The sequence below is a fragment of the Lynx rufus genome, unplaced genomic scaffold, assembly GCF_022079265.1.
Source record: "Lynx rufus isolate CCGP_SWC_20201006 ecotype Redwood Valley unplaced genomic scaffold, mLynRuf1.p SCAF_7, whole genome shotgun sequence".
In the NCBI taxonomy this organism is placed as follows: Eukaryota; Metazoa; Chordata; class Mammalia; order Carnivora; family Felidae; genus Lynx; species Lynx rufus.
In genome coordinates, this window is record NW_025814889.1 from 49,220,628 (window position 1) to 49,334,677 (window position 114,050).

Consider the following 114,050-nt stretch of genomic DNA (forward strand, 5'->3'; position numbering starts at 1 on the left):
TGCAACAAGTTCGGGTGTAATGAGCTGTCAGCCTCTGGGCTGACACTGACCTTCAAATGTGTTTTCTTTGGCCAGCATAGTTTTATTTTATTATAATTGTGCATTTTAAGGACGCTTTTAGGTAATGTGTGCACCCTCCCGTTTGCTAACTATTTCATCCATCAATCCTGTTCTACTAGACCGCTTCTCACATTTATATCACCTGCCTGACGTGTGAGTGTGGACCCCTTTGCCAAAAAAGAGGCAAAAGAGATGAGGACTCTGCATTATGAAATCATAAAAACAGAAGTGAAGGTATCTAGGCATGTAAAATATGGAGGTTGAACTGTCACGAATGTGGACTCGGGCATGGAGGGAGAGCTGACATGTTCCACCTGAAAACATACATTTAGGTCACATACAAAGAAATCTGGTATTACACAGAAGATTGTAAATACCAGCAACTTGCTGGAGGAGCTTCACAGCAGTTTCTGGCAGCACATACCAAGCACATAGCTGTGTAAGTTAGTGTTCTTTACTGTGATTTCATCATCATCCTTACCATCATCACCATCGCTATGCTTGGTCAGACGCAGTGCTCGCGAGGACAAAGGCACATACTACCTGTCTTCCTCTTTACTCCTAAATAGAGTGAATCCCCAGCATCCTGCACCATTCCTGATATATGCTTGCTGCTCAAGACACATCTGAAGGTTTCACAAATAATGGAAAATTAGTGGGAGGCCATCCCTAGCCTTTGAGATCAACATCCAAATTCTGTTCTGACGATTTCCGACAGAGTGCTGTGCATAATTCTGAGAAAGTGTCAGGAGGAGCTCGGTCCTGTCAGGACAGCTCTGGGACTTTGCTCTTCCTGAAGGAACCAAAAGGAAAGAAGATGTTGCTGGAAAAGTTTTCCTGCAGCTGCACAGGAGGCTAAGCGGATGAATTACATAGCGCCTGCAGAGAAGTATGGCCGTAAATGCTATATGAGCACCGGACACCATTGATATTACTATTTTAAAGAATTGAGCATCCCATTACTTCTTATGTGGTAACCTTAGCACAGCAGAATATTCTAATTGTTCCTCCTAAAATGCCCTCTCATAAGTCTAATCATTGATTGGGGTACCAGTGGAGCATTGATAATATTCTGGATGCAGGTCACACAGGCAGATTTGGTGTAGGCAGCATTTTCTTAGACTTTCATCGGGTCTTCCCTGAATGGTTGTGACAGCCTCCTTAACAGTCCACTGGCCTTAGGTGGTCCTACTCGGGCAATTCCTAACTATACTGGCCCATGTTCCTAATTATATTGACCTTTCTAAACTGTGACCTAATCATGTCACTTTTCTACATTAAAACAGTCCACGATTTCTTTTGGCCCAAGAAATACTCAAATTCACATCTTGAATTGGGCTATCTACCCTCCCCTCTGAAGGTCCTACTATGATCCAAACACCACAGAGGACTGTGGAGTCTTTTCTTCCCATTTCTCTAGATGACTCTCTGACCTTTGTTTCCCTGGTAAACTCCTGAGCCTCTTTCAAGCATCACTTCCACCTTAAAACCTTCCCCTCACGCCCATCACAGAAGCCGAATTAATTGCTTTCTTCTCTACATGGCGATAGCACTGAACAATTCTCTTGTATTGACCAGGACTGTAAGTTTTGGAAGTTCAGCTTAACTGACGTAAGCCATAAACTGGAATTTATTCACTCAGGTCACCAAACTGCCCAGGGGCGGGGCCATAGAACGTCTGAAACCAGGGCCTCAGACCGTATCAGGGATTCTCCCCCAATTCTTTCTTCATGACAGAAATTATAGATACTGACTTCTACAGATTTACATCCATACATACTTGGCACCAGAGGGGAAAAAAGCTCCTTCCCATTAATTCCAGTCATAAAATTTCAGAGAAAGCATTGGCTGACTTGGTCCACATGAGCTTCCCTATGGCTCTCTCCGTGAAGGGACGACTGGGCAATATGATTCACCCAGACTGAGTCAAGGTACTGACCTGGGAGTAGGGCACTATTAGCAACCCCCATTGGACCCCTTATTGGCTTTATCGTGGGAAAGAAACAGTGCTCCAAAATAAGGAGGTGCAATCTAAGAAGGGATTCCAGCCAGGCAGAAAAAACAGGCATCAACCAGACAGGCTTTCAAAGTCTGTAACTAAACTAGCAGTACTCACATAGTGTTAAAATTATGCATTCGAGTGAGCCTTTCTCACTAGAGTCCAAGCTCCAGGAGTTCAAGTGCCCCTCAGAGCCTGTCGCCAACACCCAGCAGGATATCTGATACCAAGTGGGAGCTCAGCTAATGTTTGTTTGTTGTTGAATTGACAAAATGGATAGCTCTCCAATATTCTGTAAATATAACATCAAGTGAACACGATTACAGAGTCCCAAAGAGTTTTGAAGTTAGTTAAATGGATGTTTATAGAACCTCTATAGTTTAACGGTCATTGAGGGATTCAGCACTTAACTAAAACACCAGAACCTTTGAAGTACAACCAATATTTATTGAGTTCATTCTATTAGCATTTTTATAAAAGCCATTTAATTCTTACTAAAATCCCATGAGTTACAGGAATCACCCCTGTTTTACAGATTAAGAAGATGAAGTTAAGAGATCTTGGTTCCCTGTGTTCTCAGATAATAGGCTGTAGCAAAGGAATAGAAACTCAAACCTCTGATTCCAAGTCTATTGCTGTGTTCTTAAGCAGATTATTTAACCTCTCTGAGTAAAATAGGGAAAATGACACTTATTTCTAAAGATTGTTGTAATGAAAAAAAAACAAAAAACATAAAATGCCAAGTGCAAAGCCTGATCCAGATTAGGGGATCAGTACATAACAGTTGCTGTGTTTATCAGAGATGTTCCTAAGACGTCTGACTCCAACATCTCTGAGGCCAGTTCTCTTCCTTGTCCCACATTCTAGGCACTCATCCTGCATTTTCCTGCTCTTTAGTGCTGCCCGCTCTGTCTCCAGTAGCTTCTGTTTCCTGGGACTGACCATTGAACAGGTCATAGGCTCCTGGGCTCCCCCTTCCTTACTGAGGCCAAGCACCCAGGCTCCCTTTGCTGCCTCAAGCAACTTACCTCTAGTTCATGAAAGAGAAATACCAGGATATGTAAGGATGTGTGGATCCTAAACCTTGTTCTGACATCAATTAGCTGTGTGACATTTGCACCGCTGTTCTCTCAAGTGTGAAATGAGGGTGTTGGAGCGGAGAAATTTCTGTATTAAATTTTATTATGCAAAGGAAATTTCAGTAAAAATATTTTCATTGCAGAGTCAAGCAATACTATTACTCGGTTTCAAAAAAAAAAGTTTTAAATATTTCTCTATCCACCAAATAAATCCATGTTGGCCTTGCCTAAGTTTATCCATTTCTATTACTTGTAAGTCTTCCTTCTTGCTGTACCCAGCAAGGATTACATGTCTGTAGCATACATTCAGTATTTTCTCCTGAATATAGGTTCCAGGAAAAGCTGAAGCAAAGAGGACAGAGAAGAAATAGCATGATGACATTTCTTTAGGCTCACTGCCTAGACTCACTTGGCCTGCTGCCTTATTCTCATTAGTCCCACTGACTGAATCTGATTAGCCTACCCTGATTTATTTTTGGCAACCTGGGAGCACATGGGCCAATACTTATTTTCATGGCTGATACAATCATGCCCAAAGCTGTCATTAGATTTTGGAAGATTAGTTTCTTTCCCTGGAAGATTGCACTGTCTGTGAAGCATCATGACCCATTAGATATATGTTTCTTAAACACTTTACAAAATTGAGTCTATTTATCCCTCTTTTCATTACCTCAAAAACTTTGTTATTGGCTACTACAACGTAGAGCAGGGGTCCTGGGTAGCTCAGTTGGTTACGTTTCTGACTCTTGATTTTGGCTCAGATCAAGATCTCGCGATTATGAGATAAGATGGCACCCCGAGTTGGGTTCCGCACTGGGCGTGGAGCCTGCTTAGAATTCTCTCTCTCCCTCTCTGTCTCTGCCCTTCTGATGCTCGTGCCCCCCCCCCACTGCTATCTCTCTCTGTCTCTCAAAAATAAATAAATAAAACATAGAGCAAAAAACTCTTGTCATTATGAACCTGATGTTTGTAAACGTAACCGTTTTCTGAGTTGGTGAACCAGTATTTATAACCAATAATTAATAAAAGCCAGAGTTCAGTGTTACTGGATATTCAATGCTTGGTTTAGCGTCACAGTTCCGTCTGGATCACTGGCAATATGAATGGGTCCCATTTTCTATATGTTTATTATGTTTACCAAAAGAACACGATTTTAGAAATCTGCCCATGTGTCTGAGGATGAGAGACAATATGGATAAAAGTACATTTTAAACATCAGTCCGTACTGACTGTTCTATATTAGAGAGACCTGCCTATGACTGACCGGATCACAAAGCACCTAGCATATGCCAGGCAGTGGTCCTAGAACTCCAGATGCAGCTAGCAATGAGACACAGCCCCTGGCCCTAGAGGATTTGGGGTCTAGTATGGTTATAATATCATAAACACAATTAAATCTACTAAATGTTAACATAGAATTAAACTTCTGTCAATGGCCAGATATTCCTTACAAATACTAGGACCTGTAAACACTAGATTTCTAAAAAATCCAAATAATAAGAAAAAACACTTTTAGGTACACTTTAACCTCGTTTAGGGAGCTGATATATGTATTGTATGCATGATTTGGCTACTGACAATGTGTGAGGTACCATTAGGTTAATTCTCAGAGGCAAATGTCCACGTATAATTAATGCGATCAGCAATGCTTTCATTCATTTAACAGAGACTTACCAGTTGTGTATGTGTGTCAGACTCAGGAAAAGAAATCAAGAGGAGAAGATAAATAAATATGTGGAACAACAATGGAACTCAATTTTGGTACTCGTGTGATAAGTGCTTAAGAGCCCAAACTAGATGTGTGGCCTGGGGCAAGTGACTTCATCCTTCTGAGCCTCAGTTTCCTTAACTACAAACTGAGATTGAAAAGTAATACCTATGTCATGAGGTCGTTTTGAATATTAAATGAGATGATCACGTTTATAGACTACATAGCTTCATATCTGGGTCCATGTAAGTCCTAAACAAGTATTAGCAGTTTTTGTGTCCCACTTTCACAGAAGAGAAATCTGAGGTTCAGAGCAGTGAAATAACTTCCTTGGACCCCACAGACCCAGAAGATAAATTAAAAACAAGGCAGCAGTGGGGCTCCAGGATAGCTCAGTCGGTTAAGCATCCAACTCTTTTTTTTTTTTAATTTTTTTTTAATGTTTATTTTTGAGACAGAGAGAGACAGAGCATGAACGGGGGAGGGGCAGAGAGAGAGGGAGACACAGAATCGGAAGCAGGCTCCAGGCTCTGAGCCATCAGCCCAGAGCCCGACGCGGGGCTCGAACTCACGGACCGTGAGATCGTGACCTGAGCTGAAGTTGGACGCTCAACCGACTGAGCCACCCAGGGGCCCCAAACATCCAACTCTTGATCTCAGCTCGGGTCATGATCTCACAGTTCCTGGGATGGAGCCCCACATTGGGCTCTGCAATGACAGCACGGAGCCCACGTGGGATTCTCTCTCTCCCTCTCTGTCTCTGCCTTTCCCCCATTTGTGCACGCGCGTGTGTGCACATGCATGTGCTCTCTCTCAAAATAAATAAACTTAAAAAAATAAAACAATTAAAAAATAAAAATGGAGCAGCACTGATATAAAGTATATGAGTCTTGTTTGATATCAGAGAGCAGAAGGACTGAATCTGCTTGTGCAGTACGGGAAAGAATCAGGAAGGAATATTTAAACCAAGTACACAATGACTTTTCAAATGCTGTCCATAAACATTTATCTAGAGACTTGGAGCAGTTTTCATTCCCCTAACTGCTGCCGTTCCCACAGATCCCAGTGATCCTCAGTCTGGTTCCTTCTTCAAAGAGCATTTTAGCTTTTCTTATTAAAGATTGGCTAACCTTTAATGAGGAGGATTATCACAGGATTCTCAGTCCTGACTTTATTTTCAGAACTGACAGGTGAAAAGTGAGAGAGGAAATAACTGCCTTACAACATGCTTTTAGAATTTCCCTGGGACTACCACGGCATTACTCCTTCCAATGTAAAATAGAGTGCTTCAAACCATATAGTTTCTCCAGAATAGCTGAAACCAAGGACTTCTCTGGAAGTTCAGTGCCAAGATGATTTTCATTCATTCATTCTTTACTCATTTCCACGATTTTTTAGTTGTGTTTATTACACGACACAATCCATGAACTGGAAAGCAGCTTTTCAATGGAGAAGAATCAAAAGCGAAAGCCTGAGAAGATCATTAGTCATAAGAGGGTTAAATCTCTCTCTTCCTGCTTTTCCCTGAACGCTAAAATACCTGTGTGATGCTTATCACAAATACTAGTTTTGGAAAAATGATCTCAGCATAATTTTATTGCCAATAATCTCAATTTGACCTTCATGTCCTTTTTTTTTCTCTTCTCTCAAACAGAATGCCACAACATTCCGCGTAACTGTTCAAGATGATAATAGCATCGTTGTCTCTTTAGAAGCTTCAGATGTCACGAGTCCATCATCTATGTATGTCGTGAAGATAACGGGGGAATCAAAAAATTACTTCTTCGAATTTGAGGAATTCAACGGCACTTTGCCTCCTCCTGTTACCTTTAAGGCTAATTATCATGGCCTTTATTACATAATCACTCTGGTAGTGGTAAATGGAAATGTGGTTACCAAGCCATCCAGATCAATCACTGTGTTAACAAGTAAGCATCATTTGTAATATCATCCTCTTGTGTTTCTTTTTGGGGTATATTTTCTTGGGGCTCTCACTGAAAGGAAGGCAGCCCAGAATGGCAAGATCAATCGCCTTGAAGTCAGGTGAGGTAAATTCAAAGTTCTGCTTTATATTAAGAGTACAGCTGCTTGCCAGCATTTGATAATGTTTAACTGTTCCCTTTTATTTTTAAAAACTCTGCTTTAAACTCAGTGAAATAGTATGCTTTGAGACGGAATGACAATTTTAGATTCATGATTGGGCCATGTAGTTTTTTGCTATATAACTTAACAGTATGATCATAACTAAACTATTTCTTTCCAGAACACATATTCTCATATTAAGTTTTGAGACAATGAATTTATACTCGTATTTCACCTGCTCAAAATTAATTATACATTTTTAGCTGAGAGAGAGAGAGAGAGAAAAGATATCATTATTTATCAGTTTCTATTCTTGACCTCGCCCTCAAAATAGCCTTGGCTTCCACTGCCCAAGAAAAACACCAAGAAAAACAAATCATTGGCATTTCAACCTTCAGTAGCCCATGTCTTAAAGTAAAGAAGTGATGCTGATATTAGGAATTTTTAGGAGTGATTTTAACTATATGTGATTTTCACTTTACTCTCTGGAACTTTAATATCTAATCTCAAAGTAAGATACAGCTCTACTGAATATGTTGAGGTATATGTTGAAAGAAAAACTGTTATCTATGAGATGGTAGAATTTATCACTACAGCAATTTAATGGCTCAGTGGAGTTCTTTTTGCTTATTGTTCTTTAGTGCAGATTTTCCAGTGGCTGCGATTTTTTAAATGTCAGCTACATGCAATCATTTTCGCCACAATTAAGGAAAAGAACATCGTGATATTTTTCTCTTGGGATGAAAGGAAAGAGAAACATCAGGAAGCAAGAACTCAGAATCAAGCTAGGAGACATATTTTTAATATGTCTGTCAAAAATTAATTAAAGTTTCCCTTGGCAGAGTCTCAGAATCAATATTGAATCCTAAAAATTAGGAATGGAATGGCACACACCCAAGACCTTCAAGGTTTATAGATATAATGAACAAATCTACGACCTACTAGAATTAAAGGAAGAACTTGCCTGTTCTTTAAAATACTGTTTTAAACAAGCTGCAGAAAAAAGGTGAATTGAGAGTTAATAGGTATGGCAACAGATCTAAGTATACAATGGCTATAGTACAATTTCTTGAAATCAGAAGTCCTGCATTATTCATCTTCACAATCTCATAAGCACCTAGCACGAATTTTATACTTAATACGTGAACAATAAATATTAGTTCAATTTAGTTGAGCAAGTAACGGGAGAAAGAGCAGAGGAAAAAAAAGACTAAGACAAAGCAAAATAAAAGTGTTGCTGACCTAACATTCATGAACATGCATTCAGCCACTCAAGATCAGACAAAGCTCTAGCAGTCAGCCCTTGAGCTAACGGTTCGTAAAGACATTTGATAAGTAAGTAAATGATAAGTAGGTACATGGTAAGAGATTTCTATAATATCTCATTGATATTTTAGCATGTGCAATGAGTTCTATTCAAAATATATCTTTATTTTCCTTTGTGATTCCTTTTCCGACATGTGGGCTTGGAAGTGTGTTGAATATTCAAAAGTTTGACATTTTTCAGAAACGTTTTTATTAATCTCTAGGTAAATGCTGTTGTGATCAAAAGGCATACTCTATATGATTTCAATTACTTGAAAATTGTTTCAGTTCATTTTATGGTCGCAAATATGGTCTATCTTGGGATGTATTCTGTACCCACTTGTTGGGTGAAGTTTTGATACATCTCAGGTCAAGTTGGTTGCTCAAGCCTTCTCTACCCATACTACTTTTCTGTCTACTTGTTCTAATAATGATGGATAGTGGTGTGTGAAAGTCTCCAATTATATCTGTGGATTTGTCTGTTTCTCCTTGCACTTCTTTTAGTTTATGCTCTGCATAATTTGAACTCTGCATGAAGTTTGACTTTATATCTTTAAACTTTTAAGATTACCATGTCTTCGTTTTTTATAATCAGGTATCATTTGACATATAAAGTTACATTAGTTTCAAGTGTATGACGTAATGATTTGATATTTGCATATACTGCAAGATCATCACAGCAAGTCCAGTTACTATTGTCACCATTGAGTCTCAAATTTTGTTTCTTGCAATAGAACTTTTAAGATTCACTCTCTTGACAACTTTCAAACATGCAGTACAATATTATTGACTATAGTCACTACATTATACATTACATCCCATAACTTATTTATTCTATAACTGGAAGTTTGTACCTTTTGATCCCCTTCACAAATTTTGCCCACCCCACCATCATTCTGTTCTCTGCATCTGTGAGTTTTGCCTTGTTTTGTTTGTTTTTTAGATTTTCATATACACGGGATTCTGCAGTATCTGTCTTCCTCCGTCTAACTTATTTCACTTCGCAGAAATGAAGGTGGTGGAAATATTCTATATCTGCATTGTCCAGTACAGTAGCCACTAATTTTGAATTTTATTTAATTTCGATTCATTCTGAGTCTGATTAAAATAGCCACAGGTGGCTAATAACTATTCTTTTGGACAGAGCAGTTCTAAACTGTCATTGGAAACACACTCAGCCCTTATGAATTCATTAAGATCTTAGTTGCTGTCTTCTTTCCTGCTTTAATGGGGCCCTTCCTCTTCCTGCCATGCTCTGCTACAGGTGAGAAAGTCCCTCCTGTCTGCAGGGGGCTTGCCACTACTGAGTATTTAGTTCATTCGATCGCCTGGCAACCTCACTTCCCTGACAGGTTCAAGAAAAGTTATGATCTCATGGATTATTTTGCTTTTTCTTCTTGTTGGGGGTTGAGTGTGACATTGACTTGTAGCTTTCTACATCCTAAGTGGAAGAGGAAATTTGCATTGATTTCTAAAGAGCAAAAATTAATGATAGCTTCTTATCTCTCATCTTCTCATTTTTAAAGACTCAGTTACATCCCCCCAAATTTTAAAAGGGATAATAGGTTCAGAATATAAGAACTGGGAATTAAGGCACAAATATCTTTGTGACCCTAGACATGAGGTGACGTGAGGTGACATTTGGTTTCAGCTTCCTCCTTTAAAAAAAAGTGGGAATTAAAGTACATGATGACTAAGATTAGTTTTGAGCTCTAAAATTACCATTATTTGTCAGTTAATGATGTGTTTTTTGCCATCTTTATTTTTATAACAGGCAGTTCTTTTTAAAGTTTAGGAAACATGCATAGTATCTGCTCAAGGAGTTGACACATTGTTTTTGAGAATAAAAGGGTATATTTGTTGCAGTCATTTGTTGTGTGTTAGATGCTTGTCTTGATGAAATAAGCAATGACAAAGCAACTGGCCTTGGGGCAGTCCCTTGCTATTTGTCTATAGCTGTTCTGAGTCTGATGCTCTTGGAGAAAGCTGAGAAACATGGCAAAAAAAAAATCAGCACAAAGAAGTCAGTTGGCCATTTCAAAGGAATTTTACAACCCTTAGGCTCTGACATCTGATTAATATTTAATTGATTGAGAACCTTCAGTATATTGTCTGCGCTTTAGAGAGAAGTTGCTTCTCAATAGATAAATACATGAAAACAATTGCTTAGAAATTGGGGAAATGTTATTTATATCCCCCTGTCTCATGGGTTAGTAAAATCTGAGAGAGAGTAGTTGTAAACATTGCCAAACACTTTAGAGACACTCTTCAAATATCATATTTATAATATATTCTACAAATATAAACATATATCCATACATTATACAAATATAATGTATTATAAATAAAAATAATGCATGAGTTTTTATTTTATTTATTGTGCACATTCTGTATGTCACGTCTTATGTTCTAGAAAAATAAAGATAAATAAATACCCACACTGAAAGATGGTATACTATGGTGTAAAAAACAGACAAACCATTACAAAAATATAAATGCTGTAAGAGATTTATGTGAGAGAGACTGCCCAGCTCTCCTAAGAAACATTGGGAAGGCACCTTAGAAGAAAAATGTATTGAAAATTTAAGGAAAATTTGCTAAATGAGTAAAGAATGTAAAACATTACAACAGAGTCAAAGGGAAGCATATTTGCAAAGAGTGGAGGCTTGCATAGCATGACCCACTTGTAAATTACAAGGAGTTATGATGGCAAGCATCCATGGTTCCAGAAAATGATAGGAAAAGAGGCTAGAAAACTTGAGAAGAAACTTGACTACCTTACAAAGGAGTGTAGACTTCCTGTAAGAGATGAGGAATGGTGACAGATACAAAGACATGACATAGTAATATCTCATTGGGGAAAGCTCCTTATTATACCAGAGTGGCAAGTCATAGAATCCTGAATCGTGCGTTGGAATGGGCAAATTGTCAAGCAGGTAATTTGAGTAGTGGTTCAAAGTATGAACTTTAAAGCAAGTAAAGAAATCTAGAAACCATATGTGTAGCATTAGATAGGTTGTTATTTTCTTGAAATCTTAGTTTCTAAGTCTGTAATCTGTCCCAGTGGTTGGGGTTTCTGTAGAGACTTAGATAATAATTATTTTGGGGTTTTTTTTGTTGTTGCAGTTATTCAACTCTGTTGTTGCAGCACAAAAGGAGCCATAGGCAGTATGGAAGCAACCAAGCATGGTTGTGTTCCAGCAAAACTTTATTTAAGGACACCAAAATTTTAATTTCATATAATTTTGATGTGTCATGAAAAACTATTCTTCTGTTAATTTTTTCAACTATTTAAAAATGTAAAGGCCATTCCTACCTCACAAGTCACATAAAGACAAGTGGCAGGCCAGATTTGTCTTGGGGGCCGTACGTTTGCTGATTTGGGAGAGGGTGCTGTAAAACAACGTCAATATTTTGTAATGAGAGAAGTGTTAAAATAAACTCCTTAACAAAATGTGTAGCACTTAATATAAGATCAATAAATACAAACAATACCAATGTAATTAAATAGAAAATTACTCAAGGGGTTGGAAGCAAAAGAGAGTCAACACAGAGTAGGCAGGGCAGAGGCAGTGAGGTAGAAGTAACTGGTTTAAGGCAGAGATTCTGACAAAAGTGAGAGCACCAGGTAGCCTGCAGGCTTAAAGATTTTGAGGAGAAACAAGTAGAAAAAATTAAGGTGAGATTTGAGGCAGGGAGAATAATTTGGAAAGCTGTTGAAATATTCTGGGAAAGAAACGGTGAAGACTTGAACTAAGCTTATGGGTGTGATGGGAGCCATGACTCTTGGACCACAGGAGGCTGCTGCCGCCAGCTCATGTCAGTAGCCTGCTTGAATAGAGCTGAGATGTCAGGTTAGGTTCCAAATCACCATCTAAATGTTTATTTTTGAGGCAGGGGGGAGGGACAGAGAGAGAGGGAAACAGAGGATCAGAGCCCGACACGGGGCTCAAACTGATGAACCATGAGATCACGACTTGAGCCAAAGCCAGACACTTAACCAACTGAGCCGCCCAGGTGTCCCTCCAGATCACCATCTAAACATAAGTTAGGAACTCTGGCCTGGGACCTGGGAACAGTCTTTTGTTTTTTCTCCATCAGAAGTGAGGGTCTAGTCACAGGTTTCTTTCCCTCAAGAGAAATGTGTTAGAACAGGTAGATTCTTAGATTGATCACATCAAAAGCAAGGATACTGGTCACTGACCCAACAGCTCTTTTAGTTTTAATCCATCAAAACAGAGCAATCTCAGAAAGAAGCACCTCTCAGCACTTAGCAGTTACCCATAAGCACAGGGCTAATTCCATTTTCTTGAAAATAGTATTCGCCCCACATTTGTTTTGTTTCTTCATCATCTATCTAAGCTAGTCACCTACAGAACCTTAAGAAACTTTTTATTCATGATTGTCATGAATGATTCAAAGGTAATTAAGGAACACAAAACAGTCTTCAATTTAAACATCAGATTTTATTATGGGGACACCTAATGAGAAAAAAATAATCATATTAAATGTCATTAAAATTTTTTTGATTAAAAGAAAAAATGGGCATTTAATGTTAGGATTTCTAGCAAAAATAATGCAGTAAATACATGCTTGTGATGCACTCTTTACTCCTACCACAAAACAAAAAGAAAACCGTAAGTACATTGGTAGCCTCAAAAATAAGTTAGTTGTCTCTAAGAATAACACAACAGAAACTCCAAGCAAGGAGGTGCACTGAAGCCCTGGGGCCTCTGTGCTCTATATTTGAAAGAAGACAGCCCTGATCTTGGGCCCCAGTAGAATATGGATTGAAATTCTTCATACTAGATGGGCACTGAGCTAGGCTTTCTGCTTGGAGCAGAGATGCTTTCTGCCTGTGATACAATTATAGATGGAGGCCTTGAGATGCAAGGAACACACACAGTCAGTTTTACTATCAAGGACCAAGCTAGTTACCCTCTAATTTGGGATGAATTTGTGATAGCCACTCTATCTCCCGCAATATCAAGAAGTTCAGGTAACATCGTATGCCCTGTTTCTAGACTAGGGGATGTGGTGAGCTGAAAGAAAGCTATGGCTAAACTGCCTCAACAGCAGGAAACAAGAAATGGGACAAAAAGAAAACAAAAAATTAGCCTAGGGCCTGCATTTCAAAACACACAAAGAAATGTCTGCTAAAAAAGATCAAAACAACAACTCTAACATTGCAAATTATATTTTATATAGCAATCTGACAACAAATGTACAGTATGCGATGATGTTCAAAGAAATAAATATAAGAATTGCATCAATTTAAAGGGATTAAAAAATTATGAAGCAAAGATTGGCAGAAATTAAGCAAAAACATCAAAAAAGCATAAAATAAATGTTTTAGAAATTAAAAATACACTTATTTAATTTAATATTTAATTGGTTAGATGAGACAAAATTATCTGAATGCATCAAATTTAAATTTAATTGAAAAACTTCAGTAGACGGGATAAATTCTATACTGATAACAGTTAAATAGCTAGTAAACTGAAAGATAATACTGTGTGATTGCTTTATAATTATCATTGCCTTACAATTCTCAGGTAGGAAGATGGGAGAGGATCTAAGAGGTTAACAGTTCAAGAAAAAGAGAATGGAGGAAATGATGGGCACAATATTTCAAGAGTTGATTATGAAAACTTCCAAGACTTGAAGAGTGACATCAATCTGTAGATGGACAAAGCATTCCAAATACCTGGTAGCGTAATTCAAAAATAAGACAACACCTAAATATGTGATGGTGAAACCGCAGATTACCAAGAATAAATAAAAAGCTTAGAACCTACCAAAGGAAAACCAGTATCATATCTACAAAGGAAAAATGACAGAAGTTTTCTCTTGCACCGTAATTGATTAAAGAAACAATGGAGCAATAGCTTCAAAGTAGTGAGAGGAAATCTTCTAATTTTATGCCCAGCTAAACTACATCAAGAATGAAGATAAGGAACTTGTCCAGAATACAAAGTCTAGGAGAATTTAACACTTAGACTCTAACTTATATAACTATTAAGTGATGTGTTTTAACAAGGAAGATAAATCTAGAAGGAAGGCACAGGACACACACACAAGAAAACAAACCAAAAAAAAAAAAAAACCTGTGGGAATGTGGAATACAACAAAAGTTGTATTACAAATTAGCAGAAGAATATGGAAAAAGAATCCATGAAACAGGCAAAAGAACCAATTTTACAAAAAGAAAGGCTGAATGACTAACATTAGAAAAGATAATTAACCTCTTTCATGAATTAAAAGAAACAAACTTTCACATGGCAAATTTCATGTGGCAAAAATTAAAAAGGCTGATATGAGCAAGTGCTGGATAAGAATATGGAAAAAGAGGGACTATCATACACTGCTTATTGAAATGCAAATTGACAGAAAGTTAGAACACATTTTTACAATAGCTCATACAATTGAAGATGTGCATACCATACTATCCAGGATTTCCAGCTTCCAGAAACATGTCCCAAGATTATTGCAGCATTATTTGCAAAAGTGAATGACTGAAAGCAATCTATCTAACAAAATAACAGATAAACAGTATAGTGTGTATAATTCTGAAGTGAACACTAAAATAAACTTCCTAGAAATACTCGAATCAAGGTGGACAAATCTCAAAAGCAGTGATAAGTAATAGAAGTAAGCTTCACAATGCTTCATATAATATGAGACCGTTAACATACTTTAAAACACGTAAAATAACATTTCACATGGATGTCGTACACATATAAATATAAAAATAAAAACACATCAGAAGATAACCACGAGATTCAGAGTAATAATTGACTTCTGGCCATTGTGGGAAGGCAAATAGGATCTGAGTAAGTTATATGAGGGAGTTACAAATATATTTTGTAATGCTGAACTTCTGGAACAATAAAAAGATTGAGGACAAAAAAGTTATAAACAAGCAAAAGTAATAAATGATACACATATTCTAACAATTCTATATCTTTATCTAGTCCAGCCTGGTCCCCAAGGCAAGAAATGGAAATGTAAAGAGGAAAGAATATTGAATTAGATCAGAATTTAACCTTGCCATCACTGAAAAACACATAATAACAGCTCTGGTTTATAGCACACCCCTTAACTGCAAAAAAGAAAAAGAATGAGGGAAGGAACTGGAGAGACAGTAAAACATTTTTAGAGAATGCATTTGAGTGCTATTGAAAATAGTAATTCTTGGATTGAATTTGCCTCTGTAATGCCTGGGCTTGCAGTTTAGAATTTATAGCTGACCTGGGTCACTTAGGTTGAAGCTCAGAGAACTATAAGAAGCGAACATGCAAATAGGCATTTTTAAAATTCGTTTAGTTGAGGGGCGCCTGGGTGGCGCAGTCGGTTAAGCGTCCGACTTCAGCCAGGTCACGATCTTGCGGTCCGTGAGTTCGAGCCCCGCGTCGGGCTCTGGGCTGATGGCTCAGAGCCTGGAGCCTGTTTCCGATTCTGTGTCTCCCTCTCTCTCTGCCCCTCCCCCGTTCATGCTCTGTCTCTCTCTGTCCCAAAAATAAATAAACGTTGAAAAAAAAAATTAAAAAAAAAAATTCGTTTAGTTGAAATTTAAGTAACTTGCAGCAGAAAAAAAAAAAAAATATCACAAAATAAAATACCCATGCTGTAATCCTCATTTATCTCTTGAATTTCAAAGTTGGGCTGTGGCTTTGATGTGCATACTCCATGCCACAGGGAATGAAAGATTGGGTGGGCCTCTCACTTTTCCATAGACAGAACCCTGGTGAGGGTGGGAAACAGGACTCCAGGCCTGGAAGAGTCCGTGCTCAGTGGCTGCTTTTTGTTGTTAGCTTTCATTTTGGTTCTCTTAGATCCAGAGGCAGTAGGTGGATTTGGTAGACTCCCTGGGTTAGTAAAGGGACTGGGTTGAAAGAAAGACCTTCAAATAGTTCAAAACTTCTTTGGGATTAATCAAAGAGCAATACTCAAGAGTCTTCAGGGGTTGGTTGGTGGGTTTGCTAACATGACAAAGTGAATTCACTCTGTAATTGTTACCTTTAAGCAGGAAGACTCAGGACACATCAAAGATAAAATAGAAACATTTTAACCAGAGAACATAGCATGTAGTCTACAGGGACATGATCACAATATATACCCTAATCTGAAGGCCCTTCCTGACTTTTTGATAGTTTGGCTTGGTTTTTTAAGAAAATTCCAGGAAAAATCAAAGCTTTAACATGTTGCTTCAATCCTTCCTGGATCTCTTTAATCAAAAGCAAAAGCTAAAATAGATTATGATCCTGGAGGGCAAAATGAAAAATATTTTTTTCATTGGTTGAGACAAAGTAGATTGAAACAAGGTAGGTACTTGATAATTGTGGAATAAGTTAAATTAAATTTTGATGTCCTATGGTATCAAAATTGAAAATTTAAAAGTGTAAAATTTAAAGTAAGGATATTGCTTCCCTTTGGACTATAGATGATTTCCAAAAATTGCTAATGATAACACTGTGAATCAAATTTATTTTTTTCTGTAATACAATAGTTGACTCCAAACTAAGGTATTTAAAAGATTTTCTCGAATAAAATGAATTCAAGTAAAACTTATCCAACAGCACCATAAGAGGGGTGCAGGAGTTCAATTATTTTACAAGATTTTTGCTGAAGAATGGGTTATGGAGGAGATGCACACATACATTAAATTGCAGTTTTAAAAAATGAGTATTTAAAAAGTTTGTAATGAATTAATAAGTCAAGCGAAATATAAATGAACATTTTTTCAAACTTCTGCAGGAAGAGGAGTTTGATAAACACCATAAATTATGATTCTCACAACCTAGGATGGTTTGCATTTAATATAGAAAAATAAGTAGTAACTTCACACACAAAAATAAAAGATGACATAAACATTTATCCTTGGTCAGGGCCAAATGTATTTTCTGCTGCAGGTCTGTTTTTAATATCAAGTTTTCTTGGCTTGGAAAAAAGAAAAATGAACTAGGAATTTGAAGACATCGGCTCTGCCACATACTTAAGTTGCTTTTAACAAATAATTTAAAGTCTCTGAATCATCATCATTATTTTTATCGGTTGAATGGCAGTATTTACATTTGCTCATCTTAGATCTCAGGGTTGTTGCAAAGGCAAGTGGTAAAATGAATATGAAAGTTCTTTGAAAGGCACAAAACACCTTATAAATGTATTCTGTTAGTTGCTGCTAAGTAGACCAGTCAGCTCATAAGTATGCAGCAGTTTAATGCTCATGGATAATAAAAGTATATAAGGTTTTGATAGGCATAATTTTTGGTACTTGCAAGTACTGATAATGATTTTTGTCCCTTTTCCTCCACTTCCCCTTTCTCCATGTACTTCCCTTCTGCAGAACCCCTACCTGTAACCAGTGTTTCAATATATGACTATAAACCTTCTCCTGAAACAGGAGTCCTGTTTGAAATTCATTATCCAGAAAAATATAATGTTTTCACAAGAGTAAACATAAGCTACTGGGAAGGTAAAGACTTCCGAACAATGCTATATAAAGGTAAGAGGCAAAAGGAAGAGTGATGAATGGTAATGATTCCTTTTTACATGATGTTTGCCAAAAGGTCTTCTCTCTTGCTCTAAAGAGGTCTCAGGATTCACTATCTGACCATGAAAGAACCATTACAAAGAAGTATTAATCAATGAAAATCTTGTTGTCATGAATCTTAGAACATCTGGTTTGCTAGAGCCACGTGCAATGCATAAGCATAAGAAATACTCAAATTATTACCACTTTATATGTGCAGCATGTCTGGTACAAGAAATAAATTCAAACTTAAGCTTAGAAACACGTCACCCTACCACTTCCTTCAGGTGTGTTAGAAGGGCATTTCTAGAACTAAGAAGCTAGAAAGTCACCTTCCACCAAGTTTGACTTGGAAGTGGTCCAAGACTATTCTCAAAGGCAAATGATAATGCTTTTTTGTACCCTTGGATGTATTTTTTATCTGTATGACCAGCTAAATGATTTCATGCATTAAAATACAAAAGTTGGTTTCATTGTTTGTACTGTCTTGATGGGAAAGGAGAAAGACAATCCTATGGGAATCAATCTCAAAAAAACCTGCTCAACTTCTCTGAGTAGACTCTTAGAGGAGGATAGAGAAGGAAGGGTGGAAGGGGAGCATTCAGCTCCATTGGGAGTGAATTGGGAAGGAAAGGAACCTAGAACTCTCAGGATACGACATGTAACATTTCTCTGTTGGCTGGTTGTAACTGGAAACGTGTATTAGGGAGGTGGAAAATGGGTCCCAAACTACACAGGGCATGATATCTAGAAAAGTGTCCTTTTGACTTGTTGCTTTTACAAACTCGTTTCTTCCATGGATATTTTTATAAGACATTGTTTAAAACACATGCATCGATTTTATAGTTTTTGAAACTTTAAAAAATGAAATAAATATAATCATGAACTCCACAAATTAATCACATTTTTTATTTTCCATGAGAACAGATTATCTGCAAAATAATAAACGGGACCTTATTTGCTTAGTGATTGCCTGCAAATCCAAGTTCATGAATGACTGAGATGCGGTCTGTGGAATTTTTGTTGAGTTTAAAGCCAGCAGTTTTAAAATAAGTTAATTAATATGCTCTCTTTTTTAAGTTAATTAATTGTTAAAGTATTTTTGGCTTTTAGTTCAATAAGTGATATTTTTAGTTTCTTTGCCATGTTTCTTCTGATTTGGATTGGAATCTTAAATTTATTATTTTCCGAATGTTTTCCAAATGAAATCCAAATTTGTATTTTCTTCTGTTTTTGATCAAGTGCTATCTGCCAACTCGCAGATAAACCATTCTACTTTAAGAATGGGCCAGTTTTTACAAGTGAGCCTAGTGAAAACACGTCCTATAAAATTATTTTTTCCTAAGTCATAAAGTGGCAAACTATCTTTGATTTTTATCATAAAGTAAATGGCTAGCATAAACCTAATCTTGATAATTTCTATATACTATTTTCTCCATTTAATGCACCAAATGTCCCTGCAATAAAAATTTAATTCCAATTGTATCCAATTCTTGTGGAAAAAGCTTTTCAGGATTTTGGACCGAAAGATCCGAATTTTCACCTCTAACCTTATGCCAAGTTTGTATTACTGACCATGCCAGAAGTTGAAGGGGATATTATTTTATGGCAATTTAATTATGATTGTTTAGAACTTCCTAAACAGACGTGGCATTGAGGAGACCAGAATTGTAATATAATTGATTTTTTTTTCTTCTCAGATTTCTTTAAGGGAAAAACAGTATTTAATCACTGGCTGCCAGGAATATGTTATAGTAATATCACTTTTCAGCTGGTATCTGAGGCAACTTTTAATAAAAGTACTCTTGTGGAGTACAGTGGTGTTAGTCATGAACCCAAACAACATAGAACTGGTAAGTCTTCTGAAGAATCAAATTTAGTGAAAAAAAAAATTAAGTTATATGTTTGTTGCATATAAATATTCTATCATTCTAAGAAAAATTCTGTTCCAGAGCTAAGAAATGAGATACATATATATTTGTAATAGTATTAAACAAATTCTCTATCAGTGTAAGAGGAGCTGAGTAAAATATCCAAAAAAAAAATCTAAAATATATCAATGTAATCATAGACTTACAATCTTGGTTTGGAAAATAGTACATGATACGACTAAAAGTTACAATTAAGTGACTTAACATGACCAAGTAGACATCTATTATTCTATAACCTGGTAAAATGCTCATATGGCAGATAAACAGATAAGAGATGTTCTAGTACAGAATATCAGATTATTCAAGGAAAATATTGGGATTCATATGTATCTAAAACTTGGAGTGTTTAATTTTAGTAGCATCACTAATACGAAGCACGGTTATGGGATGGTTGGATGGATGGATGGACATAAATACACACATACTCAATGCCTATCACCAATGCCAATATAGTTGACATTACCTGTGCCTAATGACATTACCTTTGCCTAAATTACTCATTACGAATGTTGGAGATGCCTTTCATATGAACGTTGGGAATGGACTGTAATAGATCACCCCTGAGGCCCTGCCAGTCTGAATTCTAAGATGCTATGATTTTCATTAATTAGACCAAGACAAAGAAATTATTTCAGCGAAATAAGTTATTCACCTCAATACACTTACAAATAAGAGTCTATTTGTATTTTTAATTATTCAGTTACAATACACTTACAAATAAATCACTTACAAATAAGAATCTATTTGTATTTTTAATTATTCAGTTCAACTAAGGAAGCATTACCAATTGAGTGACTTCTACCTGGAAGTTGCTCTGTGAGAGATGTAGACCAAATCTGGTGAGATAGGTTCCCTGTCCTCAAAAAATGGTAGAGATACAATACAAATGGCAATCATACATGGCAGAAGGTGATAAATGTCATAAGAGGTGCAAAGTTATATAACTGCACAGAGGAGGGAAAGATGAATTTTTATTAGAAATTCATGGACAAAGTGATATTTAAGCTGCTCTTTGAAGAATAGGTAGAAACTGTTGCAGGTAGAGACCATATGGTGTGCCTTCACAATTTTCTCCCTCTAGAAAAGTATACTTCCATAATTCACAAATTGATTTGGGGCTCATATGTTTCATTCTAGAGAGGTAAGGTGTGAAGCCTTATTTCTAACATGTGTGTTACTGTTTCTAGAGACATGTATTTACCTTTTCTAAGCGCAGCTGTGTCACAGGGAGCATTTTTATCTTGATAGCTAAAGTACACTATAGCTGCTTGTTGGTAAGAAAGATCCAGTGGCGAGACTCAATTGCTTTAAAAGGAGATTTTGATAAGCCGAAGAATATTTACAAAGCTCTGCTTTGGGCATGGTGAAATTACCTGTTGGACAAGCATACTATCACTCGTTACTGTATTTGAAATATGAGTGGTGATACACCAATGTGAATACATCGTGCGCAAAATCTTAAATAAATGTGTACTCAACACCACAGTAGTTCTCGATGTAGATTATCTTTATATAGTAGTAGTAAAACGAACCTCTGTTTTGTAGATCCGCTTGCATATTTGACTCACGAATAACTATTTGCTGTCATAGAATTAAAAATCACTCGAGAATGAACATTGTCTCCCTTACAGCCCCGTACCCACCTCGAAATATCTCAGTTCGCATTGTAAACTTGAACAAGAACAATTGGGAAGAGCAGAGTGGCAGTTTCCCAGAGGAATCCTTCATGAGATCACAAGATACAATGGGAAAAGACAGACTCTTCCGTTTTACAGACGAAACCCCAGAAATGCCCTCTGGCAACATTTCTTCTGGTTGGCCTGATTTTAACAGCAGTGACTACGAAACTACATCCCAGCCGTACTGGTGGGGCAGCGCATCGACAGCTCCTGAAAGCGAAGATGACTTTGTCAGCGTACTTCCCGTGGAGTATGAACATAACAGTACACTCGGTGACACTGAGAAATCAACATCAGGCTCCTTCTCATTTTTTCCTGTACAAATGATTTTGAATTGGTTACCACCCAAACCACCCACTGCCTTTGATGGGTTCCATATCCACATAGAAAGAGAAGGTAACGTAATTGGAAATCAGTGAAAATAGCAAACGATGTGCAAAGGAAAGGAAATTGAAATGTTTTCAAACTAAATTTAGAAGAAAAGACTGCTGGTAGACAGTTAAGATTTCAAGATAAATGGTAAGGAAGGGAAGAGTCTAATTGAGTAGCAATGTGGACTGAGATTAGAAAACAAAACTGAACAGGTAGGATCAGCATCCAAGGTTCGGGAAGCGTATAAATTGCAAGTTTTGACAACAGGACACGTTTCACTGCCCAACATGTCACATACCCCCGGCCGCTGAGGGAAACCTTACGTTTGGAAAGATTTTGATTAAAGTTGTAACCATCACAATTACAAAATATCCTGGAGAGATGTTCTGTTTTCCAGGACACAATTTGTGGAAGCATGCAGCAAAACAGTCTTCCTGACAAGATGGCTGCTTTCCCAAAGGGGTCAGACCTGTGTACTGCCTATCTAGGGACTCTTACTTGCCTTAGGGTGTGCGCCCCTCTGGAACCAGTACCACTCACGTTTTCCTGAAGAGGAGCCGGTAATAAAATAGAAAATGCACAGCAACTGATAGTCACACTACAGCTGCTGTATTGTGTCTCATGTTCATGTATCCAGCATCTCAGAGCCATTCTTTGTATTTTAGCCCTTACCATAAGAAAAACGGCCATGGCCTTCAGTAAACTTGGGTCATGAATCACATCCAAATTGTTTGGTAGATTTTTATAGTCATTTGCTGTTTGTTTTGTTTCTAAAATAACATTCTTTGTTTTATACTTTCCAGTCCAGTAGTTTGGGTGATAAAAGTTGTCAAGTTGGCAAAATTTGAAGTTCCAAATAATAGCTTTATTTCAGAGTAGGGCATTAGTATCATGGACTCTGATGTATTATATATTGTTTGCTCTTATTTTATTTAATAGAGGAAGATATCAAAAGCTGTGGATTCCTCTATGCTGGATTATAGCGCAATCAACCATACCCATATATTGTATAAAGTTGAAATCCTTTGTCATTTCCAATTATTCGAGTCAAAAGTCTTAACATTTGCCTGGAATTACTTGTATAAAGTAATCTGTCTTAGTCTGCCCTTAGTTTATTTGTCTCTTATTTTTCCGTTCCTTAATATATTCTATGGAAAATAGGATCCCTTAACTCAGAATTTTTTTTAAACGAGTATTTCTGTGCAGGTTCAGTCATGCTTTTATGTGACTGCAGTGTGTTCTGTTGAAGGCTATTGTAGTCACCAACGGGTGAGAACAACTTCAAATGCAGTAATAAGCAGCAGGAGATGAACTTTGAAGCAATGTAAAAATCATTTTTACTTTTAGAAGTTCTGGAAGAAAACAGATGAAGGAAGCATATTGCAAGTGTCAGAAAATCTGCCCAGAAGAATTATTTCTAACTAGAAAGAGTTCAGCTTATTTAAAGGCGTTTCTGGATATTTAATACTACCACCAAGAATTTATAAGATACTTTGTTGCCTGTTATTTTTTTATTCCTTATATCTAGATGAAAAAGTCAACTATTTTGATCTTTTCCTCACATTCTACTATTATTGTGTGCATATAATGTTGTTGGGAAACCGTACAGGAGAATCCCTAAGTTTTCTGGATCTCGATGCCATATTTTAGTTTGGTTATTTAAAAGTATTATGAAAACCAATTTGAGTACTTAGTCATCTTTTTTTTATAGCACCTTTGATCAAGATGTGTAATATAACGTGACAAAAGGAAAGAAACAATATTTTAAAAACTACTTTTTTTTATTAATTGACTTGTTTACATTCAAGGCCCTTTCAGATTCCAATTCATATATATTCTCTTTTTTACATATGATTCAGAAAACTTTACTGAATATTTGACAGTGGATGAAGAAGCACATGAATTTGTCGCAGAGCTGAAGGAGCCTGGGAAATATAAGTTATCTGTAACAACTTTTAGCTCCTCAGGACCTTGTGAAACTCGAAAAAGTCAGTCAGCAAAATCACTCAGTTTTTATATCAGTAAGTACCAAAGGGATTATGTTGTACTTACAGGGGGACTAGGACAATGGAACCGGGGAGATTAGTGATGCTCCAGCATCAATGATTCATCAAACCTCAGAGACCCTGAGAAATCTTCAAGGTCAGTGGAGGCCCAGATCCGTGAGATTTTGACAGCAGAGGAAATATATGTATGTTTAATAGTAGCAGACCTACTCAGAGGTTTAGCTTACAGATTTTTTTTTATTATTGTGATAATTGAACATTTATTAAGCTGACTTTCTACACTAGCCATCGCAAACTCTCCAAGGACATGGACGCACTGTTTAGGAAATATGACTTTTGTTGAAGGCCATATAGAAAATTGATATTTTTGGACTATGTGAAAGGTCTCACTAGAATGTTGAGCTTATACAATTCAAAGGACAAAGATTCATGGGTAGTGGGACCTAGGTGGTTGCCATAAATTTGGCATAAGAGGACAAAGCTAGAGCATCCTAGAACCCCCCGTGTCAAGTCTTAGGGTGGCTTCTACTGATTCCATGAGGGGCAAGAGTAAAGTAATTACTACCTCTAAAAGCTGCACAAACCGTGTGTGTCTGTAATGCTTTTAGCTAATCCGAATGTTCACTAGAGGTTTAGAGGTCAAAAATCAGTTCAAAGCAGTTAGATGTGTCTCCGAACAGAAGAAAGGAAAAACCAGGAGACAGTGGATAAAAAACGCTCGTCAAAAAGGATGGCCACCCTATACTTTATCACCCTCTCCAAAGGCAAAATACTACCTTTCATCAATCCTCAGAAAGTTGGGTGGGAGAATGAGAAAGGAGGCAGAGGGAAGAGATCAGCTTATTTCACAGCTGAAAAATGTTGCCAATGACCCATGTAGCATTTCTATTTAAGAAACCAAAAATGCCGTCCCTGATAAGAGGCCTAAAGATCCGTTAGATATACAGAAAGATTAGTCCTAATTGTTTGCACATCGATCTTTGACCTGAAGTCACTTGAGAATGAGCACAAAGTTTAGTATTCCATTTTTTCTGAACCTGACAATGTCTCATTAACCAAAAGGTTTCCTGGCCTGTCAGTAGAGGTCCACCGCAAGTGTGAAGAGCATCCAGGAACACTCCCGCAGCTATTCTAACCTCGCTCGGCTTTCCCTTCTCTGAATTGCTCCTGTGTTTCATAGTGCTCAGCACAAAATACAGAATTTATTTGTGTGCGATATTTCTCTCGATTTCTGTTATATGTGTACATCTCGCTTCTCATACCAAATTACAAAATCCTAGCCTGGGGTTATACTATTGATTTATTAATTCTGCTGTAACTTCAGCCAACAAGTAATTCACTGAACTACTTTCATGCGTCAGGCACTCTGCCCTAGAGTATCCAAATTGACTAGTGCTATTGAGAATGTGTCAGAATTGCTCCAAAATACAATTATTTCAAAGAGGTACCTATTAATATTCATCTAGAAAAATATAAGGCACTAAAATTTTTGTTTTTTCTCTGCCAATAAAAGAATAATATTTGTAGCACTTAGGATATTCTATTCTGCAGTAGTGGGTCATTCAGGTGTACTGTATATATATCTTTAGTTTAAAACAGGACACTATAGATATAAATACTATACTTACCTGAGTAAGCCCCTACACACAGTGTAGTCTCACACCAGCTAAATTCTATTCACAGACCATTTTCCTGATCCAAACTGGGTGGGAGTTAAGCTATGACATTAATATTTATTACATTTCATTCAGATTTATGTTTTTTTTTGTTGTTGCATTAGGATTTCTAGGTATGTAGCTCTGAAGGTTTTCCTTCAGAGATGAGAAGTAAGGTAGAAACTTATATGAGTCCCCCAACAGCCTTATATTTCAATTACCCCCATTTTTCAGGTGGAAAAAACTAATTCATGGAAAGTTTCATGACTTTCCCAAGTGTCCAAGTGAGGACTAGACCTAGGAATATTTGCTAGCAAAGTCCGTTTCCATGTGGCCTGCAATGACCTGTTACCTTGGCTCGATTATCAAATAAGTGAACTTATTTTCCTTATTCCCACTTTCGCTCTCTGTGCACCTGCTACCCCAGTAATCTTCATAACAGTGTTAACACTTCACATTTACATAGTTCTCTAACACGTATAATCTCATTTGATCCCAGTGGCAGATGGCATCATGATAAATTGTCACAAAGCAATGACCCAGGAGACAGGGGGTCTGGGTTGGGCCCCAAGCACTTATTAGCTCTGTGACACTGGACATGCCATTCGCATCTCTGGGCCTCAGTTTCCTCATCAGTTAAATGAGGTATCGGATCTCTAAAGTTGTCAATCCTAACATTCTATGATTTATCCATTTGGCCATTTGGCCATTTATCCATCTGAGATTCAGAGATGTTCAATCATTTGCCCAGTCATTTGCTCACTAATGAGCAAAACTGAGTCTGGGTCAACGTACCTGTCTCCAAACCAATGTTTTCATAGTGCCTCCAGAAGTGTCATGGAGGTGTTAAGAGCATGGATTCTGGAACCAGCCTTCCTGTGTATGAATCCCAGCTCTACTTACCCTTTCTCTGCCTCAGTTTCTTCATCTGACAGTGGAAGGAGCACTAGTACTTATCTCATAGGTCTGTCATGAAAATTAAAGGATTAAACTATGTAAACATATAAAAGCTTCAAACAGAGCCTGATACATGGTGAATGCCAGGTCTCTTTGCCACCACTATTACGGTCATTTTTTATTGTCTTTATCTCCCTTGCCCCCTTTGCTGTGAGCTGGAGACTGCTCTCCCCTGCAGAGCCACTTCCTTCTTTTCCCTTCATGGGTTCCAGCCCAGGAAGACACTCAGAAGTGTATCCTGAGCAAATAAAGAAAAGTTATGCATTTGCATTTCAACAAGGACTTTCTGTAGATAATAACCATCTTAACACTTCTTGAGTCCTTACTATGTGTCAGGCACTGTGCTAATAACCATTTTAAAAACTTAAGAGAACAAAGCTAATGGTGGGCATTTCTATGCTGATACTTTATAATGAGGAACCCGCCGCGACCCTCAAATGATCACCCGGATTGCAGGCAGCTTCTATAATTGAGCCAGCCCGTTTGCCTGTTTCTTCTCTCATACAGTCACACCCCGCCTCTTTGATCCTGCTGTTACCAAATTTAAAATCTTTTCACACGATGGCAGTCAAGGCTAATTTGAATCTCAAAGTAATTATTTCTAGAGACCGAAGGTCCTAACAGCAAAGGAACCATAAACACTGATGAAATGCCCCACCCAGTGTTTGTTAGAAGAGAAGTAGATTCTCTCGGGTGGAGAATTGACCAGCGTCACCTCAGATGCACATAACAGCTGACTTAGAGCTTCTCTCTGTACCTAGAACTGATTTCGTTGCTGCTGCCACTGCTGTTTGGGCAGTGGTGAGACCAGCTGGGCAGAGAACATACAGACGTGCCGGTCCAGCTGCCCGTCTTACTTTGAGTATCTTTGTAAGGGCCAAAGGAGAACAACATGATTTTTAAAAGGAGACTCTTTTATCTCAACCAGCTCGGTATGACACCTCCCTTGTGCTCTTATGTGAAATGTTCAGGCCCGTCAGGAGAGTGGATCGAAGAACTGACTGAGAAGCCCCAGCATGTGAGCGTCCACGTTTTAAGCTCAACCACCGCTTTGATGTCCTGGACGTCTTCCCAAGAGAACTACAATGGCACCATCGTGTCTGTGGTGTCACTCACCTGCCAGAAACAAAAGGAGAGCCAGAGGCTAGAAAAGCAGTACTGCACTCAGGTAAAGGAACAGAAAACAATGCTGACGGGCTCATTCACCTGCTGTGGCACAGCCAGACAGGCAGAGCCAGGAGGCCGGTGCGAGAGGCTGTGCTGAGGTCTCCCCCGGGTGCGTTGTGCACGGGGGATGAGTGTGCATGGCTCTTCAGTGACAGTCTTCCTCCCTGTCCCTCTCAGGACTACCATCTCCCGTTTATTTCCATGCCTCATTCAGGAGACCTACGATGTGGGGGGGGGGGCACCTGGGGGCTTAGTCGGTTAAGCCTCCGACTTCGGCTCAGGTCATGATCTCATAGCTGGTGAGTTTGAGCCCCGCGTCGGGCTCTGTGCTGACAGTTCAGAGCCTGGAGCCTGCTTGGGATTCTGTGTCTCCCTCTCTCTCTGCCCCTCCCCTGCTCACACTCTGTCTCTCTGTCTCTCTCTCTCTCTCAAAAATAAACATTAAAAAACTTAAGGGAAAAAAAGAGACCTACGATGTGGCAGGTACTCTGATAGATGTTGGGGATCTAGATAATTTCTATGCATCTGCCCCTTGCAGAGTTTATAATCTAGTGAGAACAGAGCATAAGGGAACATACAGTTACTGCAGAGTATAAAATAAGGCCCAGGGAGCCCTTATGAGTTCACAGAAAGAAAGAGCTGGGCATGAGTAAATATGGATTGGGCAAGAGGATTGGGAAAACCGGCCAGAGAAACTTTTACCCGGCAAGGAGACAACCAAGCAGAAGATTCTGGGGAGTTTTTGTTTGTTTGTTTTACTTTTTCCATTTTCTTTTTCTTGTTATTTAAACTACAAAAAATAATTCATGCTCACTGGAAAACTAATTCAAAAATTAAAAGTACAAAAGGAAAAAAACTCCCCTTTCACTAATCGCAGCTAAGAAGAGCTTTTTAAAAAAATTTTTTTTAATTTTTATGTATTTTTGAGAGAGAGAGATAGAGTGGGAGCCGGGGAGGGGCAGAGAGAGAGAGAGACACAGAATCAGAAGCAGGCTCCAGGTTCTGAGCTCTCAGCACAGAGCCTGATGTCAGAGGCTTAACCCACTGAGCCACCCAGGTGCCCCGTTGAGGAGAGCTTTGAAGGAGAAATAGGACTTAGCTGAGCACAAGGGAGCATGAAGGGCAAGTGGAAATGGGGTGCAAATCATTAGTTCAGGGAATGGCTACCAGAGTGAGCTTTCAGGCCCAACCATCCATCCGAAGGGAAACCCTGCCACATGGGCCCCGGGGCAGATCCTGCAGTCCGTCGCCCAGAAGTATCCACAGAGAGCCTGGTGCCCAGCTGTACTTTCCCAAAACTTGGTTTCATTTTTTCATACGGTCAAATGTACTGATTCTTGGTGTCTTACAAACAGAATATTAACTTCCCCACAGGTAAAATTATCAACTCGTGTGTCATACACTGGAAATATAATACTCAAATACAACAGTTGCTATATGAAAGCTTTTAGGGCATTTAATGAAATTCAAAGAGTGAGAAACTTGAAACTGATAAGATGAATTTAGGAATCCTGGCCTTTGGAGTGCCAGAAAGGCTTAAAAGTACTGAGATAAGCTCTTACTTGAGGATGAGGCTACCCCTTGACTTCAATTAAATTAAGGAGTAGGGCGCCTGGGTGGCGCAGTCGGTTAAGCGTCCGACTTCAGCCAGGTCACGATCTCGCGGTCCGTGAGTTCGAGCCCCGCGTCGGGCTCTGGGCTGATGGCTCAGAGCCTGGAGCCTGTTTCCGATTCTGTGTCTCCCTCTCTCTCTGCCCCTCCCCCGTTCATGCTCTGTCTCTCTCTGTCCCAAAAATAAATAAACGTTGAAAAAAAAAAAAAAAAAAATTAAGGAGTAAATATGCTAAACAGATTAACTTGTAATCACGACTCACTGTGCAGTTTACTAGCTTCCTTTCCTGAGCCTACCGAAAATGGCTGACTGGTTACATTGCTAGAAACATCCGTTTCTCTTACAGAACATGACATAGAACTTGACTGCTCCAAGGTACATTGCTTCGCCCTTCATCTGATGTACAAATTCTGTATCTTTTGCATAGAAGCCAAAGGCTAACGGTATAGATAGAGTTTGTAAATTATAAATGAGCCAGAAAAGGCTGGTCTAAGTGTACTTTGACAGTGCCTTCTTGAGATGCAAACATGAAACTGTTAAGGATTACAGGCAAGAAGGCCAATATTTAGAATGGAGGGCGGGATCTAGACCCGCCCAGATCTAGACCCGGGATCTAGACCTCACTGTGTGAGGCATTATCTCAATTACCACAGGAACGTTTTGAAGATTTTGTTATTACACCAACATTATCCATTGCCTCACTATACACGCATGCATGCGCACACACACACACACACACACACACACAGGCCCACACATATGTTTAGAAGAGGAAACATTATTCAAAAAGTCTCAAAAACTGGCCTGTAGTCACATGGCTATTAATCAAAAGAATCCAGAAGACAGTATCACCAGTACCTGTCTGACTTGGGCTTATTTCCTAAAGCAACTGTTATCCAGAAAAAAAAAAAATTAATAGTTCTTTAATTCTGTCTGCAGTGGTACTGTGATTGCATTCAACAGGAAATTCAAGATTTCCTGCAGCTCAAAAATAAGAGTGATTCTAAGGCTAAACACATACAGTAGTCCCTCCCCTTATTCATGATTTCACTTTCCATGGATTCAGTCACCCATGGTCACCCACGGGTCAGAAGCAGATGATCCTCCTGTGACATATAGTCAGAAGGTCAATAGTAGCCTAGCGATAGGTCGCAGTTTCTACGTCATTCATCTCACTCTGTCTCATCACACAGACATTTTATCGTGTCACGGCACCGTAAGAAGAGAGCGTATAGTCCGGTAAGATATTTTGACACAGACTACATTCACACAACTTTAATTACAGTATACTGTGTAATTGTTTTTACTATTGGTTATTGTTGATCTCTTACTGTCCCTGATTTATAAATTAAACTTTACAATAGGTTTATAGGTATGTAGGTATAAGAAGAAACAGAGTACATACAGGGTTCGGTACTACCCATGGTTTCAGGCGTCCACTGGGGGTCTTAGAACACAGAATCCCCTGCAGGTAAGGCGGGACTACTGTATTAACATTAAGATAATGTTTCACTATTTGATACTTTCACTCTCCCTACTTGGCATCTACCACTGACTATACCACAGGATCGTTGTTTATATATTACCCAGGTCATCCATGAGAGTCACTGCAAGTACCGTTACCCTCCCTTATACCACCGCTGATATCTGCATGCTAGGTGGGTCCTAGTGCAAGATCCTAGAAATAAAACAAATTTGACTCGAACCTTGAGTTCATGAGGCTTAGAGTCTGGCCTTCCATGGACCCATTAATTTGAACTTGTCCAAATCCCGCATGTGCTCTTCATGTCTGGTTGTTGTTTCGTGTATGTTTGCGGGCAACAAGTGTTTGTGGAAAAGGGTGTTTTGCGTTGCATGCCCCCTAACAACCATCGTGGTGCTTTTCATTAATAAATATATGAGGAACACAAAGTCTGTGCTCCATCAGTGTTATACATAAAGGACCCTGTCAATTCTTCAAAGTAAACGTGCTCTCAGTACTTTCTCTGAAGACTCACACACAATCCTAAATTTCGGGATTAAAAAACGTTACATAATATATGTATGTATATTGATTTTTAATGTGATCTGCCTTGGTCCCTAAGTGCCTTCCAACAATTTACACACCCTGTTATTTAATAGTCTGCATGTATTTCCTGTGCTAAGACATCTTTCCTCCTATTTCTTTAAGCTGAAGAGGGATAGGACCGGTGCCTCATTGGAGAGGCATTGGGCTGAACAGAATTCTCTGAAATGGAGACCAAGTGAGCTGGGAAAGGGAGAGAGGAAATAGTGAAATGCAAAGATGGGATGAAAATTGGGGAAGGGGATGTGGAATGATCCTCTGGAGAATAAAATATATATTATACACATTATTTACTAAGTAGAGTGCAGTGTACCTACTCCCAAGGCGGTCCAAGATAAATAAAGAGTGATAAATAAATAAGAGGGATAAAAGCACAGATACCAGCTGGCAGCTTAGCAAATATTCGAAAACAGGGTGGCAGAAAGGAGTTGGTGTTTATTAATTGTTACCAAGGTTATTTGCAACACCATTGCCCTCTTGTCCTTTTTTTTTTAGTAGTGTGACGTATATACACATAGTTGCTTCTTATTAAAAAATCGAATCATGTCCCTAGGATGAATTTGTTATGATGGCATTTTTTTTGCATTGAGGTATAATTATCACATTATATTATATTAATGTCAGGTGTGCAGCATAATGATTCAAGAGTCACATACATTGCAAGATGACCATCACAATAAGTCTAGTTGCCATCCATCACTATACAAAGTTACAAAATTTTTTTTCTAGGGATGAGAACATTTAAGATTTACTCTCCTAGCAATTTTCAGATAGGCGATACAATATTACTAACTATAGTCATCACCACGCTGCATGTTACAGCCCGGTGACTTGTTTATTTCATAACTGGAAGTTTGTACCTCTTGACCCCCTTCACCCATGTCATCCTCCTGTGAACCCCTCTCCCCTCTGGCCACCCCCATTCCGTTCCCCATACCTATGAGCTTTGTTTTGTTTTGTCTGCTCATTTGTTTTGCTTTCTAGTTTCCACACAGTGAAATCATACTGTATTTGCCTTTCTCTGACTTATTTAACTAGCAAAATACCCTCAGGATATTAAATATGATGTCAAACTTAAGTGGCTATGACTTCAGGTAGTCATTTGAATAATCAGAATCAAGTAGTTGCCTAAAATATTATCAAACCAAAGAGATTTTAACACCACCCTGAAGTAATCTACACTTTGTCTGTCCTGCTATTCTAAATATTCTAAAGGAGTGATTGATGAGCTAGGTTAACATTCACAGGCATGCCTACATGTGCATAATATGTTGTTAAGTCTTAAAGGAAAGTTCGGAGCGACATTGATAATGCAACACCTATATGGTTCAATATAATATTGTTTATTTATATATGTGTGTAGGAGGGTCTGGAAGATTGTCCCCCAAAATGATGGAAGTGGGGGGAGGAGGATAGAAAAATTGCCAGTTAACTTCATTTGCTCTTCGGTTGGGTGAATAATTTTCGCAATGCACATTATTAGTTTTATCATTTAAAAATGTATTTAAAAATTTTTTTTTTCAACGTTTATTTATTTTTGGGACAGAGAGAGACAGAGCATGAACGGGGGAGGGGCAGAGAGAGAGGGAGACACAGAATCAGAAACAGGCTCCAGGCTCCGAGCCATCAGCCCAGAGCCTGACGCGGGGCTCGAACTCACGGAGTGCGAGATCGTGACCTGGCTGAAGTCAGACGCTTAACCGACTGCGCCACCCAGGCGCCCCTAAAAATGTATTTTAAAGAAATAAGCCAATGTTGCTTAGTTGTGCACAGCATACACATTCTTATTCATAGTTTGTCTCTTCAGGAAATGCTCCATCAGATGAGAATATCTAGTTGGCTAACTTTACCTAGATGGCTTCCAGCAGAATTCACATTCTAAAACATGGGCAAGGACACTTGGGTGGCTCAGTCAGTTGAGCGCCCAACTCTTGATGTTTGCTCAGGTGGTGATCTCCGTGGTCATGAACTCGTGATCTGGCAGTCATGAGGTGGAGCCCTGAGCCACACTCAGTGCGGAGCCTGATTGGGATCCTCTGTCTCCCTCTCTCTCTGCCCTCCCCGACTCATGCTCTCTCTTTCTGTCTCTGTCTCTCTCAAAATAAATAAATAGACTTGTAAAAACAATAAAATTTTTAAAAAAGTAAAACATGGGCAAAAAATTCTGGTATGAGTGAGTAGGAAAGAAGAGACGGAAATGCTATTTTATGAATTCAACTTCATTTTATTTTGTTTAAGTTACTGGAAAAGAAATTATGGTATGCTGCTCCCCCTACTTACATTTAGAGCAAGTTGTCCCAACTCAAATTATACAATTCCTATTGTGTAGAATCAGTTTTTGGTGTTAGAAAGGCTTAAAATTCATATCCATGAATTCTGTATTTATTCTTAAAATCATAACGAAGCTTAAAAAAAAACCTTATACCATAGGTAAGCTGTCAACATTTATTGTTCTTCTTTGATTTCTTTCTGGTCCTTTCCACAGTAATTTTACAATGTTATATACCCTAGAGGCCAAAAATTGATGAGGAGTGAATTATCTTTATTGAATTTCTAGTTTCAATAGAAACCTGTGAGGTATATAAGCATCCTCACCTGTGAGGTATATAATAGTATTATCTATAGTTTATCAATCATGAAGCCACGCTAAGAATTATAAATAAATTCCCATGCTGATAAGAGGTAGAGTCAGGATTTGATTTCAGGCAGTCTGAATAGAGAACCTGTGTTCTCTCTACTAAGCAAGGCTGTCTTCAATATCAGAGGCATTAAAGGTCACATTTCTTGACCTGTAAACTGAACCATTAATCCTAGTGCATGCCAACATTTAACTTTAATAAGTACATTTTTTTAAAAAATGTACATTTCATTCATCTGTTGGTTCTGTTTTTCTCTATATTGTATTTGTTACCTAACCAAAAGTTAAAAAAAAAAAAAAGAACAGTAAAGAAGGGCTCATCTATATGAGAAATATTTTCTACAACATTATTTTAAGGGGTCACAATAGCCTTCAGAAGCATTTCCTACTGTATCTTGATGCTTAGTCCCAGACTTGCCTGTAACAGCCATTGGAGGTCACAACACTAGGCTTCCAGTCCCAACACTGCATCTGAGTATGTGACCTTGGCCATTTCCTGGTTTCACTGTTTTGATCTATTAAATGAGAGATTTGGAGCAGATAATCTCTGAGGTCATTTCCTTCTCTATAATTAGATATTATATGCTTCTTAGTGACGAGAGACCAAAGACATTCCTGCACTGATCTTTGTATGTTTTTAGCTGACACTACAATTTAGGATGTCAGACTACCCTTATGGTATTGCTGATTTGATTATGGTTAGAGGCTGATGTGTCTCTAGTGTACATGGTTCAAATTGACATTGATGGTATAAAGCAGTTCACGGGGCTTATTAAATCCAGCCGTAGAATTTGAATGTTCCGGGTTCCCTTCAGTGTTCACATAAACTATAAATCATGCTAATTTTGAAATCTGACCTTCCCCAGAACGAGCAAAGGCTTCTGGATTTCAAAGGCGTCTGTGGCTCCACAAAGAGTCCCTGAATATGGTACCAGCCGCTGTGTCACATTCTGAAAGCCCACCTCTAAATAAACTATGTTGGGTGTTTGGTTTAAAGGTGAACTCAAGCAAATCTATTATTGAAAATCTGGTTCCCGGTGCCCAGTACCAGGTCGTGATGTACCTAAGAAAAGGCCCTTTGATTGGCCCACCTTCAGATCCTGTAACATTTGCTATCGGTAAGTTGCCAGCCTCAAGAATTACTTTATCAGAGTACTGTTGGTGGGGAGGGGGACGCAGTGTCCATGCCCAAGTCATTAGCATCATATATGGGGGGGTCCCTACTCATTCACCCAATATTCTACATCCAGAGTCATAAATGACTACAGTTGTATAACCTGGGGTCTAAAGTTAGCAACTATTACTCAGAAAAATAACATCGGAGGCAAATATGATTTATTCAGTGACCATATCAGAAGGGCAAAAACTCTAGTTTTAAGAAGTTTGAAGCCATTTCTAAGACATTCGAAAAGATATTAAACCTTTCTTCTTGGCTCTCTTTTCTCATCCTTCCCTGCTTCTTCTTAGTTCCAACGGGAATAAAGGATTTAATGCTCTATCCCTTGGGTCCTACGGCAGTGGTTCTGAGCTGGAGCAGACCTTACTTAGGAGTGTTCAGAAAATATGTAGTTGAAATGTTTTATTTCAACCCTGCAACAATGACATCAGAGTGGACAACATACTATGAAATAGCAGCGACTATCTCCTTAACTGCATCAGTGGTAATGGTTCCTTAAGTAGCCGTCACACTTCCTGTGTAAAGAAATTTGCCTTTCTGTACCAAGTGTGTCAGAAAAAGTTACCTGTAAATACACATGGGTGGTTTGCTACCTTCAAGATTTTTTTTAGTTGTTTTTGCGTGTAGGACTGTTTTTTCCGAGGGAGAGATTGAGAGAGAGAGATTGAGAGAGAGAAACAGAGAGAAATAATTATGTGAAGCATGCTTTCACCCCTAATTGGGCATATCCACGTTTTAATAGAGCTGAGAGCTTATTGTCCCTCTCTGTCCCTAGGAGGAAAACACAAAAAGTTACCGTTAGTCATTCAATAATTAGTTGACACTGTTTTAACACTAGTGATGAGTATTCTTAACATCTACACATCACTTAAATACCTATGATGTCAGGCTATTAGAGGATGCTTTTCTTTCTTTTTAAAAAAATCTTTTTTAATGTTTATTTATTTTTGAAGGAGAGAGAGACAGAGTATGAGCGGGGGAGGGACAGAGAGAGAGGGAGACAGAGAATCTGAAACAGGCTCCAGGCTCTGAGCTGTCAACCCAGAGCCCAGTGTGGGGCTCGAACCCACAAACTGTGAGATTATGACCTGAGCTGAAGTCGGACGCTTAACCAACTGAGGTTGGTTGCAACGAGGTGCAACTAGAGGATGCTTTTCAAGAGAGCAGGGAAAGATTGCGCTTTCTGAGGCTGGAATAATTTCTAAGGCACAGGTCACACATGAAGTGCACGACTGCCCTCTACCCGGTTGATGTCTCTGGTATTTGCCACCCAACAAGGATGCATGATTATGGTCCAAACTGGGAGAACACAAAGTCGTGAGAGGCCAGTTTTTGTAGAAATAGGGGAATGTGTATGTACAGTCGCTTACAAATAAGTACTATTTCACATGCGTAATACAACTTAGGAAACTGCAAAACGAGACCGATATTAGTAACATTTGACTCAATACCTATGAATCACTTTTTTAAAAGTTCTGTTTGTAGATCATTCTATTTACATGCAGATATACATACATGTATATACATACAATACAAAAAGGTATGGGAAGGAAAATAAAAAATACTTAATTGATAATTTTCATGACCTAATAAAAGTAACTCTGTTCCAAAAATAGGATTTTTCCCCCTTGCTCTTTTGTCTCCTTGCTCTTTTTAGAGGATAGCCAATCTGTTGCCAGCATGGTACTACAACTTTCGAGTTACCATGGTAACATGGGGAGACCCAGAACTGAGCTGTTGCGACAGCTCCACCATAAGCTTCATAACAGGTGAGTGGTGTTATGGGAACGGCTTCCACGGGGAGAGAATGCCATTTTGAGGAGTTTCTGAAGAGATATATCTCCAGAAAGCGCTAGGCACTCACCCAGCACTGACTGAAGCTCAGTCTCATGGAAGCTAGTATCCTTGATTCTGAAAGTTCATTATTTGTTTATTTTTTTATTTTTTTTTATTTTTAAAAATTTTTTTTTTCAACGTTTATTTATTTTTGGGACAGAGAGAGACAGAGCATGAACGGGGGAGGGGCAGAGAGAGAGGGAGACACAGAATCCGAAACAGGCTCCAGGCTCTGAGCTGTCAGCCCAGAGCCTGACGCGGGGCTCGAACTCACGGACCGCGAGATCGTGACCTGGCTGAAGTCGGACGCTTAACTGACTGCGCCACCCAGGCGCCCCTCATTATTTGTTTAAATGATAGTCTTTGAAAATCAAAATACATTTTCATCCTGAGTCCTTTATTTATGTGCCCCTGTTTGGAATCGATTAGAATAGAGATGTAGCAGACAGAACTTTGGGCTTCAACTGATTTTACCCACTCAATGATTTTGTTTGCTAGAGTGCCTCCATTTCCTTATTAATTAAAGTTTTAAAGTCACAGGCTGATGGCAGCATTGTCCACAGCAGGAGTTAAAACAGGCTTTGGAGACTGATCGACCTGGGTTTGAATCACGGATCGGCCATCTACCCTGTGTAACCTGTGCAGGTTAACTTTTGTAAGCCTCAGGGTTTTTTTTTAAAAAGCACTGAAACAGTTATTAGCTCATTTTCATATAGCAGAGACAGATAACAGAGGTGGTAAGAGATGGCAATGAAAGGGGGATTTCATCAAAGAAACACTGACTATTTCTGAATCCTATTTGAACTACGATTTTTCAGGAACTTTTGATCGGACTACAAGGCTATAATTAGTGTTACACTGAGAGAAGATGTGAGAAAAATATGTTTAGGTGAAGAAAAATGTTATCAAAATATTTTCTTCACTGGACATCTAGTTTTACTCTGTCAGACTTTATCAATGAAAGAAAATGCAAAGAAATTAGTCGCGTGGGAGCACCTGGCTGGCCCAGTTGGTAGAGCATGCAACTCTTGATCTCTGGGTTGTGAGTTCGAGCCCCATGTTGAGTATAGAGATTACTTAAAAATAAAATCTTAAAAAAAAGAAGAAGAAATTAATCATGTGAATTCTTACACTATCAATATACATAGTATATCCCTTTCCTTTACTAGACAATATCTGGAGCTCCCTGTGTTCCAGATATTAATAGTAATACTAGAGTAGACAAGTGAAAGACTACCAAAATATCAAAAAGGTAGAAAACACCAATTATGTGATGAGTAGTGTGTGAGCTTCTTGACTATATTAATAATTGCATACTTAATTTTAGTTACATTTACCATATAAATAATTCATACAGCTTAACTTTATTGACATTGCCTTTCTGAGAATACTCTTTACCCCTCAGACAGAGACGTCTGAAAGGAGCCCAGACTTTGCATCTGAAGACGCGATTGAGCAGACCTGGCCCTCCAGAATTCTAGCTGTCAGACTTTGAGCAAATTGTCCTAATGATCCTCGACTTCTTTTTTCTCATTGGCAGAATTCAAAATGTGACCTAACAACCGGCTAATAGAGCAAGACCAAGTGTTTTAGAACTCTCTGCAATAAAGCAGAAAACCACCTTGCCAGGCTCTCTATGGTGTCTCTGAAGGGGGACGCTGGAAATGAACCATTAACAGGATTTGGAGTTCTGGACTCAAGTGGCTTAGGTGTGCCTTTCAGAGCTGGGAACTGACTGGGACCTGGCAAAAGTTATGGGCCTGGCAAGTCTGAATAGTTCTATGGTTAATAAGTGAGCTGCTTGGCTAGGTGAGCAGTCTGTTGTCTCCAACAAATTGATTTTGGTGAACTCCTTATCTTTTGCTGGGACAACCTCCTGTTTTAGTGTATGTGCTGCCGAAGCGAGCCCTCCTGGGGCTATCTCCTAAGTCATGCTGACACTGTCCCTTCACGGTGTCACCTAAGCATATGAATATAGATGGTCTCAACTCTCCAATCTGTCAAATAGGCATAATATTTCACAGGTAGTGTGAGAAGTAAATTATATAATATAAATCATTATTAAAATATATATGGGCACTGACTTATTTTTAAAGCCAATTGAAATCTTTGCCTTATCTCGTTTTGCTTTTCTTCCCTCGTCTCAAGTTTAAAGCAAACAAGGATATCACACTTCTCTTTCCTGTGCTTTTAGTTGTGATCCAAAATGCCAAATCGTGTGATATAAAAGGATACAGGAATAAAATATTTGAATAAGGTGTGATTTATTAGGATCTCTGGACTACTGTCTTTGTTAGGCAACTTTGTCTGCAAGTCAAATGCATAGTAATTATGCCAGTGTACCAAATTATGTTTAGTAAACAAATAGTGACATCTTGTGGCCTTTCAGCAATATGCTGAATTTTAAGGCAACAACATGGCGTATAAAAATCTAAAGATCTAGTTAATTATTTATGTGCAGGGATCTGTGTTAATACTTATACAATTTTAAGTACGTTTCCGGGTTTGCAATTTTAAAAGTGTTTCTTGTCCTCACTAGAATTAGAACATGAGAAAATATCCTTTGGCAAAATATAAGTATAGATACATATGTATAATGAAGTACATAGAAATATAATGGAGGGGGGCGCCTGGGTGGCTCAGTCGGTTAAGCGTCCCACTTCAGCTCAGGTCACGATCTCGCACTCCGTGAGTTCGAGCCCCGCGTCGGGCTCTGGGCTGATGGCTCAGAGCCTGGAGCCTGCTTCTGATTCTGTGTCTCCCTCTCTCTCTGCCCCTCCCCCGTTCATGCTGTATCTCTCTCTGTCTCAAAAATAAATAAACGTTAAAAAAAAATTAAAAAAAAAAAAAGAAATATAATGGAGGAAAGAAGCCACAGGTATTATTCTCTTTATTAGACTATTCTGAAATACGATTTGGGTTTGTGTTACTTGCTAGGTACAGAAATGTATTTTACGCTCTATATTACAAGTCTCTTCCGTAAAAATTGTTCTAGAAAGCATAGTTATGAATGTTTGTTACGAGTGCTTGTAGCATATCGAGGAAACTAAATCCTCGTGGTTTATAGAAATTCTCCTCCAGATATTTCCTTTGGTCTTGTGCTGTCTCTCAGAATGGAACACTTGCTTGTCCAAACCAGCATGCACAGGGAACTGAACTTCACCTGTGTGTGTGTGTTTCCTAAAATCTTCAGAATTATCAGTTAAGCTTAAAAAATAATTAAAATATACATTCAGAGCTCATATATTATAAAGCTGGTAATGAACTCTCCTCCCCATTAAAAAATTTGCATTTAAATGTGTCAGAATGTAAAATAAATGAAGAAACTCAGTGTTAGAAGTTAGCTTTGTGGTGTGATAAAAGAGCCCTTCTTTCCTTCCTTGCTACTTGCTTCAGTAACATTTATTAAGAGCCTACTTTTTGCAAGGTGCTGGTTAGACATGATCAATGGTATTGCTTTGTGATTTTATATAAACAATATTTATTTTCTGCCCTTCTAATCATTGATCTTACTGCCCTTTATTTCTATAAACATCTTTGCTATACCACAATAAAAAATGTACTTTTATAGGACCCCAAGTTTTCCAGTACTGCTTGGAAATCAATTCGATAATGCCTTATACTATTAATTTATTGATGCAACAAGTGGATGCAAAGAAGTGAACATTTTAGGAATCTTCTAACTATGAAATCAATATAAAAGACCTGATATCCTCAGGTACAGATGGGTCTGGCCGCCTTGTGTCTGGGCCATACAAGGTGGGGACCCAGGAAATAAGTGCCCACCACCACCAACCTTCATTATGTTACTGAGAGGTCCTGGGATCCCCAGGACCACCCTATGGTGTGGATTTTTTTTAAGTTTACTTATTTTGAGAGAGAGAGAGAGAGAGGGAGAGAGAGAAAGCATGTGAGTGAGCGTGGGAGGGGCAGAGAGAGACTGAGAATCCCAAGCAGGCTCAACGATGTCAGTGAGAAGCCCAATGCAGGGCTCAAACCCACAAACCATGAGATCATGACCTGAACCAAGATCAAGAGTCCGATGCTTAACCAACTGAGGCACCAGGTACCCCTTTATGGTGTGAATTTTAATTCTCTAAATTAACTCTACATGGGATTGCATGCTCTGTTCGTAAGTACTTTAATTATTATTAGTCTCTTATTAAACTAAAATGTGCCTCTTACCTTCCTTGTAGCCCCAGTTGCTCCAGAAATCACATCTGTGGAGTATTTCAACAGTCTGTTATATATCAGTTGGACATATGGGGACGACACAACTGACCTCTCCCATTCTAGAATGTTACACTGGATGGTTGTTGCAGAAGGAAAGAAGAAAATTAAAAAGAGCGTATGTTTTTTTGAATCCCAATATCAGGCATCTGAACGTTTATTTACATGAACTCTTGAAAATCATTAAGCAAACATTTATTGAAACATTAAACAAATGGTTTATGCCAGTTGGCACTGTTTTGGGCTCCGGAGAAGGGACAGTAAAAAAAATTAAATTCCTCCTTTCAGAGAGTTTACCTTTTAATCTTTAATAGTGATCTCTAATAGTTAAAACTACTCATCATTTACATTGAAAGTTATGATTTGAGGTTTTTATTCAGGGTGTCAAACATTTTCAAGAAAACCACAGTTAATATGTTTTGATATTTTCTCCATATATCACCAATGCCTAAATATTTGGGAACATTGGAAATACTGATTTTTCTCCTGCTTTATTACACTTTTGACATGGAGTTAGGGTACAGACTAAACTACTGTAAAAAAAAAAAGAGCATAGCTCGAAGAAAATTAAAGCTTGTTTCTCTCATGCTAGCATAGAACTGTCAGAGCACCTCTGCTGTAAAGGATCAATCATCCAGGGGTCCAGATTCTTTCTGTCTTGCTGTTTCTTCTAGAACTGTGTAGTCTTCATTTGCATAGCTGAACCTTATCATCATTATATCCATATTCTAGCATGCGGGGAGAGGAAAGGAGAAGATATGGAGGCCCAGCACTTACAGAGTGTAGACAGGATTATAAGCTGCCCATATGACTTCCATTTATGATCCATTGGTCAGAAGTAGATAGCATGGTTCCCTCTAGCTATAGAGGAAACTAGGAAATGTAGTCTTTAGTTAAGAAACCAGGTGGCTATAGATATGACTAGGTGTCTTCTGAGCTTCTCAGCTAGGGCTGAGTTATATACATATCAGCAGACACCTAGCAGTTGCCTTTTCTAAAATTTGCTGTGAATAAGAAGAAAAGTATCAGAGTAGTACCTATTCTAAATAGAGGATTAATTGCAAAAATGTCCTGATATTTATTGTGCAAGTGTAGAGCTACCTTGCATTTGGTTCAGTTGAGGAATTCATATCATTTTCAAAGGAAATAAAGTATCCGTAGGGTTGTAATCAACTGTAGAAAGCCGCATAGAATAGAGAGAATGCCTACCATAGCCCTGTAGTTGTTTGGAGTGGTATTCTAGTTCAAGTTCATTAGAAGTTTAAACCTTCAATCTTGATGGATCTTTCAGGTAACACGCAATGTCATGACTGCGATTCTCAGTCTGCCTCCAGGAGATATCTACAACCTCTCAGTAACCGCTTGCACTGAAAGAGGAAGTAATACCTCCATGCTCCGCCTTGTCAAGCTAGGTAAGAAAAATATACATGGGGGTGTTTGTGAAAATAGTCATGCCCAGAGAACTAGCGTTTGCATCTCTTGATTTGTCATAGTCTTTTCAATTCGATGAAATAACAGAAAAATGTTCACTCTCTTTCATAAGTGCAACATAAACATGTATGTTCAACTTAAATGTTTATGTATTTTTGAGAGACAGAGAATGAGCAGGAGAGGGGCAGAGAGAGAGAGAGGAGGGCAGAAGATCCAAAGCAGGCTCTGTGCTTATAGCAGAGATCCTGACGCATGGCTCCAGCTCATGAACTGTGAGATTATGACCTGAGCTTAAGTCGGACCCTTAACTGACTGAGCCACCCAGGCGCCCTCGTTCAACTTAATATAGGTTTCTGTGAATGGAATTTTTGCTATTCTGGGAGTCAGGAGTATTCCCCATCCTTAGTGAGATTAGAGAAACGAAGAAGTTTTAGGAATTTAGAAAAGGAAAAGCCTTAGAGATTATCTAGTGCAGTGCTTTCAACCCCTATCAGACACCATTCCTTTCTCATGTAAGTATTATGTGATGCCCTTTTTAATATCTCAAATTGAGACTTATAGATAAAATAACCCACATACTGATTTTCAAAGTTGATATAATGTCCTAACTGTAGTGTAAAACCAAGGTAAAAGAAAAAATTATAACAAAATCATATGGATTCCCTGTGTATTTGTTCAGATACAGTGCTTCTGTAAGTCATAGTGGAATTGTCTAATGACTGCACATAATTAAAATGAAAAAGTTGAAGTTTACAAGCAGTAAAGGAATCAGTAGTTCTTCCATGCACGTATAAAAGGAAATAAAGGAGTGAATAAATAACTGAGCAAGCATAAGTACAAGTGGACCCTTGAATAAAAGTTAGAATTAGGATAAGTAGTAAGAGACTACATGTATTTGCATGTGATGAGAGAAAGAGGAAAATAACCTTAATTAAAGTAAAGAGTACATGCCAAGAAAAATAATAGGCTGTGCATGAGGGGGAATGAGGAAAGTATAATATTCTTGCAAATGAGCTGGAAATGATTGTGTAGTGTAGTGTCAAAATAATTATTTATATTATGAAATACAACTAGGAAGTGACACTATTTAACACAAAACACATCGTCTACATTCAACAGTTTTCCACATAGTGAGGTATACATTTAGTTTCTGATACATAAAGGGGCCTCAGGGATAATAGTCTATAATCAGCAGCAGGCAAGAAAATGGATTGGCAAAAAGTTGTGGGGTAGTGTCAGTGTAAGAGCGGCCACCTAGAAATGGATGCACTTCAATGTGTGATTTTCACAGCAGAGATCTCCTTTTTATATTTTGAAAATTAACAGTATAGAGAATGGCAATATTGAAAATAAGAATATTTTCAAAACACTTAATGCAACTTACTGACATCCTGTTTCGGATGTCTGCTAATTTATAGTCTGTATCTAAGTCTGTTCCTAAGAGTGTCAAATTGTCACTCTCACCACATATGTTTATAGGTGTAGCTGTAGGTAAAGACTGATCCAGGGTGTTTTATTAACAGCTTAAACAAACACCCGGAGTACCATTGCTGGTAGGGATGTAGCTTTAGAAAACTCGTAGCAAATCCCAAACAAAACAAAACAAAACAAAACACAGTCTTTCCTTAGTTTCCCCAGTAGTTGCTTTTCTCTATAATTCAGTGCATAAAACACTCAGTCTTAAATCTTTTTGTCTTCTATTGGCCATGGCAAAAATTAAATCCTCACACTGACACCCTTTAAAATTAGGGTTGTCCGGGTGGCTCAGTTGGTTAAGTATCCGACTTCAGCTCGGGTCATGATCGCATGGTTTGAACCCCACATCGGGCTCTGTGCTGACAGCTGGGAGCCTGGAGCTTGCTTCGGATTCTGTGTCTCCCTCTCTCTCTGCCCCTCTCCCACTCACACTCTGTCTGTCTGTCTGTCTCTCTCTCTCTCAAAAATAAATAAACATTAACAAATTTTTAAATTAAATAAATAAAATTAAATAGGTAGCTGGAGATACATAACATATTAAATAGAAACTATTGGCAGAAAAAGTAAATTATTGAGTAATTTGTAAATAACACCTTAATTCCATTTAGGTATTTTTCTTAATGACAACTGTCTTCTAAATTATTTTACTCAACTTCCGGAAAATCTTTTCTAACATTATTATGTGATAAAGTACTTGCAATTATATTTATAGTGGATTTATTCTGGTATGACATTACAAACATATGTGGGATGTGGGACTTGGGACAGTTTTTCTGTTTGGAGCTTTCTTGATCATTGCAGAACATCTAGCATTTCTGCTTCCTGCCTACAGAAGCCCAGTTAACAACCTTCCTGGTTGCTATTAAAAACATGCCTACAAATTTACAAACACCCTCCCATTGAGAACCACGAGTTCAATTTCATTCACTGCAGGCAATCTGCTCTTCTTCCCCAACGGTCTGTACTTCAACTCTAGGAATGTGGAGATCACCAGCTTCCAACGTTGTGTGATCTTTCTATTAAAAAAAAATTGCCTGCCTATCACTTGCAACTGCTATCTCTGATTTTGTCCTTCGTGGATATAAAAATCCATTCAAAACTCGTTTCCAGGTAACTGGAATTGCTTAAAGATTATGCTCACATTCCCCATGCCTTTCTTTTCCCCAGCTTTATGATTACAGGAGGCTGTAAGTGTTTCTTGGGTCCTAGCTGCTTTCTCTAACTCATTTGGTTTGTTCAGAGGTGGGTCTTACCAAAGCAGCAATTAGGGAGCCTGTCGAGAGCCTCACTGTTGCCATAATGTGACATTATGGTTGATATATGATCAGGAGTATGAGTTAAAGTCCTGAGCTGGTACAATTATACTCACACTACACAGGCGTATGAGTAAAAATCATGATAGTTCCCAGCCCAAATTTATCATGAGGTTTTGAGGTTCCATATCTTCCTGTTAGCAGGCAGGACTACTTAAACCAGTGTAGAAAGGTCCTTTAAACTTTTCAAGAAGGGAAGGCCAGTTTCCATAAAAATTATTTCTTAAAATCAATAAGGTTTTCCTTTTTATGATCTAAATATCAGACAAAATACTGCTTCTACATCATTGCTCTCTGAAAACAAGACAATCTGTATATAATGTGCCTGAACTCGGCCTTTTTCCCCCTGAAAACTAAATAATTTCACTTGTCATCCATTTGTCTAGAAGTCTATTTTCTATTCCACTCATCACATTATTGTTTTTTGGTTCTTTCAATTTTCCATAACACATATGGCCTTGCCTACTGTAGGTGCTCAATAGATATTTATTGAACCGAACTGCAACCACAGACCTCAAAGTTGAATACATTCTACCAAATTTTATCTTTCAAAGAAGTAAAATAACATTTGGCTTTAGTAATAACTGATTGCAGTTATCTTATTTCATAGAACTTTCATTCTAGTCATTTTATGTTCCTTTATAGCATTCATTCGGTGTCCATAGAAGTCATATGAATTCTACTTTACAGAAACCTGCAACTCTGGCACACAGATTTTTAAGGCTAGTGTGAATCAGAACGATGTTGTTAAAGCTAGGACCAAAACTGGTTTGGCTAACCCTGAGGTCGGTTTCTCTGTGAGAAAAGCCTTTTTGCAATGGCTCTACTTGGTCTCATGGAGGGCAGGATCTACATCTATGGGAAGAAACCAGGCTATGATTGAGTCCAGTATAATATAAAGTAATCCAGGATGGTATGTGCAAGGGTAGAGAGCCTCAAAGCAATTGCCAAAGATTCTCAAGTATCATGTCACCGATCAGCATCCACAAGAAGACATCTACCAACGGTGGTACTGTTTGCAGGGCATTGAGCCCGTCATCCTATTAAGAATTGTAGGTTGTCAGCAGTTTCACGGTACCATGGGGGTATGTGATGACAGTTCCCTTTGGCAGTCAATACAAATGTGAATCAAATCTGCGCTAAGAAATGTCATTTTACAAGAACTTACTGGTCTACATGCAACTGCGGCTTCAACCAGCAACCAGTCATAACTTCTGGTCTTGGTGAATCCACTTGAAACTCTGGGCCAACTTCAAGAGAATTGGGCAAGTTTACACCAGATAAGCAACCATTCAAAAAAGAAAGAAAGGGAAAGAAATAGGGATGAGAAGGGTTGGGCCTATCACAAAATAGCTCTATGGTAGTAGAATATCCATTCATGAATTCATTCAACGAATACATACTGAGAACCTTCTAAGAATTGCCCAGATGCCAGACTACTTGTAATAATGAACTCGAAGGGTTCAGTTTCTGTTCACAAGGAGCTTAGGATCTGCCGAAGGGGGAGATGGTAAGAAGTGCTGTGTACCACATTAAAACAGGGTAGTGTGGGACAGTGTATAAGCAGCAAACCTTTCTCTGAGGAAGCAATGATGAGAGATATGAATCACAAGAAAGGATCTGCCATGAAAAGTTTGGGAAGGGCATGCAAAGCAGAAGGAATAGGCAGAGACCAAATTATACAGGATTTTTAAGAAGATGGAGTTGAGATTTTATTTTGAGTGTAATAAGAGAGAATTTAAAGAATTAAAAATAAACAATCTGACATATTTAAAATAATCCCTCTGGTTGCTCAAGGGAGGAAGGATTGTTGGGTTACCAGTGAAGATAGGGAGACCGATTAAGGCACCATGTGCCCTAACTTTAAAAATAACATTCCCGTTTTGGTTTTCTTCTTCAATATTACTTTGGCTATTCGGGGTCTTTTGTGGTTCCATACAAGTTTTAGGATTGCTTGTTCTAGTTTCAAGAAGAATCCTATTGAAATCCTTTCATAAGCGTTCTATAGTTTTCAGCATACAGATCTTTTACATCTTTGGTTAGGTTTATTCCTAGGTATTCTATGATTCTTGGTGCAATTGTGAATGGGACCAGTTTCTTTATTTGCCTTTCTGTTGCTTCATTCTTAGTGTATAAGAATGCAACTGATTTCTGTACATTAATTTTGTATCCTGCAACCTTGTTGAATTCACGTATCAGTTCTAGCAGACTTTTGGTGGAGTCTGTCGGGTTTTCCATGTATAATATCATGTCGTCTGCAAAAAGTGAAAGCTTGACTTCATCTTTGCCAATTTTGATGCCTTTGATTTCCTTTTGTTGTCTGCTGATGCTAGAACTTCCAACACTATGTTAAGCAACAGCGGTGAGACTGGATAAAGAATTTGTGGTTTATATATGCAATGGAATACTACATGGCAATGAGAAAGAATGAAAAATGGGCTTTTTGTAGCAACGTGGATGGAACTGGAGAGTGTTATGCTAAGTGAAATAAGTCATACAGAGAAGGACAGATACCATATGTTTTCACTCTTATGTGGATCCTGAGAAACTTAACAGAAGACCATGGGCGAGGGGAAGGGGGAGAAAAAAAGTTACAGAGAGGGAAAGATGCAAACCATAAGAGATTCTTAGAAAAACTGAGAATAAACTGAGGGTTGATGGTGGGTGGGATGGAGGGGAAAGTGGGTGATGGGCATTGAGGGGGGCACCTGTTGGGATGAGCACTGGGTGTTTTATGGAAACCAATTTGACAATAAATTTCATATTAAAAAAATAGCATTCTAATTCGGGGAGCCTGGGTGACTCAGTCGGTTAAATGTCTGACTTCGACTCAGGTCTTGATCTCACGGTTCGTGAGTTCGAGCCCCATATCAGGCTCTGTGCTGACAGCTCAGAGCCTGGAGCCTGCTTTGGATTCTGTATCTCCCTCTTTCTCTGCCCCTCCCTCACTCATGCTCTATCTCTCAAAAATAAATAAACATGAAAAAAAATTAAAAAAATAACATTCTGATTCAGTAAGTTCCACTGGAAATGAGGGCAACTTTTAGTTAAGTGGTAATAATGGAGATGAAGACAAATGGACAAAATTCAGGAGTTATTTTGGAGGTTGTGTCCATAGAAGTTGCTTGTGGGGTGAAAATAGGAAATAAGAGAAAGGGAAATTAAAATTAACTCCTAGGCTTTACTCTTAAGCAACTAGGCTGGATGGTGGTACAATTCACTGAGACTGACACAACTAGAAAAACTAGAAAAGGAGTGACTTTGGGATAGGGTGAGAATCAAAGATTCTTCTCTGGACTAAAAAAAAAAAAAACAAAACCAAACTGAGAGGTCATCCAAATACAGTTGTCAAATAAAATGATTCTTGTTATATGTCTGGAGATCAGCAGCGAATTCTGGGCTAGAAATATAAATTTTGGAGTGTCTAGATGAGATCACTAACTAGTAAGCAGAAATAGAGGAGAACCACTTCCAGCACTTGGACACTGAGCAGAGAGACTGGGAAGGTATAGCCAACGAGGTCAGAGAAAACCAAAAACAGAATGGATACACCATCACTGTCAAATTTCTGCAGTATCCTGACCACAGCTGTGTTCAGACAGGTTCAAGATAAGGAATCAGGTAACTTCAGTGCCAGGAGAGGTTTGGAGGTAATTTAATGAAACGTCCTCATCTGAGCAAGCTGCAACCTAGAGAAATTTGACTTCACACATTGTTGAGTCTGAGTCAAGAAACAGTGATTTGGCACTTTTTGTCCATCTGCTATTTATGTTTTCCTGGATTTGGAGTGTATTTTTTTTCTATAAACTTCTTTTTTCAGTGAAAACTCCTAATAGAGAAGGAAGGAATTTCACACCCACTGTGTGGTTTTCTCTCTTCCTCTTTTGGAGTTTGGGTATTAATAAAATTGGCTTGATTTTCTTAATCTCAGTCATGAAAAACTTTATATATATTAGAAACCTTTAAACATAGTTTGGCTACGGATAAGAAAGAATCAATATATTTTCAGGTGTTAGGAATTTGGGGCATATTACGATCTCTCTGTCATAAAATTTCAGTGATTACAAATAATTATTTCTATTTTGATGAAATGTAATTTCTTACTTAAGAAAAACCCAGCTATTATACAGTACTGCCCTTCATGATCTCATGCTCAGTTGAGAACATTTGTTTATTCTTATGTTGAAATCATTGAGTTAACAGTTTGGGAAATGGTTGCTTGGATATATGCAGCCCTTATTTTTGGTAAGAAGTGAGTGAAATGCTGTGAGTCAGAGCCTACTGAAGTCTAATGTACCTCTCTCTATCCTCCTGTGCCCTTTTCTTGGATAATGTCCTGGTTACCCCTCTCACCCCCCACCAAAAAGAAATGAGCTTAATAAGATCTAAATGTGAATAAATTGTGTCAATGTAGCACAGAGAAAAGGAAAGATGGATGGATGAATGAATGTATGGAAGGGAAGAGGAAAGTGAAATAAGAAAGAAAATACGCATATCCATTCTATCTCTCATCTATCTATCTATCTATCTATCCATCTGTCCATCCATCCGTCCACCCATCTATATTGACTGCCAGTCAGAAAAAAAACTAATAAATTAATTAAGCTACTATGCTTTAAAAAGTAACTTATTCTAGAGGCACCTGGGTGGCTCAGTCAGTTAGGCATCTGACTTCGGCTCAGATCACGATCTCATGGTTGACGATTTCGAGCCCCGCATTGGGCTCTGTGCTGACATCTCCGAGCCTGGAGCCTGCTTGGGATTCTGTGTCTCTCTCTCCCTCTGCGCTTCCCCCGCTCATTCTCTGTCTCTGTTTCAAAGATACACATTAAAAAAATTAATTTATTCTATCAATCAACACATATTTATTTAGCATTTACTATGTGTTACATACTAATCTAGGTGCTCAGAATACAGAAATGAACAAGACTGACAAAAATTTCTACCCTCATTCTACTGGAGAAAAAGAGACAATAAACACAAATATAAGGACGTCAGATGCTGTGGAGGAAAATGAGGCAGAGAAAGAAGCATAAGGAGAAGCAGAGTGCAATTTTTGTAGGCGGTGGCATAAGTTAAGCTTCACTGTGAAGGTGATATTTCAGTCAAAACCTGAAGGAGGTAAAGGAGTGAGCCAAACAGATAACTGGGAGATTTTGTAGGCATAGGCAACTGCAGGTGCAAAGCTCCAGAAGCAGTATACCTGGAAGTTCAAGAAAAGATCAGGAAGGTAGTGTGGCTGAAGTGGAAGGAACGAGAGAGAGAGAGAGAGAGAGAGAGTAGTAGAAAAGAGGATAGAGAGGTAACAAAGGAGCAGATCATGTGGAGTCGTTGAAAAGACATTTCACACCAACTGAGATGATATTCCAGTAGATGGTTCAAGGTAAGGAGTCATATGACCTGACAAGTTTCACAAGATGACTTTGGTAAGAATGGTGTTCAGGGATCAAGGTAAAACAGGAAACCAGGTAGATAAGATGACCTTACATCCCAGTTACCACACATAATACCAGTTTACACTGCTATAGATCAGTTAAAGACTAGTCATCCTCTTTTGCAATTCTTTTCTTCCCTAAAAGTATTCCACTTTGGACATATTTGATAAATTACACAGTCACCTTAGAGTTAGGAGACTACTGCGTCTACATAAATATGAGATTATACTTGCCTGTGCCAGGGTGGTTGCCGTGAAGGTGATGAGCCGTGAGCAGATTCAAAATTTATCTTGAAGATGCCAAGATCTTGGGCTTGAGCAGTTGGAAGGACAGAGGTGCTATTTATTGAGTTGGGGAAGATCATGGGAGAGGCAGATTTGGGTGAAAGATCAGAAGCTCAGATTTGGATGCATCCACATTTGAAGGTTCCTGTTAAATATTAAAGAACAGATACTGAGTAGGCAATTAGATAAAGGAGCTTGGATTCTGGGAGATTTAAGGATTGGGGGTATAAGTTTGAGGGTCAGGAAACAGACTTGATGAAGTTATCAGGGAGTGAATGAAGAAGAAAGCATGCTATCCAAGGACTGAGCCCTGGCACTCCAATGTTAAGAAATGGAAATGGTGTGAGGGAACCAGCAAAAGAGATGGAGAAGGAGTGGCCGGTAAAGGAAAAAGGAGCACAGAAAAGTGTGATGTCCAAAGAACCAAGCGAAGAAAGTACTTGATTGATCAGCTTACACCTGCTGGTAAGTCAAGTAAGATGTGGAGTGAGAATTGGCAACCCAGGAGTTATTAGTGATTCAGAAAGGAGGCATTTGGGTGGAATAGTGAGGGAAAATTATGCTAGTAAAAGTAATTCAAGAGAGGGCGCCTGGGTGGCTCAGTCGGTTAAGCTTCCACCCAAGTCATGATCTCACGGTTCGTGAGTTCAAACCCCACATCGGGCTCTGCACCGACAGTGGGGAGCCTGCTTGGGATTCTCTCTCTCTCCACTCTCTCTTCCCCTGCCCTGCTCTCCTTCTCTCTCTCTCTCAAAATAAATCAACTTTTCTTTTAAAAAAGTAATTCAAGAGAGAATAAAAGAAAAAAGGAAGACAGCTGGAATAACAAAACTTTTGAGAAGTGTGATTATAAAGAGGAGAGAAAATGAGCAAGAGCTGAGGATAAAAGAAGCCAAGAGTTTTTATTTGTTTGGTTGGATTTGTTTTGTCTTTCTTTCTATTTTTTTAAGTGGGTGGAAACAGCTTTTCAACGGCTAATCAAAATGATTCAACAGAAAAGGGAAAATTGATGGTGCAGGATAGTTTAGAAGGTGACACTCATTAAAATGATGTTCCTTGCTTGGGCCAGAGGAGACAGGACCCCGGGGTGCCAGTAGAGGGGGTGGCCTTAGAGTGAATCTGTAGTAAGGAAGAGTGACAGAGCATAAGGCCGCCAATAGGGTAGGCCAGTCGGGTGAGAGCGATGATGGAAGCTTGTGGGAGATTTCTCCTACTGACTTCTTACAAGCGTGTTCTTTAGGTTTTCAGAGGACCATGATTGCCCTGCTACCCTTCTTGTATGGCCCTACGTGGCCAGCAGCCTTCATGTATGGTCCTACATGGCCAGCAGCCTCATGCCAGCATTAGCTTCTGGGTTGGAATGCCAGGCATGTCATGTTCCGTGGCTCCGTTCCTAGTCCTGAGCCTAACTGATGCCTCTTCTCAATCTCTCTCTCTCCCATTTCTCACTGTGGTCTCCTGAGTTTCACTGCCATTTCCAGCTGCCCACAGCCAAGCCACACAAAAAGGACATCCTTTTAAGGAAGTCCTTAAAAGCACTTCCCCTGCACCCCATGACGTGGACTGATAGGGCAGCAACTATGATGTAGTGATCTCAACGTATAAGCAACTGCCCATTGTGGAAAAGTTGCCCTTTGGGGAAAAAAGAACTTTTCAGAAAGCCCTATCATCCTCAGTTATATGGAAATAGATGGCAAACACCCACATTTTCAGGGAGGAATCCAGGTGTAGAAGGACCCTTAACTAGGTGTGCAGAGGTCTGGATCGCAGTTTTGGTTTTTTTTAACATTTATTTATTTTTGAGAGAGAGAGACAGAGCATGATCAGGGGAGGGGCAGAAAGAGACACAGACAGAATCTGAAGCAGGGTCTAGGTTCTGAGCTGTCAGCACAGAGCCTGATGCAGGGCTCAAACCCATGAACCATGAGATCAGGCCTGAGCCAAAGTCTGACTCTCAACCGACTGAGCCATGCAGGCGCCCCTGGATCCTAGTTCTTGTTCTCACAGACAAGTTGTGTTACCATAGAAAAGTGGGTTAAGCCCTCTGGATTTCAGTTGCCTCATCTACAAAGTGAGGGTCTGGACTAAATAATCTTTAATATTCCTTCCAGTTTTAAAGTTCATACCTGAGTTCAGAATAAAGGCAACAAGGCTAATGATACAATGAGGGTAGTGATCCTTTTCTAAGAATTTGGTGAAAATAACTCTTAACTAAATAAAAATGCTAAGTAAAAAAAAAAAAATCATATTCTTGGAACCAAAAAAAAAAAAAAAGAGGAAGTTAGATATACTGTTTTGAAACTAAGTAAAGTTAAATGAAAGCTTTCTTTGAAAAATTCTGCTAATCGTTAGAAGTTAGTTGAGCTGGGAAAACCATAGAAACACCCAATGACTCACAGAAGGGGATGTTACACTTGCTATCATTAAGCCATAAAGAATTTATTTAAAATGTAATGGAAATCATGGGTATTTCTAATTCCTGAGAAAATTGTGTGTTTTCGATATGGAAATGGCCTAATTATAATGTAATATTTGCCTGATTTTTAAAAAAATATTTCCCAATGTTGTTTTTAACTTTGCTCATTATTTATTAAAAGAATCTCCCTGGGGCGCCTGGGTGGCTCAGTGGCTTAAGCGCCTCACTTCAGCTCAGGTCATGATCTCGTGGTTCGTGAGTTCGAGCCCCACCTCGGGCTCTGTGCTGACAGCTCGAAGCCAGGAGCCTGCTTCGGATTCTGTGTCTCCATCTCTCTCTGCCACCCCCCACCCCCGCTCGTACTCTTTCTTTCTCAAAAATAAACACTAAAAAAATATTTTTTAAAGAACGTCCCTAAATTGACAAGAGAATAGGCTTAGTAAACTTCAGTTCTAACACAAGTTTCTGTTGTTTAATATAAATTTTCATCTTCTTAATTTCATTGCATATCAGTCTGAACTCATTATGAATAATTTCTCTACCACTTTGCTTTTTCTTTCGAATATTTCTTTCTGTTGCGGATGTTGTTTTTGACCACATTGGACATACTTTATGTGGCTGACACTGTTTAAGTCCCAGGTGTTTTCTTTGACCAAGTTGAATATAAGTTACATGGCTTACACTGCCGAAGGAGGAACTGCCTGCCTTGAGGAAAATAAAAATAGATGTAAAAGACATACAATAATATAGATGTTGAACCGTTCTTTGTTATCTGAAGAGGATACCAGCAAATTGCCGTCACTGATACCGAGGATTGAAAATCGATTTTGTCATATTGACCGTTTTTTTACAATGTGTTTTGGTTGAATTCCTCTTATCACCAATGTCACACATTTGTAAAACTAATGGGCCCTCACGGATATAATCTTGGCCTCATTAGCATCATTCTTTCGGCAGCTAAACCAATGGGTCACATTAAAATAAGAAACAATGTAATAATTGTCAGGAAAAGATGGTTTTTAGGCAATAAGTACATTCTATTCTTCTCCAACTCTAACTATTACACCTGACTCCCTCTGGAATTTCCTAGGAAAGGAAGAAATTTGCTGCCAGAACAAAGAATAAGAATCAGGCACTAGCTCATACTTTACTCAAGGTCACCTTCACTCCCCTGAGATCCTAGGGAACAGCTTGAGCCTCTCATAATCCAATCTAAATTAAATGGTAGAGGTAGCCTTACAGCTTTCCTTTCTGCCCATGTTCTGCGCATTGTATTTAATTTCCTTATAAAATTAGGTTGGATTCCCCACTCAAATAGGACAGGCACTGAAAAGGAGAGAAGAGAAGGGAAGAAGAGGGCCAGACAGTTGAGTATAACATCAGCAACGCTAGAAAGCTGTTCAAAAATATTTTAAAACAAACAATTCTGTATCTCTACCTTATTTTGTAAAAATAGTACATCTGTCTCCTTTCCCCATATCCACAGTCTCACAACAAACATCGTGGACTCTGAAATGATTTTAAACAAAAGGAAATCTGACATTATGAAGCAAGGGAATTTTGAAGGAGTTGAGATTTCAAATGTCACTTTGGAAAGTAGACAGTGATAGTAGCCAGGGGGATTTCTATAGCTAATATCTACGTGGCTCTTTATATTATATAAAGAGTTTTTGTGTCCATCGTCTTAAAGCTCATTGACTCTTCATAAAATCATTGAGGACTCTCTATCCCTCCTTTTTATAAGCTAGACTATATTTGAGATTTTGAATAGTAAGAGACTGTATTCATTTGCTAGAGCTCCATAGCAAAATATCACAGATCAGGTGGCTTAGTCAATAGGCATTTATTTTCTCACAGTTCTGGAGGCTAAAAGTCCAAGAAGAAGATATCAGCAGGTTTGGTTTCTCCGAGACCCTTCTCCTGGGCTTCCAGGTGACCGCCTTCCAGCTCTGTCCTCACATGGTTTCTTCTCTGAACCCATTCATCTTTGGTGTCTCTTTGCCCAAATTTCCTCTTCTTATAAGAACAACAGTCAAACTGGATTAGCGCCCACCCTAAGGGCATCACTTCAATTTACCTGTTGAAAGGCCCTATCTCCAAATACATTCACATTTTTGAGGTGCTGGGGCTTAGGTCTACAACATAGGAATGTGAGTGAACACAATTTAGCCCATAACACAGACCAATCAAAAGGCGTTTGCATGTCATTGTATTCCCTATCACATGAAATTGCCTGGACAGTATTTAGCCACCACTCCCTTTTGGTCTCATGCCCAAGGATGGGAAACAGAAATCATCTAAGTCATGCTAGGCTATGGAGTTTAGCTGACCTTGCCTTCTTATGAGAGGAGATAGACAGCAAAAGTGGGGCCTCTCTAAGCAGCTTCTGCCAAGAATTTCCACACTTCTGCTCTACCAAGCAAGAAGGAATGCTCTAACCCCATCCTGTACAATTGAAATATAATGAGAGCCATATATGTAATTTTAAATTTTCTAGTGGCCAAGTTACAAAATACTAAGAAGAGATAGGTGAAATTGAGTTTAATATGCCTCTTTAACCAAATATATCCAAAGTAGTATCACTCTAATATGTAATTGATATAAAGAAATATAAATGAGATATTTTTATTCTTATTTTGTACTAAGTCTTCAAAATTCAGTCTGTCACTCTTATAGCACCTCTCAATTTAGACTAGCCATATTTCAAATAGTCAGTAGCTGTATGTGGCTAATAGCTACTACTTTGAACAATACAATTCTAACATTTAATACATTTCCTGGGGCAGATGTTGTCTTGTGTAGTGAAATTTAATTAGAATCCCTTCTCAACCCAATTATACCTCCACTTATGAAATATTGCAGTAATTTTCTTTGTTTGGAATAGCTGAGTGAAATTTCTCCCCAAAACAGCTAAAGAAATATACCTATCACAAAAATCCTAAACAGTCCTCAAACAGGTGATTTGTGTATGTTATTCATTGACCTACAGAGCTAATATGCATATATCTTTCAGAAAAGAATACTGAGATAATGGGTGCAGTGACTTTGGAATCATCTCTTGCCCCTGCATAACACCTGAAAGGAAAAATTTGTTTTGTGGCCTTTGGAGATTTACCTGAGGATCCAACTTGTCACCTAGATTCACATTTTTTAGCCAGACCCAAAGAAACCTCTACTCCATTATTAAAGTCATAATCTTTGGACCACTGAGAACGCTTACAATTCATGGCAATCTTTGACTCTGCCACTGAAAGCTGGTAATTTTAGCAACACGATCACTGTAAAAAGGCAGAGGACATCAAAATTCAACCCCAATGTGTCTGATCTTGCCTGATGCTTAAATCTTAACAGCTCTGATTAATGAATCTTGACCTGTGGTTTAAATCAGTCAATAGATAAGATTTATTGAGCAATTTCAGGTGACTAGTTCAAGGTGAAGACAAAAATAATTTATAACACATGGTATTTGTTCTCAAAGAATCAAATGGGACCTAGTAGAATCAGGACTTTACTCACATAGATCAAATAGGGTAACAGAAGGTCAGAGAAGGGATAGATCATCAAAAGACAGAGTGAACAGGTAAGGCTTCAGGAAGAAAGGAAGACTTTTTCCTGATCTTAGGATGATCCAAATAGAAGGAAAAGTACATTGAAGGGAAATATATGAGTTGAGTAAGAGTACTGCTTGTATGGTAGTCAGTGAGAAAATTGGCCCTACCAAAGGAAACATTTCTGGGTAGGAAGGATGGTGATGAAGCTGGATGGGTAAATGTGGCTGATGTAAGTAGGATCTTCAAAATTTGGCACGTTTGATGTGATGCAGTAGACAATGATCACAATAGATTATTATGCAGATAGGATTTAACATGAGCAAAGTGGTATTTTAGGTGATTTATGCCTTCATTGACAAATAAGAAAGAACTGATTAAAAGCAGGAAAAAGAATTAAAGGTCTGTCGTGTTGATTGATAAAGTGTGATGACAAAAGCTTGAACATGCAATATAATAAAAAGAATAGATAAAAGGAAGAGATGACAAGAATTATTTGAAGATATGCTATCAGGGACTGAGAAACCAGAGGAGAGCCTCGTCAATTGAGAGAATGGTGTTGCTCGTCAGAGTATCAGTGGTTGGAAAGCAGATTGATTTCGGGAAGGCGGAAGACTCAAGGTCTATTTTGACCCTATGGAGGTTAAGGCAATAGTGAAGTATTTGAGTAAGCAAGGATGATAGGTGATTGGAAATACACGTGTAAAAAGTTGGATCTGGAAATTGAGACCTGGGCGGTATTCTTGTTGGATAGCTAAACTGATTTTTTTCTACCCATCAGGGGAAAACAAAAACAAAAACAAAAACAAAAACAAAAAACAAGACATAATGTCCTAGGGAACCTAATCAGTTTAAGAGGCACTCTGAGGAGAAATTCTGTCTTGTGGATTTTGAAAAGAGACATAACCAAGGTTCAGCCCAAAAATCATCCATCTCTGCCCCCAGACAACCCTCACTTTTCTCCAAAGATTCAAGTTCTATGAGAGTCAGAGGACCTAGTCTCTGACTCATACCTATTGGCAGTGACAGTTATAAAGGATGTGAGAAGTGGAAGCTGACCGCTATGTTTCATCAAGTGGACAATTCATTGCAAATGAGAAGGGGGTCCTGACATCTGTTGTGAATCAAACCTGCCCGAGACTTACCCCCTCCCTTTCCTTCTTCAGCTCTTCTGCCTAACCTCATCAATTGGCTCTAGAAAGAAAAATGCTTCTTTTTAGTTGCACACAAATTTAAGTTGTCTGGGATAAACCATGAGAAGAATGGTTCTGACATACTTCCTGGTTCTGAATAGGGCCATGAGGATGGTATTCTAGAAGGAAGGTCTAAACCTTCCCCCACAAAGATAATGTATATGTCAAAGGAGTGAAATGACCTTCAAGAGCTTCTTCAAGCACTACTAAAAGCCAGGAGCTAGAGGACAGACTTGGGGGCATGGGACAAATAATAAAAAGAAATCCAAGTAACGAGCAAACAGTTTGGGTAGTTGTCTAACAGGGACATGCAGGTGGTCGGAGTATGATGTTTCATGAACCTAACAGCAAGATATGTGATATGTCAAACAAGCAATGTCAAGGAGGTCTGACAGGGGGTAACAGGGACTCTGGCATAAGCACTGGGGTTCAGGCATAGCACTTTGCGTACTGGAGGAATTCAAGGGAAAGACAACACCCAAATGATAGGGCATGGAGAGGAGAGTAGGAGAGACTCAAGAATGGGGGATCAAGACAGCAAGATCACTTCCTAAAACTGAGGAACAGGCAGGGGTTTGGTCTCAAGCCAACAAATCCAGTGACTCAGTTACTGGAAATGAGGATGAAGGGGCATAGTTTGCCTTGACTAATGGATTAATTTATTGATCAAGATGAAGTGTCTAAAAGAGTTAGGTAAAGAAATCAGTCCTCTAACATTTTATTAACCATCCAGTCCCCTTCCATAATCCTTTTCTTTAAAAAAAATCATATGTACTTAACTCTACCCCTCTTAATTTCAACTACATTTTCAAGAAGCCATTCTTCTGACAAAATGATTCCAGATAGTCTCCAGCAGGTTTTTGGCTAAGTACCAGACTGAATGTCTGCATTAGAAGGCAGCAAACCACTTTCATTTTTCTCAGCCATTGAAGTGCAGATTTTTGTGTCTCCTACAGAAAGTCTGTATTATCAGGGCAGTGCTAGCTCCAATGCAGATGACATAAAAACTATTAATAGATTATGTATATAATAAAGCTGAAGTAGAAAACAGAAGTGCTCCAAAAAGAGAAGTATAAAATGAAAGGGGGAGAAAAAGGCCAAATCCTCTGCCTTCTAAGTTAGGTGACCACTGTCTTTGTGAAAGGACATATTTCAAAAGCAATATAAAATTTTGATGGTGCTCTCAACTGCCTGTATTTGGTTTTTGTTTTTGGCCTATTTTTATCCTGCCAATCAGTGAAAGAAGAAAGAATATATTAAATTAAAATAAAATTTTAAAACTCTATCTTTGCTCAGAACCAGCTCCTCCAAAATCACTCTTTGCCGTGAATAAAACCCAGACTTCAGTGACTTTGCTGTGGGTGGAAGAGGGAGTAGCTGATTTCTTTGAAGTCTTTTGTCAACAAGTTGGCTCTAGTCAAGAAACCAAACTCCAGGTACTGTACATTTTGATTTTTCTTTTCTGAGTTGATTTTGATTAAGGCTAATTATCTGAATGAAGTCAAGTCCTTTATTTGTTTAAACTATAGAAAATGAAAATTGTTCATTTGCGCTTTTGTGTTTCAGTGATAGAAATTAACAGTGTGCTTAGAATAAGCCTAAAATGTAAGAACCAATTTGCCAAATCGCAAAGTTTATTTTCCTCTTTGCATTAGCTTTTGTCCCTAGTTCTTAGTTACCCTGGGTCCTGAGGACTTAAAAGGGTTCATTTTTCCTATTGCCATTAAATCGACCAAAGGTATAGACACTGCCATATAAAATATAATTTAACAAATATGAACTGATTGCCAGTTATGTGAAAGGCACTATATGTGATACAAATGGTAGAATCAATACTGGCCTTTAAATTTTTTTTCATGTAGTTATGGATATTGCGTCAGTCTAGAAATAATTAAAGTAAAACTCAAGTGCCATAGAGAGATCCATTCTCCTTAAAGAATTTAAAGAAGGGACTATTTCTAGTCAGTAAGGAGGACAATTTCGCTTGGGAAAATGAAGGCTGAGAGAGGTGATTGTGAAGGCTTTAGAATCACAAACAGCAGGTAGAATGACTCCTGAGTTATTCACCAGGTCAAAAGGAAGGGAAGGAGGGAGATGAACCGGGAGCTCCCAGGGTAACAAAGCCACAAGAAAACAATTTTTTACAGTCAGACGTGGAAGGAAAAGGTCAAGTGTGTGAAGGATGTCACAAAATGCAGGGTAGAGACTAATTCTATGAACATGAATAATTGATGCTTTTTAAATAATGCAGTTCATGAGATTGAAAAGAAGAAAGGATTTCTGGGAGTGGGAATCTTTTCATACAGAATGTTAAGATAATTTGCTTTGATTTCTTTCCCCTTTTGATACTCTCTTCTACAAACTTATCTCTTTTTGATCTATACTGAACAGCTAATCTCTTTTTCTATTCAAAGAATCCTTTTTGGAAATAACTGCTTTGTCAGTAGTGGATTTTCTTCTCTGCGGCTATAGTAACATCTTTCCTCAAGAAAACAATGGTTATGTAGCTGCTTATTACAATTGAGCCTTTCCTTAGAATCATTCTTTTGTAGGACAATAAAAGACGTGGGGTTGGAAATAAGTGCTGATGGCTGTCATCTCTTTAGGCAGGAGTGTTTCAGATCCCTGTTTTGAAAAAGAATGTTATGCTGGCTCATCTTTTTATATTGTACTGTGGTACTTGTCACTGGTCCAACCACTGGCCCAACAAATTAACAATCTGTTCTACTCAAGAATAAGTTAACGTCAAATGTTTTTGAGAACTCAAAGTTGCTATGCCTTTGGTGGCTGCTGTTTAAAAGCTGAGAATGCAGACAAAGGGGGTAATGTCTTTAGTAGACCAACAACCCAAAACAAATATATCATAGAAAATAAACACAAAAGATTCTTTTTTAAAAACATTTTTTAATGTTTATTTAGTTTTGAGAGAGACAGAGAGAGAGAGAGAGAGAGAGAGCAGGGGAGGGGCAGAGAGGGAGGGAGACGCAGAATCCGAAGCAGGCTCCAGGCTCCCAGCTGTCAGCCCAGAGCCTGACGTGGGGCTCGAACCCATGAATCGTGAGATCATGACCTGAGCCAAAGCCGGACACTTAACTACCTGAGCCGCCCAGGCACCCCAAAAGATTCTTAAACATAGGAAAAGATGATCAAGTTCATTTATGGTAAAAGAAATGCAAAATAAATCTACAATGAGGTACAATTTCCACCAATATGATTGGAAAAACTCAGAGTTTGCGGACGCATTGGATTGGAAGCAGTAAATGGGAACAGGTGTTGTCCCACATTGACAGTGGCAGGATAACATGGAACATGTCTGCAGAAGACAGTATGTCAGTAGCTTTCCAAATGAAAACTACACAACTTTTTGACCCAGCATTCAACTGTTGGGAACATGAGTATACATATATGTATGCACATTCACATATCTACACACATGCAGGTTTTGTGTATGAAGGTGCATGTGTACACATGCATACACACATATATATATATTGAGTGTGTGTACATATATGTTTGTTCCCATAATTTAAAATTATGTTCACTGTGGCATTGTTTGTAATCGCAAAAAATCAGGGACAGTGTAAACATTCCTCAGTAGGGGAACCTACAAAGCCCTTGAGAAGAATAAAACAGCTTTACCTGTGCTGACAGGGGCAAAGCACCGAAATATACTGATAATCAAGGTAAAGAGTAAGCAGCATGATGTGTGAACTACATTATCACTTTTGTTTAGCTGTGTCTTATGTTTTTACCTCCATAAAATATAGATGGGAAAGAAAAAAAAAAAAACATGCCTGACAACAACGGCTCCATCCGTGGAAGAGAACTCGGTAGATAAGAAGTAGTGAAATAAGGAAGCTTATTTTTCATTGCTATCCTTTCGCATCTTTTAATTTCTTTACTGTTTATATATTACCCACTCGGCTCTGAAAAATAGTTTAAAAAACAAAGCAGGTGGAGATAATATAACATTGATCTTATGTTCTGCATCTCCAGGAACCGATTTCTGTTTCCTCTCACGTTGTGACCATCTCCAGCCTCCTTCCTGCCACTGCCTACAACTGTAGTGTCACCAGCTTCAGCCACGACAGCCCCAGTGTCCCCACATTCATCGCTGTCTCCACAATGGGTAATTCATGGCATTCGTGGAATCCGGTGTCTTTGAAAGTTTTATCTTTGTATTATTTTTTTAAGTTTATTTATTTATTTTGAAAGAGAGAGCGAGAGTGCACAAGCAGGGGAGGGGCAGAGAGGAGGAGAGACAGAATCCCAAGCAGGCTCCACGCCATCAGCACAGAGCCTGATGCGGGGCTCGAAGTCACAAACTGTGAGATCATGACCTCAGCTGAGATCAAGTTTGACGCTTCACAGACTGCGCCACCCAGGCACCCCCAGAAGTTTTATCTTTTTAGATTTTCCTTACATTTTCTTTTCAAATATATGTACTCTGTACTTCTAATAGATCCATGCTCCACTGAAACATTCCAGGCTGCAGGGTCAGGGAGCACGTACCTGCCCTTACCAGCTATGTGATTTAGGGAAAGATATTTACTATCTCTGAGCCTCTGCGTTTTCATCTGCGAAAGTGGAATCATAATATGTGTACCTCGTTGAGCTGTTTTGAAGCCTAGAAATGAAATACGTAAAGCTTTGCACACATAGTGTGAGTGATAGCTGCCACCATCAACTCCTCCATCGTCATCCTCCTGTCCAGCAGTGGTCACAGTGCCCTGATCGATTAGGACTCATCTGTTGTCCCTCAGCCCTTAGCCGTCACTGACCATGCGGTGACAATGCTAAATTACTGGGTCAGAGCAGGCGAGTTTCCAATGAAGCCAAACTGTAAGTAGGGAAATTAGAAATTAATGAAAGGTCTGGAATAAGGGAGTTTTCCTTTTCCCCTTCTGAGTTCTATTAAATGTGTTGCTCCCCTGTTTGTTGGAGTCTGATTCTGCAACCTGAGACCCTCAATGAAATCTCCTGTAATACAAACTTTCACTGTCACAAGATCCCTTTACTGGGTTATTTTCATTTCTGTAGCATTCATCATATAGTTGTTTGTTTTCTGTTTTGAATTTTTATTTTTCCAGAAAAGAGGACAAAAGTGGACCTGAAAAGTATATTAATGGTCTGTCACTTCTGTGTCCTTTCTACCATTCTGTGTCTCTTCATGCTTACTATTCCCTGTCATTGCTACCAGAATATAGCAAAAACAGGTGACACTATTAAGCTTATTTACAAGTAAGGAAAATGAGACCCAGAGAGACAGATAAAATGGCTTCTCCACATGACAGTTAGTAGTCAAATGAACCTGAAAAAGGTCTCCTGACCATGAGTCTAATGTTCTTTGTGTTCAGTTACTCTGCCTGTGAACAGGAATCAAGCTGGCCCAAATGGGAAGTGGCAAATACACAAAGGTTTATGGATTGAATGTGGTGGCCGGTTGTGTGATTTTATGATCAATGCTGAGGATGGTAGCAGTCTTTCCTCTTGGGTCCACCGTAACGAATTTCATAAAAACATGTGACACGTAGTCCCCATTGTTAATATCTGGCTCTTCCCTGTAGTGTGGTGAACTAGGCAACGCGCAGTGCCATAGCAGCCCTTATATAAAGTATATGCAAGGGACACAGCCCCTGTTCTTAAGGGCCCCACGACTTAATAATCGGTTTCATCTCTAGAGTTGTGCAGATGGGAAACCTCTCAACATATGGCTACCGATCATCAGAATGCCTGCTTCTAGTGATGTGTTAAGTGTTGCAGCAGATGGTAGCTTGCTAATGCCTTTTTCATATACGTTATTAGTTGCGAGTGCAATATACAGTTGTGCTTTCTGCCTTTAACGTCATAGGCGTAACGCGAAAACCTGCCCCTCTCCAAGCTTCTGAAAATGTGAAGCAATAATAACGCGTGATGATGACCTCTAGATATTTTGATTTTCAAAAGAATTTAAACGGTGGTATAGGCACTATTCAGTTTATAATTTCCCTTTGTAAGAACATTCTGAACAGAAGCTTTGGAGATGGACTCAATTCCTCTAGGTACCTGAACACTGCTTATCAAACTGCTTTGCTAGATTATATTTGACCAGGAGGAGGTCATTGTCGGCTTGGAGAAACACCATTGTTGCTCTTGTTTTCAACATCATAAGTTCCATGGTGTTAAAAATCAATGGAAAACAACGAGTGGTTCTGTTAGCTTTGTGTAATGGAAGTTTGTAATGAAAATGCATGGCTTTTCTCTTTAGTGACAGAGATGAACCCCAACGTGGTGGTCATCTCCGTGCTGGCCATCCTCAGCACGCTGTTAATTGGACTGCTGCTCGTGACCCTTATAATTCTTAGGAAAAAACATCTGCAGATGGCAAGGTAAGTTAAGTTTGGTTAATCTTTTACCCACGGCCTGTAAAGTTTTTTAATTTATCATACGTGTATACTTTTGCAGACCTAAATTTTATTAGCGATAAGTTTCATTTCAGTTTTCAGTGTTTATTGTGTGTGTTTTCTAGGTAGACTTTTAAATATTAGTTTAGAAAACATTATGATGGGGGCACCTGGGTGGCTTAGTCAGTTGAGCGTCTGACTCTTGATTTCAGCTCAGGTCATGATCTCATGGTTCATGGGTTGGAGCCCCATGTCAGGCTCTGCACTGACAACGCAGAACCTGGTTGGGATTCTCTCTCCCCCTCTCTCTCTGCCCCTCCCCCTCTTGCTCTCTCTTTCAAAATAAATAAATAGACATTAAAAGATAATAATGCTAACAAGAAAACATCACAGTGGAAATGGCAAAGCAAATGATTGTTTATACAAATCCAGATCTCCTACTCTCAATCTTGTCATTTTAAGAAACGCATACAAAGGGATCTATTAATGACGTTTGGATATTTTCAAACGTATTTTGGAGTCAAATAAAGATCTATGGCTACTTAGTATGATTAATGAAAGGAGTTAATATATGGAGAGACCACAAGAAGAAAAACATCCCTCTTTTCATCAATTCTGCCAAAACTGTCTTAGAAAACATTTGCAGAGTCTATGATCAGGTCCATTCGAGGCCCCCTCTCAGTTTTGTTCCTACTACTCAGACTTGCAGGCAGTTTTCATTTTTCTTGCAGCCGAAAAAGACTTTTGATTTATGACTTTGGTGATTCCCTATTCCTTTGACCACTGATGCGTTTCTTATCAGAGCACATTCTCAAGTACTTTCGGTGGTCCGCTATATTATCAGAACAATCCATCAATTCTCTTAAAAACTGTTGTTTAGTTGAGTACTACAGGGTTTGGGAAATTTGATTCAAATTTATATTTACCCATTGGGAGCCTGCTGAACTGCCAATCAACATCCTTTTTCTTTCTCAGAATTCTATCATTTACATTCATAACTAAATGTATCCATCCAATAATGATTTAATCGGTGTCTTATATGGCACAATTAAATAAAAATCAGACATCTAAGTTGTCCACTAAGCACTTAGAATATAGGTGGAGATATGTACCTAAATAAATATATTTGGGGCTCCTGGTGGCTGAGTCAGTTAAGCATCTGACTCCTGCTCAGGTCATGATCTCAGGGTTCATGAATTCGAACACTGCATCGGGCTCTGTGTTGACAGCTTGGAGCCTGGAGCCTGCTTCAGATTCTGTGTCTCTCTCTCACTCTCTGCCCCTTTCCCACTTGCGCTCTCTCTCTCTCTCAAAAATAAAATAAACATTAAAAAAAATTTTAAGAAAATAAATAAATAAATGTATTTAAAGGTATAAACTGACCTGCCCCAGAAAGGAGATAAAAATGAGCTTCTATTAACGTAGAGAAAAGAGATTAGTCTAAATATAAATATCAAACTTTTTGAATGTTGTCATTTAAAAAAATCTTAGAAGGATAGGGAAGAAGGTGGTACCACACTGTGGCTAGAGTAGAGAGCTCTAAAATTACACTCCTTGGGATCAAATCTTAATTTACAATCTATGTCACCTTGTGCAGTTCACTGAAATTTCATTTATTCATTAAAAAATATTAATGGACACCTGCTATGTGTCAGGCTCTCCAGATGCTTGGGAAAACAGATGAGAATTTCTGCCTTCATGGAGCTCATATTTTAGTGGAGGAGGTAGATAATAAGTAATATCAATAAAAGTAAAAAGATTACATGGCATGTGAGCAGACAATAAGAGAAAAATAATAGAGCAGAGTAAGGGAAATTAGCAGTACAGGCATAAGGAATACGTGTAGAAGATCTCTGGGAGGTGGGTGAGTCTCACTGAAAGGATATCTGAGAAACAATTTGAAGGATATGCGGGAGTTAGCCATGTGTTTTCTAGGGGAAGAGTAGAGGAAAGAGCCAGTGCAAAGGTCCTGAGGCAGGAACATGTTCAGAGAGTAGTAGGAAGGTTAGTGCAGCTAAAGCAGAGGAAATGAAGGAAGGTTTAGCAGGAGATGATGTCAGATCATGTAGAGCTTTGTAAGCCATTGTGAGGACTTATACTTTTATCCTGAGTAAAGGACAGACTTATGCTTTTATTCTGAGTTCAGGACTTGGGGCAGAAGAGCTGCCTTACATTAGAAAACAATCTGTATTGAGGGGCACCTGGGTGACTCTGTTGGTTAAACGTCCGACTTTGCCTCAGGTCATGATCTCACAGTTCGTGGGTTCGAGCCCCGCATCAGGCTTTGTGCTGACACCTCAGAGCCTGGAGCCTGCTTCAGATTCTGTGTCTCCCTCTCTCTCTGCCCTCCCCTACTCGTGCTCTGTCTCTCTCTGTCTCTTAAAAATGAGTAAATGTTAAAAAAATTTTTTTTTAAGAAAACAATCTGTTGAGACAAAAGCAGGCATATTAACTGGGGGATCTATTCCAGTAATCCAGGCAAGAGATGGTAATAGTTTAGTCCAGGATAGCAGCAATAAAGGTAGGAAGAAATGATCAGATTCTGGATATATTTTGAAAACAGAGTCATTAGCTAAGGGGATTGGCTAACAAATTGCACGTGAAATGGAAATGAATAAGGGTCAAAGATGACTCCAAGGTTTTTGGTCCCAGCAACTGGAAAGGATGGAGTCACCACCAACTGAAATGGGATTCCAGATGAGGATTTCAGAGTTGGAGGAACATCAAGACTTTGGTTTTGGAAATGTTACATTTAAGATGATTTCAAGTGCAGGTGTGGAGTGGGAGTTGAACACAAAGGTCTGGTGTTCAGGAGCGAAGTCTGGATTAAGGATATGACTTTGGGAGTTGCTAGCATATAAACAGTATTAAAGCTATATAAAGCTGGATGAAATTCTCATTTACTGGAGGGAGTGCGTGTAAATTAGAGAAGAGGGTCCTGGATTAAGCACCAGAACAATCTAATATCAAGATTTTCAGGGAAGAATAAAAAGATAGGAGCAAAGGAAACTGGTAAGAGGCACCCAGCGGAGTACAAGAAAAGCTAAGAGATTACGTGGCCTGCAAGCAAGGGAAAGAATGTATTTCAAGAAGATACGGGAATAGCCCCTAGGTGAGTGGATGGTTAGGAGCAATAATGCAATCATTGGGAAGCATGCAACAAACGTTAGCTCGTAATAGTAACAGTGGTGGGGGTGGGGATAGGTATAGTAATGGATGTAGTGGCATTTCTGAGAATACTATCACAGGAGCATTCGTTGTGGTGCACCCAGCAAGATATTTAGAAGTGGATCTACCTCAGCCAGCTAGTCATTAGAGCAGAGATTCTTAACATTTTTTTTGTGCTGCGATCTTTTCTGGCAGTCTGATTAAGCCTGTGGATCTCTTCCAAGAATAATGCTTTCTTTTTAAGTGCATAAAATGAAATACATAGGATTAAAAAAAAATTAATTATATTAAAATATGGTCATCAGACTATTTTTAAAAATGCTTTACATGCTTTTTTATAAATATATTAGATAATATATAGTACGATAATATTGTGTAAGATGTCCAATAACTCTCATAATTTCATCAGAGTGATGAATATGAACAATATTTCAATATCTGCAGCAGGTTCATTATGGAAATATGTCTGCAGTTTCTATGGTTTAGTGATTTCATCTCATCAGTACTGATGATATTATTGTGGCTTGTTGCCTACTCTAATAGTTGAAGGAATTGCTGAATTTCAGTTAGAAATTTAGAGGTGGTGAAATTAAAGATGAACTTTTCCCCCACTATGTTCTAGAGCCCTAAATTCTATCCTTAACCCCCAGAGTAAGAACCTTTGAATTATAAGGTAAAGTAAATCCTACATATAGGAAATTGACATAGGAAAATTAATTGATGGTGTGTAATTTATAGCACAATGTGATATAACAATATATTAGTGTACTTTTCAAAGAAGAAAAACGTTCCAGGCACCTGGGTGGCTCAGTCGGTTGAGTGTCCGACTCGGTTTTGGCTCAGGTCATGATCTCACGGTTTGTGAGTTCAAGCCTCTCATCTGGCTCTGTGCTGACAGCTGAGAGCCTGCGTGGGATCCTCTCTTTCCCTCTCTCTCTGCCCCTCCCCCTGCTCTCTCTCTCTCTCTCACACACACACACAAAATAAATAAATAAACTTAAAAAAAATTTTTTTTAAAAAAGAGAAGAAAAATGTTTTTAGAACACTGTAATAAGAGCAGGCAGGTAACTAAAGTGATTAGTACGTGTGCCAGTAATGTCAAAATCCCTTCTTCAGTTCTGAATAAGTCAATCAATTTCATATAGGGGGGAAAATGAGATGCATGAGCCCAGTAAGCTGTGTTGTTTATCCATTGACATTAGGCAAAGGTGGAGAAGGCATGAGAATATGTTTACTTTTTACCTCCACTTCTGGGGAAAAAAAACTTTACAACAACTTTAACAGTATTTTCTACTGACAGATTAATAAGCAACATTCTGGACAAGAGGCACTGCATAAGCCAATCTATTTCAATATGTATCACTTTTTATACTCTTATCTCAATTGATACATCACATGGACATCCCAACGTGAGGAGAAATTTTTGGAGGAAAAAAAAAATCCAACTTGATCCACCATCATTTTAGAGAGGAAATTTAAATGCTATAAAAACAAAACCCCACAAAGAATATGTGCTGAAAACAGAAAACCCTCGGTCTAGGAGGCTTTGTAAAAAATATTATGCCCCAAACAGTTCAAAGCTTTATGTTAGGATTGGGGTGCCTGGGTGGCTCAGTTGATTAAGCATCTGACTCTTGATTTCAGCTCAGGTCATCTTCTCATGGTTCATGAGATCGAGTTACACATCAAGCTCCACGCTGACAACACAGAGCCTACTTGAGATTTTCTCTCTCTCCCTCTCTCCCTGTTTATGCTCACTCTCTCTCTAAATAAATAAGTAAACACTAAAAAATAAAAAGAGAGAGAGATTTAAGCTAGGATCATGAGTGCCTTTTGGAAAGGATTGAAAACAAATCCTTTTGGCTTCAAATGACTTGGGCATGTGCAACCTTATGAAAAATTATTTTATCTTTCTATTTTGCATTGCATGTGAAAGAGAAGTACATGGAACTTAGATGTTTTTTAAGCTGTTTTTTTTTTCTTTTGGAGAGAGAGAGTGAGCATGGGGGGAAGGGGTTGCAGAGAGAGAGGGAGAGAGAGAATCCCAAGCAGACTCTGTGCTGTCAGTATGGAGCCCGACATGGGGCTCTATCTCATGAAGTGAACTGTGAGATCATGATCTGAGCCAAAATTAACAGCTGGATGCTTAATCGAATGAGCCACCCAGGCGTCCCCCCCTTTATAAATTTAATGCTGTGATGATAAACCAGTAAAGGCTCTCTATTATATCAAGGTAAAAGAGTGCTCTGTCAAGCAGTAACCTAATTTTGTGGTTCCTTCCAAACAGGGAATGTGGAGCAGGAACTTTTGTCAATTTTGCGTCTTTGGAGAGGGATGGAAAGCTTCCATACAATTGGTGAGCATTATTTTGGAATAAGCCTCTAGACAGCTTATCTATGCTGTGTGTGCCTCCAACTTTATTTTACTATCTTTTGTGGATAAATGGTTTTGTCTGATTATCCTTTCACAATTTCGGTGATAGTGGACTTTGAAGGTTAGATTTTCTTCACCAACTACATTAAGTTCATATAAGTTTACTGTAGTCACAAAGTAGAGAAAATGTCTTAGTCTGCTCAGTATTTACTATATTAATCAAAGGACTAACGCAGTCATGAATGTAGCCCATAGCTAAGGAAGGGCGTAAGTGCAAGACCCACATTGAACAGGTGGCAGACGAAGGCACAGGACAGACCCCACAGAAGCAGCATGTGACAGAGCAGCATCTCTATCTCAAACTGACACTTCAGTGCCCGGGAATGTGAGCCACCACCTTTTGTTCAAAAGTCAAGTAGACGTATACAGCCCAGGGCTCTCAACTGTTACACTTACAGGTAAGTAAATCTCAAGGGCAAGTAAAGTCCCATAGGAAAACATGGCCTCATTTTTTTCCGCCTGCTGGCATATGAAGGACCTGGAGGGAGGAGGTATTTTCAGAATTAAGAAAGCATTGTCAGGAGATTAAATTGCTTGACATTATACTTTAACAGTGATAGATGAGAATTAACGATCCTCTCCACTGCAATGGATGCCTAACAAAATTGCTAATGAAGTAACCATTAAAAATGGAGCCAGCACTGCTTACAGGATCTACTTTGTTTCTTTTGCAAGTGACCATGCAAAGCACATTTATTTAAATGTATACATTTCATGTTAATCTCTGTAAGAGATCTGAGGTTTTTTTCTTGTTTTCCAAATCCCCCAAAATGGTGATCTTAAAGAAATAGTTAGGTGAGACTAGAAACTTTACGGAATCAATGAAAGAGGGAGGGCTTTAACTGAAATATAAATTCTGCTTCCCTGAGTGGGCATCTAGCAGTTGAAAGTCTAGTTGAAATAGGATTCTTTTTAACAAGACAATATGTCGTGCTATTTTTAAATTTTAGCCTGAATGGATTTTTGCTAACTATGAACAAAAAGAACCCATAACCCCTCGATGGTGAAAAGTTAGTAAACATTTCTAGGTTTGTTCGAATACATTAACACTCTTGCCAAGATTAAGAAACTAATTCACTGATGCGTGTTTCTGGTCTGGCTCACCCTTTAAAAAGGCTCAGTCACAAAGCAGTGATGAGCAGCCCATGTAGAAATTGGCCCAGTTATACTTGGCGACTCAGGACACCTATGTATTGACTAACTACACAATCACTCACAATGGATAGAATATGAGAGACCAGTTATAGGAGAGCTGAGGCAAAAAAAGAATTCACTTCAGGACCTTTCTAGAAAATCTAGAAAATTCTCCACCAGCTCTTGGCAAAGATAGTTTGCCAGCACACCAGCATTTCCTGGCTGACAAAATAGATATCTCAGTGGGAATTTGTAGTAACTAGAGTGACAAGGTGATGCCATTTCCCCCCACTAATTCTCAGAATAGTTATAGATGCAGCCAGAGGGCAGTTTAAAATCCACATTAATGAATGTTCTATTTTGCAGGTGGTTTGAATACCTGAAATTGGATTCAAAACACACTTTTTAAAATCAACAGTCTGAATGAGAAGTTAAAAGTAAAATGAAATAATTTTGCTCTCACTCAGCTGAGTATCAGTCAGATTCCAGAACAGGCAGTTTGCTGAGCTCCTTGTCTTGAAAAATGATACCTGAGTTGTATGGAAACCAATTTGGCAATAAACTTAAAAAAAAAAAAAAAAAAAAAAAAAAAAAAAAAAAAAAAAAAAAAAAAAAAAAAAAAAAAGAAAAATGATACCTGAGTGTCATACCATAGCTCTGTTTTAAGGGTTATTTTTCAGAAAGAAGGTATTAATTTAAACTAAAAATAATATAGAAAGTCATACCTAGGGGTGCAGCTTTGTAAGAATGTGTCCCAGAAGCTTGGAGTCTTTGTCAAAATCAGTATACGCACAAATTGACGGTTTATATTTCCTCCCACGAGCTGCTGTTAGCTATCAAATGATGTTATAATGGTTCCTTAAAAGAGGTTTAAGCATTGCAAGGGTAATAATACCCAAGAATAAGACCGGAGCTAGCTAATGAGGCATTGAAGAGTCTCATTTAACTGATGTAAAATGTAATCACCTAATAGCAGACTAATTGACACAACAGAAGTTGAAAGAAATAGATCTGATTACAATATGGATGTGTGCGAATCAAACTGATTTTGGCAATATGATAGCACTTAAGCCCTCACGTTTAAGTTTCACAGAATGGAATAATATTTAATCATAATTAAGATGCTTGTCATTTTAATTGATCTTCGTAGGTAATTTACTGATATCTGTTCACAGTTTATGCTACTAACTCTTGCCACTTTTTCATCTTTACATCTGTTATCTATTAATGCTCACAGGCGTAGGAGTATATTTGCTTTCTTAACCCTGCTACCCTCATGTCTTTGGACTGATTATCTTTTGGCATTTTATATTAATCCTTGGTAAGTGATTTTTTTTTTTTACTGTTTACCTAACACAAAGTCTATAAAGTTAGCCCTCCAGAAGTAAAACAAAAAGGAAAAATTCTTTTTAATTATTTTATGTGTTTGGCAGCATCTGAAATTATGACTCATGTCTTGAAATGGATTAAAGTAGTTAATGGTACCAAGATGGCCTATACCTATATTGGTTTCCCAATTAAAATTTTCCTCTTGGAATGTTCTTGGCAAGCTTTTCTTCCATTTATTACTAGTCATTTGTTTCTTCATTCAATCAATGCATTGGCTTCTTATCTTGGTAAATGATGCTTCCCATTTTCCTTACCATCTCCATCCATTAGGGACCTCTGTTTCCAACAACGAAGAAATGCATGAAGGTAGAGAGCCAAGAATACTGTACTGTGTTTGGGGTCTCAGTGTTTTCGTAGTTAATGCTAACTCAGTGAATATTGAACAAATGGCTATTGGCAAGCCTCTTTGTATAATTATCTTATTTAATTGTCCCCACAACTCTGCAGAGAGTATTATCAGCCCCATCTTAGAAATATGCCAAAGAACTGTTGGTGGGAATGCAAACTGGTGCAGCCACTCTGGAAAACAGTGTGGAGGTTCCTCAGAAAATTAAAAACAGACTTACCCTATGACCCAGCAATAGCACTGCTAGGAATTTACCCAAGGGATACAGGAGTGCTGATGCATAGGGGCACTTGTACCCCAATGTTTATAGCAGCACTCTTAACAATAGCCAAATTGAGGAAAGAGCCTAAATGTCCATCAACTGATGAATGGATAAATTGTGGTTTATATACACAATGGAGTACTACATGGCAATGAGAAAGAATGAAATATGGCCCTTTGTAGCAACGTGGATGGAACTGGAGAGTGTGATGCTAAGTGAATTAAGCCATACAGACAAAGACAGATACCATATGTTTTCACTCTTATGTGGATCCTGAGAAACTTAACAGAAACCCATGGGGGAAGGGAAGGAAAAAAAAAAAAAAGAGGTTAGAGTGGGAGAGAGCCAAAGCATAAGAGACTGTTAAAAACTGAGAACAAACTGAGGGTTGATGGGGGGTGGGAGGGAGGGGCGGGTGGGTGATGGGTATTGAGGAGGGCACCTTTTGGGATGAGCACTGGGTGTTGTATGGAAACCAATTTGACAATAAATTTCATATATTGAAAAAAAAAAAGAAATATGCCAAAGAATCTCTTAAGGAGATTATCTTAACATCATACTACCATCTAAAATATCCAGGTTCCAAATCCAGGTTTCTCTGAAATCTATTCTTTCCTCTGTAAAAAGCAGCTTCCTTTAAATTCTTATTTTCTTAACTTTTAAATATTTTTAATAATCAAAACTCAAAAGAGTATTTTTTCAGTTTTTATAAAATATAATCATCATCATCATCATCATCATCATCTTGAAATGTCAGGCTAACGTATCTAGAAGGATCTATTCCCTTTCCTGAGCCACAGGAAAAAAGTAGTGGTTTCCCGACCAAAACCAAAAATCATTGTCCTGAAATATCCATGGTGTTTAGGTACTAAATTATGTGCAGTCAGATCCAGGTATCTGGACAACTTCAGAAGGACTCAGAAAAAAGCAATAAAAATAGTTCATGAACTGGAAAAAGGGTGCATGGGCAGGGGGGAATAGGGAAAGAGTAAAAGGCGAAAAGCAATCTGTAGAGTTATGTATTCAAAAAGACAGTTGATTAAATGTTCTTCAGTTTCTCCAAGGACAGAATAAATACAGCTAGCAAGGTTAGGATTTTGAGTTGCAATGGAAGAAATACAAAAAAGGACTTCCTCACAGTAGAGATTGCTTATACCAGAATTTGCATTTTTCTTTTTTTTTAAAGAGACACTAGAGGAAAGCTGTTGAAGTACACTAGACATGATGTGTTAAGTAAGCAAATCAGAGGAATGTTCTGGATGATGAGGACCATTTGCTGTTATTCTAACTTGGTTGATTTATTTATTTATTTATTTTGAGAGAGAAAAAAATGTGCATGCGTGTGTGTGCTCATGCACGCAAGCAGGGGAGGGGCAGAGGAAGAGAGAGAGAGAATCTTAAGCAGGCTTCTCACCCAATGTGGAACCCAACTCGGTGCTCGATCTCACAACCATAAGAGATCAGATCTCACAACCTGAGGCAAAATGAAGAGTTGGACACTTAACCAACGGAGCCACCTGGGGGCCCCTCTAAGTTGGTTTTAATAACAGTTTTTAGTATAGGGCTTCACTATACCCAACACAATATTTTAAGTATTTGACATCAGATAGCATTCAGGTACAAATAGTGCGTATAAATTCCATTTTGACCTTCAACATATGCATCAATTTTTACTCAACATCTATTAATCATTCTCAAGTATTCTACCTATCATCAGACCAATTGTAGTCAATACCCTTAAAGTACCCTCCACAGATCTCAATTAAAACAAAAGAAAGAAAGCTGCATATGCTACCCTATAAATTTCTCTAATTCTCTAACTTTCCCACAGTCTGGTTTTTAAGCTTATATCAGGCCTATGCATTTTTGCATGACTTTGTTAATAGGTCCCCTTAATAAACGCATCTTCAAATTCCAACAAACCCTTTAGGGTCTGCTACTTATAGTACTGGCCAAATAGCACTAGACCCAAGTTGGGGGGCGGGGGGAGAACCATTCAGTAGTTTTGTCTGTTGGTTGTTTAAAAAAAATCCTTTTTTTGAGAGAGAGAGAGAGAGAGAGACTGGGGAGAGGAGCAGAGGGAGGAAGAGAAAATCTTAAGCAGGCTCCATGCCCAGCACAGATGCCAACACGGGGCCTGATCTCAAGACCCTGGGATCAGGACCTGAGCCGAAACCAAGAGTCAGATGCCTAACCAACTGAGCCACCTGGGTGCCCCCTATTTGTTGTTTTTAAAAAACCGTTCAGTAGTTTTTAGAAGAATGGTCTTGAGACTGGAAATGGTTATCTCCATGTGAGAAGAGAAGGCAAAACGTAGAGCCCCCAGCTCTCTGTCACTTTCAGTAAACCACACGCATATCAACCAATGAACATGGACTGAACATAAACTATGCTTTCAGCCTTTGGCTTGTGCTGTGTCAGATAAATAAAAGAAATAAAATACATGATCCTTGCTTTTTTTCGGGTACAGCTACCTCAGTACTCACACAGGCCACCCGAATTCCCTACTGTTCGCTACTTTTCCCCTCATCTAATAACTCGTGGATATTTTTCCCTGCTAAATAGCCATTGTTAATCCTCTCCACATGGTTCGTCTTCACATTTCACCTACTCTAGAAGTAACAGAGCCACCTGCCCCGCCTCCTTCCTCACACATACCCTGATTCTTCCCTAAACTACCAACTTCATGGAAATAGACGTTCCTGATCATTTTGTAAAATCCTCTGGATGAGTGGTTTGTGTGGAAATCAAGGGACTCTTTCTGGCTCATGGTATTGCTCAAATCTGTCCCAGCGTGGTAGAAAAACCAGGGCAGAGCACCAATGCCCAGGTGGCTTAGTCTCAACATGGTATTCTGCCAGGATTTCTGGCTACAGTCATCTCAGATCATGTTTCCTAGTCAGAGAAAACCATTTCATTCAGACTAGCTCCATCTGGATTCATTGTTACTACTCTCTCTCTCTCTCTCTAAGGCCATAGTCACCTCATGCTCTACTCAAGTATTCATCTGCTTGCTCTAAATTCTCAACAGTTGTTATTTTAAGGGTGAAGCAACATTTAGTTTAAACTGCTCGGCTTTACTCGTGGTTTTTGCACACTTTATTCAGAGGATGATGTAACTCTAAACACCTTTTTAAGATTTGGGGATGATTTCCATTTAACCTATGAAAGAGTAAGTAGAGCTTATGACATTGGGGACATTTAGACTGTTTGGGGTTTATGTTGGAGGTGGATGTTTGTTTGCTTGTTTGTTTGTTTGTTTGTGGCCATTATAAATCCCATGTCTCTGCCATGCCTTGTATTCTCCTTTGCAATGAATTCCAGTCTGGTTGGCTTTCCAAGATGTCATAATCATGAAGAACTTATGCGTCTTAACTTCTTGAAGTCATCAGGATTTTGAACCTTACCTAATATAAGTGAAAGAGAAGATTAAAAGATGTGCATGGCTGTGTATGCATATATTCTGCGTGTCTGATGGGTGTTATCACTTCTATTAAAAAAATATTTTGGGGGCGCCTGGGTGGCGCAGTCGGTTAAGCGTCCGACTTCAGCCAGGTCACGATCTCGCGGTCCGTGAGTTCGAGCCCCGCGTCAGGCTCTGGGCTGATGGCTCAGAGCCTGGAGCCTGTTTCCGATTCTGTGTCTCCCTCTCTCTCTGCCCCTCCCCCGTTCATGCTCTGTCTCTCTCTGTCCCAAAAATAAAAAACAAAAAAAAAAAAAAAAAAATATTTTGCAATGACAAGATGATACCCTAACATCACCTCAGATGTTCACTGTGACACACACACACAAGCTAGTTCTTTCCATAATGTGCTGAAGTTAAAATGGCTGGCAAAAGCTTAACTTACATGTTCAAAAGTGAATTGTCCCCTGATTGTAGTCTTAGAATTAGCACAGCAATGGAAAACATAGGAACGTTCTATCAGCGTTGCCGGGGAGTCTCATAATTCAGCCCTGTCCTTATCCCATAGCCTAAGGATATAAGGATCCTTTGGAATCTTTGGGATTTCAGCAAAATCTAAGCAAAACGTAAAGATTGTACACAAATCCTGAAGATTTACACATAAATATACACTTGACACAATAAGTCATTCAAACCATGTGGTGGAATTTTACATTATATGTAAAAGTTAATTCAATCAATGAATGAGATTGAAAGAAAAAAAAAGGGCCTCTCTTCCACGAACCAGGCTTCCATACAGCTGTTGAATAGTAGCAGCTTAATATGTCAGCACTGAATGTATTCAGCGTCACTCTCCACAGACATTTGTTTCTTCCAAGTTTCCCTTAAAGTCTGCTTGGATAAGAAAGCTTGAGGTTTGGGTTTGTTTGTTTGTTTGTTTTTTCACTCCCAATCACAAAATATGTTGGGCAGCCTCCTGACTTCACCAAACTGTTAGCTATCTAAGGTAACATTCCTGTGTCACAAAGCACCAAATTAATTAGTTTCTACTACATGAAGTCATTGTGGGATTCCTAAAGTTAACTCCTCTACCTTCACAAGAGCTGAGTAAACATTATTCGGAAGGTGTTCTTTTAAGTTCCAAAATGCTTAGATGATACAGCCCTGTCCAACATTACAGTGGCTTTTTGAGGGCAGGGGTGGGGGGGGGCAAAGTAAAAACTGTAATGTCTCTTCCCGCTAAATCTCAAGTATGGAAGACAGAGGATAAGGGAAAAAAAATAAGACATGAGCTGTGGAATGGATTGTCATCACTCAGAAGTGGGAAGAAATAAAAACCGCCTGAAACCAGAAAATGAAAACAAGAAACACCATTTGCCTTTATGGAAATTTCCCTACATTCCCTACCCTTATTACTTCCTCTCCACCCACCAGTTCCATTTCCCAAGTCTAACATCAAATTCCTAATTGAATCATTAAGTAAAACTGTGAGGGCAACATGGCAAAGATTTTTTTTAGTGTTTATTTATTTTGAGAGAGGGAGAGCGTGTGAACGTGCCAGCAGGGAGGGGCAGAGAGCGAGAAAGAGAGAGAATCCCAAGCGGGATCCATGCCCAGCACAGAGCCCAACACGGGGCTTGATCTCATGAACCGAGAGATCTTGACCTGTGCCGAAATCAAGAGTCAGACACTTAACCGATGGAGCCACCCAAGCACCCCAGCAAAGATGTTTTGTTTCGGTCCAATTAAGATTTTTTGAGCACCACCATGTGTTCTATTAACTGTGCTCAGCTCGGGGGGGGGGGCGGCGGGGGGAAGGACTGTCTAGAAAGGAGCACATATGCATCTGATAGACATCATGAGAAGTACTCCATCGACAAAGTACTATGAGAGCACAGAAGAAGCAGGGCTTCATTCTGCTAAAGCCTTTCTAGAAATGAAGGTACCCAAACATTCACAATTTCAGTATAAATAAATATTTGGGCACATGAGAGCACTCAGGTCACAACTGGTTATTTACTATAGATTGTATATTTTCAGGAAGTTTGGGTGCTTCCATCAATATTTAAAGACCTTGGGAAATTACTTACAAAAATTGTCGCTAGCCCTCAATCATATCAATATACAGGAATAAAGTGTTTCATCAGATAGCATGTTAGCGTTCCCTAGCTTAGGTCAGTTATCTGACTTATTGGTTGAAACAATTACTCTAAATAGCCCCTAAAATGTAATTAACTGAAGCACACATTAGCATTGTATGTGTTTGAGCTTACAGAATAGTAATGAATTAAGAACTAGTAAGTAATAGGTCCAAGTCTTCAGATAGCTTAAAAAACTAGCTCAAAAATTCGACTCTTGGTTTCAGCTAAGGTCATGATCTCACGGCTTTGTGGGTTCGAGCCCCATGTTGAGCCTGATTGGGATTCTCTCTCTCTCCTTTTTCTCTCCCCCTTCCTCACTCACACTGTCTCTGCCTCTCTCAAAATGAATAAATAAACTTAAAAAAAAAACAAATTCAAGATTGAATAAGAACAACACCATCATAGAATTCTGTAAGATGCATGCCAAAACTGATAGCACACACTCATGTTCCCAGGGAAAATGTCCAAAGGTTCTTTTAGTCTTTGACAACCAACATGTCTACCCTCCTAGACATTAGTTCTCCATTTTATTCCCCAACTCTTTCCTTCTTGTCTGTAGAGCCTGGAGTATTCAAGCAGTAGGTACTTCTATGTATATTTATAAAAATGCTTCAGCAATTTAACCACTCGTAGTAAGAAATTACATTTCTAGAATTCGGTATTTGGCAAATCGGAAACCTAAAATGCAGGATATTCCTGCAATCTAACAGGGTTTTTACAAAATGAATCTGAAATTATTATCATTATCTTCTCATTTAAGGAAAAGTAATTAAACAAAATGGAGACAATGTTTAATGAAAATTAAATAAAATTGCGGAGCCTGATATAATTATTTAAAGCTCTTCAAATTTAATCATTATGTCAATCAATTCTTTTGCTCAGATAAACTTGTCTTTTTTTTTTTTTAATTCTCAGGAGTAAAAATGGTTTAAAGAAGAGGAAACTGACTAAGTAAGTTGTTCTTTATCATTAAGATATAACCGACATGTAACATTGTGTAAAAGTAAATTGTGCGATGTATTATAGCATTTAGCCAACATCTCCATCATGTGACATAATTATTGTTTCCCTTTTGTGGTGAAAACATTTAAGATCCAATCCATAAAACTTTGAAATATACAATACGTTTAAGTTTTTCTTACTACTTCCTTTAAAAATATTTTATTTAAAAAAGGTCTTCATAATGATCTTAACTTTGCAAATTAAAACAATTGCTTGTCTTCAAATAGAGGAGATGCTTAAGAAAGAGGCAAATGTGTACCTACAACGTCTAAACTATTATGTGTTGGTGTCAGTGATCACTAAGAAAGCATATCACAAAAACCAAGTTAGGAATAAGGAAAATCATCATCATATGAAGACTGGTAAAGAATGGGTTGTTAGGAATTATAAAAGCCTTTCATAGAAAGCTATCTGCCATTCTCAATCTAGAAAATGTCTAATAGTTAGCTACATCAAAGTTGTACAAAAACCTTTACTGGTTTGTACTTTGAAATTCTGTGCGTAGTGCAGGGAAAAGCTTTTACGCTATTTGATATTATAATAATTACTTTGAGAAATGCTGTCTCTGGAAATCTTTATAATAAATAGAAAAGAATAATTACCGTAGCCAGCCTATGGTTTCACTTATCTACTGAACTGCTAAGTCATAAGAATTAAGATTTTGATGGGCAAAAATTAACCTTCGGTTGATTTCAAAAGCCTAATTAGATTGTCACCTCTGGGCCATTGGTTCAAACGCTGAATATAAAAAGTGGAATATTTCCATACATAGACTTCATCCTTGATTCTTGCCTTGGATAAAATATTGATGACTTAATAGGAGGCAATTGGGGGTTCCGGCCAAATCTATGGCATTCATGCTAATGGAATACATAATACCAAAAAAATTTGGACATAAAAATATTTGTTTAGCATTTCGTGACGTATAGATTTGGGGGGGGCACATATAGATAACAGAATAATTTTTTCCTAAATCTATTTCAAATCAGTATGCGGTCCATTGGTATACAGCAACTGATGCAGGAGAGATGAGAGTAACTAACACAGAAGAGAGGTACCATCACCTGGAAAGAATGATTCGACAGAAACAGGAAGAATTTATTGCCCAAAGTTCTTGGCTGGGTTGTTAAGTAAGGTAGAAAGGCGTAGACTAGAGTGTTTAGAGGACAGGGTCTCTGGACCAAAAGGGGAGATTCTATCAGGCTTGCTTTTCCCAAGGCTCAGCAGAGAGGAGGAGGAGAAGGAGGGTGTGGACAACAGTCTGGGTAGAGTGTCGGTGTGGTAGAACCTGCCCACAGGCCCCAAACTCACGTCAAACCAGCTTCCTCCTTCTCGCTTCTCGTTTCTTTTCTAATCCTCCCTCCTTCTCCAAAAGCCAGTTCTCCAGGGACTCTCCCACCCCACATTTCCATTTGCCGTCTCTGTACCCTTTCTCTTTCACTCCCAAAGCCCCCGCACCATGTCCCCATGGCTCCCCTTTCCTATCTCCACCTACCTTCATTTCAACACTCCTTTGCTTTACCTCCTCCTCTCCCTTTTCCCTCTAAACCTTTGTTCTCCTCATCTCTGCTCTCTCCCAGCTTTCTTTTGCTTCTCCTTACCATCCTCCTCCTCTCCCTGATGTTCATCCTTCTATTTCCTGGCCCTTCCTCTGTCTCTCTTTTCCTTTTGCTTTTTCTAATTCATAAATATTTTCTCAGATCGCCTTCCCTATTGTGCCTCCATTCTCCTGGTAACAGGATGAAAACTAGAATCGTAAATCTAATCTGAAGGTCAATGCACTGCTCAGAGACAAGAGCCAGAGAGTGCAGGTCTGATGGAGTTCATTCCAGGACAGGAGCCCCATGTATAGCCATTCTTTTGGAAGGATAGCAAGTTTGGAGTAGGAACAGCTTTGAACCAGAAATCATTCTCCCTGCATGCTAGTCTACCGCTGAGAGCCATGTGATCTTGGACTATTTGCTTGACTTACTTAGCCTTGGCTCCCTCACTTGAAGCATGGGGCTAATGTTGCCCATGTGTACTTCAGGGGTCAACTGAGCAAGGTACCATATGCGAATATATGTGCTGTCATGTGTTTTATGGATACAAGTCATTAATATTATTTAGTGAAACCATTAGGTTTAAATGTGCCTCTGGCAGGTATAATGCCCTTTAAAATCTACTAAATTCTTAACATAATCTATCAGATTGGCTACTCAACAACTTGAAACAAATATCTATTAAATATTATGTATTGGCTAATAAGACCTAAGACCACAGGTAGATGATGTAAATGGAGTAATTTGCAACAAGATTAAGGGAAAGGTGGGCTGGATGGATCCTGCCAGGGTGAAAAGGCTTGAATTAGATGACAGAGTACAGCATCCGGCAGAAGCTGAGAGAACAGGTTGGTATTGGTAGGCTCTGGGAAGGAAAAGCAGCTACAGAAAACTATAGGAAATAAAATGTAATTCTTATTCATGAAAAGAAGAAGGCAAGAGGTGACAACTTCTGCTACAGATGCAGAAATGTAAACTCAGAGGTGTTACCTGATTGTACCTTTGAACCATTTTGACACTTTTATAGATACACAAACCTCTAAACCTGTCTCTCTAAGAGTGAGGCGCTGAAAGCTTTCTGGCGAGGCTGGCAGTACAAGGCCTTATACTTGTAAAGCTGTTTAGATTTAGAAAGTTCTTTAATATACTATGTCAACCTTATAAGGTAAGTAGGACCATAGTATTTTATAGATGATAATGTTGAATCTTACAAGAGTTAGGTAAATTCTCCATAATCACACAGTAAATAAAGAAAAACCATAACTCAAGCAGTTCTTCAGGCTCGAATCCTTTGTTCTTTCCCATAAATCAGAGCTTTCTAGAAACAACATTATATACATGTGGGTATATGAGTATGCATATATATGATATTTTATTGCTAGAGTAAGAGCCAATTAAAAATCTAGAGGTCTCTCCTATCTCAAGGAAGTGTACCCTACAAGGCCCGCTTTTTAATTACAATATATTAGGGACTGGTAACTTCAACAACAACAAACAAATGGTGAGTTGGTAACCTTGGAGAAGTAAAAGTTCTTTTTTCTCCAAGAAAATTGTTTGTGTGTGAAAAGTATGGCATTAAGCAATATAATAGATACCTGTCAACAGGGTTTTTAAAGCATACATTTTTTTGTGTTTGATAAAGCCCAGTTCAACTGGATGACTTTGATGCCTACATCAAGGATATGGCCAAAGACTCTGACTATAAATTTTCTCTTCAATTTGAGGTGAGTGGATAAAGTATTTCCCACCTTCTGTGATAGATAAGGCATGGGAATTGGCATATTGGCATTGATGTCATTTTCATGCTCATTGGGCACTACCCGTGATATGGTTCATAACAGGCAGGGTGGTAATTGGGCTGGGAGTGTCTAATCTTGCCTTTTGCAAGTCAGGGTGAGGAAAGCAGAGAACAGATGCAGGTCGTGGGGTGAACAAATATGGTTATAAGAGAAGCCGTCACGAAAAACCAGTGTATTCAAGAGTGCAGGGAAAAGCAAGATGAGAATTTAGGCCTAAAACAGAATTTCACTTTCAGGGAATTTTTAGTGTGTATCTTACGTCACGTGGCCCACAGTAAAGGTAGGTGGTGGCTGAAATGTCTTTGTCTTCTGAGCATAGAAGAGACTGGGGTGGGGCTCTTACAGCTATAGGACTCCTGACATTCTGCTGAATACAGTAAGACCTTGGTTTGCGAGCATAGTTTAGTCTGGAAACATGCTTGTAATCCAAAGCACTCGTATATCAAAGTGAATTTCAAGAACCATTGGCTCAGTCGTGATCATGTGACGTCCAGCATCACATACTACTTATATGACAAGACATCGCTCGTTTATCAAGTTGAAACTTATGAGAAATGTTTGCTCGTCTTGTGGAACACTCGCAGAACAAGTTATTTGCAATCCAAGGTTTTACTGTATTTTTTTGTGAGGTTTCCCTTTTCTTTTCCTGGGGAAATTGGGGAAGAGTTATATGTGGTTAATGTAGAAGAAGAGAAAAATGCCAAAACCTCCTTTCTCTGAAGCACGCATGTTCTTTGAGTCCAAGACCCCATGTCAGGGAAGATAGAAATGAGTCAGCCTCAGATCTCAGCCGTGTGAGGAATGTAACTGGTCCTCAGGGGTTTTTTCCCATGTTTTTCATAGCTCCTAATGGTCTGGATGGCCTCATCCTTCAGGATCCTACAGCAAGGCTCAGGTGGTCTGTGATTCAAGGAGACTAGAGGAAAGAAAAAGATAAAGTGACTTTTCGAAAGTGTTATTTGAAACGTCTTAGGTTCTCTTTCATGGAAAACACCAGGTCATCGAATGGAGCTGCTTTCTTCTCATTATTCATATTCAGTTCTTCTCTCCCCTCATCAGCCTAGGATGTCATAGGTCTGTGAGAAGCAGCAGGAGTCCTGGTGTGGATATACTAAGAGGGAATTTAAGAAGGAAAAGAACCGTACACATTATCAAAAACAAAGCCCCTAACGACCACCCTGTGTCATTAAAAATTCTGCCCAGAGCCCAGCTCAGTTACCCACTGCATGCAAGGGCACAAGAGGCTGTTAGATGCTACACCAATGCTGTATCTCAAAGAACAGAAATTCTGTGTGAACTGGAGATCTATGGCAAGGAGGGCATTTCAGGAAAAAAGGAGACTTTCTATAAGAATGCATAAGCCAAAATTCAGGAAAAAATAAATGTCTAGATAATTCTGATAATGATGATGGCAATTATGATGGATGCATGCACACTTTCAACTTCATTGAAATCTCCAGCTCTTAATTCCTACAGGATTATATTACCTTGGTGACACTGCCTTTGCTGGGAGGCTTAGCAGTACCTCCTGGTTTGTGCCATCAAAGCCCAGTGTGACTATTATTGTCCTGCTGGGTTGCGTCGCTATAAAGACAATTCAAATTTTACCGTTTCCTGGTAAAAAGGAAAGATGATTTTAGTTGTGAATGACACACCATTCAAGCTAGTCTAGACCAAAGAAAGAGGGGATTTGTTCAAAAGAGGCTGAGCTATCTCATGTAATCAAAGGAATCACAATCGGAGCTCCAGTAGGGGGAGGAAAGGGAAGCAGCTCAGTCTCATGTATGTTGGAACCAAAGGCCACACCCCTGCAGGGACACCCCCTACCCTCATTTTTTTCCTCATTTCTGCTTCTCTCTCTGTTTGGCCTCCCTTTCTTTCACTACAAACCAACTCCTGAGCGTCACATGCTGGTTTCCACAATTTCCAAAGGGAACTGTTGACTCTCCTCCTTATTCAGGGTTTGAAAATTCACAACCAATTCTGACTGGCTGACCTGGGTTGTGACTTCCACTCAAACTAACCACAGCCAGAGAGGGCGGAATCATGTAAGAACAGGACAGCTCTTACTGGAACCACTTGGCTAAACCAAAGGAGACCATTAATCCCAAACAAAGAAAGGACACTGGGAGAACCACACAAGAAGTGATTAGATCCTAGCTTCAGGTGCTTCAAAATTGTGAAAAGTGGAGTAATAAATTTTATGTGATAATGTTTAATTTATAACATGCTGAGAGCTTTGATATCTTCGATATATAAATGAACACATCCAGGCTTATTTCATAGGACTTATAAAAGGAGGTAGGAATGTACTAAAGTGGGAATCCAAAAGTCTTAATTCTCACTAACATTTTGGCATTAACTAATGTTGAAAAAAAGCCACAATTACTCATCACCTCAACTTTTTCATCCATAAAATGAGTAGGCTGAACTAAGTCAGTGGTTTTCAACTGGGCCAGTACCAGGGATTACCCCTAGGGAGAGTTTGGGAAGGTGTGGGAGTATTTTTGGCTCTCATAATGACTTAGAAGGAAGCTACTAGTAGTATTCAATGGAAAAGCAGACGGGGATGATAAATATTCTGCTCTGAGTGAGACTGTCTTGCACAATAAAGTACTGTCCCAGGTCAATAGTATTCCTTTGAGAAATAGTAAATGTAGGACAAGGGAATATCCACACGTTCTAACTCATGGGTATTAGTGTTCTCCAGAGAAACAGACCAATAGGAAACATAAACATGTATAAACATTAATGCAAGGGCACCTGACTGGCTCTGTCAGAACTTGTGACTCTTGATCTTGGGGTCATAAATTCAAGCCCGACATTGGGTGTAAAACTTACACACACACACACACACACAAAACTGCTAATACAATATAAAAATCAATATAATTCTTTCATAAGTTTATTACATTATGTAATTATTATATATTTAATTTTATGTAATTATTGTAATATGTATATCCTATATCCTATATATAATATAATAGATGAAATATATATATAAAGAGATGGACTTATTTTAAGGAACTGGCTCACACAGTTGTGGGAGCTGGCAAGTCTGAAAACTGCAGGGCAGGCTGTGGACCCCAGGAAGAATTGATGTTGCTGCTCAAGTCCCAAAGCAGTCTGGAAGCAGAATTCCCTCCTTCTCAGGGGATCTCAGTCTTTTCTCTGAGAGTTTTCAACTGATGGATGAGGCCCACCCACATTATGGAGAGTCATTTGCTTTCTCAAATCCCACTGATTCAAATGTTAATCACGTTTAAAAAAAAATACCTTCCTGCAACATCTAGGCTGCTGTTTGACAAAGCACTATATAGTCTGGTCAGGTAGACACATGAAATTAACCACTAGACCATGATTTGAAGGAGTATTTAGTATCTTCATTTATTATGAAGCTTTTTTTTTTTCATATATCTTGGAACATTGTTGGTCAAATAGGTAATGTATTTGGTGCCATGCCCTCATGTTGTATCTCTGCTCCGAGCAGAAACCAAGAGTTGGATGCTCAACCGACTGAGCCACCCAGGTGCCCCTCCAGAAGTCTGCTTTAAATCACAGGCTCAGCTATACTTTCTGAGCTGACATTTGCCCAGGCAGTGACCCATTGGCCCGACTCACTTCCTTTTTCATTCTCCAGCCTCCCGGGCACTGCCAGCCTCCAACTCCACCCGGCTCCACATCCTCAGGTTCCGTGCCAGGATAGCCTCAGCTATTTCCAAAGACTCATGCTCCCATACCTGATTTCAGGATGTAGGTCAGACCTTTCACAGGGAAGCCCTCAGATTTTCCTGAAATTGATAATCAAAGCTTAAGGGGGAAAAAAAGGTTTCCTACTCTAATAGGAACCCAAGAGGGTACCATGATGGCTGAATCGTTGGTCTAACTAAATTCAGTAGCTGAACAGTTGTTTGTCCTGTTTCTATGAATGCTTAATACTTTATATTCATTTTGATTCTGACATTGAAAGATCACACACATATTGAGAAATCACATCATCTATAAGCATTATGCAAATTGAAACTAATGTCTGGATTTACATATATTACCAATACGGCTATAAGTCATACATGAAGCTATATGACTTGCTAATTTGCACTCACTAAATACATTCTTTTTTCACTCTGCATCTGATTTTGGATCTCCTGGAAACATTGATTATCCTTCTGATGAAACTGTACATCTTTACTTAAGGAGGTTTGGGGCTCCGGGATTAAGTTCAAGTCCTCCTTTCATATGTCTCATATGGAAAGGTTTTGAAGAGCCAGACTTTAGAGCTTGAAATGTGAGCGTCCACGAGACATACCATATATTGCACATTCTGCCATTAATTTCTGTGTTTTGTATTGGTTTGAGCAGGATGCTAGCGAAAGCCCTTACCATTTTTGTTCAGAAATGTGGTTGCAAAGGTCAAGATTAGCTACACTCCTGGCCACATAGTTCATGAGAGATGATCTTTGATTTCTGATAGCTTCTGTTTGCAGCTGTTTTTTCCTGTGCTCCATCCAGTGCACTGGAGACCTGCCCATAGTCGTTGTTGAAATAAGTCGCCTTGAACCCTCTCCAACAGTTCTTACACCAGAGGTCTTGCTTGGTTCTCAGACCTGAGTTCTCTCCTCTTCCTAATCTTCTAGGTTTGGTCTCTGTTTCCCAGTGCCTGTGCCACTGACTGGAATGTTGCCCCTAAATCCCCTCCTAGCGCCAGGGCTCTGCAGGCTACTGCTACACTTTCCTGAGGTTGGCGTCCTCATCCTTCACCTCCCGGAGATGCCCATTACTAACGCACCCTATTCTTCCTTTAGAATACCTGTTATGGGTTTAATTGTGTCCCCCCCAAAAGATATGTTGAAGCCCTAGCCATCAGCACTTCAGAATGTGACCTTGTTTGAAAAGAGGGTCATTGCAGGTGTAATTAGTTAAGATGAGATCAGACTAGCCTAGCGTGGGCTCTTAGTCTGACTGGTGTCCCTGTGAAAATTCAGCTGTGTTAAGACACAGACAAACAGAGAGAATGTCACGTGGTGACAAAGGCAGAGCTTGGAGTCATACAGCGGCAAGTGAGATTGCCAACAAACCATCAGAATCTAGGAAAAGGCAAGGAGGGATACTCTTATATTCCTCTACAAGTGACAGCGGCCAGAGGTCCCTGCTGACACCCTGATTTGGGGCATATAGCCTCCAGAGCTATAAGACAATTAATTTCTGTTGCACTAAGCCACCCAGTTTGGGGCACTTTGTTATGGCGGCCCTCAGATGAACGCAGAGCCTCACTAAATACTTTGTTCTAAATCCCGTGCCCTTTTGTGTTCATCTGGAAACCAGCCAGACCTTGCCCCATTCCACTGAGCCTTTTACTTGCTACAGATGGCACTGCTTCTGTCAACACCACTGGTCCCGCTGTTGCTCCTCACTTCTTCTGTAGTCTAGTAATCTCACTCACCTGATTCTGATGTCCACCCTGTCCCAAGTGCTTACCACCTGCTGACATTGTTACAGACTCTAGAGTCAGAATACAGGTTGTGGTCTTCTCTGAAGATTAATGTGCATGGGATGGACTGGATATGTTCTCCCAGAATTGATATGTGGAAGAAGTGGGGTCTTGGGACGGTAAGTAGGGTTAGACAAGAAAGACCACGTGAGCACACAGTGAGATGGTGGTCATGTGCAAGTCAAGAGAAGCCTCAGAATGAAATCTGCCTTGTCAGCACCTGGCTTTTGGACCGTGGGAAATGCATTTCTGTGGTTTAAACCACCCTGCCTATGATATTTTGCTATGGCGGCCTGAACAGACTAATACAGTGCATGTGTTTGGGCTTTGCTTTCCAAGACCTGCACGCTTCAAACACAGCCCACACGACAGAGACTGCCATTGGGTTTTGGGGATTGCATTCGTTCCTTAGGGCCTGCCGTAACAAATTATCACAATCTTGGCAACTTAAAACTACAGAGAAGTATTCTCTCACAATGCTAGAGGCCAGAAGTCCAAAATCAAAGTGTTATCAGGGCCGTGTTTCCTTTGAAGGCTCTAGGGGAGAATCCTTCTTTCCTCTTCCAGCTACTGGTGGCTCAAGGCACTCCTGGGCTTGCAGCCTGCATGACTCCAATCTAGGTCTCCATCGTTATGTGGCCTTCTCTTCCCTCCTCCAAGGACACGTGTTGTTAGATACAGGGCTCACCCAGATAATGCAGAATAATCTCATCTTATGATCCATAACTACATCCGCAAAGCCTCTTTTTTCATAAGGCCACAACCACAAGTTCTAGGGGTTAAAATGTGGACACATCTTTTGGGGAGCCACCACTGAGCCCAATGTGCAAATGACTACATGGCCCAGGGGAAAAAAACACAATAAGTTGTGACAGAAACAAAACTGGCAAATGAAAATTCAAAAATGATTTATGTTGGTTTCGGGCCATCACCTCATACTTTGCCTTTATGAAGATTTAAGCCTCTGGAGTTTCCATATGGTTGGAAAGAAAATAACTACAAAGCCACTGAACCAGAAACTGAGTATTTGATTTTCCACTTAGTGACAGGCTAAATTACAAAAGATGGTGAAGCATTTTGTGTATACGCTCCTGTTCCTGCTTTGCTACGGTTCAGCTCTGGCAATTTACATTTACAGTGTTCAGACAATTAAACCTCTCTTATCAACTAAGGGCATTTACAGCAGGGAGACAACACACAATTAAAGTTCTATCATTCAGTCAGCTTCCATATGTGCTACAGCTCTCAGCTCCAATCTGTTTCCACACTTTTCCTTTGTATCTGAGGCCTCTTCCTGTGGCTCGTCAGTCTGTCCTCAAAGCAGGGGATTTGTGGGGAAAGTTGTCGGTCTGGTAGTACAAATGGCAAAGGAGGGAGAAACTATGCATACAGGCAAAGCAAAACAAAGCATCATAACACCAGCATTTCATAATCGTTATCAATAGGGCTGTATTTTTTTTAATGTTTATTTATATTTGAGAGAGAGAGAGAGCATGAGTGGGGGAAAGGACAGAGACAGGATCCCAAGCAGGCCCTGCACTGTCAGCTCAGAGCCTGACATGGGGCTTGAACTCACAAACAGTGAGATCATGACCTGAGTGAAAGACGCCCAACCGACTGAGCCACCCAATAGGTGGTGCCTGGTAGTACTGTATTAATATTTGTTGAGTTTAATCATTCCAGTGGATAGTCGCTATACGTGACTGAGGGATGGAGGTATTTATTGTTAGCCTTATCTTACAGAATACTAAACTGATGTTAACAAGAACTGAACTACTTTTCTAAGACCCTACCATTTATAAGTGGTACAACAAAATATGCCATATGTTTTGGCAAACTATCTATAAAGACACTCTCTAAAGGAGGTAGATTTCCAAAATATTTTAGGCAATGGATGCATCATCTAAATAAGCTTATTACTGCCAAGAGGAACTAACCTAAAAATACCTGATTTGGTTTAAAGTTGATAAAAATAAATGATTTTCCTACAAGAAAAATACAGTCTTTGAAAACCCTTTAAAATGGAAAACCACTTACAAAGTGACAGTGACAAGCTTCTGTTTAAAGGCATTTACCAAGCATGTATTTTGCCTGAGTGGAAAAAAACCCATTTTGTGAATGGAGGATCAAAGTCAGCGTGGCTTGTCTTTAAGGTTGGCTTCAACGTGGGCCAAGGAACTTGAGATTTTGTGATGTTAAAAAAGCCAAAAAGTGTTGGGACGCTTGGGTGGCTCAACTGGTTGAGCATCCAACTCTTGATTTTAGCTCAGGTCATGATCTTATGGTTTGTGAGATTGAGATCTGCGTCCAGCTTCACATAGCGCTGAGCGCAGAGCCTGCTTGGGATTCTCGCTCTCCCTCCATCTCTCCCACTCCCTCACTTGCACGTGCATGCTCTCTCTCTCTAAAAAAATTTTAAAAATAAGCCAAAAGTGTTGCAGAATTAAAGGAGGAGAGAAATATGAGCGATTCACGTCAATCCATTCGTGCTGACCACAGGTTTGCATCCCAGGGCCAGTAAGCACATTCAGCTGTCAAGGACCTTTTATGGGGAAGCAGCAAAAGACCCAAGAACTTTATTTCCTTAAAGCATATGCTTTGCAAAAAGCACTTAAATCCAGACAGAAAGGCCATGAAAGAGATATGCCTGGTCAGCCTCTCAAAACATCACCAGTGTCTCCAACTCCCTACTGAAGTCTTTCCAAGAGTCTCCAAAATTCTTCCCCAGATATGTATTCCTCCAGCTTATGATTCATTGAAGTAAAAATTGGGAGGAATTATGAAGAGTTAAATGTGTGTGCAACGTTAACATACTATACGAGTAAAAAAACTTACAGCAGGTGGTTTCTCTACCGCCTCACTGAATAGTATTATAGAAAGGTGCATACCATACAGATGATTCCATTCACAGATGGTTCTATATGCTGTTGACTAATAGTTCCCTGAAATTTGTTCAGGTATAACCAGACCTGCTGCACTGATTGTGCACTGTTCAATTATATGGAGCGTCATTCACACAGACCAGAGTGAATGATGCCTCCTGGAAAATCCAGGTGACCTGACTAATTGCTTGTTTCCTATAAGAGATGAAAGCTTAGAAGCTGCCCCCCCCTCCTGCATCCTGTAACGTAATCTTTTTGAATTATGATGGTTGTCTATTTATATAAAAATTGCCCTACTAATGCACATTCTGATAAATTGGATTTATAAGAGTACTGATACACACAGACAGGTACCTGGATGTTCCTATTTTCACTGACGGGTTTGCCTACCCATTACTGATTCATCCTTACTGTTGAATTTATTACCAGATATTTAGTGCCTGTAGATCTTATATCTTGTAACACGGAGAATATTCCCTACTCGTTCCTCACTCTTTCTTTTACTACTTCTTGAAGACCTGTTGCCTGCAGGAGAAATACCTCATGGAATAGGAATATTTACATATATCATATAAATTTCAGTTAATACATACTTCCAAAAATCTGAAATGTCTCTGTTTTCAAATTTTCCACACCTTGAATGATACTCATAATTCCTACCTTCTCCACATGATCACTAAACTATCCATTGGAATTAAGTGGTTTTTTTTTTAAGTTTTATTTATTTGTTTTGAGACAGAAAGAGCACAAGCAGGGGAGGGGCAGAGAGAAGAAGAGAGAGAATCCCAAGCAGGCTCTGTGCCATTAGTGTAAAACCCAACATGGGACTCTAATTTATAATCACATGTGAAATCATGTCCTGAGCCAAGATCAAGAGTCAGACACTTAACCAACTGAGCCACCCAGGTGCTCCGAGAATATTTATGTATTATGTTAGTCAGCTGTTCCTCCAGTAATGCTATATAAGCATTATATAGTGTAAATCTCAAAATCTCAGTGACCCACAACATTTTTTTAAATATTTATTTTTCTTGAGAGAGAAAGGTAGAGAGCAAACAGGGGAGGGGTAGAGAGAAAGGAAGAGAGAATATTCCAAGCAGGCTCCACACCATCAGCATGGAGCCCAATGCTGGGCTGTCACTCACAAACTGTGAGATCATGACCTGAGTCGAAACCAAGCGTCAGATGCTTAACCAACTGAGCCAGCCAGGCACCCTGATCCACAACAACATGAATTTATTTTCCTCATTCAAGGGTCTGTAGGACAGTGGACAGGCCGGCTTCAGGCCATGGGTCAGAATTAGGTCTGCTACAAGTGTCTCCTCATTCTGGGGCTAGCAGCCTCCCTGGGTGTTATCACAGCAGATGGCTGCAGCACAGGAAGGCAAACCAAACTGAGCAAGCACGCTTACTGCTTCTGATTGGAATGATTTCTTCCCAAGTTCATGGGCCAACGCAAGTGGAGAACAGTGGCATGGAGAAGCACGCTCAGCCCCGAAAGGGAGCTACTGGAACATCATGTGGAAGGGGGGGGGGGGTGACGCTTCTATTACACGCAGGGAGTGAGGAATAATCCAATGTGAACAATAAGCCAATGTGAACAGTAACCCAGTCCACATCAAGTACGGAAACTCAACTCTATTCTCTGTCATTTACAGGAGTTAAAATTGATTGGACTGGACATTCCACATTTTGCTGCAGACCTTCCACTGAACCGATGTAAAAATCGCTACACAAACATCCTACCATGTAAGCTTATCACTAGAGCCTGTCCTAGTGTCGTCTCTCAAAGGCTGACGGACTGTTACTGCAGATGGAGTAGTTTCCCCAATCTCTGGCTAACCCCAGCTGTGGTCTGGATCCTCAAGGCCGTCTCTGCCACTGCATTGATCCCAATCGTGCTTCTGTGTTACTCAATTCTGTCCTGTGTAGGAAGATTTAATTTCTTTGCTTTCAAATGAATTGTGTCTGAGAAGGAAAGACTGACCATTTGGCTCTTTTTTATCTCTATTTGGATATTAAAAGTCTTAGCCAAACTCGGGGTAAGATAATCTGAGCTCTCATAAACTACTTTCAGTCAACTCCCTGACAACAGCAAGAGTGCGGTGTATTAAAATACCTCCTCTTTCTTCTGGCAGGTTCTGCTGTTGCTTAGCGTTTTGTAATAAAGCCAACATTCAAGAGAAGAGTAATATAAAGTACTTATAGGACAATTAAAATACATTCCAATAGAGATTTAACTTTCTGCCATACTGGGTAGAGGTGGGGGATGCTGGGAGAAAATGGAGATTGGGAAAGAAGAGAGGTGAAAAAGCTCTAGAAGGACAACCCTTCCTTGATCAGGCTTCTTGATAAAATTGGGTAGTGTCATCATTTACACTTTTACATCTATACACATTTCAGAATTTACTTTTCTCATCTGAAGTCTGTTTGCACAAAGTCCATGCAACCCCATCTTCTCTGGGTTTCCCAAAGGCAGTGGATTCTCTGGATGTGTTAGGGGACATGGAAATCATGGATTTAGGCTACATTCTACAGCCTTCCATACAACCTACCAGATACCTTAGTTCCTATAAATATCCTACACAATCCCCCTGAGGCCTGGAGACAAGGACAGGGAAGCTGACGGGGAGGAAATGGTGATTGCGAGGTGTTTCTATATTTATTTAAACAAAAAAACTAAGATTGAGGTGTGGCCGAAGTATCAGGCTAAAGTAAACGTGGGCTGCTCCAACTTGCTATTGGTTAGAGAAAGTTAAGGCAATCCTTCTTTCCACTCGGAGTTTTGACATTGTTTCTTCTTATTCTTTACAGATGACTTTAGCCGAGTGAGATTAGTCTCCATGAATGAAGAGGAAGGCGCAGACTATATCAATGCCAACTATATTCCTGTAAGTAAAAGACAATAAAAAATTTTTAAAACCAGGCGTCCAAATTCTAGCTCAGACACAGGAGGACTATTAGAGCTATACATATACGTCAAACAGTTAAAAAGAGAGCCACTCTCCACCTGGCTACCCAATTCTGAAGAATTATCCTATTAATTCCCAGTATCCCACTTCAGAATAACAAATAGGGGGGAAAGCCCATAGATTAGTAATGTTCATGTTTCTTTGTAAAGAGTGAAAGTGAAAGTAAGTAATTATATTAAACATCATCTTTTTTTGTGTTTAAACTTCAGTTTTGGGGTGCCTGAGTTGACTCTGTTGATTAAGTGTCAGACTCTTGATTTTGGCTCAGGTCATGATCTCAAGGTTCATGAGTTCAAGTCTTGCGTCGGGCTCTGCCCTGACAGTGGGGAGCATGCTTGGGATTCTCTCTCCCTCTGTCTCTGCCCCATCTCTCTCTCTTCCTCTCTCTCTCTCTCTCTCTCTCTCTTTCTCTCTCGAAATAAATAAATAAGCATTTAAAAATAAATAAATAAGCTTTGGTTTTGGCAACGCAACTCAAAGGGCTCCACCTGAGCCCCTATTTTAAAACTAGTGACTGTTCTCATAAAAAGGTGTGAGTGCGATTGTATGTATACACTTCAGAGAACAATGCTTACAATCACGCAGACCTACATGGGTCAGTTACTCTTATTACCTCTTTGATGAGAAAGGGAGGAACCATTACCTAGGTGTGTGATCCTTTGCTAGGCTTATCCCCAGTACATTTTCAGTTTTTTTTCATTTGTGCGGAACAGCATTTGGTGTTGACAGTAGCTTCTTGGGTGACCGCTTTGTCACTTAATCTTTCAGGGATACAACTCACCCCAGGAGTATATTGCCACACAGGGGCCACTGCCTGAAACCAGAAATGACTTTTGGAAGATGGTGCTACAACAGAAGTCCCAGATTATTGTCATGCTCACTCAGTGTAATGAGAAAAGAAGGGTAAGTGTCTAATGGGGCTGTTCCCACTGGCAGCAAAATCTGTACCAGCCAGGGCTATGGCTGGAGTGCTTACTATGTACCAGAAACTTCCACTTGCTTCTTTTATAATGCACACAATAATACTATACAGTTCTTCACAGGCAAGTACAGTAAAACCTTGGTTTGTGAGCATAATTCGTTCCAGAAACATGCTTGTAATCCAAAGCACTTGTGTGTCATGCGACTTTTCCCATAAGAAGTAATGGAAACTCAGATGCTTTATTCCAGAACTCAAAAAGATTCATATAAAATGATTACAATACTATAATATAATCCAAACTAACAAGGAAAATACAAACTATAAAGAAAAATAACAAATTAACCTGCACTTACCTTTGATAACCTTCGTGGCTGGTGTGAGGGAGACCAGAGAAGGCAGGGTTATTGTGTAGGACAGCTTTCACTATCACTAACAGATGTTGACCACAGTACAGTATGAATAAACTCTTGTCACATACTGTATTTAATGTAACTGTCAGTAAGGCAGCGGAGGAAAGGGTCTATATCTGCAGGCAGCCTGACCTAGAATGAACCAAAGCATTCCTAAGCTTACTCTTGTATAGAAAAGCAAAGGACTGTCCATAAGTGCTTTGAAGTGACAAAAAATACACTAAGGCCAGTGTGGGCACCTTCCAACATTCTGAAAAATCACTGATTTCTGCCAAACACCGCGGCCTGAGACTGAGCATCTGAGCACGGGAGACCATGCCCACAATCCCGAGCGAGAGAGAGAGAGAGAGAGAGAGAGAAAGAACCATTGGCTCAGTTGTGATCATGTGACATCCAGCATCACATACTACTCATATGGCAAGACATTGCTCATTTATCAAGTTAAAATTTATTAGAAGTGTTTGTTCCTCCTGCAGAACACTCACAGAACAAGTTACCTGCAGTCCAAGGTTTTACTGTAATTTTGTTTTCTCTAAGTGAGCACGGACTATTTCTTTCCTAGCCTGTTTGTTTTGAAAGGTTGTGTGCAGGGTGCCAGGATGGCTCAGTCGGTGAAGCATCCAACAGTCAGCTCAGGTGATGATCTCAAGGTTGCAAAGACTGTTCGAGCCCCGTGTCCGGCTGTGCGCTGACAGCTCAGAGCCTTAAACCTACTTCAGATTCTGTGTCTCCCTCTCTCTCTGCTCCTCCCCTGCTCAAGTTCTGTCTCTCTCCCTCTTAAAAATAAATAAACATTACAAATAAATAAATAAATAAATAAATAAAAGATTGTGTGCTATTGTCACCTTAGGTGAAATGTGACCATTACTGGCCGTTCACGGAAGAACCCATAGCTTATGGGGACATCACCGTGGAGATGATGTCAGAGGAAGAACGGGAAGACTGGGCCTGCAGACACTTCCGGATCAACTATGTAAGTCAGGTGGCTGTCCCCACGCTGAGGGACACCGATGTGTCAGAAACCAACCCCCTGTCATGTAAGACTATGAGCTCTTCCAGCTTTGCAGCACTGCTTTCTTCAATAGATAAATCCCACGTTTAGTGTATTTATTTCCAGTTTTATCAGCAGTGCTGTGTGGATGAAATGGTAGGCCTGGAGACCCCAAGGAGATGGAATAAAAAGTCTGCACCTTTCCATCTCAGATCAGCCCAGGGCAATAGGAGACGCAGGGCACCACTGCTCACCAGTTACAATTGACAAGTTCTCATTACTTATACTAATTATGGATGGGTATACTTAGGATATATAAGGCACACTTAAATTTTAAACTAACACCTAAACCATGATATAGTAGTTTGGGTTTGGTTTTCTTTGGCTTTTTTCCTTATTTTTTGTTATGGTTTGGCTTTTTATTATTTCAAAGCTATTTCTTTTTAATCATTGTTCCATATCTCTTTTCAAATGCTATTGATTTCTGAATATTACCATGTTAGAAAAGTCTAGAGGCACCTGGGTGGCTCAGTCGGTTGAGTGTCCGACTCTTGATTTCTGCTTAGGTATTGATCCCAGGGTCGTGCGATCGAGCCCCATGTCTGACTCTGCACTGACAGCATGGAGCCTGCTTGGGATTCTCTCTCTCTCTCCTTCTGCCCCTCTCCCCTGCTCCCACTCTCTCTCTCTGTCTCCCTCAAATAAAATTTAAAAAAGAAAAAGGAAAGTCTATTTGTCCTGGGTCTGCTACTTCTCTGAAGATTAGGCTTCGAGCTCATGCCCAACGTTTGTGTGCCAGGCTGCGTGCCCCTGTCAACCAATCACCCTTCTTCACACACAGTAGTCCCAGAAAATAGGAGGGAATGTTTCTAGTACTCACTTAAACATGCTCTCTGTTGAGGACACCATTCAATAGGAAAGTCCTCAGCACAATGTTCTCTGCCTAGAAACAACACTTCCTAACTGTATACGTCAGGGGTTCAAGACTGGGCTATGGACAAATTGACCACTGCTTGTTTTGTAAAACCTATGAGCCAAGAATGAGTTTTAAATTTTTAAATGCGTGAAAAAAGAAAAATAATATTTCACACCAAATATGGAAATTATATGAAATTCAAACGTCAGTGTCCACAAATAACATTTCATTGAAACATGGCCACATGTTTGCTTACATATTGCCCATGAGTTATTTTTGTGCTGCATCAAGCTTGAATCGTTGGAACAGAGACAAATGACCCTTAAAACTAAAATATTTACTCTCTGCCCTCGACAGAAAATGTTTGGTGACCCTTAACATGCACAATAGAAACAAATATTGTCCCTGTCAGTGCAGCATAAGTACTCATGAACTAGCCACTTACTATATTTGCAAGTTAAATCACTTCTTAACCACTGGTAGTTAACAATGACTTTTGTCACAATGAGAATTTGGGCAAATCCCTAGCAGACAGCTTCATGCTGTTCCTTTTCTTTGAAATGGCCATCTCCTCCCTAAACACATTCCACCCAGAGTTTCAGCTCAAATGTCACCTCCTTTGTTAAGCTTTCTGTAGTCTCTAGACAACTTTATTCCTTTCCCCCTCTGCTCTGTCTCACCTACTGCTCTATCGCAAGACATCAGAGATGGCTGCAGTTCTCTCCCTTCGTGTCCGCCTCACCCAGTATGCTGTGAGCTTGGGAAGCAAGTACCCCGTTTTAATAAGCTTTATAATCCCAACCCTTAGCCACTTATAAAAATCTTTGTGGAATGAATAAATCAGTGAATGAATGAAGGATTTCAAAAATAATAAAGCACTTGAAAAGACCTTCCATCAGAGAAAATACTTGAAAATCTGAATGCCATTTGAATCCTGCTTTCTTTTTTGGTTATTATAGCTGGGAAGCCAGTGTAAACTGCTGGAAAAATGTAGAACAAATATTTCCCTAGGTTTGGATTCAGGAGACAAGAAACTGCAGAGCACAAGACAACACCTGTTCCCATACCTGTTTCCTTGGCAGGGAAGAGTCACAGAGATCACTGTATGATCAATACTATGCTTCTTGTCCTTGGTCTTTTTTTTTTAATTTTTTTTAACGTTTATTATTATTATTATTATTATTTTGAGAAACAGAGAGAGACAGAGTGTGAGCAGGGGAGGGGCAGAGAGAGAGGGAGACACAGAATCCGAAGCAGGCTCCAGGCTCTGAGCTGTCAGCACAGAGACTGACGCAGGGCTCAAACTCATGAAAAGCGAGATCATGACCTGAGCTGAAGTCGGACACAACCGACTGAGCCACCCAGGGGCCCCTTCTTGTCCTTGATCTTAAATTATGACCTTTCAATGACAATCATGTGAAGGGCTTGAAACATAAGAATAAAATATTGAGTAATAGTGCTTTCTGGTAAGATTGTTTATACGGTAGACACAGTCACGAGCATTTGGTCCTAGAGTGCCCCCTTTTGGCCATAAATGCAGAATCTAAAAGAACATTGTGCCTTGCCAATGAATATGTTTTTCTATTTGTTTCCATTTTTGTTTACACTCTTCTTTATTCCCTCTATATTGATATGTGGAAACTTTCAGAGTACAACCAGATAAAAGTATATGAGTGAGGAAATCGGGGTAAGAGAGATTTTGGAACGGCTAAGATAAGTTTTTCTCCTTCAACAAAGAAAGGAGGAAAATGACCATAGCACACAGTTTTTCACTGTCCAGTGCTTAAAAACTTGGCATGAACTGAGTAATAACTGGAAACTAAAACCAGCAAAACTTTGTCCCCATTGATGTGTGCCTTGCTATCCAGCTTGACCAGGGATCACCCCAATACCTCTGTCTTACAGCTGTAGAGAGACTAACAACAATATAAGCATTGCCTATTTTGGAACCACTTTGCTCATTTTAGCTAGAGACATTTTCAGATCAATTATATATATGCATATACATATATATACACACACATATATGCCTACCATGCACAAGCCTTTGAACTAAGCCTATAATCAGCCTTTGAAGAGAACTAACATTTTTTGTGAGCTTTTCTGGGCAACCGAAGTTGTCTAGTGATTGATTGAGCGTCCTTTGGTCCTCATGGTGTTGAGTAATGGAGTCATTATGCACAATTTATTATGCTTGGGTTACTTTATTGCCATACTTCCTGAAAACAGCAGTGAGAGGGGCAACATTTTTGCAGACTTCATGCTCTATGTGTCTAAGAAAGAGCCCTTGAAGGTGGTGAGGGAGGTACTGCATGTGGCTTGGGATGTTTAGCCTTAAGTGTCTGGGGACAGTGGGTCTAATTGAGTGCTGATTTACTTATGTTTATACAGATCTCATTATGTGTTTATTTATATGCTTTATTTATGCATTTACTTATATTTATACAAATTCTACTCCACCCAAGACCACTGACTCTTTGGAATTCATTCCTCTTTAATGCCTGAACCTAACTTTAGTTTCAAACTCATAACCAGGCCAAATTCTTCCAAATTATGATACAGTATTCCATTCACTGAGGGGATTTTAGGCTCTTGCCAAGTTTGAGGGAAGGGCAGTGAATTAGATCTTTGTTGGGGCCTGGGTTTGGAATATTCCTGACTGTTGATAACAAGAACAGAATAAATCTTTATGCTTACAAATTAGTAGAGACTAAAAAGAGTGAATCTTGAATTATCCTGATAATTACTCAGTTCAGAGGGGACAACAATATATTTGATGTATGGGTTAATATGAATAAGATACATGTACAAAACATACCCACTCACTGGGATTCCCAGAGCCAACCATATATAAATAAATGCCCTGAGCTGGAAGGAAGAGAGTGGTGGAAACTATGGAGTAGTGGTGATGCTTAATATCTGACCGGTCCATCCTTCACAGACATGAGCACACTTAATCTTCCCAACAACCCCTGCGATAGGTCGTATTGTACTCTAACATCTAAAAAGACGCATCTTAGGTATGAGAAACCTGCTGTTCAGCCAGTTTGTCTTGGGTCAGAGCCCAAGACCGGGATTGTCCTATTGGTGAGTTATGGCAAGTATGATCTTGGGTAAAACTGTAAGGGAGCAAGGGAAGCAGGAGAGGACAGGGCAGGGAAGGAGCCAGGCACAGCTGTGGGTTCAGCTGAATTCTAGCCTCAGCTGCATACCATGGGGAGTGTGGGGCATGAACGGCACCTTACAGTTACATGTGCCACTCCGACGTAAGGGGGCCGGCATTTTATACCCCAATTATCGGTCACTCCGTAGCTGTGGACTGCCCTCAGTAGGAGAACACATCCTCTCAGGCGCACTCCAGCAAGGCATTTCCCTTCGTGGAGGGACAACCATGAGGAGGACAGAGCCATATGCTGTTAGCAGCAGCTGGAAAAGGAGCAGTCAGCCTGGCAAAGGGGACCCTATGGGGGAGGGTCACCAATAGCACCTCCCACGGTATTTTTGGGCCAAAGCTGATGCCATTGCTAAACGGCCGAGCCAGAATACACACCCTGATCTGCTTATGCTCTCATCTCCGCACAGGCCTGGATTCGCCGATTTATCCTACTATTTGAAGTTTTAAACAATTAGTATTTTTTCCCCAGGGCCTGCTTTGTGCCAGACACGATCCTCAGAGCTGGAAAGGGAAGCGTGCTGACCAGGAGTGGAACATGGCTTTCACTTCTTAATGGCATTAACTTGTGAGCTGCAGTGGCGGCCCGGGCCAGCTGGCTAGTGGACCGAGAGATTAATGCTCGCTTTGGCTTTTTCTCCTAAAGGCTGACGAGATGCAGGATGTGATGCATTTCAACTACACGGCGTGGCCTGATCACGGTGTGCCCACAGCAAATGCTGCAGAAAGTATCCTTCAGTTTGTACACGTGGTTCGACAGCAAGCTACCAAGAGCAAAGGCCCCATGATCGTGCACTGCAGGTAAACTCATCAGCCGCATTTTCTGTTGCAGCACCACAGGCTTTGCTTTATAAAGGGAATCACCCACCAGTCCATAAATCCCTGAGCACAGTGAATTAACGATTAAATGAATTATGAATCTATAACATTTACAACTCACTGATACCTTACTAGGTACACAATTTACTTATAACGTGGCTTTTCCTATCTCCTATAGCCTATGAGATAGATATTTTTATTCTCATTCTCAGCTGAAAGAAAGAAGTGGGGAGGTTAAGGGACTTGCTCAAATTCGTGCAGCCAGAACGTGGAGGGGTTAGGACTCAACTCCAGGTGCACGGTCTCTAAAGGTCGTGCCTTTAGGTACTGTGTGAAATTACCCCCAGCCTATGAGAGATCCCAAGTGGTTTGTAACATGGCCAACTGCAAGGGCAGATTAAAAATAGCCGATCACAGCCCAGAATAATATTAATAGACATAAAAGCAAGATGAGGGAAAGGAGAAATGAAAGTATTCAGCTCATTCAGATAGACATTTGCCATGATTGCTCTTAGAGATTGTCTCTGAATTTCTAGACAGCTCAAATGAAAGGGGTTGTATGATCTAGCACATTATCCAAAAACAAGGGCCACACTAATTCCTTAGGAGAAACATTATCTTTGAATTTAAGCTTTCTTTCTCACCAAGTGAACCAAATCTCCATCAAAATCCATCAGTCTGACATGATTTCGTTGCAAAATTTTTATGCAACCCCCAAAGAGCATGGGATATAAATATGTTCCCACTGTATGCCACAGATAGAAATGGAATGGGGATGTTAGAGAAGGCACTGGTAGCCATGTCAACCTAAGTAAATAAGTCTATAATCCTGGGTCTAACACCTTGGCCTTTGTGAACCAGAATGGCTAGGGGAGTGTGTGTGTGCGTGTGTGTGTGTGTGTGTATGAGAGAGAGAGAGAGGTGGGGGGGAGGGGTGGGGACAGAGAAAGAGAAGTATGTGTCTGTGTCTGTCCAGAAAGAAAAACACTTTGTAAGCTACCCAGTTTGGGATCAGGGAGGATATTCTTGCGTGAGTTCATCTCACATGTTCACAGGCGTCACCAGACAACATTATCTAGTTTCAACACCATTCTTCCCATGAGCAGATAATAAAAGTGCTCAACCACGCGGTCAAACTCGTGGTTCCTTTCCAAGCAGGAAGCAGCCACAGCTCTGGATGTGACTTTATGGGTGCTCACCCAGAGGCAGAACGTTTTCTCTTAGACAGTAAGTCTTAGGAGGGAAGAGTTGTCTTGTAGAAAAGCAATCTCTGAACTCGAGGCTTCTAGTGTTGGATTTCTCTCCCAGCAGAGACTTTCTTTTTTCTCATTTTACCATAATTCACAATCCGCAGCCTCTCAGTGGTTGGGGGAGAAGAGCTGACTTGAATGTAGAGCTGGGGGCTCTCCTGACCGCCGGTGGGCGGCGGTCAGTGTCAGTCACTCGCTCCACTTTGTTCCGCTCTCTGAGCCCTGGGATTTGAGGACTGGAAGAGACTGAGTCCAAATATCAAATGTGATTTGGAGGCAACTATCTAAAAGATCGCTGGGAGACGGAAGCAGGCCCAGGACCCACCAGAATGGCCGGTGTGCTGTAAGGAAGGTCTGGGATGGAGAACTCAACTTAGGCCTGACGGCACACAAGTTGCTATGGCCCCAGAGCTAGAGCTGGTGTGTGGCATCTCAAGCCGACTTTCCAGCAGGGTGTGTGCGCCTAACTCTGAGGTTACGCAGAACGCTGCAACTGTTTATGTGTATCAGCTCTCCAACAGGCTCTACGTGGAATCATCACTTTCCTCCGGAAGCAGAGGGCCCTGCGGGAGAGAGGGTGTGTGTGAGGCAGTGCAGACCCACATCTCCTTAAGCGAGGTGGCAGGGATAGTCAGAAATGTGCCATCGAACGACACCCCGGACCACAACTGCACACTTCAAAATCGGTTAGGAAAATACTCTCAGGAGTTCTTCCCTTTTCTCAGTGGTGCCACCTGTAGTTTGGGGGGTTTTAAATTGCCAGTTTGTTTGCAACAGCACAGAGGAATATGTCTGAGGAATATGTTGTCTGAACACTCTTTTGCAGTGCTGGAGTGGGACGGACAGGAACATTCATTGCCCTGGACAGGCTCTTGCAGCACATTCGGGATCACGAGTTTGTCGACATCTTAGGGCTGGTGTCCGAAATGCGATCATACCGGATGTCTATGGTGCAGACGGAGGTAGGAGCAGAATCAATACGCATTTTCAAATTTGCCCTGGAATGAGAAACTTCTCATTATTCAATCTCATGTTTCAAAACTGTTGTGTCCATTTTTTTTTCTGCATCCACTAGTCCCAGTTTTTTATTGTGCATGTTCAAACTGCTTCAGGGTATTAAAAAAAAAAAAGATACTAGCATCTAGCAATCTCTTCAGTGCATAGAGCTGGCACTGTTGTTGGCATCATATGCCTTCATAATCCAGAGCACGTGGATGTATCTACGATATCTATAATGGAATAAAGCCTCTTTGAACAGACTGAGAGTTCAGTGAAGGTGACAGCCAATCTGGGTAAATACCACCGAGTGGGGACTATGGAACTGACGTGATTTAATTCATACTTGAAATGCTAGATTTGGTTCAGTTAGTTTGGCATTAGTTTGTCCTCCATAACCCTCTGTCCCAATGCACTTTTGATGATGATCAAGGGCTGATTTATGCTTCCTGTCCCCCTTATGATTTTAAGGCTTTCCAGCTCCCAACCTAGCTGTGCAGCCAGTTCCCTTGGTCTAAATGAATGGATTTATCATTGTAACAACAAGGGAACATCCCCCAGAAATATCCAGCGGTGTTATATGCTCCCTCCTCCTCCTCTTCAGCCAAGCCTTCTCCTCCCTGCAAGCCTCAGAATGCACCCTGGCTGGAGTGGCAGCCCCGGGCCGCTGCCACCACACAACACACACTGCCTCCAAACAGCAACAGGTGTGCACCTGGGGGCGCCCCGAAGCCTACACACAATAGCTTGTTCCTGATCCTAATCACCAAACCATAGTCGCGACTTCTTAGCTTCCAGCTTACAATAATCCCTTTTTTCCCCCAAGGGTGTGCAAGAGGAATGCTTGTAGAGTACAACACAACCAGGCCTGACCTCGTATTCCATTTCCAGACTAAATGCTGCCTTAGTCTTTTTCCTGCTTTTTCTACGGTGCACCACTAGATGTCAGTCTAACTCAAAAAGCGTGCAGCCATGGCTGCTGTTAGTGCCCGGGTTTTTCTCCTCTGCCTCTGTTTGCTCTCCTGCCTCCCCACTCCCACCTTTCCAAGGCTGGACACAGCCGATGGATGGTATTTATTTCTGAGCTATAGCAAGATCATACCACTTTGGAAAGAGTGACCCATTCACACGCAGGTGCCTCATTGATGATGTGTTTGCTTCCTCACTTCCTTGAACCCACTCACATCCCAGCTCTGCTGCCTTCTAATTTACAGTGGTGGGGATGTGAACTAATATTACCTCCTTATCATAAGCTTGAAATGTGCTGGTTCCCCAGAGAAGCCCACTACCTAGTGATTAAACAGTGCTTTATGAATCGGTCCATATTTTTGGTTTCCACTTCTATAAATTTACATCCTCATATGTGGTTTAAAATGTCCCCATTATGTATAGTAATCCCCAGCCTTCAAAGGGCCACTCCTTATTTTAAGTATTTTGGATGTGATGAATTGTCTGCCCCATTGACTTAATTTATGCCTCTTATAACTTTATAGACTTTGATTATAGCCTGTTTGCCTATGGCTTTCCCAATTACAGAATCTTAATCCCCTTTTAAAAACTACCTTCACATGGCCGACCCTCCATCCAGTTCTCAGCGCCATTATCTTTGCTCACATGTGGTAATCGCACAAAGCTAGAGCAGCCTCCATGTGCCTCTCTGCAGAGCTGAGGAAGTATTTTGTTTTTCTCCCTAACGCTCTGGCCCCGCATTTTGGTTGTTTGGCTTCTTTGTTTGGGGCAGCATTTTAGGTTGACATCTCCAGGGAAACGGTCTTTTTAAAGTACAGCATCCCTTCCCTGAACTCTTGTGGGAAAACTCAGTCAGTAAAAGAGGCGGAGGTCACCACAGGTTACTGATTTTTTCCAACTGTTCCAGCTTCTTGAGTTCCCTCAGGATTCTGCAATGGATGCTTTCTAGTTGGAGTTACTTATTTATCTCCATTTTGTTAGTTACGTCTGAAACATCTTGTCCATTTACCTTTATTTTTCATGGCTTCTATGCTCATCATGGTTCAGCCTGTATTTTGAATGTTAGGGTTTTCCTAACATCCTTCTTGAGCCCGTTCATACCCCCCAGACCTTCTGTCTTCTACTTGACTGATGTTAACACGTAAGGAGCAGAGTCAAACAATTATTTTCTTCAGCTTTATCATCCCACAGTACCCCGTTGACACTAATGATTTTCAAGAGGCCAGTTCGGATTCTCTCTCTATAAACCGCCTGCGTGCTGTGTACCGGGTTTCCTCCCGTGGCTGGTTTCTAATTTTCCTGCCTCCTCTAGACTACCCGCCATCTCCATTCCACCACCCCGCCCCACTCAAGCAATTGCAGAAGTTACCGGTTAAAACAGCTGTGTCCTGAGATGCACATTTCACGTCCCGGCAACATGCTGCATGGTCTGCAGTGTTGGCATGCCCTCTTGCCTTTTCCCAACTGACCGGGCACGTGGTCTGGGCCTCTCCACAAGAGCAGGAAGGGCAGTTAGAGAGTAGGGGTGGTGGGGTGAGACCCCGTGAGGGCCTGGCCTCTGTACAACCCCCTTCACCTCTCACAGGCCCTCCATCATCTGTAAAATGTGAATGATGCATTTGTGAATCGTACAGCACACATCATGGAAATATCACCTAGACAAGCACGGTGAAACTGTAAAGGGCTCTGTATGGATGGCATTCACCTCTCCTGGGCTCTCTTCTATTTTTATCAAACGTTTTGTTTGATTTTCTTCTAATAGGCTTTCCCTGGAGGTCAGTGACGGCTTTGCTTTGAGCAGCCATTCTCCTGATCGGCAGCTTAGACATCTCAGGGGCCCTCAAGGATGTGTCTGTAAATAGTCTTTTATTTACTTTGCCTGTGGTCTGTCTACTTTTTTTTTTTTTTTTTTAATTTTTTGACACCCAAGTTTGGCCACTGAACGGTTACGCACTGAAGAGCCAGGCAGTTTCTGGCCTTAACTGTGCCCAGTGCCTGACACAACACCAGAAACAACGGAGTGGTGTGTGATAATGAGAAGAGGTAGCCAGTTATTGATATTATCACAAAATAAGGGAATATATGGGGCGCCTGGGTGGCTCAGTCAGCTAAGTGTCCGACTTCAGCTCAGGTTCATGAGTTCGAGCCCTGCGTCAGGCTCTGTGCTGACAGCTCAGAGCCTGGAGCCTACTTTGGATTCTGTGTCTCCCTCTCTCTCTGCCCCTCCCCTGTTTGGGCTCTCTCTCTCTCTCTCTCTCTCTCTCTCTCTCAAAAATAATAAAAAAATTTTAGGGGCGCCTGGGTGGCTCAGTCGGTTAAGCGTCCGACTTCGACTCAGGTCACGATCTCACAGTCCGTGAGTTCGAGCCCTGCGTCAGGCTCTGGGCTGATGGCTCGGAGCCTGGAGCCTGCTTCCGATTCTGTGTCTCCCTCTCTCTCTGCTCCTCCCCCGTTCATGTTGTGTCTCTCTCTGTCTCAAAAATAAATAAATGTTAAAAAAAAATTAAAAAAAATAATAAAAAAATTTTAAAAATAAGGGAATGTAATTTTTCCAAAGCTTGTTGAAAAATACAGATTGGGCTTAGGTATCAACTCAGTGAGGTTTGAAGCATTAACCTATCTTTTATAAAGTTATACAAAAGACTCCTTAAATCCTGCGAATACCATGACTGGTTTTTATTTCAAGGTTATTTCTAATGGTATTACTTACAGAGATGCTCTAGGCAATGAAGACAAAGTAGAAAGATCATGAAGTTTCTTTGATTTCATGGCACTAAGACAGCTACTCTCCATATGCTGATGCATTTCATCTCCATCTTCAGTCAAGTATAACTTTCATCCAGTTGTGCTTCGATGCTACATATACATATGCTAATTTTACATTCTAATTTTCCACCTAACATTTTGCTCTGTGTATCTATCATCCCAAATTGTCCAAAATTCTACAAATCTCATTTTAAAGACTGAATAGTGTTTCAGTATAGATCTGCTGTAACTTATTTAAACCATTCTCCTTTTAATAGAACATTAATTGGGCTCTTTTCCCACTTGTTTACTATCTGCGTCCAGAGTGTCACTTATTAGCACTTTATTAATAATACTTCTGCCAACCACAGATGAAAACGACGGCTTCAACAAGCTCAAGTTATCATTGAATGTGACTTTTCCCCTTCGGTTTTGCTCACATCATGGATGAAAACCAATTGTTTGAATTTACATTTTTTTATTATGTCGCCATTTTTTGCTTATGGTTTAATATTTCCTCGGTTTACTTCAGAAAATATTTACTAAGCACAAGCTGAGTGCTAGACATTAGGAATAAAAAGATACAGTCCCTGCCTTCTAGGAATATTTGGTCTAATTGTCGATATATTTTGTCAGTTTAAGTGTGTGTGTTACTGATTGGAGGAATTTTAAAGAAAAGTAAAGGTATCGACCTTTCGTCATAATTCTAGAAAATAATTTTCTCTCCCAGTTTCTGGTTTGACCTTTATTTTATTCTTTTCACTTTGTTTCATATACAGTGCTTTCAAAGTTTCATTTGTAATTTGTTACATCGTTTTGAAGTTTAGAAAGTCCTTCCTAAAAGGAATCAGAGAAAAATTAACCTATATTCCCCCCCCCTATATTTTTATGGCTTAATTTAGTAAACTTCCTCGATTTTATTTTGGTGTATATTATGAAGTGATACGCTATTTTTTTTTTCAAAAGAGGCCCATGATTTATCGATTGGACATTTTCTTTAACATTAAGCGGTGATTACGTAAACTCTATTATTAATCAGAATATTTTTACGGTGGATTCTCTTGGATTTCCTAGTGATAAAATTATTTCAGAAATAATGGAACTTGTTTTTTGACATCATGGTATTTAATCCTGCCATAGGATTAAAATAGTCTGTCTTGGCACGTGTTTGCACAAAAATATCTTGTTCTGAAACACGTTTTTGTCCTATGCACCAGGAGCAGTACATTTTTATCCATCAGTGTGTGCAGCTGATGTGGACGAAGAAGAAACAACAGTTCTGCATCAGTGACGTCATCTACGAGAATGTTAGCAAGTCCTAGTTCAGAACCCGGAGCAGTAAGTAGAGAAAAGGCCATCACGGGCACTCTGTCTTAGAACAACAAAAGGCAGCAGTCACCAGTTGTATGGATTCTGCCCCCACGAGTGGGGTCACAGGGCGAGATTAATACCATTGCAGATCTTAGAGCTTCCATGTACCCGGGTTGGTAAGTGTGACATTAGGGGCTTCAGCAACTCCTTGTGACATGACCTTCATTCTCTCCACCTGAAGTTTAAATTGTTCTGATACTGGATCCATGCACGAAATGTCAGGATACTCTCACCCAACTCTATCTAGATATTTTGTGCAAATGTTTTATTGATTACAAGGGTCATACGAGGGGTTAGTTACAAAAAAGACGTGAGCTGGAGCACACATCCCAGAGAAGAAAAACAGTATTGGCAATATTCTCAGCATAGTGGAGTTTAAGAATGCCTTGATCTCATCCATGATGTGAACATTTTCCTGAGAGCTTCCTGAAAACATTAGTAACATGGTTGGTGCCTTGTGCTCAAATTCGACCAGCAGATCAGATTTGGGAGGTGTAAGTAATCTTAGCTGAAGTAACAATATGCCAATTCAAGTCAGTAAACGGAGTGTGAAATGTATCTGACTACACTGAGGTGGGGGTGGGGGGACCATTCACAGGGTGTGGAGAAGGTAGCTGTGCATTGTGGCAGGAAAATGGAAGGATAAGTAGCGTATGGACCAGTGGGTAGCAAGGTAAGATTAGCATTCTACCTTTCTATCCATCAAAAGACAGAAAGCCCGAAGAGGCAGGAAGGATAAAGACTAAGACAGAGACAAATCTGCGGAAAAGGGAAAGATATTTAGATCCACAGGAAAGGCTTACACAGAGAAAGATGTACAGATAAACCTATGTCACAGAGCTGTCCGTGTGTGGCTTGACCCTCCCAGACCGCTTACTCTCTCTTTCAATCTCTCTCTCTCTCTCTCTCTCTCTCCCCCCCCCCCACAGGACAGGACATGGTGTGCACCCATCCTCCCTTGCTTCCAGAGTTTTTTAGGGGCGCTGCTAGCCACTTTGCTAAGAAGAGCCCCTGCTTTGTAGTATGTGGCCAAGGAGATAATTTATCTCATTGAAGCACCGGGAAGACTTAGCCTTAAAGAGCCTCCAGTGTCTTTTGGACTCTTTTACTTCTGGACATTGAATAACGGACCACATTCAACCGAACACCAGAAAGGTCCAGATGCTCTGCAAAGGGCAGGAAGCACAGCACTTCCGAAGAAGAGTTTTCTTGGCCCTTGGCTGGTTGGGCTGAGTTTTTGTTGTTGTTTCTAAGTGCAATAATTTTTGTATGTGTGATTTTATCAGGAAGTTGAATTGTTTTCTACCCACATGACCGATCAAGCCCGTAGCCCAAGAGGGAACAGGCATTGTTAGTATCAAATTATACCTCATTGTTAAAAAGCGGCATGGCCACACATGAGGAAACGGTAATTCTGCTTCACGGAAATTGAACTGGCAAAATCTGTACTCTGACATTCAGATGCTGGATCAGGAGGGGGGGGAGGGTGCAGGGGGGAAGAGAGAGGGGTTGTACCCACGGATCAACTGCATATCTTTTCCAAATATGAAGAGCTGTAATTCAGCTTCAAAGTAGAGTAGGAAAAATATTTAAGTCTTAATTGTTCTAGTTCTTGATGGTTTTCTTCCTTATTAACAGCTAAGTGTTTTTTCCTTGGCCCTCTTGAACTAATGTCACCCTCCAGATTCTTTTTCAACAAATCAGATCTGGTTCAGAATGGTTTTAAGAAGGACTCTTTAGACTCCACTGCTGTCTGAGCAACCCTGGTGCCTGGAGTTTGCATTCCTTTATCTGTTGACCTGCATACATGTGCAAGCTGTTTCTTTGAGAACTGTAGGCTGTGAAAACGCACTTTCTTTCCCCCAAAGAGCTGGGAACTTATGAAGTTATGGCAATGAGCTGCAGCATGCTAGGACAATTATTTGGCGGCGTTTTTGGGTAATATTGTCAGGCGTTTCTATGGATTCCAGCGTTTGATTTCTTTTCGTTTGGTTTCATTTTTGGTTGTCCGTTTGATTTTAACCAGTGTTAACTAGTAACATTTTATTCTTCCGATTTGTACAATTACAGTACATGACTGTGTATTGTGACATTTGACGGCATTGTGAAGCCTGTTATTTTGTGTCACTTCCTTAAAAAACAAGAGGTGATGGTACGGATATACAAAGGAAAACATTCTGAGTGGAAAGTAAACACAAGCTGACTGCTTCACTGTGGCAACGTGGCTGTCCTGCCTCCCCGTGCGCGTGCGCGTGCTCTCCTCTGTGCATCTGATCTGATGGCTGCCCCTCGCCCTGGCTTCCCTTCATTCCCGATCATCTTCATGAAGCCATGTACCCAGGATCAGCTTAATATTTTATCGGTGACCTTAGTGGTGGTGAAGGATGCCAAGTGAACAGCTCCACACCCTACTGTCTCTCGTCACCGAGGAGCCCTGGCCACCGCGGACCTTGGCACAGTTCTGTGCAAGACCTGGCCAGCGAGTGTCAGGTTCACCTTGCAGGGGGAACAGCAGAAGATGCCCACACCCTGCAGGTTAACAGCTTGGGCTCCTCAGGCATTGTCAGTTCTTACCTCCTTTCCTCTCCTTCTCGCCTCCCTGCTGCCACCTCCTCTTCTCACCCCTACCTCTTCATTTCCCTTCTTGGACATGTTAATAATGTATCACCCACTCCATTCGCGGGAACACACAGGGCTAAAGAGAGGTGGCGAGTGTATGTGTGACATCCTTAGATTTTCACACAAGGACAGGTCAGGAGTGACGTGCGCAAACTTGGATGAGCCGATAAGGTGCATGGGTAAGCCGGAATCCATTTCGTTTTCGTAGGCTGGAATATTACTTCCCCTGAAACTTAAAGCACTTCATAAATATTTCATGTTTTTCTTGAGCACCCCTTCAGTGTAGGGATCAAATAGTACCAGATCAACTTTCCCAAAAGAGAAAATGAAGTATCCAGAGTTTAGACTGGAGACTCAAGAGTTTAGACCACAGAAAGGGCACACGAAAGCACTTTTCCAGATGGCTCCCTCAGGGGTCTCCCCAGCAGTCACTTTGTCCATTGGTATGCTGGTGCTCCTGAAACTATAGAATTTAGAGTGGGGAAAGCATCTATCCATCAGAAGGCTTGGATTTTGAGAGATGCAAGACAGCTCAAGAGGGGCAGAGAGAGAGTGAGAGAACCCCAAGCAGTCTGTGCACTGACTCGTGAACCATGAGATCTTGACCTGAGCTGAAATCAAGAGTCGGGTGCTTAACCAACAGAGCCACCCGGCGCCCGAGAAGTCTTGGATTTTAATCCCAACAGATGCCTTTGGAACTTGCCTCTCCTGAATCTCAGTTCACCAACTGTAGCAGTGACCTCCTCAGAGCTCTCTATTTTTCAGGTATAAAGAGTATCAGCATGATAATTCACCCAAAGATGTTCTGTATCTCGTCCCTTCAGGTACCCTAAAACCATTTTAAGCACCTGCATTTTCACTCCAGGACTCAGTGTGAGCATTCAGAGCGGAGGCTGCCAGGGCCTCTGTATTATTAATAAGGTGTTTTGTTTTGTAATCATCTGAGTCGTGCTACAACCTTCTAAACATAGAGGCGCTTAGCACATGCAGTTCATACTAGCCTACGTGGTACAGAGAGAGAGGAAGACTTTATCATCACAAAATATTGAGTGCTATTGAGATCAGATTTCCTCACTGCAAAAGTCAGTTTCTGAAGTTAATTGAGAAACTACCATGAAGGCCTAATTTATAAATTTAATATCTAATACCAACATATCCACCACCACACATGCTTTTATGTGACTTGAAAAGGAAAAAGAAAAGTGACGAATTACAACATTTTTTTAGGACAGCATTTTGATTCAAGGCTTATAAATTTTCCAGTACAAAGTCAATGTTACCCCTCCAAATTTAAAATGAGAGAAGCTAGTAAGATTATTTTAATCTTTTATAAAATCTTTTATCAGATTTTCTAATGTCTTTTGTTATAAAAGCTGTCCCTGCCCCCCCCCCACTCCCACTCCCCCAAAGGCAATCCATCTCTCAAGGAAGGTGTGGTATTAACATATAAAGCAGGATCTGGAGACTTTGGATCTGAATTTTTTGCAGACCATATGATAGCTGCTTGCTAGTGGGTTGGCCCTTAGCCAAGGAGTTAAAGTTACTGAATCCAATCTCTAAGAGCCAAAATCCTCCCTGCTTTCTAGCAAGGAGGCCTTCCTTTCCACCTCAGGAAACGTCTGATGTAATGTGCCTCAAATTAGCTGGCTCGCTTCCTGGCTCACAGCTTTCTAGCCTGGTGTTCGGCACAGGCTCAGAGTCCAGAGGCCATGCCCGGGACTAAATATAACATCTACTTTGGCCAAAGGGGTTATAAAGCAACCAAAACATAACATATGCAGACTCCTACCCCTAGTTTTTCACAGCATTTGACGCATTTGAAAAACAACTTAAGTTATGACATCTCTGACACTGGGCCTCCCAGAACAGCCAGAGGCTTTTTGTCAGTTTCAGCCCATGCAATGGCAAGGCCTGATCCCGGCGGGGCCCTCAATTAAAGATGGGTACGGTGTGTAGCTCGGGGAGTCGTATCTCCAGGGACATTAAGAAACTGAAGGTTGTCCAGGGGCGCCTGGGTGGCTCCGTCGGTTAAGCGTCCGACTTCAGCTCAGGTCATGATCTCACGGTTCTGTGAGTTCGAGCCCCGCATCCTGTGGTGGCCTCTGTCTTCGGATCCTGGATCCCAATCTCTGCCCCTCCCGTGTTTTCTCTCCCTCTCTCTCTCTCTCTCTCAAAGATAAATAAACATTTTTAAAAAAAGAAGGAGAAGAAGAAACTGCAGGCTGTCCAAGGCAGTCACCAGAACCATTAGGGATGTGGAAAACAACAGGTCAAAATTACAAGACTTGAGAAAAGTGAGACTGTTAAGCCCGGAGTAAAGGAAGATTCCTTTGTTTAT

General features: G+C 39.9%; 1 protein-coding gene across 1 annotated transcript; it reads left to right on the forward strand.

Annotated features, from left to right (window-relative positions):
* The first annotated feature begins 1,600 nt into the window (after window positions 1-1,600).
* PTPRO (protein tyrosine phosphatase receptor type O) lies at window positions 1,601-109,044 on the forward strand. Its single transcript, XM_047066330.1, has 26 exons — window positions 1,601-1,642; window positions 6,501-6,774; window positions 17,580-17,738; window positions 19,466-19,618; window positions 21,328-21,771; window positions 23,607-23,768; window positions 27,337-27,533; window positions 34,845-34,965; window positions 35,315-35,508; window positions 36,682-36,793; window positions 41,057-41,208; window positions 42,382-42,502; window positions 59,483-59,622; window positions 62,183-62,315; window positions 64,434-64,554; window positions 70,025-70,093; window positions 72,542-72,625; window positions 79,761-79,796; window positions 83,031-83,112; window positions 93,219-93,309; window positions 94,375-94,451; window positions 95,301-95,435; window positions 96,715-96,837; window positions 101,590-101,744; window positions 103,839-103,974; window positions 108,940-109,044. Exons 1-26 carry the CDS (start codon window positions 1,601-1,603, stop codon window positions 109,042-109,044), a joined length of 3,618 nt encoding a protein of 1,205 aa, XP_046922286.1.
* The last annotated feature ends 5,006 nt before the right edge of the window (window positions 109,045-114,050 follow it).

What these genes read in the sequence shown, in the direction of transcription:
- PTPRO (XM_047066330.1), top strand. Translation starts at nt 1,601, where the DNA reads ATGGCGATAGCACTGAACAATTCTCTTGTATTGACCAGGACT. An exon ending in CCGAACAATGCTATATAAAG is followed by an intron (nt 17,739 to 19,465) that starts GTAAGAGGCAAA and finishes TTTTCTTCTCAG; the next exon opens with ATTTCTTTAAGGGAAAAACA. An exon ending in GGAAAGCTTCCATACAATTG is followed by an intron (nt 70,094 to 72,541) that starts GTGAGCATTATT and finishes TAATGCTCACAG; the next exon opens with GCGTAGGAGTATATTTGCTT.